Source organism: Limanda limanda, chromosome 17, assembly GCF_963576545.1.
Source record: "Limanda limanda chromosome 17, fLimLim1.1, whole genome shotgun sequence".
Taxonomy (NCBI): domain Eukaryota; kingdom Metazoa; phylum Chordata; class Actinopteri; order Pleuronectiformes; family Pleuronectidae; genus Limanda; species Limanda limanda.
Window position 1 is genome coordinate 11053788 of NC_083652.1, and position 118040 is coordinate 11171827.

The following is a 118040-nucleotide window of genomic DNA, read 5'->3' on the forward strand; positions in this document are numbered from 1 at the left end:
TGTTAACGATCTTTTTATTTCTGTTGTTGTTTTTGTAGGATGAAGTTCACTTTCACCCTTCTCATGTTGTTCATCTTCGTCCTCATGGTTGATCTCGGAGAGGGTCGTCGTAAGAAAAAGAAGGGAAAGGGAAAGTGGTTGGGAAGGCTTGGTAAAGGTAGAGTCACTGAATTAATTTGCTTTTTACATTGCAAATAAGTTTTGTATAACATAGCTGGAAATCACAAAAATAAGTAGTCAATATATTTTGCCAAATAGAATCCCTATTTCAATAATAATCAAAAATAGAGCTGTTCAGGATTGGACTCTGATCATGGGACAGCAGTTTGGTGGTGATAGGACAATGCACAGTGGAGATATGACAACATTGTCTCCTTTGGCGAAGGATGAACCGTCGCCGCACCTCAATGTTTACAAGGCTTGAGAAATGTACCAATTCTTTATTTAAACCAATAGAATAACTGGATCTCTATGCTAGAATAATAAAACACACATTCAGATTTTCCCAGTCAAGATTGAACACTACTTAAAAGTATGTATGAAACCTCATCTGTATGTATAATGGTTTAACGGTTAACTAATAGTCCTAATAATTGTGTTATGGAAATGTATAATTGTTATTTAATATCATTTGGTTGAGTTTATCATGTGTTTTTGTTTGTTTTTACACAGGTATCGGGATAGTTGGCGGGGCGGCCCTTGAGTAAGGACTTCTACCATCATTACTGTGTAATTTTTATAGTATTATCATCAGTACTGTTATTAACAACTTCTCTTGTCTCACTGACTCTCACCATCAGTCAACTCGCTAGGGGGCAGGATTATGACGAGCAGCAGGAGCTCAACAAGCGCTTAGACTATGACAGCCCCAGTCTTATTGTTTTTGACTGAAGAAGTCACCCTCAAAAAGACAATTAATTTGCCTGAATAATAATAATAATAAGTACAAGTACATCAAAGTAAAAATGTGGAATATCGCCACTAAATGCAAAATAGCAGGCTTCCTGTATCGTTTTTCCAATTGCACCTGAGACTTTTTTGTTTGTCTGGTCATGGTCATGATACACCTGTGTATCGATTTTTGTGAAGATTGGTCAATGTGAACACATTCCGGGGGTCTCGGGGGGTCTCGGGGGGCACTGTTGAGCCATTTTGCGACGCCCATTGAAAATTCCTTCAGAATACGTACATTTTCACCTCTTTCTAACTTTCTGCAAATTTTGGTAAGAATTTGAGCATGGTAAAGCACTCAAAAAAACAATTCATTTGCCTGAATAATAATAATAATCCTTATAATTTTTCAACAGGGCCTCACCTGACCTTTGATGTCAGTGCTCGGGCCCTAAATACCTGCCTGCGCAATTCCTGCGCAATGGGCTTCTGCGCAGGATGTGCCCAATGGGCTTCTGCGCAGGATGTGCGCGCGCAGTTTTTTAAATTTTTTTTAATTTAATTTAATTTTTTTAATTTGAAATGGTTACGGTTCATTTTTGTTTTTAAATGTACATATTATTAGATATTGTGCAATGAATAGATGGTTGAAGTCCTGCCAACACGACAGCCTGCCAAACTTACCCATGAGTTTGGACCATAGACTGTATGGTTCGGACCCAGCTCCTGTGTCCACTGGTGTCCTGGTTCCACCCATGGCAGCTTAGTGGCGTGGGGCTGGCTCATCCCTGCGGCCCAAGGAACGCTTTTCTCCGCGCTGGTTCAGGGGTAAATGATGCTGGTCTTCACTGGTGACTGACCTACGCAAGCCTGTAGCCGCAGTATACATTTTACAACAATATATGGTATACATGATACATATGATATATAAGGTGTATTAATAGTTTTATTAATAATATTAATATGATACATTAAATTAAAAGAAGTAAAAGCCGGTTACATTAAATTCCCTGGAAATTAAAAAAACAAGTCCGTAGTTGAGGAAAAGAGCCTACTTGATTGAACGAGGCCGATAATTATGATTAACAATTAATTGTATGCCATCTTTCAATAATTAAAGCAAAAACAAATGCCAAACATTTGTTGGTATTCAAATGTGAAAATGAGTTTCCATATTCCTAAGATAGTTTCCAATGGGTTTTAGACTGTGGGTCAGAACAATTAAAACGATTAGTGCATGTTAAATTGGGCTTCAGGGAATAGTGATTGGCATTTTTCACTGTTTGCTGAAATTCCACAGCTACACTGACCAGTCAATTGATTATTAAAGAGGGTAATTCTTCTATGTATGGATGAGGAAAATAATATGTGGTCGCAGTCTCAAAGTTATCCAATATGAAGGCCTATTCATCCGAGGTTTCAGGGTGTTATTTATTGACACACATAAAAAACAAATGAAGTAGCTTGTAAAATGCAATCTAACAAGGACTTTAGCTCAATATAAACCCCCCAAAAATTAGATATAGATATTAAAAATGTGTGGTAATCTTCTCAAATAATGTATATTCCTGTTTCCAATAGTGAAAAAGATTCCTTGAAGTTAGATCGTGCCAAAGGTTTATCATTCTGTGGACCACACCCAATCTGAATAGGGTTACTTGCATTGACACAAAAGTGCCACAAGATGGAGTCATAAACTATTGATTTAAGGCAAAAACATTAGATTCACATTTACTATCTTATCCGTCTGATGTGCAATCTAATGTCATGATATAGATTACATTTATAAATATCTGTATTTAATTTTCATCATTCCTATCAGCATGGTTTCGCTCATATGCAACAATCTTGTAAATGTCTACCCTAGCTTTGCACCTAGTAGAGGAATTTTATTTGGTAAAGGTACAATGTTTTTAATGGTAAAATCAATTATTCAATGTTGAACATTTGTCACAATGACAATACTTTACCGCTTGGTTTATTTGCTTCAATAGAACTAAATAAACAGTGGTGAATCCTGGACTAAAGTAGATCCCTTTTTTTTTGTCAACATGGAAAAAACAGTAAATCGCTTGCAGCTTCATCCAGAGACATGCTGGAAGTTCTGTGTCTGCGTCATGTGCCAAAAAGGATATTGATGATCTGGTAATATCCTCTTTTTCAAAAACAAGAACAATCCCTGGATATCTTCTTGTTGTGACACTTGTGTGAAGAAAGGCCAAACGATTCTGGAGGCAAGCAATGGACATAGTTAGTTTGTTTAAACAGAACAAGCAGCTGAGGAGATTAAATGCCAAAACGTATTAAAGGCATTTGATGGGAACAAAAAATATGAAAGCAAAAAAAAAGGAGGTCTGGAAATTGGATGAACCCTTACACAAATCTATCATCTTCACAGGTCACAATTATGCATTATGTTACAAGATAAAAAAAACTGACAGGTTCTCTGCTCATTATAAGAGTGACACCTATTCAAGAGTTAGGGTATACTTTTTTAGAAGGTGTGAAAATGTTATGGATAGATTAACACGTTAGTGTTCTAGAACTGTTCTTATAAATCTATAGCTGATTCTGATTCGGAAGGGAGTCATTAGCTTGTAGTTATACCATCACTTACTAATAGTTCCTTCAGGTAGACCAAAAGGTTAAATATGGCTCATGTTTTGAGGTACATTACAACCAATTTAGAAAATATCAGTACAGGCTTGTTGTTAAAGGGAGAACACAAAGTAAAATGTAAATGTTCCTGACACCAACACAACATGTTAGAATGTAATTACTAACCTTAGATAATGAATCAGAGTCAGAGTTGATTGCCAATTATAGTTGATAAATTGATTAGGTCATTTCCAAAGCAAAAAACATATTGATATGAGTATGTGAACCTGAGCTTCAGGTAATAGTGATGGGGGTTTATCAATATTTTCTTGCATTATATAACTCCAAACAACCAGTCTTTACAAAGATTATTGCGAAACCTAAAAATAATGAACAATGGGTTGAAAATAGCATTATAGTTCTCCTTTGATTAAAAAAAGCATTACAAACGTAAATAACAGCATTAAACTTGGAGGACAAATTTATGTAAGAGTGCAGGAATAATACATTTGTGGACACGTTACTTACCTTTGGGCAGGTTTCTATATTAAATCTGTAATGTATCAAGGCACCTCTGCGGGCCCCTTTGTGTCAGGGACCACAGGACACTTGTCTCTGGTGATGTCAGCTACGTCCACCACAGCCATGCACGCATTGATATGTCTGAGCTGAATTCCCACAGGGGACACTGGGACATCCTGCTGGAGACGTTCTAGGGAGAAGTCAGTTGACTGAATCGGTTGTGAAGTGCGCAGCATCATCATCCTCATCCTCATCATCTTCATCACCACCACAGCTACAGCGCTGGTGTGCAGGACGCGGACGGAGCAGGCAGCGGAGAAGCTGCTGCTGTGTTCAGAAAATGGCCGACCGATTTTCTAGGTTCAACGAACAGCGTGATTTCCAGGTAATGTGCGGTGCGACGTCGAGCATGTACACGGCTCCTCGGCGCCTGCGGGTGTTTCTTCACACGGACTCAGGGACGTGACCTCGAACGCCGTCGTGCACTTCGGTGTGGATGTAGCTCGCTAGCACCTGCAAGCTAACGAAGCTAACGCAAGTGCGCTGCGGCTCTTGTGAATTTAACAGCCCTCACGTCTCCGCTGCGGGTTCATCTCGCTCACACCGCGGGTTATTCACCGTAACATGAGTCCACGTTAACCCGCAAACAACACGACAGTAAAACACACACCCGAGTCTGGTTTGCTTGTTAGTGACCTTGGGAAGTCTGGTTATTTATCGACATATGCTAACGATGGATAGCTAGCTAGCAGGTAGCTAACTTGACTGCACGATGGGTGATTACAGTGCTAGCCAGAAAAGGCTGTATCATGTTGACAACTGGGGCACAGCCACTACGGCTGGTTAGCTCGTTTAACTGGACCCAGTTAGCTTCTAGTGGTCATTTTATGTGGTGGTAGGATATCAAAGTACGTCTAATATCTGGGTTAATACATATAAAGGACATTTGAGAAAATGTAATTCAGTTATCCAAACATGTTCTACGTCACATATTGCTGTTTGTCTCTATTGGTGTCAAACGTGTTTTTCGTTTGCTCTCTCTGTTGTTTCGCTTATGATGTAATACGCCTTTTTTTTCTATGATGCATGTGAAATGATAGATTCATTTTTAAGACTCAAAACAGTAGTCAAGTGCAGCATAAGCCCTGAAAGTGTTTTAGCTGCTCTGATCTAGAGCTGTAATGGTCGATCAGTCGATTAAGAGATAATCGATCTAGAATATTTTGATGATTAAATGAAATGTGCTTTTGTAAAAAAGTGTTTCACTGGATTCAATTTAAGTGTTTGTCCAACATGATAACATCTCTGGATGTTGGACTGTTGGTCATACCAAACAGGACATTTGAAGATGTCAACCTAAACTGTAGGAAGTTTGTACTGCCATGTTGCACCATGTCAAACCATGTCAAACCTTATGAATAACCATTGATCGTGATAGTGATCGGCGGATTGATTGACAAAGAAAATGATTAATAATTGACGCCCTTCTCTAACCATTCCACCTGTCACGCTGGCTCTTTTGAATGTACCTTTAAGGGCATGAGGAAACAGAATCCACCATCGAAGCGCTGTGCAAAATGTAGTGCAGACTCAATGTGAAGCTGATATATGGCTTCAGCAGGTTGAGTTAATCAAATCAAGTGGATATCTTGCAAAGTAATGGTTGTTTCTCAGCCCTGTTTGTTTCCCTGGACAGTGTTTCACTGTTGAGCTGCGGAGCACTGACAGTAACACAAAGAGGGGGTTTTATTCTAAAAGGACGAACCCTGGAAGACATCCTCTTGAGTTTTTTTTAGAGTTAAGCTGGTGCTGTATCGTTGCTACTCATTACCTTTAAAATATGTAAGTTAATTTTTGTCCCCCATAATTTTTAACAATAAAATATTGGCAAGGGCCTCTTGATGGCCACAATGAACAGGAAGGAGGATATAAGTATATGTTTATCTGTATGTTGTTTTAAGACAGACTTGAATATTGACCATATGCCTTTAAAAGTACTATCCAGTTGATACAAAGAAGGCTTCCTGATGTAGGATGCTAACACAGTATCCTTATTTTGCTAGCTCTGTCAATAAATATGTCACTACTGCAAATTCATTACACTATTTTTGGCAAAACACATTATTCACGGCTATATATTTACAACATGAGTGGCAGAGTTGAATTTAACGATCCAGCTATGAGCTCTACCACTCTTATCTGTCAACTGAGACCACACCCAGTAAAGGGAAAAAACAACACTACTGGTTAGATGACAAAAGAAACCTCAAACCTATTTGAAATTGGTTATTGGGGTCATTTTTATGTTTTAATCTGAATAATTTCTAAATCCTCCATATTATGTTTGAAACAGCCATGCATTACATGGCAACAGTAATATTTGTTTTATTCATCCACCTAACAGGATTTGAATTTTTGGGATTTGAATTTGTTGGAGCTTCCCACGTTATTAGCTAACACTCCATCTGGCAGCACAAGTGAGTCACGTTGATTAACAGTTTTACCATCCATGTCTGTATTTGTGATTTATTGTCTTGCTCAGTGACATTTCCGTAGAGTGGATTTAATGCAAATACAGAAACTTGAACCCCAGGAACTTTAGTGGCCCTGAATGACTGCTTTTTCCCAGTGATCTGTGCACAAAATGGAGATATGTTGTCGTTCAGGCTGGGTCATACTAAGGGCTCAGAGGACTAATTTGAATAAAAAACACAGATAGACATGTCTGTCTCCTTCTGTTTATCTGTTCCCCTATTTTGATAATGACACCATCGTCTATAATTTATGCCACCACTTAAAATATGGGAAGTGTTTCTGAACAAAGAAAGTGAAGCTCTGGTCGGGTTTGAGAAATTTTTTGGTTTATAAAATCTTGGGTAGTCGTATGAGATATTTTGGTCACAGATAGCAGTGTAGTATAAAAGTTGTACTGAAAATCTCCTATATTTCTAGATCTTTTATTGTAGCTGTTTGTAAAGATAGTTACCTTATCAGACACGCTGTGAAACTGATGACAAGTTTAGAAATGTGTATAAGGAGTGGTTTGTGTAGTTGTTTTTTCCTCTACGCCCACTGTGTTGATATCCAGTTAGAACTCAGTATTCTGCTGTTTTGTCAGTGAGGTGAATTGCTATGTGGTCTGAATGAGACTGTTGAAGGCAGCTCCAGCACAGTACAGCTCTGTTTGTGAGATCCAATGTGAAGGCATTCATATGCTCAGTATTCAGAAAGTTGCTTTCTTGACTCCATGGACTAAAGCTCGCTGCCAAGAAATACAGCGTGGGAAACTCCCACAGATGGTCTACCTAATATCCATTGCAAAACCAGTCCAACAACTCTGTTGATTTGCATTGTTGTTGGAGCTTTAGCATGTGGCTAATCTCGAGCTGCAGACACACACGAGGCAATTAGGAGCAACCAAACAGTTGGGCAGCAGTGGCTCTCATTTCCTATTGTGGGGTGGAATGGAGCATCCTCTTCACTGCCGTAGCACAAGTGGAAATCTACTGTGTTAATGCCCAGGAGATGTGGTGTTTCTGTACCAGAGTCGGGGAGATGAGGAGGCGAGCAGCAGAGAGAATAAGAAGTCATTGTGAGGGGGACTGGGCTGATAGCACATTTAGTGGTCTAAACAGAAAGCCAGAAGAAGGACACATGGGTGAGGGGAGGAGAGCAGGGAGCCATCGATTTGTTCATAAATAAATCCTTTGCTCTACCCCAGCATCTTCTCCTCTTCTAATCCCTGGCATTAGTTATACTGTCGCAGGGTCCTGTTTCATTTGAATTAATGATGACCAGTTTGGCATCAAATCACATCATTTTTCTGGGCTGATTTGAGCAGTTGCTTATCTCTGCAAAGCCAGTTTCCCAAGAGAATGCAGGGGGCAAGGCCCCCTGCATGGCCCAGCCCTTATAAGCATTGTCTTGTCTATCATTTTGAGCTGCATGTTCCATCCCTTAAGGAAACATAAATAAATCCCAATACGTCATAATGATTGTTACATTAAATTAAGCTGCCTACACTTGTGTGATGGCCAGTTGCTACAAGCAGTAATTTAATAATAATAATAAAACAGCACAGATGTTTTTTTTAACTTGTGTGAATGTCAGGAGAAAACAAGACTTGCATACATGACCTTCATGTCTCCTTTAGTGCATTCGAGAGGAAGCCATCTGTCTCAGAGCAGAAACAGCTCTATAAACACACTTCTTTTAGTCAGGGGAGTAAGCCCATTACTCACTCTGTATCCCACCCAGGGCACAGATTTAACCATAAATGCTCAGTTACTACAAGTAAAGTTGTGCTTCAGATTCAGACTCCATACAGCCCGGGGAAGTCTTCCTTCTCTGCCGTCACTGCCAGAATAAATTTGCCAAGAAATAAAGTAACTGAAAAACAAACATGTGAAGTACATTTCCCGTTGTGGCTGTGAAGAACCAAAACTCTCCCAAACTAAAATTGTATTTATAATAAAAATATACTCTTTAAAATTAGAATTACAGGAAAACTGAATAAAAGGTAATAATAAGCAAGAAGGGGACACATGGTTCCAGTCAGAGTATTTTATATCTGCTGTATGAACCTTTTGAGCTTAGCAGCTATGCTGATTTTTATTAGGATGTTTCTCTACATTTTAGGTTATTATGTTATGATATAATGTGCATTATATCTTCATATATATATAAAATTGATTGTCTTTATTGAAAAATCATTGATAAGTGATACATCAGTCATCAAAATGGGTCCAGATTTTTTGTTTGTTGACCTGCCAATGGAACCAGACTGATCTCCCTGTTTTGATTCTAAAATAAGCTTCGCTGTGATGTGTCCCTCAGGGTGGAAATCACTTCGACCAGTATGAAGAGGGCCAGCTGGAGCTGGAGCAGGCGTCCCTGGACAAGCCCATCGAATCGGTAAGGCTACATCCATCATCCTGAACCATTGGACCAGCTGTGAGAGTGGATATGATTGGTCCAGGGAGGAATAAAAACCACATCTTTTATTTTACTCCATTCATTCTGTCCATGTAGATGCATCCAGTGTTTTCTTGAACACACTTGCCACGTAACCTGTAGAATCACTTGTCTCATGTCTATTAATTCCCTTTAAAAGTCCCTCCCACTTCCCATGTCCTCTGCCTACTCCATTTCCTGTGTGACAGTTTAATGATTGTGTATTTATGCTATATCTTACAGTTTTTTTATTAAGAGTTTACAGATATAAAGTTTTTTTTTGTATTAGTCCCATTAGTCATTGTTAGTCATCCTAGCACTGAGATGAGATGACTCTGAAAGCATGAAGTGGATAAAGCACTGTCATTAATGGCTGCCATCTAAATGCTGGAGCTGAAACAAACTCAAAAAATCCATATTTGATAATGAACAGATTTCATTCTGAATTATTGATACAGCGGCTTTGAGTGAGGGTCGGCATAAGAGCCCTCCAGTTTTGTCCTTTTATGGTTTGATCCACTATAGCTCTAACTTTTCAACTAAAGATTCATTCTTAGAAATGTATCAAACACATTTGGATTGGAAGTCCGATTAGGTAGAGTTTACCATGTTAGATCTGTTCGGCTCAAATATAAAATCCATGCAGTGCTTATTCCACAACCATTCCAGCAAACAAGAGCACATATTAGATGGTGTGAATGGCTACATTTGTGTTAGAGTGAGTGTGTGTCTATGTAGATTTAGAATTCATGTGTTAGTGTATAGTGTTTGTGTCTATAGGACAGTTATCTTATTGTACACAACTTGGGGTGTTCGACATTTCTCTCCTGCAGCGAATCGGCCCTATTAGCTAAGCAGCAATGACCCGGTTTGTATTTGCACGCTCTGCTTTCTTACTCCTATCTTCAGGGTCCTTGTAACGCTTCTCTTACTATCTTCTCTCTCACTCTCTCTGTTTCACAACTGTCTCTCTACATCTTTTCTCTCTCTCAAGCTCTTATTTCTCTCTCGCTCCCTCCCTACTACACAGTGATTCGGTGTACAGTACCCTCTGTCATTCTGTGCTGGCATGGTGCTTGTGCAACTGGGACTGCATTTTTCGCTGAAGAGGCACATCAATAATAGCGCAGGCAGCTCTTTTCTTTCTGTCCCTCCCAACTCTCCCCTCTTCTGTCTCTGAACCACTGTGGTGAGCAGGCCCTAACTCCTTGTACCTGCACAGTGTCGGGTTAACCTTTCCTCAACATCAGTCAGTGTACTCTGTTAGCCAATTGGATACCATCAGTGACCAGGTTTAGATCCAAATATATAGATCCAGGGTATTGAACAGAAATGTATAAATAATACTGGTTTCTTAATAATCGTCTGTCCAGTCAAGGATTAATAAATTATCAATCATTAAAAACTTTTCTATACCAATAATTTTCTGGAGAACATTTTAGTTCTCTGAACATGAAATTCAATGAAAAGAGCTATAGGCTATGAATCAGTGCAACTGCTGTTTTGGAACGATGAGGAAGTGATTTCCAGTAAAAGAAAATTTAATTTGATCTGGATGAAACTTGAATACTCTCAAGATGTGGTATCGAATCTGTACATAGATTTGTGTATTCACTGTTGCCTGACCAGCATCCTCCGCAGTATGGGAGGCATTTCCAATGCTGGTATCAGAACATCTTTGTAACAAACCCTGTATATTGTAAAGTTTAGAATTTTTGCAGCACAACAATTGTGAATTCAGTCAGCCTTGCTGACCATGGTCATTTAACTATTTATTACAGATATATGCTTCTTTTTTTTTTTTTTTTTAGTGAACCACAAGATCATATCTGTAGCCTGAGCATGTGTTTTTCATTGCTAGAATCCAGTGAACCAAGAGCATTAAAATTGTATATCCTGGTCGAGTTTCAGGTATGACTCACATGCACACAAACCTCCAGCCTTGAGTGGGTGGTGGAGAAGGAGAAGAGAAAGGTAGAGATGTGGCCTGCTCACCCGGCTTGAGTGGCTCTTTAACTCCTGCGCTATTATTTGTTGAGGGGCGCTGAGGGCCGCGCTACAGCATCACACAGTTCTTCACCCAACGGGGGTGGAAAAACGGCCAAATCAGAGGTCCTGTCACCTGTTACTTAAACACAGATAACAATGCCTGCACGCCTGATGTTTTCCCCTTGGAAAGCTTAATTATTATCCACAGGCAACTAAATGTGAAAATTTGCCCCAAATTATCATTATTAATTTTGGTGAATGCGACACATTCTGTCAGATAGAGGTGAATTATGGATATAATCATATCACTAGAAACACAGGACTTTATCTGCCACCTTAGTGTGACCCCTAAGGTGGTAGGACTTGTTGCAGTTGTTCACAAGCAACACATCTCGGAGCTGCCTGTAAATGCTTTTGCCCGGCTTCTCGGAGCCCCTCCCCTGCCAATTATTGTGTGTGATCTATAGGCAGCTAGAGGTCTGTGGTACTTTATTGGGAATCTTTTTTTCTCTTTCTCTCTTCCCCCTTTTGGTCTTTGCTCTTTCTCTCTAACATTGTTTTTGCATTGCATGTTTTAACTTGGTAGCATTCAGTACTATTTCCTCTCAACACCCTTGTCCTAAATCACTACTACAGTTTTCCCTTCCCAAAGTCATTCCTCCCACGTCTCCTGCCCCCCTTCAAGTCCCCCAAACCCCCGCCCCTCCTCCTCCCTTCCCTTACCTGACCCCGTCTCAGAGCGATATGCAGCGGGCAGCCTCAGAGCCACAGAATGCACACATACACAAATCTAACAAACGTGTATACAGGCCACAGGAAGATTCATTATTTGGTAGGTTCATCCAAGTTGTGCAACTACTATTTCTCTCTTATACAGTTAGCGAGGCCAAAAAGGTCTTGTTTATCTTTAAGTGTATCCGCTGTTACTACATCATGAAGTGTATAGGCTTTTGCATGATAGCCAGACCACATTTGACACAGCCGTTAACTGTAAGACTTCTGTCAGCTATTAGTTTAAAAGAAAAACACATGGAAAAGGTCAAACCATCTTGTAAAGGCTTGACCTCTGGATTAAGCACCAGTCTGCATCCAGTGAGCAGCTGGGGTGACAGGTTCAAGGTCATTGTTCAGGACGCTCAAATAAAAACACCAAACAAACCCCAAAAATATCCTCAAGCATTTGTCTGTAAACCAGTCTGATTGGCTTTTAAATTCAGTAAAAACACTAGTATCACTGTCTCTCTTTAAAGCAACAAGACACCCCTCAAACTTGGGCCTTTGCTGTCTTTTCTTAACTTTGCCAAGCTATCGCTTGAGAATTGGGTCCCCAGCTTTATGAGGTAAGTTTGATCTTTAAATTATTTGTAAAATTAACATTAATCCGAAAATGCTTCTGTCATTTTACCCACCACTGAGGGCAATCTTTAATCCCTTCACAGGGAAGTAGGAGCTTTCTGTTTTAGAGGTTTGTCATCTGCAAAGAGACCATTGTTTTCATTTAGACACACTTACAGTGGATGAGAAAGTGCAGGAATGTTCAACACTGCATGAGTTTATGAGGAGCAGCGGACAGCAGAGCCTGTCCACGACCAGCTCAAGCCAGAAGACATTCCTCAGGGACACGAGAAAGTCTGATGAGTAACTGCAGCGGCCCACTTCTTGCAAGACAGATCCCTATAAAGAGACCGTCTCAGTCTTTTCTTTCGTGAAAATCTCATATCTGTTTCAGAGCAACCATCAAGAACAAATACAAAAAAGGTCTGGTTTGGGAAAGTTTAGATTTAGAAAGCTGAACCAGATACATTTCACACACAAAAGCCCTTACTTTACCCATATAAATGGCTCTATACTCTGAGGTCTCTAGGTGGGGTCCCCTGCATATCCCTTATTTTACCCATATCTTTTACAATGCACTGTGCCTATGAAGGCACAATGCACACTTTAAAAACACCTCTTATAGATCTCTTGTTTGGATAACATTTTCTATTTTTTTCTTTCTCCTGTATTAACTCTCCATTGGTGGATTTATTGTCATGCCTACATTTTCTGTTTGTATACAGCATTATGTTTGTTTAAAAGCAGAGAAAGAGATTTGCATTTTTGAGTAATAGAGAAGCTAGCAGAATTGCAGTTGAAACCGGTTTCTTACGTTGTGTCACGTGTGACTGTTTTTTTGACAGCCCAGTATTTTAAACCCAGGTTCGTATGGAAATGCCTTCACTCCACTTGCACTGCTGTTGGACTCGCCGTCGTTGCTTTCATCCGTCTGTCTGTCAATTCTTTTGGTGCACTCATCTGTTGTTCAACATGCAGTCTGCGCCTCATCTCCGCCCCCTGACCTTTCCTGAGCCCTTTTTGGTCTAATCTATTTATTAGCGTTAGCAGTTGCGACTCTTGCCTCATCCAACCTGCCCTTCCTGTTTTGATATTCTTTTTTTAATCTATGTGATAAAATGTGAGATATTTGGAAGAAGAAACATGTTAAATTTAGGGATAATATTCTGAGCTTGCAGAGGCTCATCTTTCACCAATTGTGAAGAGGCTGAGCAAGACTACGACTAAGGGTGTGTTTTATTTCCCTCCTTGCTCCAAGCTTCATACACCAGCCAACCCTACAAATTAATATAAATGTTCATGTGCAGTGTTGTTGCACCATAATCCTGCAGTAAGGGACAGAGGCATGCTCAATGTCGGTGGGAGGGGAGGCATTCACTGCAGCAAATTCTGCAGTGTTTCTCCACAATGAAGTCAGGGTACATTTTGTCCACCAGTCAGGGGAAAACACACTTATCCAGCCACAGCCTCTTAATTCTGTGCATCTTATGACATGACCAGAAACCGACAGGCAGGGACAAGTCATAGAGTGATAGCATGATAGTGTAGCCGTCTGTGTCCTAGTTATGGGCTGAGACAGGCTGGCTGTCTCTAGGTCTCTACCCACCATGTCAGCCCCAGCACAGATCCCTCTCTTATCTCGTCCCGCAGAGGAAAGGATCTGACAGCCGCACAGCAAACAATCATGAACTGGAGGGAAAAAATACCAAACCCTAACAGAAACAGGAAGTGAGTCAGTGTAGTCCTTCTCTAGGGTATTAGGGGCAAGCATCAGCTAGATGTTTTAAACCTATTCATTCGAGGCATCATGGTGAAGAATTGCCATTTCATGGTTGTTCAAACTGACATGTTATTTTTCTACCAAAAATCGTATATATAATGAGTCAAAGGAAGGCAACAGTTTCTGAAACGCCAAAGATTAAGTCCAACGTATCCCATTTGAGACCTTGTGGGCGGAGATGCAGTGTGTGCTGTGTGTGTGACAACCACTCCCCTTCACATGCACTAACCCATACAAGCCCAGCTCACCTCCACCATCCTTAAAACTTACCTTCACTATGGCTCAGCCTGCTCTGTTCTGCCCCATTTCCTGACTTCCTCTTTTGTCAAAGAGAACTGATTGAGCCCCGTTGAGCCATCACCTTCCTCTCTGTGCCTGATCCACCTGAGACTAACAAAGTTGTTTGGTTAGTTGTTTTTTTATCCATCCACCAACCCCAGCCCGCCCCACCTCTCTGTATGTGTGCCATTCACAGTGCTCTACTAACACCGACGATGCTTTTTGTTAAAACTCTTTTAACAAAAAGCTGCATGCTGTTTTTTTTCTGTTTTGTTCCAACCCCTCACTTTCTGTTTGTGAAAGTTGATGTCAATCTCTTTGTGATTATAAATATCCTTTTTGTTTGGTTTGTATGTTTTTTGTAGAATGCAGCACTCTGGTGAATGTTAGCCAAGTTTGGAATAGTTATAATCACAACAGAAAAAACACTGCTTATTAAGAAATCTCATCGTTTCCTGTTTATTTGTGCTTGAGGATGTACTGTAGTGTGTAGTGGTGGGACGGTCTTGCATTTCACTTAATGTTTTTTTCTTATTTTCTTGCTGACCCACACTAGTGATATAACAGTCTCAGACATGCACATTGGGCCCCACAGTGTGCTAGGAATTCCTGTTGTGGATGTTCCAACACTCAACCCTCTCTGATTTGTTATCAGTTGCCTGGTCTTGTCCTCATTGATAGTGTAGAGTTTGTCCTAACAATAATTAGTATTGTCCGTAAATAAGAACACCAGTGCAGTGGCACACTCCGGGTCCTCTAAAGAGCTTGATTTAAAGCTACTGTGAGTGTGCTGCAATTTGTAAAAGCCGTCTTTAAAATATTCTGACACCATTTCCCATCCAAATACCAATTCTGCATATCTAGTGATACAGAGTAACAATAAGACACCATCGTATTTACAAAAAACTTTTAATACATAGATATATATATATATATATATACATTGGCTATTGGAATGATATCTTTGTGAATGGTCAAATTAGAAGCTTGCTAACGACATATGTACTTGATAAGACAGGGTGAACAGGGTTGGGAACAGAATATTGATAACAGACCAGAGACGCTGGAGGTGTCCAAGAACATGCACAGCATCTATCTCTAGTACATCTAATGGGGTTACATGCTCACAATGTCTCCCTAACTTCACCTGCACACCCACATATCTCCCTCACGCGTGCATATTCTATCCACCCTGGGCCTTGTAATGGTAATCCAAGGCCCACTAGCTCCACGTCTGTCTCTTCCTCTTGCTGTATTGTTTTTTGTGACAGCTGCATATGTTTCATGGTGCTCCCCTTGTCATGGTTGCGGAATCACAGCAAGCTTGGAATTTCTGGTCTTTGTTTTTGTTGATGCAAGATTTCCATACCTGTTTTGTGTCACTTTTCTTTGTGTACTAAGATCTTGCTCTGTAGTGGTTCATATATGTATGCGTGTGATACATATATTACCCTCTCCTTCCTCCTCCTCTTAACTTCTCAGCTAGTGAATGTGACTTGATGTTTTATCTTTATCATCCCCAAATATAACAGAAATGCTCCCACCCAACTCCTTTGCCTTAAAAAGATTTACAATTAACTGTACTTCCACGGTAGGAGGGTATCCTGTAGTTTACAGGCCACACATAGCCTCATGTATTTATCATAGTGGAAACACTACTCTTCCTCTCAGTTCCTCCCCTATTATCTCCCTCCCCCACCCACCCCAAACTACCACTCCTTGTGCTGGAAGACACTGATGTTACACGCTGTAGGTGATGTGGATGACGATAATGATGATGGTGATGGTGGTGGTGGTTGTGCTGATGATGATAGCGTGATCTGAGTGTTTTATTTTGTTTTGTGTGTTTGTGTTTCTGACCCGTGCCCACGGGGAAAGCTCATCTTATTATTGGAATATTTTTGGTTTTTTTCCTCTGTCCTCTCTGCTAGGATAACATCGGACACCGGCTGCTTGAGAAACATGGCTGGAAGTTGGGGCAAGGACTTGGCAAAAGCATGCAGGGTAAGAAATCACTCTTCTTCACATCTATTTGCAAAGTATGCTGGTGGTACTGAGCCACTATGTTATGCAATTTTCTTCCCCCCCTCATATTTCCAGGGTTTGTTTTGTACTAGCAACTTTTCTTTTCTCTTTCCCATCCTTCCTCTGACCCTTCCTTTGTGTCTGTTACTGGGTAAAATGGATTATTATTTAAACGAACGTCATTTCAGTTGCTTCTGTTCTGCTCTCGTGCTGCTGTTTTGGAGCTCTGGACGTTTATAAAGGAATAAGCAGGGGAAATGGAACCCTGGGGATTGGGAAATGGAAGCAGAGTGTTTATTAATCTTCCTGTCATGCACTTAGCCTTCAGCATTTTTGACTATATTGTGTTTTTTTTCAATTCTAAATTACAGAATAGTTTTTTAACCAATTTGCTTTGAGAAACAATGGTTCTGAACTTCAAATCTGCTCTTGTGCTGGTTTGTTTTCTGGTCTCTTACCTTCTCCAGAAATAGAAAGCTGCTTTGAAGCCATTTACTCATTGGAGGTAACTGTGATTGAATGGCCAAGTTGATATTTAGTCGCTGTAAGAGTAAGCAGGCTCAACAGAGCTTAGTGTTTGGGTTTGTCTTGGCTAACGTCAGCACCTCATTAGCTCAACCCTGCTGCGCTCATGGCTCATTGGCTCACAGGCAGTGGTGCAGAGGCCTAGCATGTTTCCACTGAGCTACTTCCTGTATGTTCACTCACTTTCCTTTCATCTATATCTCCATTCCTTTCTAAAAAAATTTAACTTACCCTCATAGCCTCACCCTTGCCTGTACTCCAGGCTCTAGAGAGGATGATGTATAGCATTGTCAGTGAGTGATATCATCTCTGACAAGCTCATGAATCCTAGCAGTCTGCTCTGAAGCTTGTTTTTCCACATAATTCCTGGCATTAAGTCTCGTCTACCTCATCCAGCATGTCCTTCTCTGTCTTCTTGGTCCAACCCATTTTAACAGCAGATCCACCAGTTCCATTTATATAACCCTTACACACTCGTCTCTGACCTCTTCTTCTCTCATGGTGGCGCATTTGCAACTCCTACCCAGTGCATTGTTCTCCATGTAAACCCAGCAGTGACAGCTGTGCTCAATATCAGCATTTTAATGTGAAACAACCACTCAACCTGGAGTTTCCAGTACACATCCAAACTGTGGTCATAGCCTTACACTTTAACACATAGGAGCCTTTGCAGAGCTAGCAAAATAAGTAAGTCATTTAAATTCTTATCATAAATTAATGATGCTGAGATATGTGTTCAGACTTGTGCTGTCTAACTGGATTTGTTAGCCGTATTAGAAACATTATGGAAATTACTTCTTTCAAGTCCTTCTGTGTGTATGATTCTGGGAATGAGAATTAAAATTTTCACAATAATCTGACTACAGAAAATTCTTAATTGTTCGCTGGACTGTAGGGTTGGGAATCTCAAGGCACCTCACGATTTGATTTTGATTCAGAGGGCTACGATAAGGTTATAAAACAATTATCGATGCATTAAAGAATTTGATTCCTTTACACTCTGTGACTACATGAGGTGTTCATCTTCACAAGCCTCATGATTTGTGCTTTAAAAAAGTATTTTAGACTGTTACTACAAGTGTGCTGTAATCTAAAAAATAAGGTTTTCAATTAAAATATCAGACTACAGTCAACAATTGGCTTATAACAGTGGTCAGTGCTCTCCACATTGATTTGACATTCATTTAGTTTACACTTGTGTGCTGCATCTTAAGTCCTTATGTATCAGGTTTGGCCCTTCTGGCGTCCCTTGGCAGCATCTAGGCACATTACTCCGCTGAGATTCTGCTCCTCTGCTCTTTTTTCGAATCACTCACACTTAGAGCTGATCTTTATAAAAACCTGCTGAATTAATATTTATGTTTCTGGATACACAAGATTATCAAAAGTCTCTTCTTCTGCAAAAAAGATTGTGGTTAAAAATTATGCAGCGGTGGGACATCGCTAAAAGAACTTGCATAAGAGAAAATATGAATTGATTATGTTCTGTCTCTGCATCGATTCAGAGTCATGCATGTCCGCATTGCGATGCATCGAAGAAAATCAATACATTTGCTCACCTCTACTAGTCTATATTGCAACATACAATAATATAGATGGTCTTTCAGAGCAGGTGGTCCTAATATCTCCTTAATTTAACAGATTATTCTGCACGGTTTTGTTTTAATGTGGTCTGAGTAAATGGTGAATCGTAAAGTCTGATTTATTTACCACAGTTTGGACGTGGTCGTTCAGTTGGGCATTGCTGTAAACCTCTTGTATCTATACTGCTAGTTTGTGAACTCCACATTTAGACACTAACATGTTGATTATGTATTGGTGAGCTTCCAGGGACGCACAGATCCGATGACTGGCTGTTAAACTGTGTCTTTGCTGCTCCAGCACCTCTCCCTCATGTGCATATATGGCCTTGCTTCCTTGTGTCATCTCCGAGGTATTCTCAGCTTGACCGTGGCCAGCGACCAGAGTAGACCAGGAAGCTGCTTCATTTGGGCAGTGTGCATGGAGGCTAACAACACTGCAGAAATTTCTGAGTGTAGCATTCAGTGTCCATAGTTGTTTATTTCCATGTGGCCTTGGACAGCTGAATAGCAATCTGTTTGATGTGATAAGAATGTGTGCTTTGTGTGGCTGAGAGAACAAGTTGCAGGAGCTGACTGTGCTTGTTTTTGCCGCTGGCACCACTGACGTGGTTATATAAGCATCCTGCTTTGTGGGCAGATGAGACTGCGGCAAAGTGTCCAGTTGTTGTGTAGGAATTAATGACCCGGTGTTGAAACCCACTATCTCTGTTCAAATTTATTAAGGAGTTGGCTTATAGCACAGTTGCACCCTTTATCTCACTACGTCTGCTGGATAATAATTATTATCTTACTCTATTTTCCTGTCCTCTTGCCAGAAGAGAAGGTTTTTGAAATCTGAAGTGAAAGCATTGTGTCCCCTTTTTAAGTTTTTCACTGTATTGACTATGTCCTTATTCTTCTTTTGTCCTTTTTGCCCCTTTTTTAGGTAAGGTTTGTTGGATCCCTTCTGTATGTCATTATGTGTGTGTGCGCGTGTGGGTGTGTTTTCTTTCTCCCACTCTGCCGTTGACTTCAATGTAACACCCTTTTACAGTGTACTGTAGGCTAATGGCCTCTGTCAGCTTCTTCCTCTTTGCTGCATAATCACTAAACCTTTATTTCAATCTGTTCGAGAGAAAAATGCTTCGATTTAAACCAAGAACAAAAATCTCTTTTGAATCGAGGTAGATGTAGGAACCCATGATTCCATCAAATCCCTTAGAATCATCATCTCCACGTATTTTAGATTTGTTTTTCCTCTTTGAGTTTCCGTGGCTGCTGTCGGGTATCTGATTGGCTGTAACCACGGCTCAGACTTTGAATGGCTTGCAGAGTAGACACGTTTTCCCCCGTCTGCTTGTTTGCCTGTTTCTACCTCCAAACCTGTTAAACTTGTGTGAATGTGTGTGGTCATTATGTGGGACTGAGACACATATGTGTTTGTGGATGTGTGTGTCTGTTACTGACCGGGCAATAGAGTCAACTTACAGGGAAAACCTCACCACCCTTCTACACCCGTAGTCTCTGTCCCCATGGTTACACTCCCATCCTCCCCCTGTTTATTTGCTCCTCCTGCACAGCATGTTTGTCCCAGAGGTGCACAATTGCCTGCCCCAGACTGTCACTCACCTGGGTCTTTAAGCAGTGGAGGAGGTAATGCACTGAACTCCCACTTTCACAGTCCAAACGGCTGCACAGTTCACATTTTTAAGTGTATTATGGCTAAATATTGTAATGCAGAAACTGCTCTAAGCACTGCTTAAAGCCTTGCTGGCTACTTCCTCAGATACATTTTATATGTGTGTTATATGTCCACTTTTTGTGGGGTTAAGCACATCCCCAAACAAGCTTTGTGGCTTTAAGCTAGGGAGGAAATGAAAGAATCTCAGGGAGAATTACTAACTGGGCTGACAAGCGTTTGCAAAGCAAAAAGCTCAAAGGGGGAAAATGGTGGTTGTCCCTAGAGGTACTTATCTTCTCATCTCAATATATTTGACCAAGTTTAAAAAGGCTCAAATGTTTCCCTGTACCACGCACTGTAAAAGTAGAGGTTAGCTTTGATTCACAATTTGTTAAATGATGCAACTCCTTTCTTCCGTTAACTGTACGACTTGCAGTACCATTCGTTTTTTTTATCACTCCCTCACCCAGTACAGCTCCTCCAAAAGTTTTTACTTTATGGGGTTCTTTGGCTCGGCTAAGGTAAAAAAGTAATTAGTACTAGTAGTGTAACGGACCACGGTTGATCAGTTCGGAATGCATGTGAATTGCAGATTAATGGCAAAGTTTACATTGTTTTAAAGTTTATCGCTTGCACTTTTTAAAGTAATGATGGCATAAATCTCAATCCAGAGATGTGGTTAAATCAAAGTAGTAACATGTAAGTCATATGTATGGGAGCATTTAAGCTTCCCAGTTAAATCTACAGGGACCGGGCCATTACAAACAGTGTTTTCCAAAAAATTGATTCAGTCTGTGGGGGTAGCGCTGGTGCACCTGCACTGCTAACAGTTTGCTCTCTTGTGCAACAGAGGACGAATGACAAGTGCACAGACTAGAAAGTAAAAAGAATAGTTCTCTTGTGTGAGAGAACGACAGTGTATGCCATTCTTGGTTATGCAAACAGCTGCAGCTATGACGTCTCAATGCTGGCTGGGCGATATGGGAAAAAATCTTATCAAGATCATTTTTTTGCGCATCACTCGAATTCGATATATATCACGATATAGATCAAATCGCTATTTCTGCCATATCTAATTCAGATGGTAAAACAGATAAGTGGTATAACCTCTTTGTGGAAACTTTCTACACAATTTTGCAGTGTTTGCTTCTCTGCTTCATGTCGGACTTTAAATACCCAAAATATCTCCACACCACCTAATTCTCTTGACCCTTTATTTTAAGCAATGTCGTCGTCTTTTGAGCCTTGGGCTGTGTACGTATGGGAGTGTTCTTCGGAAACGCTGTCGCTCAAGTTTTGGTTAAAATGTTCTGTCGTCATTTTCTCTTTTAGCTCACTCCAACTCTGGGCGTGCTGTTGTGCACAGCGGCTGTAGCCAAAACAGTAGCATGTGTGCTGCTGCCAGCTGCTACTTCTACGCTCTGTGTTGTGTGCGTTGCGCTGCACTATTCTCATTATCATTGGCTGTTCGTGTTGTTTGTCAAAACATACATGGAATGAGTTATATCGACGTTGTATCGACCATGTCTTGTATTTCTATAGAGGAATTGTTATTTCGATAGATATATAACAATTTTTATCGTCTTATCGCCCAGCCCTATGTAGCGGTATAAATTGGAAGTTGGCGGACCACCACAGTCTAGAATAAATGGGGAAACACTGAAGACAAAACAATAACTTAAGTGATTTTGTATTTACTGTCATGTTGCAATTTAATATTAAGTATTTTGTTTTAAAACTTGATTTAAACATTGACGGCTTGAGAGTATACAAGTTCTTTAATAAAAAAATCTATTTATATTTGTCTCGCTTTTTTTATAACATTAGTAAAAAAAAAAGATCCGATCCTTGACTAAAAACCATGATCTGATCCGAACTGTGAGCTTTGAGCTCCGTTGCACTGCTACTAGTTCAATACATCTGTATTTTTCTTTGCTACTACAAGGATATATGACATTTGGTATACTTTGTAAGGGGTGGTTGTTTGGTTTCCTGGGGGCATACTGTGGTTGAGAGAGAAAGATGATGCCAGGTTTAGGGGCCTGGGCACTGGGACCAGTGGTTTGAAGAGAGTGGTGAGAGGAAATCCCTGTAAGCACTTAGCCCTGAGTAAAGAGATGAGGGGGGTGGGGGGTGACACACTGAAGCCCCTCTGGTAATAAACCCCCCATAACCCCACAATCACACTCCCAACCCTACCCTCCCTTCTCTATGTGCCTCAATCTTCCTGCTTAACCAATTGGTGTTTCTTTTTTACAGCGATTTGATCCTGCCCATGTTGTGCTGATGGTAAACTTAGTGGTAAATGTTATTTTATCCCCCAATTGAATTGTCTTCTTTTTCAAATTTCTTTTAATTTCTCCCATTTTCGTTTTTTGTTTTCCTCTCATCAGACCACCAATGCTACATAGGCTTTCAATTCTTTCTGTATTAGTCCTCATTCTGCTGCTTGTATATTATCATGCATATGTATTACTCTTAGAACATTGTCATTTTGTTTGTTTTCAGTTTTTTTTAAACCTTGTGATTCACACCCTGTGATTTAGATGCACATTGTTTTTGTCTGGTCCCTTTGTTTTCCACTGGAATGGGTAATGTGGAAGTTTTGTCACTGTGTTTTTAAAATTGGTGATAGTTTGGGATGCGTGTAATTGTTCATTAATCTTTAATTCTTGGCCTGACTTGTGACTCCTTTCAGACAGACCACTGCAGTGGCTGACTAACAGACCAAACCCTGTTTTTGGTTTCACTTCTCTACTGCTGTTAGGCAAATCGCATGAACACACATGTCTATCAGTAGATAGTCTTGTGATCTACAAATCACACAATCTCCTCACCTCCTTTGCGGAATAAGGCCTCCACAATCATGCAGTCAGTTAGTAAGTGTTGGGCCATAGCAGCTGACAGACACTGCAGTGGGACTGGGAGTCCAGGCAGGCCACTATATGTTACAATGCCCATGCATCTATGATTTAAGAATTAATATGTCATTGGGCTGTGATGACGAAATTATTCAAGGAAACCACAGATAAATACCTGAAGTAATATTCTTACCTTTCTCTGTCCAGGAAGGTAAGAATGTGCCTGATAGTAGCCTCATTTGAAGTAATAAATTAAAAGTTTGAAAGCCTTCAAATGCATAAATATATTGCCTCAAAATATTACTTTGACAGGACAATGACACATCTATAGAATTTGTCCGTAATTGTTAATTTCTAATCCCAGTGTTCACAGCTATTCCATATGCCCAATGGTATACATCGAAAATTGATTCATGGAGAGAAAAAAACACCCTAACTTGAATATGTGGAAGGATAAAAAAACTGAAACCAAACTGAATTGATAATCACTATCAGTAAGATGGATTATTGTATCTGGCTGGCAACAGGAGCAGCAGACTAGTCCAAATTCTTCTTTTATGCCTTTTTGTTTTGAGACTCCCGTGTCTGTCTGTCTGTCCTTCCCTTCCTTCTCCTCCTACCCATATCCATGTTTTACCAGGTAAGTATCCCCCATCCCTTGCACTGTCACCAAGGCGATACCTGGCCTGTGACGTCACTCTGCTGTAGTTCAGTGCTTGTGTCCTTTTTTAATTTTACTCTTGTCTTTATCTCTGCTTTGTTTGGCTGATTATGAGTGAATTAAGCAGTTCTGTGTCAATCTCCAAAGTAGTTTTGATTTTTTTTATATATTTTAATGTTTCATTCTTTTTTTTCTTTTTTTTTGGTTGTCTTTGGTTTGTTTTATTTTTCTACAGTTAATTTCCTTCTGATCTAGCTCTTTTCACAGCTTACATAAGATAGCTTAAGCAAACAAAGGGAAAAATCTTAAAGCTCCAGTCTTGATGAGGATGGGGCTCTGGGACAAGGGGGAACGGATTTGAACCTTGGGACAGTTAAACGGTCTTTCAGGGGTCAGCCAGCCCGCACACAGTGCAGAAAGAGATGATGCAATAGGCCTTAGATAATATTAGGAGGCTTTGTTCCCCCTCACAGAGGATGTCGCAGTGGCACTCGGTGAGCTCAGCTGTGCTGGCAGCTGCTGCCACTGCAACTCCCTGCAGACACACACACATACAAACACACACCACCCACCGCAGTCCTTCAAGCTGTATCGTCCTTGATAAACTTGGCATTCTGGTTTAACAGGACTTCTGCAATGAACGGGTGGAGGAGGGGTACTGGGAAGAGAAACTATACTGAAAAGATGTACAAACAGATCGGCTTGTAGCTGACTATCTTATTTCAAGTGAAATGTATCTTTTTCCTGTAAGACATGTAGCCAAACCACCCTGATGTCCTTGACCTCATTTAATTCAACAAGACTACAGTAAAGTACAGCTAATTTGAATTATTCAAATGCTTATCAGCAGCCAGGACAAATGAAATGCATAGGGTAAATTGGTATATACTTGGTGGCTGCAGTAAGCTGTGAGAATGGCTGGTGTTTGGTTCACTGTAGCTTTCTGGTCTCTTTGCACTTCAAGGCAAAATTCTCTAACCCCAGCACCCTATGCTCTAAAAGCAGGCTGTCTCCGAGCTGACCCTCCGTTCCAGCCTCAAAAACTCACCTCGTCCTTTCTCTGTCTCTTCTCCCTCAGGACGCACCGACCCTGTGCCCATTACCCTCAAATATGATGTCATGGGGATGGGACGGATGGAGATGGAGGTGAGATTGCAATATTATTTAATATTAAAGTTTATTCATATTGGTATCAAAGTCTTAAATTTAAATTGTTTAAACTTGCAGAAATGAGACTGCAGTGTGTGGAGCCTTGACCTCAAAACGCTATTTCAGATAAACAGAATTTGAAACAGAAAACACAGTATGAAAAATGATATAGTAAATATTCATATGGCTCATATCTGTTGCCTCTTAGGGTTGCTGAAAGTTCCAGCTCTTACTTTCAATGAAATAACATTCAATGGTTTGAGCTTCAATGACCAGATGCTCCTACAATCCCTCACATCTTAACTATCAACTATCTGTGTACATCCGAAACTCAAACAAAAACTCAAGCAAGACAAACTGGTATTTCCACAGCTCTTGGGACCTACAAGTGTTATAGTTCAGGAAAGACTGACACCGTGGAATAATAGCTTAACAGTTGCTGAATACATACAGTATAAGATGAATTAGGACTGCTGCCGTTGATTGAGAAGGGTTTTGTGTAATGTGTAGTAATTGCTTCTTTTGTCCTTTTAGCTGGACTATGCAGAGGACGCCACAGAGAAGAGAAGAGTCCTGGAAGTTGAGAAGGAGGATACAGAGGAACTGCGGCAAAAATACAAGGTGAGGCCGTTCAGCCTTTTGTCATTCTAGTACCATGCTTGTATGCATTTGGTTCCTGTGTACACCCATGTAAATGTGGAAGGTGACCACTGCAAAGTGACAGTAATATTTTTTAACTCATTTCGAGATTCATTTACTTATTCCCTCCTTTATTTCCCACCTACTTTAGGACCAGGTGGAAAAGGAGAAAGCCATTGCCAAGGCTCTGGAGGACCTGAGAGCCAACTTCTACTGTGAGCTATGTGACAAACAGTACACCAAGCACCAGGAGTTTGACAACCACATTAACTCTTATGACCACGCTCACAAGCAGGTACTGTCGGCTGTCAATTTGTGTTCTTTTAATGTATCTCTTTTACTTTGAAACATGGTGAGATTCTGACAAGCTTTGTTTCTACCTGTCTTGTCTTTGTCTTGCTTTTATGTATCGCAGCGGCTTAAAGAGCTGAAGCAGAGAGAATTTGCTCGTAATGTGTCCTCACGTTCACGAAAGGGGGGAAAGAAGCAAGAAAAGATGCTACGCCGATTACACGAGCTGGCTGAGCAGAGGAAACTCCAGGATCGGTAAGAATTTATTTTTGAAGTGCCCTCTGCTGGCTGGATAATGGCACAGTCTGTTAAGCTTATGAGACCACATATTAAAACAAAAGATAAAGATGTATTTATTATTATAACAAATGTTACTCACTGTAGGTCAAGCCTGTATGTCTAGAGGACATGTTTCCCTAAATAGAAACAAATATTTGTCAGTGCCCCTTGTCTGTTGGAAACATTGATCCCACATCTCATTGGTTACATGCTTCTGTGTTTCAGTACTCCAGGAAGTGGGCCCATGTTCAAACCGACCACAGTGGCTTTGGACGGAGAGAATGCAGAAGATGGTGACAACACGATGCCCGACAACCCTGCTTTGACAGATGAGGCCCTTGAAGGATCATTGACCGAAAAAAGTGGGCAAACCTCCCCGAAGCCTGGCCCAGCCATCAGCTTCTCTCTAGGAAAGAACAGCTCCTCATCCCCGACCCCAAGTGGTTCGTCAAAAGTCAGTGTTTCCTTCTCTTTTGCCAAGAAAGCTCCAGTAAAGCTGGACACGGCGGCTGCAGTGTTTGCTGATCATGGTGAGGAGGCTATGGAGGAAGACGAGAACCAGGAAGGGGAAAAGACAGCAGAACAAGAGGAGACGACTGACTGCGGAACAGAAAGCCCGAAGGGAATATCAATAGGGGTTGAAGTAGCAGAGGTTGGTGGTCCAGCAGGGACGGAAGAGGTGGAGCAGCCTGACGATGGAGGCTCTCTAGCCTCCACACTCAACAAACTGAAGATGATGATGAAAAAAGAGGAAGGATATGCTGGACAGGAGCCTCAGTACTATCACTATATACCTCCAGCTCACTGCCGGGTAAAACCTCACTTTCAGTTTTTGCTGTTCATGAAAGCCACTGATCAGTCTCTGATCAAAGCAGAAGAAGAAGAAGATGATGATGATGACGATGATGATGATGATGAAGAGGAAGAGGGGCCAGAGGAAAAAAAGGGTGAAGATTGTCCTGAACAGACAGAATCCAATGTTGCAGATTGTAAGACTGATCAAGAACAAAATAATGAACCAAATCAAGAACAAGGAGATGCCCCTCCAGCTCTTGACCCAGACCCAACTCCTCTTTCGCCTGACGTGCAGACAGAGAAGGTTTCTTCATGCGCAGTAGACATAGCTTCTACGGTACCCACTTCACCTATACAAAAACCAGAGAGCACACAGGAAATTCCGGATTCAAATTCAGGCCCTAAAATCCCCACTGGACCCTTCTTCCCAGTTCTTAGCAAAGATGAGAGCACGACCCTGCAGTGGCCCTCTGAGCTCCTCGAATTTACAAAAGCTCAGCCTTCCCTGTCTTACAGTTGTAATCCCCTTTACTTTGACTTCAAGCTATCCCGCAACAAAGGAGCGCGTGGTGGTAAAGTAGCAAAGTCCTCTAAGCCTGAAGAATCTGATGACAAGGGACAAGAGGTAGCGACCTCAACAGCGGAAGTGGATTCAACGACTAAACCTGGGACCAGCACTGACAAAGATAAGCCATTGACGAAGGGAGAACCTGGTAAATCAGAAGGTGATCAGCCAAAGCCTGCAACTGACAGCAGTAGTGTCAAGAAAAAGAAGAAAAAGAAGAAGCATAAGAAGTCTGCGAAGCACTCAAAACACAAAGAAAAAGCAGCAGCAGAAGGTGCTGAAGGAGAGACAGAAGCAACACAAGAAAAGCCCAAAAAGAAGAAAAAACACAAACGGAAGAAGAGCAAAAACAAAGCTCCTGATCAGGATGAGGCAACAGGTGAGGAAAAAGATAAAGCAAAACCAAAGTCAGAAGATAAAGCTGTTTCCTCCTCCGTTCAGCTGACACCTGCAGGGGGAGGAGCTACAGGAAATACAGGAGTTGAGCTGGGGAAGAGGAAACGTGCTACTAAGGAAGTGCCTTCCAAGTCTGGAGCTGAGGAGGGAAAAACCAGAAAAGGTACCGATAAGGCCAACGCTTCAGAGGAGCACAGTGGCCCCAAGAGACAAAAGACCGACTCCAGTGCATCTCAAAGTGCCTCCTGCTCCACCTCAGCCAAGAAGAGTCCTGGTCCAGGTAGACCCCCTAGCAGTGAGAGTGAAGAAGAAGGCGGCTCAAACACTCAGCGCTCTCGTCATCACAGGTCAAGTCCCCGGGAACAACGCCGCCACCGAAGTGAGGAATCAGGGCGGTCCCGTAGTCGTTCATCAAGACGAGGGGATAGACGGGAGAGCAGCCGTCGGCACAATCGTGGCCAAACCTCCCACAGTCACTCTGACTCCAGCAGCTCGGAGCGCTCCTCAGCAGGCAGCAGTGCCTACAGCCACCGCAGCCGCAGCTACTCTGACAGCTACAGTGACTACAGCAAAGAGGGACGCAGACGGCGGCGCAAGCGTTCATCAGAGTCAGAGTACGAGCGGAGAGGTAGCCGAGGGCGCAGACGATCTAGGAGACACCAGCACTCCTCTTCTTCCTCAGATGACTCCCGCTCACGTTCACGCAGCTACAGTCGCAGAAAAAGGCACCGACGGCACCATCGGAGCAGTTCGAGGAGCTCCAGCAGCTGGAGCCGCAGCACCAGCGCAAGATCCTATAGGCGCAGCTACAGCCGAAGCCACAGCTCAGCCAGCCGCTCCTCCAGCTCCGCCAAAGTCTCCCCGCAACGACGAGGCCCTAGGGGTCGAGGTGACAGTGACGCACAACGCAGAGACTTTAACCGCTCAAACATCTACCGCTCCCAGTCTCCACGTTCATCTTCATCACGAGGCCTTAACCGCAAGACCCATTCATCCAGCTCACAGGCTCTGAGGCTTGGAGGATCCAGAGATGCAGGGGAACAGAAAAACTCCCTGACAGCACGGCAACTTCTGGAGAAGATTCAGTCCAAAAAAAGCTCAAACGATTCTGGCACTGGAACAAAAACTGGTCTCAAGATTAAAGACCCCCCTCAGGGCTACTTTGGCCCAAAACTACCCCCGACCCTGGGAAGTAAAGCTCTGCTTCCACTTTTTGGTAAACTGCAGGCAGGGAAGAAACCAGTGATTCCTTTAACCAGACCAGATGAGGGAGAGAAATCAGGAACGGGGAAGGGCTCTGAGGCGGAGAGAGAAGTTATCCTAGAGGAGCCTATAAGAGAGTTCCCCCCTCCACCTCCACCTCCAGCTCCACCAGTCCAAAAGGTTGAGGAGGCTCCACAGAGCACAGTGGTACATGAGGAGACACAGCAGCCCACGACAGAAGTCCAAGTGCACCAAGAACCCCTGCCATTGTTCGAACAGGAGCCTTCCATAATGATGCCTCAGTACCAAGCAGATTCAGAACAGGACCCCTCACAGAACCCCATGATGGAGTCCCTCATGCCAGAAATGCAGCAGCAGCACCCAATGCACGCCTACCCTGCTTATCCACCACCCAACCTGGAGGAGGACTGCATGGAGGCAGAGGAGGACGGCCTGGCTCCTCTAGAGAGTCAGCCCATTACGTTCACACCAGAGGAGATGGAGAAATACAGCAAGCTACAGCAGGCTGCACAACAACATATCCAGCAGCAGCTTTTAGCCAAGCAGGTCAAGACGTTTCCCTCCGCAGCAGCTGCAGCCGCCGCTGCAGCAGCAGCTGCCAACATGGCCCCGGCTCACCCTCCACAAGCTCTGCAGCAGATCCACATTCAGCAGCCAACTATGTCCTTAGCCTCCGGCACATCAATCACCACAGTGCAACACGCCATCTTGCAGCACCATGCTGCCGCTGCTGCCGCCATGGGCTTACACCCAGGACATCACCACCACCACCACCACCAACACCCGGCGCATGCCCAGTTGGCACAGGTGCATCATATTCCTCAGCACCACCTCACCCCCATCTCCCTCTCTCAATTCGGCCACTCCCTGGGTCACACTTTGGGACACCAACTGGGACACCAACTGGGACATGCTGGGCTGATTCCTGCACACCCGACAGCCTTCCTCTCTGGTCAGCCCATACATATTATACCTGCTTCTGCACTTCATCACTCCCCTTTCGCTATGCACCACATCCAAAACGCAGCCCTCTACCCCACACTCTTCTCACCTCGGCCCTCACAGGCCGCTGCAGCAGCAGCTCTCCAGCTCCACCCACAGCTCCACCCTCTGCTACACCCAATCTTTTCTGGGCAGGACCTCCAGCACCCACCTAACCATGGCTCATGAGTTATTCTGAAAGTGAAGGAGTTAAATCACAGCTCTGGTGGAAAGACTTTTTTTTCTGATGAAGTCAGACTTGCAGTCAGTGTAACGAGATGCTCGTCAAACCACCGTTTTACAGGCCAACACAGTGCAGTAAGTTGTAGCCACAAAGTGGTGCTGCTTGTGTTGGCTTCAAAATTGACACTAAGACTTTATCAAGGGTTTGCCCTGTACTTTTAAAGGCAGGAGGTCAATTTGAAGCGATATTCCATGTAGGGGGAATATTAACATGAACCAATTTGTTTGAATGATGGAACAGAGAAACCACTGGAGTTTTGTTATTTGTTTTCCATATAAACATATTATGACCACAGATTTTGCTTATATTGGTAGCCAAAGAGAGATGTAACGGCTGAAGCTATAAGCAGGATAGGTCAGAGGAGGAAGTGGAGGAGGAGGTCAAACAGCTTAGTCTGTAATGTAATTTTCATAGTGATGCTTTTTTTGTTCTCATACGACTACTCGCTTTCTATTGGATCCCTGGTCTCTAAATAATTTGTAATGCAGTAACTTGTACATATATCAGTGTGTAATGTGAAGAATCCCACCAATGATGACCGGATGTGATTATAGCTACGATGTCCAAATCAGCATGACATTGTCATTAAGGACCCCCCCCTCTCCCTCTCAAGGGGAAAAGTAACGCAGGGGGTTTTAATATCCCTAATGCTTGGAGGTAAAGATCTTGTTCTCTGTGGTGAAGGTACACCTGAATTAATTGCACTGAAACCTGTACATCAAAATGGTGCTTTTGCATCGTGTAACAATAAGATTGTAGTATACTGCAATAACTGTATTTTTCTGTTTTTAAATTATTTTCCAAAATGCTCTTCAAAAGAAGGGCTGTGTTTTTTTTCTCTTCCTTTGGTGTAATTTTGTAAATAAAACTGCTGTAGATTAACCTATTAACATTCTAGAGGTTTGAAACTGCTGTGGGGATGTGGGGGGGGAACAGGATGACAAGTTGGACGGAAAATAGACGCCATGTCTTTTTCAAAGGTTATTTCTAAATTACCCCCGGATGAGATGGGCTGGGATGGAAAAGGATAGTGATCTGTCGAACAGTAGCAACGCTGTATTTTATAAAGACTTACTCTGTTTCAGCAAATAAAACATTGAGTTCATGTGTTGTTTTTCCATGTTGTAGATAAACGAAATACACACTTGATCTAAACATGTTTACATGATCCAGCTACCGACCTCATTCTGAATGAGACTACTTGATGATATTTACGCAAGTTGCTAGTACAATACCCCATTCTTATTCCTGTCTATCATGACGCTTACACTGGCACCCAGAGTATGTGTTGTCAAGCAGTTTGTAACTGCTCTGTTAAAAAATACTTTGAAAACTCCAAAAGGAAGTTTATGATTAAGATGTATACATGTCTATATAATGCAACTAAAGTGCAGAGTACTCCACATTTCTTGATTAGATGAATACCTATTCAGAGAATACTGTTTACATGGCAGTGTCTTATCCAGCATGTTGTTAATCAGGTTAATATCTAAATAAATATTGGTGTCCATGTAAATGTGTTTCCAGTTTCAAAACTGGGAGTAAGAGATGAGACGTTTGTCAGAACTCATCTGGGTCATAGTCCCTGCATAGGTCAGTGTTGAATATGAAACACTAGATGGTGCCCTAGTTTCCTGGAATAGACGTGCGAAAGCAGTAAATCCACAGCATGTGCGCACACCAGTGTTCACACCCCCTGGTTTCCCATAATGTTGCTTACACTGAAAAAGAAAACGCTGCTATAAATAACTAATGTTAACATTAATAACACATTAATTAGATATGAAGGAAATTAAAAATGTTTTATTCTGGTAAGAGAATTAAATGACTCACATAGTGAGCCTAGACAGGCATGAATCCAAGAGAAGGTACATAATTATAAAATAATGGCTGATTCCATCGCTTTTCACAATAAATCTGGTGCTTAACATACAGTTGCCACTTGATTAGGTTCACTTAGCTGATGCATACAGTCTGATGCATCAATCCTGCAGAGAATCTTAACTTCATAAAGGTTATAATGTTAAAGTTCTGTTACCTCTGCCAAGGAGGTTATGTTTCCATTCCTGTATTTGTCAATAGGATTACTCTAAAAAAAAATAAACCTATTTCCATTAAATTGTGGATGGGTGGGGAATAACGCAAAGGAAGAACCGTATTGTGTTAGAGATTTGCTCTTTTTATGTTAATGAGTGAAGGCTTAATAACACAAACACCTCTGGGATGCAATACTGTTCAGAAACCACCTCCTTAAAAATGGTCATAAAGCCCAATCAACACCTTTAAAAGAGTATTTCAACGTTATAACCTTCATTTCAGAAAAATTTACGGCAGGATGTTGCATTTGACTTCATTACTGAGACATTAAAACAGAAAAGATTCTCCAGGGAAGTTTTGCAATGTAAAGAAATATGGATCATTATGCGCGTTTCCACAGTAATATTTCTATTGCTTTCCATGGCGAATGACACCGACAATGTTAGGAACAAAACAACAAACAGCTTTTCATTTTCACTTTGAAATATCTGGTTGAAGTATTTTTAAGAAACCTTTGCTGTACAGTCACAAGTGATTTAGTTTCAGAGTGCTTTTGATAAAAAAAAAAAAAAAGAAGAGATTATGGTTGTGTGCCAGTAATCTGAGGAAAGCAGCAGAAAGTCCAATGTCCTCTTGGAGCTTCACGTGGAATAAAATACTGTTGTAATGGCAAAATTTATTTAAAAACATTACTTTATTTTAATCCCTAAAAATTTGCTCTGCCACGCTTCATATCACGAGGGACAATGCGCTGCAGAAATGTCCACAACTGATGGACGGTCAGCCCAGGTATCTGATCACCAGGAATATGAAGATGCAGGTCAGCAGCATTCCTCCGATCATGATTAACTTGTCCTGGGTGGCTCGCCTTTCTATGAGTCTCATCACTGTGTTCGACAGCCCTAACATGTTGGCCACGTCCAGCATCTTCTTATGGGTCCCCTGTGTGGAAAAGGAACGGCAACAATCACGTGTTAGATTTCAGAACAGCCAGAAACACACATACACATTGTTTTGGAAGACAAAGGCATTACATGACGACACGGTAATTATCTACGCCAATTCATCGGATTAAGAGAGACGTCGCGGGCCAACGCCTTCCCTGACGCGCCGCTCCGTCAGTTTCTCATGGCTAGACACCCGGGCCGTGAGTGCTGATCAGCAGACACACCCTGATAAGACGAGGCCTGAAGCAAAACCAGGAAGACCATCTCCTCCCTGGAAACAAGGACTCACCCTCCAGCTGAGCGTACGCACACCGACAATGAGACTATTGTGATGAGTGTAGACACCAGAACGTATCACTATCAATATCATTAAATCTTGAATCATGCGTGCTTACTTAAGGAAACAAAAAAGAAGAAAGTCCTCAGCTCTACAGATCTTATCGAATCAAATCATAGGAACGCACCTTCAACGTGGATCTCTGATCTCTGATGCCGTTGAGGATGCTGCTGCCGCTGCCCAGGAGGTCGTCCATGCCTCTGTGTGCATTGTGCAAATTGGAGTTATGCTGTAGGGTCTCGTCTATGGGGATGGAGGTATCTGCGTCCTATCGAGGAGGAACATTCACATTTTAATTCCACATTACTCAGCCCAAGACATTTGTACCTAGTTAAGGTGTTTCTAACTTCTCTAGCCACAATCTGAGCGTGTTCGGTTGATTGTTGCATTTCCATCCCAGTCTCTTCTCCGGTACATTTGACTTACGTTGGTGGTGAAGGTCCTGGTCATGAGCTCCTCCCTCTCTCGGTCCTGGGCCTCTCTGGCGTAGCGTCGGTGCTGGAAATTTTGCAGACCACTTCGGAGGTGTTGAACATCGTATTTGAGCTGGTCCACTCGCCTGAGGAAAATAAATAAATACAGTACAGAGCGTTGAGTCTTACAAAGCAAAGACTTCAGTTCCCTTTAAAATAGCCTGAAAGGGTATTGTGATTTTTTTTAGTTCCACTTACACCCGTCTTAAATGAGTTCTAATGGTTTTTGTATTTGATTGCAAGCCTTTGGGAGATGTTATACACATATAAAGTAACAATAAGATTGTTTTCAACAGTAGACTGCACTGCAGGTAGATTGTTGATCCTTAGCTACCGTAGATAGGAAGATTTTAGCAAAAACTTTAGTTTTCTGAGTGGTGATAAATAAAAGGTATTTTAAACTCAGCAGGCACCATGACAAGCGCTCCCCCCTCCGCTCCATGACACTACTCATTGCACCACATCTAAATTCTCACTGTTTACGATTGCTCTGGTTGATGACAACATTTATTTTCCCTTAAACCACTTGCAGCTGGTGTGAAGGGTCTCTCACAGTCTCCCCCATCTCCTGAGCCTCACTCAGGCCCCTCTCCAGCGCCGCTGAGATCAGAGAGGAGCTGCAGGATGGGACGGTCTGTGTCCCCTTAGGCCTGTTTACCCAGCTCAGAAATGAATCTTTGCCCAATGCAGCAGGAATGCTGGTGATGACGGGACTTCTGAGGAAATGTTTTCATAGAGCCACGTCGCCACAGGGCAGGACCGGGGCTGCCTGTCTCATCCTCTACACCCTCCCTTTGCCTTTATGAGATATGGCTCGCCCTGCCAGCTCTGGGGCTTTAAGGTCACCATCAATTGACTCGCTCCAAACTCACAATTTGGCGTTCTGACGGCGGTTTGGTGGCTCCTTGCTGGCCAGGATCTCCAGGCGTTCTAAATGGTTGAAGATCTGGTCAGTTCGAGCCTGCAGGTCATTCTCCAACACTTGAAAGAAAGAGAGGATGGGGAAAAAAAATGGCAATTAGGGAAGGAACACACTAAATCATATTAGAGGTGAAGCTGATTATTAACAGCCATAACTTAAAATTCTGACATTTGAGATGTTGTAGGCAGCACATATTTGGCAGTTTGTGTGAAAAAAATGAACAAAGATGATGAATCACTTGTCAAAATAGCTGACTCTTTTTTTTTTTTTTTAGATTAACTAATGAATTATCTGACTAATAAACTACATCGGATTTTCTCACACGTCCCTTCTGGACTTTCTGCTTTCCCACTTTCATTCAGTGGTTTCATTGCTGAGACTCTAGGTTTCAGTTCATTCCTCCACATCTGGCCATGTTAAGATCCTTGGCTTTCACCACTGGAATTACCCTCTTTCATTAGTAGGTGTATGACGTTAGCATGCTGCCCCCCCCCCCCGGCGCTAGAATTCAAGTCAATGTCATATTTCGAAGAAGGATAAGAGAGGAGGGGGGGGGGGTTGTCTACAGCCTGGCTCCCACCATTATCTGGAAGACGCCCTCCCAGCCTCTGTCACTGCACCCACCCCACCGCTTCCTGTCCTGGCACCAGACTCGCCCAGAACCGATCAGGCAGGAACCAACCACAGAAAACAATCAACCAGGGAGACACCGGCCCCTCCTGCAGTCGTTCTGTCACAGTGGGCAACAGGCAGCCATAACAAAGAGCCAGTAAGGAGCAGAAATTAGGATTTTGAGGGAAGTGGAGTGGAAGTGGTGCCATCAACACTAAGAGAAGTGGGGAGGAGGGTTGAATGTGAGACTCATGAACTAGTTTGTTTTCCCCTCATTATTTCCTTTCTTGTAACAAATTAAAGCAACAACAAATAAAGCTGGAAGTTTAGAAACAAAACACAACAATGACATCACAGCTACCAGGAAAAAAGTAGATAAAAATATCAATTTAAGTACAGGTACAGTTTAGTTACTTCATTTGGATAAACTGTGTGTAATCTATTTCAGATACTAACTAGTATGGCTCTCAGTATAACACCAGCTCTCTACTGTCCACAGTCTCCTTATGACACCACATTTAAATTCACTAAATATCAGCCCCCTAAATGCATTATTTCACAATGTTAAAGAAAGAGGGATATATTCCTGGATCCATCCACTGATCCAGATCTGCACCCATATTGAATTGGTTCTTTCCTGACCTTTGTGAAAAGATGAGGCAGAGGTCAGGGAAGTGATCAGGATCAGGGGCTGATTTATTTTCACAGATATTAAACCGATCATCTTTCTGTTGTTGTGTTGCTTGAACAAACAAGTAGTTTGAATTTAAGTTCAGGGTAAAAGTGCATTTCCGAAGGTTTTCTTTAACTTAAATCCCTGTTCACACAGACACTACATAGCAATTTGATTAAACACAAGTTAACACCAAATGGTCCTGGTTCAAAGTGAACCAGGAGCTTTAGCTGTTTATAGTTTGTGGGTGATCAGCAAAACGTACGTTAGAACATTATTATAAGTACTGACTAGCTTCAAGTAGTATATAATAATGTGTATTTTGGAAACTGATCAGGTTTAAATTTATAATCTTCCCCAGAAAAGTAACCAATCTCTCAACAAAATGTGTTAAACAACAACTTTCAATCTGGGATGCAGTGGTGTTGGCGTATAACCCATCATGAGATGAAAATACTCAAGTAAAGTACCTCAAAGATTTACTCAGGTACTATAATTGAGTCAATACCTTTAGGTACTTTTCCAGCTCTTCAGCTCAACTCCTTTCTCTAAATGAATAAAGACACATATAGTGGCATGTCTTTTTTTGAAACAGACCTGGATACAGATGCAGAAATATTTTTGGACAACCCTAAGGTCCTCTTGGAAGTATTTACAGTCACAGTAGACACTGTATTTCAGTGGTGCAGGTTCCTAACAGCTGTGTTTTCATCAGATCACAGAGAAGCACATGATGTGGAGTGAACTGTGAAGCTGTCAGTCGGGTTTGACTTCAGGGGGAATAACGGCAGCTCTACTCACAGTGCACCGACTGGCGGTCTGTCCTCTCCAGGTTCCCCATCAGAGACTGAACCTCCTGGATGTGCCTGGTTCACAACACACACACACACACACCGACACGTGAGGCAGGAACATTAATGACCATCAGTGAACAACAGCAGCAGCACCAACAATCCCTCATTATGAGTTTATTACAGTGAAACCACTCAGCTAATCTCGTGTTTAGCTAGCTGCCACTAGCTTGTGACGTGGTTCCACGGCAGCAGACGCACTCACTTGTTGGTCTGGTGGTAAAGCGTCTCCATTTTCCCTGAGCTGTTGAAACGCTCCACTTCCTCTCTTAGTTTATGTCGTGGGTTTATTTGCAGCAGCTTTATTCTGACAGGTGGCTGAGCTAGCTGGATAGCTGCTAGCTAACGGTACAGGATGGTACACGTCATCAGCTGAGCGTTTGTGTACGGAAGTAGGAAAGCGGAAGCTGCGCTGCGTCACAGGACAGAGCAGAGAAGAAAAGTGAAGAGTGCTCACTCCGCCTGGATTTATTTGGGGGGAAACTGAGTATGCGGACTCTGTTTCTTTAGCTTTTTTCGAAGCCGGTAAGTGTTTATGTGTAAAGTGTTTACATCTTACATTAACCTGATAAAAAATCCTTTTTTTCTTCAATGAAAATATATATATATGTTTATTCGATGTTTTGTCTGCTAATGATCTTTTTCTGAAGATACACCACCTAGTGTCAGTACAGCTCAGTAGCACAGACAGGAAGTCTAATTTTCCTAGTTTGTATAGTTGTATTGATTATTCTTGGTTTTAAATCCTAAATGCTGTGATGCACACCACGCTGAACACCATGCAGACACTGAAACGTGTAATCAAACCTGGATTCTCCGACCCTCAGGGGCCACAAATCTCTTTAATTTTCTTTAATTGGCACATTATTGATGTCAGCAAATAGTGAATAATTCCCATAATTAATGCTTGATGCCAAAATTGTCTTAGCAACAGCAGTGTTTTAAATGAAAAGTTGCTAATATTCACATTTGAGTTGCTCGAACCAAGTGAATTATTTTTAATTGAAATGATCAGAAATTAATTAATGTTATCAGCTGAAATGTGCGTGATGGATTTCTGGATACCATGGCGATCAATAGAGGACCAAAGACAAATTTCTGCTCTTTTGTCCTCTGGAAGTTTAATCAGTCCCATAATGGACACGTCGACATTTCCTTCAGTTCATTGAACTCATACTAAGCGTCACAAATTTAAATCCAGGCTTCAGGCTACATTTTCCATTGTATTTGATATTCTCTAAAACGTAATAGCTGACAAGTATAAGATCCTTTCCCCTACTAAAACAAGCTCTGAGAGCATAGAGCATAATCTGTTGACATGTAGACATGTGACAGGAAAGACTCTGGGAAACATGTCCCCGGGGGATCTTTTGTCAGCTAGCCCTGACTCAGTCTAATTAGTCCATCCTCTTTTTTTTCTCCAAAGATAGGTGTCGGAATATTCGCTGCCGTCCATCCAGAGGCTTCCTACCTGCCTGAGGCCACAGACGCCTCACGTAATGATATCAAACTTTTCATAGTGAGCCGAGATTACACGTCACAGCGTCTGAGGAGGGAGACAGGTTGATTGTGAAGTAGCCGTCACAGACCGACCTTGTCACGGAGTACTGTGTGAAAGTGCCGTGATTGGATTTCCCAGAAGAAGCTGCGGAAATTTCACAATAGTTAAATGGTGATTTAATGGGAGGAAAATCATCCCGAGGCAACGCCTGGCACCTAAACAAAACCACATCTCAATCACCTCTCACCAACCCTCCATCACCGTCCGGTTTACGGCAAATTGACGAGGCCAGGAGTGGGCGATTGCAGATTCATGCATCGTTTCACCATTATCAGTCCCGTGAGATGTTAGGAGCTCCTGTTTGCCCAGTGATTGTATTTGTTTACCTCATCCAGCTCAGCGATCACAAGTCTGCCCAGACAGTTCTCCACGGCTGCCTGACGGTACTTGAGTTGATGGTTGTATCTTGGGGCTAGACACTTCTCAACAGAGGTCCTTTTCACCCACCCCCACATGTCAGGAACCTTGAGGTCTGTTCATGCCACTTCTTGCTCTCGCTGTTCACCGTTTTTCGGTTGTCATAACACATCCCCAGGGCAGTGGTTGGATGTGCACGGCTTTAACCCGTGTGCTCAGCAGAGAGAAGAAGCCGAGGACGTCCAACCCTTCTCTGAGCGGGCCACATGAGGCACGTTTGCCTCTCTCTCTCTCTCTCTTTCTCTCTCTCTCTCAAGGTCGTGGGGTTCTTTGCGTCTGTCCTTTATCTTTCAGCCCTCAGGAGAGGATGAGATGAGCTTACTGGTTTTTCTTCCACACCTGAGCACCACGGGCACAAACTGGAATCCAGACTCCAGGTGTGGAGCACAATCACCCCACTCCGACTGACCGAGGGATCACCTAGTTCCATATCACAGTGTTTATTATACAAAATTACGGCTCTGTTCGGTTATTAATCTGCAGAGGAAGAGGACTAAGGTTCCATTTGTTTGTGTTTCTGGTTTTATTAATATACCTCTAATGGTTTTAATGGAAATTTGTTAGATAATTTTTTATACAGAGCTTGACTCATCTTTTACTTATAACAAAACCAAAAACTGTAAAACTACTTCTGAGATATAAAAGTCCTGCAAACAAAATGCTAAACTACAAAGTAAAACTACTGAAGTATTAGCTAAACGTATATGAAGATAACTTTTATATAAAATCTTCATCTGAAATGTACCTTAACCCTGAACTGAAATAAATGCAATGCAGTACAACTTTCCTTCCGAAATGTAGTGGGGCTGAAGTACCATAATATGAAAATACTCAAATAAAGTACCTAAAATATATACTTTGGCATTGTTATTCAGTAAATGCCTTTCATTAGTTTGTGTGTGTGTGTGGCCACCTTGCTGCATCGACTAAAGAATGTTATGTTCTGATGCTTTGGCTGCTCCTGCTGGAACCAAACAAAATTTAGCGCTGGATCAGCCTCCCTGTCCTGGTTAGACAACACGGCAGCAGCAATTGTTTTTTCGGTAGCACTCGCTGCACTCTGTGATTACCTCCTCCCTCCCCTCCCTTGTTCATCAAGGGAAAATGATATGTTACTGAATCACTTCTAAACAACATACTTAATGATGTTTTCCTGGCAATATAATACATCATAACTCTGCAATGATTGCCCAAGACAGACAGTTTGGAGAAGCCAATTATGAGGAGCAGCACCGTTGCCTCAGGTCAACAATTTTTGGATACCATTCATTTTTTTTTAAGGCACACTGATGTTCTCACTACCCCCCCGAGCAAGATGATCCACTTGTCTTTGAAGCCGTGATGAGAAGCTGAATGAAAGCAAATGAGGGCCTGTCAGAGTTGACAGGAGAAACTCATAAGCTTCCAGTGTCTCGGTGGGTTATGGTGGGAAAAGTGTGACGGAGGGGCGGTCGATGGTGTTGGTGTTGGGTTGTTAATATGAGAATATGAAAAGGCTGCCACATTTTTGTTGGAAGGTCAATCGAACAACCACAGAGAGACTGAAAATTACCACAAAATAACACTAAACAACAGAGACACACAAAATGACCCCAAAGTGATGCAAAGCAACCACGAAATGATGCAGAACTACCACAAAGACACACAAAGTCAATACAAGTAGATGGAAAATGACCAGACAATTCAGGTGTCTAGTTTTAGTGCAAGGTGGTGCAGTGGTGCAACGCCACCGCCTCACAGTTGAGCTCAGTGTCAGCTGGGATTGGCTCCAGTCCCCCTGAGACCCTCAAAGAAAAAGCAGGATGGATGGATGGATGGACGGATGGATGCAAGGATAGACGGATGGATGGATGAATGAATGAAAGGCTGGATCGACAGACGGATAGAGGAATTGATGGACGGATGGAGGGAGGGAGGGATGGATGAAAGTATAAATGGTTGCTAGCAAGGGGAGGGGCCTTTCACATGTTTTGCCCAAGGGTCCTTCTTGGGCATGGCTTATATGAATTAAAGCAAAATCTTATCACTGATATTATTTAGTTGTATTATATTTTAAGTTCAGAGTAGCATTAATGTATTACACTGCATTAACCATTATAAGCCATCTTAATAACAGGCTTCTACTTGTGGCCCCTTCCAACTTCCTCTGACGTCAGGGGGCCCACACAGCTGTCAGACACGCTGAGTGCAGCCCTGTGGCCAAACCACCTGTGACACCCCCACCTCTGAGGATGAGAGACGCTGCCCCCCCCCCCCCCCCCCCCCCCCGTGGTCGCATGACGCCTCAGTCGGCATGGAGACCGAACAGCACCGTGGCACGGAGCGCTGCGCCGGGCTTCCCCCGCCTGAGAGCTTCCGACCCACAGTCATGCACCCAACTCTCAACCACAGCCTCATGATTAAGTCGAATGTGGTTCACGGAGCTCAACAGACTTTGATGTTGTATTATTGTGCATTTGAATCCTTAAATGACAGTGATGATTTAATCAGTGGGAGCTCTGCAGCCAACAGACGGCTTCATTGTGTGGCTGTGCAAAATCAAAATAATCATAAGACGACATTCCAGACTTGTTTTTTTTTTTTTTCCAGAAGTGTTGCCGGTGGAGAGCACACACAGCTCTGCTCTTTATCTGTGTTTTCCTCTCTCTGACGTGGTGGACCTGGGAAAGTTTTGTTTCAGTTGTAATGGAGGTCAGAGTGTTTGCGAGGCTGTGTGTTTCCTCGTGGGAGAAAAGCAGAGGAGTACCATACATTGAGAACAGGGGGGAGTCAGTTATGAAGTTGCATGAGGCCTTATCACGTCCTATCACAACGGCTGCAATGTAAACCTCTGCTGCTGGTGCTGCAGGTGTTTCTGTGGAGCAGCATGGGAACAACCTTCCCCACCGGTCTCCCAGTTGGAGGAGGAAGGGGAGGGCAGTGGCCTGGTCACTGTGGGGGGTTAGCTACCAGTGAACATTACAGGGCATCTTGAAGCATGAAATCACTTCTCAAGCACTTTTAAGAGAAATGTAACCTTTTGATCATACACAATGAAATCATGTTAATTTGTATATATCATGTTTAGTCCTGTCCAATATACAACCTTTGTTGACTGAATGAATCTCGGCCTGAATGCCTAAACTAAGGTATTGTTGCCCACCTTGAAGTCATCAGAAGATCCTGACAACAACTTCAACCAGAGGGGAAGGAACGGGTTGAACCAGCCAAAGGTATAAAGAGAAAGAACAGCTTGCCATCGGTGTGCATATTACAAACCAACCTTTGTCTTGTGAGCCGTGCTCTGAGCATTTATGCGTGACAATGCTGTTAGAGGGTTGTGTCTTGTTCCAAAATTGCCACGACACGCTGCCCTGCCTTATCTGCTGCTGCTGCCCTCAAGCACCAGCTCTCTGTTTACCGTTCTCTGTGTTTGTCCGTGCTTCACTGGGACAGTTTGTTACTTCAAAATGTCTTTAGAGACAGTCCAAAACCCAATATTTTGATACAAAAAAAGAAATTGAATAAATACACTCTGCTTTATTGCTGCGGAAATAATAAAAAAAAGCCTTTATTAGTGTGGCTGCTGCATGGCAAAGAAGTGATTGGTCGATGGACAGTCCCGTGCTTCTGCGGCTCCCTCCCCTGAACCGCTGTGCACACTCTGGCCCCAAATGCGCAAGATGGCAGCGTTCAAATCCGGGATATTTTAGTCTCATTTCTGGAGAACGTGAGAAGGTGGAGACCTGTCGTCCATCTTTGTAAACAGTATTTGGCTTTTTATCAAGCAAATCAACTCTTTATTTGTATCTTACCCTGTTTGAGTTTAATGTATTTTGCTTCGTCACTTTGTGAAGTCACTGCTGTGATCCAGCTTTTTTTATCTACGTTCTCGGATGAAAATCCATCATTTCACCCCCGCTGCCTGCTCAATTGACCGTCACACGTGTATACACCGTCTCCACACCGGAGCGTCTCATCACCCACGGCGAGGAGCTCAGCCACCATCCCAGTCCTTCCCAGTCTCTGCAGCGAGACACCCCCCCCCCCCCCTCCCACCAGCCCATAGAGGTATGCACTCAGCCTTGTCATAGCTCTAGGCAGTGCATGTTCTTGTTGTGGGTTGAGCAACTGCATTAGTCATTTCACATTCCAAATTCCTACCCCATGCCGTATTTACAACTCCGTCTCTCTTTCTTTCTTTCTCTCCTTCCTCTCTTTTTCTGCACCAAATCCATCACTACACCTTCCCCTCATCATTTCATTTACCCTCTGTGCAGTGTCAGGGTGTTTAGGGATTAAGGGCCGACACTGATGCTATCAAAGTACCTTCTCTTCAGAGGCGGAAGTCTTCCCGTCGGTTTGAGATGTTTGACCCGGGGCTCAGAGGTTCTGATTACAGGACGGGACGGCGCTTTGTGTCCTTGAGCAAAGTTTCAGCCAAGCCTTCTACGCTTCAGTTAACATCTACTGTTCTTACGCAAATGAGTGATGTATAAACCTGAAAGCTATGTATGTTGCTATGGATAATATCGTTTTGCTTAGCAACACAAATACATATCTCGAAGGAAACGCTCCAGCCTGCAGTCAGTCAATTCATCTTCATCCATCAGAGCACGGTGTGGTGCCGCGGCCCAGACCGGCATGGTAACCTCTACCTGAACCGGACCAGTGCAGACATTGGAGATAGTGTTACCACCAGCATCACCCTGCATTATCTATGTCATTCAGTGTCCCAGGGTGACAGAGGAAAGCTCCAGCATACAGTCGGCTGACTGCGGCTCCCACCCGCACAGGAGGACCTCACTACAAACACACGCTGGCACATCACTCCCACTGAAGTGACCACAGGTGTGCACACGGCAGGTACTCACACACACATATGCAAAAAACCTCCCTGCCCTCACCTGTCTCTTGTCAGGACTGTTTCAAACACACACACACAGACATAGGATCTCGCATATTGCACCCCTTGCTCCCTCCAACCCCCCACCCTGCTCAAAGCAGCCACCCTCGGGGCTTGTGCGTGCGAATCCGGCTGTGGACTCAGCGGCCCCCATCGCTGCGCCCCCTCCACTCAGGGTAGTGAGGGAAATGAAGGCTTTAGGAGTTCATTATAAAACAACAACAGCAGCAGCAGGGGATAGGCCTCCTGGGGCCACAAACTATCCCTTCTCATCCCTCCATCCTCATCTTTTTCCTTTATGTCCTTCAATATCTCAACCCCCCCGGTCCGCCCCGCTGCCTGCGACACACTCCTCTGTCTCACTCTTTTTTCGGTCGGCCGAGAAGAATGTGTTTTTTTTTTTTCTTTTATAACACAAAGCATTCGAGTTGAATAAAGTTAAATATTGATCCGCAATATTATAATATGACGAGTTAATATGGTGAGTCAGTATGTCTCAGCAGACGAACTTATTTGACCTCGGCCATCGAAGAGACGTCAGAAGTGTTTCAACCTGATTATGTGAGAGGGTAAATTAACATTGGAGCAGAGGATACAAGCAAAGGTTCAATGTCGTCGATGAACGATCATTTTTTTCTGTCCAGTGAAAATCATGGAAAATCAGCTTAGTCACAATGTATTTTCCGCCAGGCCAGTTTTGTATTAACTGTATATAAATGGGAGAATTTTCTCAAACCATCCAGGAGCACTTACACTGACAATATTCTACTTTTTGAAATGTGCTTTGAAGCCTGTGTATTTTTCAATTATTGCCGTTTTCTCTTTCACATGACGGAAACATTTGACCTTTTCTTCTCCCCCAGTTTGTGTATGAAATTAGTGACATTTGGCTCATCTCATTGTGTAGTTACAAGTTACATAAAAACATATCTGAAGATTGCCCCCAAGACACGCAGTACACTCATCACACTGAGAGATAATTTGCGCTAACAATACCCTACACTGTACATTCACAAGAGATTCTTCAGTTAATTAAACTCCAGAGTTGAAAACAACTTGAAATTATTTTATAATTCTTTGCAATACTAAGCTGATGTTCTAATAAGGAATAATAATGGGTAATCATAGTAATTAGAGAGCAACATCAAAAGCAGCGGAGCATACACTAAACAAAATACCTCAAACAAGAGCCCTCTGTGTTCTGCAGTTTCACCACTGACTTGCAAATGAGAGGAAGGGTTATGATTCACGGGTAATAGCACTTAAACTCTGCTCTCATCATCGTCATACATTCGGGCGGTCGATTGGAACTTTCTAATGGTGAATCAGGGGTCAAACGCTCAGCGAGGCGGCATTCCTCCGAGTCATCAACGTCATTATGATTGTCATCGTGTTTGTTGTTGTGTTGGCCAGAGGCACAACACCTGTAAGTGTGTCCTCCACGCACCACCAGCCCCCTCCTCGCCTGGTATGGGGGCGGTTGAGGGCGATGCAGCGAGACCACAGGCCTTTCAGACTAAAAGGAGGGGAGGGCGTCATCAGCAGGACGTGGTTTTAGATGAATTGATGCAGCGTGCTGAGTTGCAGGCAGGTGTATCCCCAGGTGTGTGTGTGTGTGTGGGTGTGTGCACGTGTGTGATAGCACGGCAGAGGGCGACCACCTGCGTCAGCTGAACGAGACACAACAAACACACAGCTCTTACAAATGTACGTCCATTTATTCATCTTATTTGTTTTTAAATAAGAAAGGAATGCAACGAGATTAAAGAAAAACATTTTGCTTTTGAAATATACTTATTTTGAACAAACATATATATATATATATATATATACACACACATATGTATATATATATAAAAGCAAATAAAAAAAACTGTACAGAAATCTGAAATATGATCTTTAAAACAAATGCAAAGGAAAGAACATGTATCTACAGAGAGAAAAACTCTGCATAGCTCATAAATCTTACAGATATTTGCCAAAAGATGAAGTGAGGTAGAAAAATTACGATTCCACATTGTCTTGCGCCTAAAGATCTGACATGACTTATATTCATATCATATATACAGTTCAGAATCATTCAAGCTAAACATAAACTGGCCAATAAAGATCAAACGTTTGGGTCTAAGGGGCACGTTTGACCCCACACACATGAACACATTGGTTTGTGGATATAACTGGGTGAATCTCTTTGATTAGCTATTTGAGAAAATAAGGACAACTAATTGAGGCCAGTTCAAAAGGCACCGGGAACAAAGATGTGGCCAAATTAGATTCTAAACACCGAAATGGTTCAATCAGGCTATTTTAAACATGAAAGTAATGCAGAGCGTTTGACTCTATAAATAGAAGGGGAGCAGAGGAGAGCTTGTCTGTTCACAAACTAAGTGTTTCATTCTTGTTTGCAGCAGTTTTGTGTTTGGTGTTTCCCTCATTACTACGCCGGGCATTTTCCCTTTGTTCTGCTGAGCACACATTAGGCCACATGAAGACATTTCCATAGACATTTCCATAAGAGCAACTGAAACCCAGCTTGTTTCTAAACACAATAACATGTAGTTACAATGCATATCAGTGGCTTTACCCACCCTTTAAAACTTTAAAACTTCCAGTGGTTGTATTTATACACATATTTAGACCGTTAACATTTTTCTTTAACTTCTTCGATCGACTTTACACTTTGAATCAAACCTAGAAAGAGCAACTTAAGTGCTTTTTTTTACTCAGAAAAGAACCCGAAAAACGTTCTCCACTAGAACACAGCAGACAGAGAGACAGACAGGTAGATTCCTTTTCAGGCCGTGCTAGCCTTAGTGGCAACTCTGGGTTATAAAAAATAAAAACAAGGTTAAAGTATAGAGCAGCAGTACAACTGATACAATAAATAGTCAACAGAGAGTGGGTAATTACAAAAATACAATACAACAAGGTCAAAGTGTCAGAGCTCGACGTGGTACTGATGGCGGCGTCCAGTCCCGGCCAGTACCTGTTGCTAAGAGCTGGTTTCCCTCGGTCCCAGGAGAGCGGGCGTTATCAGTGCATCCATTGAGAGGAGAGCAGAGTCGTTTAAGAAAATCCTCAACTACCGCGAGCGGGTGCATATCAGATCAATGACCATTAGCAAATACATTTTATAATGTTAGAAGCGTTTTACATTCCTTTCCCCCAAACAAAGAAACCTCAAAACTGGAGCTCAGCGAAGACACCGCTCTGATGTGTGATCAGAGCAGTTTATTGTCTACAGGAGATTACACTTCAGTCAGTGTTGATAAGTCAGATCGATGATGACCTCTGTGTCTCTCACTGACTCCCCTGTGCGTCTTCAGACTCCCCATAGTTCTATGCACTTTTGCAGGTGTACACCTCCTCCTCTCTCACACACGTCTGGCACTCCACGTGGCAGCACCAGCGCACCTGGCAGTGGCAGGACAGGCTGGTGAGGTGCATGGCGGTGTTGTAACCCCGTCCGCAGCACAGGCTCTGACAGCTGGTGTCTTTGGCGCACAACCGGCCCCCCGTGCCCGGAGAGTAGCGTGAAGGCCTGCAGAAGCTGGGGGACTCTTCCAGGTAGACCAGGTCAGTAGTGCGCAGGCTCTGGCCGTGACGCCGGGGCCCGGTGAGCTCCGTCTCCCCCGTGGCCACGTTGGTGACGCTCAGCACCCGCACGGCCGTGTCATATCGATACTTCAGCAGCCGCCCGGTGTCGTGGAAAGGCGACAGCTGCTTCCAACAAGTCCGCAGGGCACACGAGCCGGAGACGCCATGGCACTTGCAGGTTGTTTTCAGGCCGCTCCTCACCGCCTGAGATGTGGAGGAAAGAGGCATGGGAGGGGAAAAGGAGAACGATGTCAGTTCCTTCCACTTGATTCATTACCTGTCCTCTTATCTGGGAGGTCTATCTGGACAGAGTGAGACAGTTTCCTGCAGGGTGGGTGGAGGGCTAGGGGTGGTGGTCTGAAAACCAGCGAGCCTTTAACTCACCTCAGTCAAACGTTTTGACATAATGGATTGAGGGGAACGGTTCAGGATGCTGTATTTCATTTACCGCACATTTCTCACTTGGACAGCTCTTGCAATTATATGTATTTTTTCTTCTCCCCAATGTGTTGAAACTAGCTCTGTCTGCTCCTCTCCTGTCTCTCCTCCCTGGAGCCCGAGGCAGAGGTGACAAACAGCGCAGACGGTGGAATCTCTCCACCCTGTTCTTAGTACATGTCTGCTCACGGAAAACACTGATAAGAATTTCTGTGCGAGAAGTGCCAAAAAGAAGTAGCAGCAGGTTTTGTGATGTTGCCCCCCCCCCCTTCCCTGATATAGGTTAATAGTTCACTGAGCTTGATGGTCAGTGATGGGAGCGCGATCACTCAGGCTGCTGTCTTGGCGGAGGCCAGAGACAGGTCACGCACAGAGAGCCAGAGGGCACTGCTGGGGTCGAACAGTTCTGCCCAGTTCCTCCCTTTGCAGGTATGAAAGCCTCGGGGGGCTCCAGGGCACCATTACTGGGAGATGGTGTGTGTGTGTTGGGGGGGGGGGGGGGGGGGCTACCACTTCATGTTTTTGTTAACACGGCTCCTCTGAGCCACATTAGCGAAAAGTGAGGAAAACATTTAACTCAGTAAAGATGAGATAAGATAAATGGCCCTCGGTTCTTCCTGTCCTGTTTTTCCTTTTCCCGTCTCCAGCAGCTCGAACGTAGGTGTGAGCCGCGGGAGCAGGACCCCGGGGCCTGCTATCTCAGAGCGCCACACTGGTGGTTATGAACATTAGGTGGATTTATGAAGAGCACAGTGATCCAGTAAGAGGAAAAAAATGCTCGCTCGTATATTAAAAAGAGGCCTCGGTTATAATCGTTCTCTCCGACATGAGACCTTTAATTTTCTGTGGGCCTGCGCAGCAAGCTTTATCATGCCTGAGAACACCTGGCTCCAGCGATCCCACAGCCGTCTTGTCTCGCTGCTGCCATTAGCCAACCAAGGCCAACGACGGCAGCAAATAAGGGGGGGGGGTGTTTGTCTGTCTGGCACTGAGAGAAATTATGCAGGTGAGGATTGTAATTCTCCATCCTGTGATGGCGCAGGAGTGTGCCAGATCTGTAATTGTCGTGTAAAATTGCAGGCCAGCTAATTGAGCAAAGTGGGGCTCAGGTAGAGGTGATGTTTTCAGCAAGTCTTGGGTGGCAACCTCGTCATAAAAAGGAAGAGGGGGGGTGTTTTCACTGTAATATTCCTACTCCACTTTTTTAAGGTTCATTTGTTCACACTCACCCGAACGCCAACGTTGATGTTGTGGGCGTCCACCTGAGCCCTCATGTCCCTGTTGACCATCTTCTGGTCGAGGAACTTCTTCAGAAACTTGGTGCTGTATTTCAGGTTGTCACCGCAGACCCCCCACTGCCATGCTTCCCGATGCTGGATGCCGGGGGAGTCGTCGCACGTGCACCTCTCCATTCGGCCCGAGCTGCATGCTTTGGCGAGTGCATGGGTCAGTGCTGCGGAGGACACTGCCAGGAGGAAGGCGGTCTCCTTGAACGCTGTGATAAATGTAAAAAACAATGTTGAAAATGCATCACATCAGTTTCTTCTGGACACACATGGGATTTAAACGCGAGAACCTTCCTTAGCATCAAACATGTGTGTACATTGTGTAAATCCTCAGGGATTGATTTATAGTTCCCAATCGTCACATCGTCCTTTGTGCCAGTGAATGAACCCTTAAGAGAAAATGTTTACAGAGTCCTCACTACGTCGTCATGGTTTAAACCAACATCAGCATTATACTGCAAGTTTCCCTGTGTCATAACTCCTCTTCTGACCTTTCCTTTTGGTTTCGCACTGTTATTTGCTTCACCAAGAGCCGTCACCAGGGTATATTTTGATCCAATTAATTATTATTTTGACTAGGAAGGATTTTCCCAGATGAAAGTGGGTAATCACGCCACCCTTTTCCTCTGGGAATGGGCGCTTTCCCGAGATAAAAATAACCACAGGGCTTGAGCGCTCTGCACCGCACCACATTTCTTGGCTTTCTACTCCCTCATTACCTCCATGCTGACCTGTTCATGCTCACCCACACACTGATATCATATGCGTAAATCCTGGAGGATACGTCAGCTTTTTCTACGCACAGCAGATATGCAGGGGATTTGAGCTATATGTGCGATATGGTGATTTAGGACACGTCTATTTTCTAATCAATGGTTATCAGACCATGCAAGAAATATGCAAGGGGACTAAATGGAAAACTTTTTCATGGGTTGTGTCAGGACAAGGAACTTTGCAGCAAATCTTAATTCACAAATACCTTGGTGTTGCATTAGTAAGGCATAGGAAGGAATTGCTGAGTTTAAATGAGATGCACAAGTGTGTTGTCACAACTCTTGAGACAGTTTTCTTTGACCCGAGCAGTTGAAGCAAATGTCTACATTGTAAAATCAGTGACGCATTAAGGAAACTGTCGGTAGTATTGGATCTTGCTTTAAAGTTTGCAATCACAGGACTAGAAATCCACAAAAAAGGTTAATAATTTTAAAACTTCTTTTTAAATTTTGTTTTTTTACTTTTCTGTTTTATCTTCAAGACTTTGAAACAACTTTTTACTTGTGACAACCCTTTATTTTGTCACCTTTCTGAAAAACATTGCATGTCTTATTAGGGAGAGTTGGATTTATGAAAAAATATGCACCTGTCTCGTTTAGGTAAAACCAGATACAGACAAATAAAGATTAAAGGACATTAAAAAGAAACTAAAAGAGTAAATAAAAAGGCTCACCTCTCTTCAGAAGACTCGTCCGTCCTTCCAGGCTGCAGTTCCAGCGCTCACTCCTGAACTGGTAGCGACACTCCAGGAGGCTGAGGCGGACCGACTCCCGCAGCGTCTCCGCCAAACCAGGCTCCCGGCGACAGAGCCTCTTCTGCCGCCTGGTCAGAGGCATCTGCTCGCACTGCTTCAGGTGGGCCTTTCCTGTCGGAGGTTCATTGGAAAACGGACCAGGTAAAAACACCAAGGGTTCCCGACCTGTCAGCCTGGGAGAGGAAATCAGAAAGAAACAAAGTAAGACTTGGATAAAATGTAGAAATATTGCTTACAATTAGTGAAATACGCTCTGGAGGGAGATTCTTTTCTGACTGTGACGAATTTGTGCCTTGGTTCCTCAAAATATAAATTGCACTGATAATTAAATGACAAAATGGGCAGCCCATACTTTAATCTTTCTGCTGTATATCAACAATTTATGATAAATAAAAACAAATATATACATATGACGATCCCATCATAATAGCTAAATAAGTCATCTTAATTTGGTTGGTAATAATGATAGTTCAGAGCAGCTTTTTCGCATAACAATATATATAATTCATGGTTAGTTCGTGCGTAATAGCCGCGCGTAAATTGGTCAAAGATGTTGTTGTTATCATGTTCTCTGAGGGATTAAAGCAACACAGCTAAACAATAACCACATGCGATGAGCAGAAGTTGCAAACACAAACGTGATCTGACCCAAAATAGGCTGCGGTGTGCGAGAGGAGGATGCAGAGCGCGGTGAGTCGCAGTAGACAGGCGGTCCGTGGGAGCCTGGAGCGCATGGTGCCGGGCGGGCGCTGCTCTTCATCTCGCTGACTCTTCTTCGGAGAAAGTCTGTGCCGTCTGCTCGGCGCAACTCAGTGAGGGGCCCCACTCACACGCACGCAAACTTTCAACCCGGTGCGCCTGGCCCGCAGTGGTCCGCAGCTGGGAGGAGGTACATCATGTTACCGCACCCTCATTGGACTGTCTCACAATTACCGCACCCTCATTGGACTCTCAATATTATGTTTACCCCAGCAAAACGCATCGAAGGTGCAGGAGAGTTGCTTGAATGTCCCATCAAAAATTCTTTGTCAAAGGTTGTGCAGAAATTCAGGTTACCTGCATGTGTGGCTGGACGTCCTTCCTTTGAACTACTCAGTGCCAGAATAAAAATCTATATCACATCTTAACAATTTATCATCAGAATCATATTTCAAGGAGAAACAAAAAAGCATGACTTTCCCCTATAGCAGTATCACTCTTTGCTCATCCTCACATCATCTGATGGAAGAAAAAAAATAATGTTAGTTCATAGCAACTACAGCAACAACAATCCCCTGTTTATTTACACGTGTTACAAGCTGAATATCATCTGAAAACATGTGTATCATTAGCGCCCGAGCACTGACAGGCACTGACAGACAGTGAGGCCCTATTGAAATTGTAAGGATTATTATTATTATTTTTCAGGCAATGAATTGGCTTTTTGAGGGCTTTAACATGCTCAAATTCTTACCAATATTTGCAGAAAATTAGAAAGTGTTGAAAATGTACTTTTCATTTATTTTCAGTTTTTTTTTTTTAATAATTTTTTTTTTTTAAATATTTACCTCCTGCGCAGTCAGTAGTCATCTGCGCACGTCCTGCGCAGAAGTGGATTGCGCAACTCATGCGCAGAAGTGATCTGCGCACCTCCTGCGCAGAAGTGGACTGTGCAGCATTCATTTAATTTGATTTGATTTAATTTTTTTTTTTAATTTCTTTAAAAAAAAAAAAAATTTTAAATGTACATATTGTTCGATAAAAAAGCACAAGGAGTAAGGGTCACTCATTACTCATTATTCAAATCAAACCTCCGGCCTCCTGAACTTTTATTTTGTTTTCTCAGACCCTGTCTGATAAATTCTCTCACTTAAAATAAAATAAAAGGCACCTGCTCGTCCTAACAAGCAACACATCAAGCAAACACTCTGCTGGATATACAGTTGAAATACTGCTTCCAATAAGGTTTAAGTATAAATTATAGGTGGTATGTTGAAATGACAACCAGCAGAACAACTAACGTTAGCCAAGCGTTTGGCTAGTTAGCTCAAGTAGTGTTCTTTTTGAAAAACAATGATGGTAAATTCTATATGTATAAAACCAAATGATAACATACATTTTCTCAAGGCAATTTACATGTTAAAGTCTAAACTCTATGTTCATTAAACAGTCCCTCTAATGGAGGGTTTGCCGGCAAGCTAATACAAGCAAATTTAAAATTCAAGTTAAATGGTAGCAAGGTTACACCATGAAACTCAGGGGATGGAGCTAACAAGGTCGCTACACACTCTTGCCCAATCACGAGTCAGTCTATGCTGTCAATCATGATTTGTTTTTATAGCATCAAACAACTTATTAAAATGAAACTTTCAGTACAACACTTGGACACGCATCAGCGTGATAAGAACTACCGTAAAAGACAGAAATCAACTTTAAGAATAGTTTATTTGCAATATACATCAAGATTCTTTGACTTCACTTTAGGGAAACTGTCATGTTGTCTATGCTGTGTTAGGGTTAGGGTTAGGGTTAGGGTAACCTTGGGACCATTGTTTGCTGGGACTGTAACACCCAGGTGGATGAAGCTGCAGAATGACTGAGTTACATGGTTTCTGGTTAGGCAGAAATATCAGTAGATAGAATATAGTTTTTAAACATCTCTTTAATGTCAAAGAGTTAATTTGTGGTCACAGTCTCTAAATTCCAAACTCTCAAACTATCCGTTAAAACCTGCCCGTCAGATTTCATTTTTGAATACATTTATAATTTTGGTTGATCAGTAATTTAAAAAAATGAAAAGCAGCGTGGTGGCTTCCTGTTTAAAGTCTGAAACTCTGGTTCAAGGACCGAGGACAGCAAACATTCGCTCTGAAGTGCCCTTGAGCAACAGGCTGAATCCCATAACATAGAGAAGAGAAAGTAAAAAAGCAATAGCCCTATTTTTGTCCCTCAAGTTATTACATTATAATCATTACCATTAGGCATCATAAATCAACCAAGCACAGCAAAGCACAGCAGTCAGCGTTTAACCCTATGTATAAGAAGTAAATGATCCATGTGGGCTGAAATTAAAGGAAGCAAACGCACTATGTTATTAAAGGTTGTGTAGTCTGTTCTTCCAATCAAATGACACACTCTGTGTTCTCCCTGAATGTTTTGGTCCTGCAAGGAAAAAACACAGACAAGCTAAGATGGAGCCCCATCTAGTGGATTTAAGACAGATGTTCAACCTACGAACAGATTTTATGCTGTAGTTAAAATGAACGGAGCAAATAAACCAAACAAGGGCTGAAAAAAAAGGAAAAATGCTTTACAGTGATCAGGTATTCATTGTAAATAAAATAGTATTTCCTGATTAATTGATCAATTAATTGATCTTTGCAGCTTTAGCTGTTTCTATAACTTGAAAAAAGCCCCAATTTCCTGCTTCATGTTGTCACATTAGGAGACAGTTGAGGTTGAACAAAAGATAAACAAGTTAAAAAGTCATATTTACTGTCAGTCACTCAGAACATTTGGTTGCTTCACTGGCCTCATGCTTTATTGACAGAATGCAGTAGTACAAAAAGGTAACTAGTCCCACTGGTTATATAGGCATCAAGTGGAACACCTCCAGGTCTTCATTAACTCATATCAGATCTGCGAGTAGAGAATTGGAGACACATGGGCTCCAATACATTCAAGAATGTAACTTTCACTGATATGGGCGTCAAAAGCTGATTTTGTCACCCAAAAACAAAGTTTGATGAGGAAACGCATTTTTAAGATTACACTTCACCCACCTGTATTAGGAATAATGACAGGTTTCTGAATGGGCCATTAGTCTATGACTGCATTCAGACCTGGAATTAATATCGGCCCTGAGTGATCTGCCCACAAGTGGTCAGTGGAGGAATAGCCTGCCACACTATTCTGAAACAGTATAGGGTCCACTCTATCTATCTATCTATCTATCTATCTATCTATCTATCTATCTATCTATCTATCTATCTATCTATCTATCTATCTATCTATCTATCTATCTATCTATCTATCTATCTATCTATCTATCTATCTATCTATCTATCTATCTATCTATCTATCTATCTATCTATCTATCTATCTATCTATCTATCTATCTATCTATCTATCTATCTATCTATCTATCTATCTATCTATCTATCTATCTATCTATCTATCTATCTATCTATCTATCTATCTATCTATCTATCTATCTATCTATCTATCTATCTATCTATCTATCTATCTATCTATCTATCTATCTATCTATCTATCTATCTATCTATCTATCTATCTATCTATCTATCTATCTATCTATCTATCTATCTATCTATCTATCTATCTATCTATCTATCTATCTATCTATCTATCTATCTATCTATCTATCTATCTATCTATCTATCTATCTATCTATCTATCTATCTATCTATCTATCTATCTATCTATCTATCTATCTATCTATCTATCTATCTATCTATCTATCTATCTATCTATCTATCTATCTATCTATCTATCTATCTATCTATCTATCTATCTATCTATCTATCTATCTATCTATCTATCTATCTATCTATCTATCTATCTATCTATCTATCTATCTATCTATCTATCTATCTATCTATCTATCTATCTATCTATCTATCTATCTATCTATCTATCTATCTATCTATCTATCTATCTATCTATCTATCTATCTATCTATCTATCTATCTATCTATCTATCTATCTATCTATCTATCTATCTATCTATCTATCTATCTATCTATCTATCTATCTATCTATCTATCTATCTATCTATCTATCTATCTATCTATCTATCTATCTATCTATCTATCTATCTATCTATCTATCTATCTATCTATCTATCTATCTATCTATCTATCTATCTATCTATCTATCTATCTATCTATCTATCTATCTATCTATCTATCTATCTATCTATCTATCTATCTATCTATCTATCTATCTATCTATCTATCTATCTATCTATCTATCTATCTATCTATCTATCTATCTATCTATCTATCTATCTATCTATCTATCTATCTATCTATCTATCTATCTATCTATCTATCTATCTATCTATCTATCTATCTATCTATCTATCTATCTATCTATCTATCTATCTATCTATCTATCTATCTATCTATCTATCTATCTATCTATCTATCTATCTATCTATCTATCTATCTATCTATCTATCTATCTATCTATCTATCTATCTATCTATCTATCTATCTATCTATCTATCTATCTATCTATCTATCTATCTATCTATCTATCTATCTATCTATCTATCTATCTATCTATCTATCTATCTATCTATCTATCTATCTATCTATCTATCTATCTATCAGGGCCGGCCCTGGCAATGTTGGCACCCTAGGCTAGATTTCAAATTGGCGCCCCCCAACATACACACGCAAACTGTCATGCATCTACAATAACTTTTGGACTGTATACAGATGCACAAACAGGCAGACAAAATTGTAAGATATAAAAAACAATAAATATATATAACAAAAAAATATAAGGAAATCTGAAATCAGCTGTACTGATAGCATATCATGTCATGTCGACAAAAATAAACATTAATGATGTCCACAATCGGGGTGATTCTTACCTCTATATTGTTCTTTCTTCTCCTCCTCTACTTTGCGGTGCTTTCTGAATTGTGCACCTGATAATTTAATCTTTTTTTGATTCATCTTTGACTCTAACCGCAGCGTGTCTGTTCACACAGGGAGCCCTTCCAGGAGGATGTTTTAGATGCTGGCTTGCCTGTCCACGGAGCCACGAATGGTGACATCAGCAATTGTCCCTACTATGCTTCCAAAATGAGTAGGTTTTTATACTTCTCTTTGTATGCATCATGCTGCTATGAGGAACTGTTGTGAGGTTGTTGTTGTTAAGGTTTGTTTTTCTCTTTTTGTGCGTCGAGTGGAACGGCATATGCCAGTCAACTCGCCATGGCCGTACTCCGACACCGGACGGGACAGGCTCTGTTTGCAACTTGGATTGCTGCTCTGGCTGGATTTGCTGCATGGTATCTGATGTGATCCCGCCTCCAGCCTTTCATTTTACTGCTGAGAGAGGGAGAGGGAGAGAGGGAGAGGGAGGAGAAACATTGAAGGAAGGAGAATAAGGAGATTGAGACTAGGTTTGCAAAATTCTGGGAATATTCAAAGTTGGAAACTTTCCATGGGAATTAACGGGAACAACGGGAGTATACGGGAATTAACGGGAATTAACAGGAATAAACTGGAAATGTTGTGGGTAATTTATACTAACTGTATTTACCTTGTCATATACAGACATGAATATAAAAATTTGTTTTGTCATAGGCTGATTTGAGCCCTGAGGAAACTTTGGGCACTTGACTATATGCTTCTGCACTATGTGTCATTCTTAACAAAGCTATTTGCACAGTATTTGCAAATGTACACAGCCTTTCCTTCTACATTGGATGGGGTGAAATGTCTCCACACATGAGATAGTGCACGTGGCATTGTTCAGTAGAAAAAGATGAGAAAAAAGTTTGTAAAAACACACTGATGCAATGCCAGAGATATAAATAGTTAGCCAAACAATTTGAATCTTCTGTAAAAATATTTGACAATTGATGGATAAATGAATGGAAATAGGCTAGAAGAACAGATGAACAATCCTCAATCAGCATGCTAATATGTTTTACCCAGTAATATCATCGAAACTTACCTGACTAGTCCTGCACACTACAGCAGGCCTCAATAGTGCTGTAGTGTGCAGGATGCTGGGAATTATCCCAGCAGTTATTATGATGGAAGAATGCACAGTGGAGGGTTGAAATTCAAAGTGCAGCGTGTGCTGCATTCCATACATCTTTAAAATAGGGTTTTGAATGATGTTTTTATTGCTCAGCGTTTAATTTGCGTAGTTTGTTTTTTTTTCCAAAATTCCCGAGCTTAACTTCCCATGGAAAGTTTCCGGAAATTTCCCAGAAACCTTTGCAACCTTAATTGAGACCATTTCATAGTTTAATACAAACCTGACTCAGTAGTCCAGTAGTTTATTACATGTTGACTGACAAATCAGAGGTGAAAACATAACCTCCTTAGCAGAGGTAATAAAACCTCCACACATTTATCAAGGAAATGTCACCAACATTATTAATAATTAGAAACACAACAGGAAATTAAAAGTAGAATGAAATGTTTCTAGAATATCTAAATAGTTGACGGGTAATTTTCTGTTGGTCGACTTATCAATTAATTTATTAAAAGCTCATTTTCCCCTGCTACTTAGTCTATAGGGGTTTTATATTGTGTTTTATTTACATTGTATATATTGGTTTATTTTTGTCGTGCACTGGTTGCTGGTTGTACATCAAATTGCCCTTGAAGGATAACAAAGATTTTCTTTTATGGACAGCTTTAGTTAATCACAAGCTGCACAAACCAAGCAAGAGCAGCAGAGGAACCCAGCAGCCAGCAGGGGGCAGCCTCAGGACATCACATGGAAACAAGCAGCAGCAGACTGTGATTCTTGTAAGGCGTCAGAAGACAAGTTTGGAAACTACTGGGTTATTCTCTAACAGTAGGTTTTTAAAGCATGTTAAATCCTCCAGTATCTAAAATCCGAAAATATAAAAGTAACTTTTAACCCTTTGATACACAAGCTATGCAAACCCCTTCTAAGGCAAAACATGGGTCAAAAATGACCCGTATTGACCTACAATGTTATTTCATGCACGGCTGAGTGTTTCTTTGATATATTTTTGGAAATCAATTTATTTCATCATTTAATATTCAAAGTATTCATTAAACCTCTTGTTTTTGATTACCACAAATCATTATTTTCATTTTATCTTTCTCAATTTATGAACTAAAATATTTTTTGTATTTTTACATCAAGTTTTTTAAGTGGGATAAAAAAAAGACATACGTTAATAATGATTTTGTTAAAAAATATTATTTTAGCAATGATTTGGACCAAAGAATTACACATTTAATATTTTAAATGTTTATTTTTCACTTTGTCTAACTTACACATAACATACACCATACAACCGATAAAACTGATGTTGAACTGTAGTGAACTGTATGAAAACTGACAACTTTTCTGCCGTTAAAAAGCGGCATGAAAAAGGACAACTTTTCTGCCGTTAAAAAGCGGCATGAAAACGGACAACTTTTCTGCCGTTAAAAAGCAGCAGAAAAAAGACAACTTTTCTGCCGTTAAAAAGTAGCAGAAAAAAGACAACTTTTGTGCTGTTAAAAAGCGGCATAAAAAAAGACATTTCATGGTGTCTCTGACTATGTTGAGATACAGGTTTGTGTATTTTTACTGCAGAATAGCTGAGAAAATTAAGGAGCAAATCTGTGAAAGTGGCCCAATGCATTCCTAATGTAACCATATTTGGAAGCTGATTAAAAATATAACAGTAGGTAGTAATGCAGTTAAATTTAAAGCCATGGCCAGGTCACACTGTGCTCCTATGACTGACGAGTGTTTTGTGAAATACACATTTGGCTCAATAAAGTTCATGAAGTTAATGAGCCTCTCCTGTTCTTTTTCCATGCATGTTTGTTATATTTATTATAAACATGATTTCTGGACCAAAGACAAATTCAAGAATGCTTAGTGTCAGTTAATGATGCAACAACTCGCATGGAACGTGATTTTGGGATGAATCACATTGATCACACACTTGTCCCCAAACAAGTCTGAGGATGTTGGAACCAACTGGGTTCATTTAGCAGAATCAGCTGTTCGCAGTGTATCCATTGGTCAAACCATGCAGTGACAAACCTACACGACAGAAAAGGAAAAACATACTTATGTCATCACAAATAAATGTCTAACAGACGCCATGTGTTTAATTGAATGAACACAGATCAACACAAAGAGTTGATTTAAGCAACTAGATGAACTTTCTTCTTCTTATGTTCAGTGGAATTGAGATGATTGAGCATTGGCAGAGAACTGAACTCACTGAAGTGGAATGTGAAGACTCCACCTGTCGTTAGAAACCCAGACTCAGCACTACACAAACCCTTTTCCTCTAACATCAGCTCCAGGGAAATTCTTCTGATTTGGTCCAAACGTTCACCTGCACTGAGTTGATTCGATTTTGGTGCTGTGGGTCAAAGGTCAAGGTCAAAGGGGACTGTCTGAAGTCATGTGACCTTTGGTACAATTCACCTGGATTAGCTGATTAGATGTCAGGGGTCACGTCCCGGTGGCTTAATAAAACCAGTGTTGAGTGTGTCTGGTAGTGTTCCTCTTGTTGAGGGTTAAGAACAGAGCGTGTTGATCTTTGTTTAGATCTATGAGACAAACAGATTTGTAAATATGGACTAAACAAATTAAATTTGATTCATTCATTCAAACAAAGGTCACAGTGAGCTTTATATGAATCAGATGGGACAGGATGTAGAAATATGAACACGTGCTCTGGTTGAGGATTCTGCTTTATTTATATTTTCATCACCTCACGTTTTTTGTTTTGCCTTTCGCCTTCGTCCTGTCCCTCGCGGTGACCCGTCGGGCTCCATGGTAACGCAGCCGCCGCCTCAGCTAAAGCTAAGTGTTGTTTTGCTAGCAGGCGGCAGAATCACAGTTTTTTCTACTTTTAGCAATAAAAACCTAAGAATGTGACTTTACGTTGAATCGCCCGACGACGACCCGCGAGCTGTGATGAAGAGACGCGATCGACCCGAGCGGTGAGACGCTGCCAGAAGGTGAACTGTGCTGGATCTGTTAGCTAGCGGCTGTTAGCTAGCTGCTGTTAGCATTTGTCCTTAGCAGCCGTTATATTTATGATTCCTTTATTTCCCGCTGATAACTTCCTGCAAAGAAGCATGTTCCCTCTGGAGCTCAGATCCTGAGTCTGTCTCCGGTTCCTCCATCAGACACAAGAGACGCTGAGGAACTGATCAGCTATCAGAGGAGCTGCTTCAGTAAAAGTCTTCAAAACTAAACTTTATAATCAACAGAAACTTTTCTCTTTACTTCAGCTTTGAACTGAACTCTCACTCCTGCACTTTGATCACTTTCTTCTTTTCGGTTCTCATGCTGCTTAAAATCTGTTCTTACATGAATTACATTTAAACATGTTTTTATCTCTATTCATTTGATCTTTATTGTACGTGAAGCACCTTTCAGAGACCACAAAGCTGAATTTATTGTTTGAAAGTTGTTACACAAAGTTTATTATCATTTTACTCAGCAGTGGTTGAAATGTATTCAGTTACTCTGTAGAAGTAGAGTATTTGTACTTGAGTATTTCCTTTTCACGACTTTCTTTACTTCTACATTTACACACAGATTGTGGTGAATGAAATAACTTGATCAGACAGAAACAATTTTTCTGTGTATCTGTGAATAAGAAGTTTTTGGAGTGTTAAAGTAAAATCCAGATCCGTTTTCCTTTCAGATGTGATCCCTGTTGAAGATTCCTCCTCCAGAAGACAGAATGCCAGTAAGAAGTGATTGTTGGATATTTGATCAGATGTAATATCTCCTCTGTGTGAATTCCTGGTTCACGTGCTGCTGTTGCTCGTATTCCTCAGGTGCTGAACATCTGGGAGCTCTCTATCCCGCTGCCGGCGGTTCTGATGATCACTCTGGGTGTTTACATGGTCGTTCTGTGCATCGGGCTGTGGATCCGGTTCTGTCTCAAGGTTTGTGCTCGTGAAGCAGCTTCTGCAGAGCGACGTCCAAAGTCCAATGAACAACACACAAGCTCACTGAGAGAGAGAGGACCGGCTCGCTGGAAACTCATTTAGATACAAACTTAACGTTAGTTCATCAGACTAGTTTTCATAGAATCTAGATTTTACCATATCAAATTAAAGATTTGTGTTATTGAGGATTCAAAAGAGATGATTCACATTAAAAATACAGATTTCCCACTAATATTATTGCTGGGGTTAAAGTTAACCTTAGATATCAAACTGCAACTTGTTTTAGTTCCACATGGATTCAATTATTTTAATTTTTTAATTGGATTCAACTTTAGGTCTTTAACGTGGTGAACTGAATGAGCAGACGTCTTTTTAACTGTTTTTAAATACAAACAAGATCATCGTCTTTAAATACAATTTTACCAACATAAAGTCTGAGAAACAAGCCAACAAAACAAAAACCCTCCAATGATCCAACACACATTATTACTGAGTAAAAAGTTCTTCACATCCTGACATTGTTGACCGTTATGATCCGTGTCACGGAGGCTGAGACACAAGGACGTCCACGTCTTCGCCAAGTAGCAACAGAACAATTCTGTACTGAGCAAACTATGTTTTTATTATCAGAACAGCTTAAAGTAAGTACGTTAGTAAGACTGGTCTCTTGGTCTCCAAGTGGACAAAGTTACAAACAAACAAATCATCTAAACTTCACATACTAAAGTTCCTTATTAATCAGAAACTTCCTGGTCCGATGCTGGTGTCAGGTTTCTGTTCTTCTCTCTGTCGCTACACACAAGTCCAGCTCTTTAAGGTTTCTGCTGCTGTCTTCTCTCTCAGGACCGATGTTCCTCAGACTGTGGGGACTGCTGTCCCAACATCTCGCTTTGTGATCACTGCTTCAGACTGGCTGAAGTGTGCAACTGTCGCCTGCCGACCATGCGTTCATGTCTGACCGATTCGTGTCCTGCTCCGACGGTAAGTCACCGACACGCCCTCTTCTCATCTGTCATGTTTGTCTAATCAGGAGCACCTTTGACTTGTGGTAAAAAAACACCTATTTACAGAAAGTTAGAGACATTAACGTTCCAGTGTCGGACTTGTTTTCCCAGTGTGCCAAGTGGGACTGTGCCTGCACCTGTCAGCCGCCCGAGTGCGAGTCCTGCAACTGCCTCTGCTTCGAGATCCGGATCAAGTAGAAGACGAGGATGGAGGTAAACTAAACTAACGAGTCAGCAACAGGAAATTCAGGAGGTCGACAGGCCGGAGTCTGTGATGGAGAAATGTTATAACTATTTACAGAAATTGTAAATTTTGCAGAGAATTCAACCAAAATAACTTAAACCATAGAACAGATTCACTTACTTTTACATTTCACCTTCTATTGAGTTCACAGGAGGTTGAGGGACGGAAGAAAGGACGTATGATGATCAATTGAGGATTTATCCCGCATAAACATATATTGACTGATGCGTACAATTAACACCTCAAATAATAAATAAATATGAATACGTTTCTTACATAATTGATGCATCCACTTAGTAAACAAAGTATCTGAGTCTGTATGGAAGAAGCCTTTTGTGTGAGTAAACATTGAAACAGTTTCTTCTTTGTTTCACAGTCATCGTGTGTCTGATCGAAGAAGTCTCTGTTTTACAGTAAATTCAGAGACTCCCTCATTCACTTCAACATTAATGTTGTTTTTATTTTTTGAAGCTTTTATTTCTTAGCGTGTCTGATCTCCTGCTTCGTCTGAGGCTCCGTCTGAAGATGTCGATTTTTATATTCTATTTTTTTAATGTTCCTCTTGTGGAATTTGTATCGTCAAACTTTAATTTTCGAGAATGTCGTAAAAGAGACTGAAGTTGCTTGTTTTTGTGATTTTATACATTTATTTTTTTCAAAAGTTGTATTAAATTCTGAAGAGTTAAAAATGGATTTGTCAGTTTACTTTGTTCTCAGATGTTTTCAGATGTGTGGGGGGGGGGGGAGCAGTGCTGTCAACTGACTCAGTTCAGTTAGTTAAAGCTGGTTCAGACTTTTGAACGTTAAGACATAAAATCACCTGTAAACATCCAAATGATTTTTTTAAAGCTTGAACTTTTCTTTTAAGAGACAACAGAGGTTTTCAGAGACTTGGTCCAAATCCACGTTTCTCATTCTGCCTCCGAGTTTAGTGGAAATCAGATCAGTGGATTTCATGTAAACAGACATGAGTGCAGACAGAGCTTCAGATTCACTGCAGTTTTATTTCAAGCTTTGACTTCAAGTTGTTCGTCAGTGTCCAATCAGACGATCCCCCTGCTGCAGCTCGGGGGGGCGTGAGGACGTGAATCACTGAATCACACAGTATTTAAAAAAAGATTTGATCATCTTCAGGATTCAGAATTTGACACAAAAGATTATTTGATTGTTATTTTACTGATTTAAAAAAAGGTACAAACAGGTGCAGAACCATGACATTCTGTAACGAGAGGCTTTACAGAATCATGTTTAGTGCAGCTTAAACACTTTCATCTCAACACATCTCATAAACGACTGTCAATTCAAACATTTAAGGAGACATATCATGTTTCTTCACTGTTCTTCAGACAGAGGCTGAACAGTGGAGCAAGGAAACATTTGACAGTAATGACATTAATTATTATGATCAACCTGAAGATGAACAGAATATGTCTCCTTTAAAGTTTCTGGAAGATCATCGTCATTTATCTGTTTGTTGAGAGTCGAGTTCTCAAAGGAAACGAACACAAACTGCTCGAGTCCCAGATTCCTTCATTACATTCATGTGTCAGTCACTTCTTCACAGGTCACAGATCAGGATGGAGGTTTCTACAAGAAGAGCTGGAGACTCGGGGAGAGGAGGAGGAGGTGGAGGAGGAAGTGGGTGGTGGCCCCGCTGCTGGTGGTGGGGGGGGCGGTGGAGTTGGCTGCTGTGGTGTTGGAGCTGCTGGAGGCCGGAGACAACAGCTTCCCCAAGTTCTTAGAGAGGAAAGTCTGGAACTTGTTCAGTTTGGGGAAGACGGTCACAGGGTCTGCCCGGGTGGTGGTGGTGGAGGTTTCAGCTGAAAGCACCGACGCCTGGAACCAGGAGCCATCCTGCTTACACATCAGAGGCCCCCCCGAGGCGCCCTGAGCACACAGCAGAGACACAAACATCACATCCAACCAGCTGCCAGGAAAAGATCCATCAGATGTAAAGTCAAACTGAAGCTAAAGCCAGGACATCGTCAGCTGATGGTCGACACCCACATTAATAATAAAACAATGATAATAATAATCTCATTATTAACCTGCTCCAGTGTCAAACTTCCTGTACAGAAGCTGTCGGTGCTGGAGGCGTTGCCGCAGTCAGACACCAACGTCTGGACCTCCTGCAGAACTTGTTCCTCTGAAGTGGAAGAATGAGAACATGTGAGTCACACGTCATGACGTCAGATGTGTGACAGCGTGAGAGGAACTCACCTCCTCCTCGGTCGGAGCTCCATCCGGAGGCCCAGCAGGTGGAGCCCACACTGAAGCTCCGCCCAGTGTCCAGGCAGAGCGGCTGGATGTAGTCGCTTAGCGCCGGGCGGGATTCCAGACTCAGCAGCGCCACGTTGGAGCCGGTCAGGTTGCTCAGCGTGATGTTCCTCACGCTCAGCGTCACCTCAAAGGGATTCGATCCGTTTTGCTTCAGACGACCCAGGACCACGGTCCACTCGGACACTGTGGGGGAGCTGGGGGGGGGGGAGAGGGAACCACATGAGGCCTGAGGAGATCTCCACTCTTTAAACACCTGATGTGCTTCCAGCCCACAGACTCGTCTTCCTCTCACTGTCCAGAGACGAAGCTCAACAGACCTGTGCTCTCCTGGAGTCTCACCTGGAGAAGCAGTTGGCCTGACTCAGCACAGCGTCCACGGCCACCAGTGCCCCCCCGCACACGTGTCTCCCGTTCTGCTGCAGACTCACCATCCACGGCCACACGCCAGCCGTCACCACGGAGCTCCCCCCCGGGATCCGGGTGTTCAGGGGCGCTCGGCCGCAGACCACCGCTGGAGAGAAAAGGCGGAAGAAGACAGGTCAGCCAGTTGACCTCGTTCAAATAGAACCAGTGAACACGTCTCATTTAAAGGTTAAAAACCAGTTGATACAGAGACTCACGTTGGGCTGTGGTGGTCGGGGGAGTGGTGGTGGTGGTGGTGGTGGTGGGAGGCAAGACGGTGGTGGTGGTGGGAGGCAGGACTGTGGTGGTGGTGGTGGTGTTAGATAGGATGGTGGTGGTAGTGGGAGGCAGGACTGTGGTGGTGGTGGTGTTAGATAGGACGGTGGTGGTGGTGTTAGGGAGGACATCGATGGGAAGCAGGACATCGATGGGAAGCAGGTCATCGGTGGTGTTGGTGTTAGGGGGGACCTCAGTGGGAGGCAGGATCACGGTGGGAGGCACTGGGACACCAGTACAGGTGACGCTCAGGTCGCTGTCAGTCCCACTGGAGGAGAAGGTGACGTAGCCTGGCCGGTTTGTGGTGATGTGGCTGTTGATCCAGGCCTGATAGCGGGACACTCGGGTGTAGACTCCTGGGAATTTAGGCAACGCACAACCGTTTCCAAAACTCACCACGCCCTCCAGGACCCAGCGGCTGTTCTGCTTGCTCACCATCGGGCCGCCGGAGTCTCCCTGTGGGGACAGGAAGCGTCAGGAGACAGGAAGCTCTTCACAGGAAGTGAAGACACAAACAGGCGGTGAGATGATCACCTGACACGAGTCCTTCCCTCCGTCTCGTAACCCGGCGCAGATCATGTTGTCTGTGATCCTTCCCACGCCGTAGTCACAGTTACACTGTCGGTTCCCCACCACCGGCACCTCCACCTCCATCAGGTTCTGAGGGGAAGGAAGCGGAACTGAACAGAACCAGTTCAGAGAAACACGTTTAAAACTCGTCTCACGTCAAGGGAGCAAATATCAATTCAGGTTCGGTTTGTCATGTGTCATCCATCCATCATCCATCCATCATCCATTCATCAGCCACCCATCCACCATCCATCCATCATCCATCATCCCTCTTTCTCTACCTCCTTGCCCGATATTGCCCCAGCCGGTGACCCAGGAGCCGGTCCCGCTGTGGAAGACGCTGTCGGGGGCGGCGAGGCAGACGGGCAGGATGTAGTTGGTGAAGGTGACGGGTGAGGAGAGCTTCAGGAGCGAGATGTCGTTGTCATGAGGCCTTGAGTTGTAGTCGGGATGGTTGATGATCGTCGACACGGTGCTGGACACCTCGTTGGGGTTGGGCCCTTCTTGTCTCTGACGCCCCAGGTACATGACCAGGTTGGTTGTGCTGGAGCTGCGATGACAAGACGAGAAACTTAATATCTTTTAAAGGGGACATATAATGAAAATTCCACTTTTGTAGTGCTTCTACACATTAATTTGGGTATCTAGCATGTCTACCGTCCCAAAAATTCTGGAAAAAAACAACTCCCGCGATTTGTTGTGGTTCCTCTATGTCAGAAACGATACGCTAGAGTGCGTCGAATGGGATTACGACCCGAATACACATCATAGTCACACCATACCCATGTAGGGAGTCTCGCTACATGGCCTTGGACCACCATCGCCATCATCACCACCGGAGCTAGCGTTAGCTCCCGAGCTAACGCTAGCTCCGCACTCATAACAGGTCAATCTGAGGAGGGCTGTTTTAAATGATCCTCAGAATCAGAATCAGAATTCTTTTAATTGCCAAGTATATTTGCACATACAGGAAATTGCCTTGGTGTGGTCGGTGCACATAAATAACAATCAGACATTAAACAACAATATATATATATATATATATAAATATATATAAAACAATATAAAACGAAACAATATATACAGTGAGAGAGTTATGGACACGTACAGTGCTAAGGTGCAGAGATTTTCTGGAATAGGCGGTGACCGTTAATATTCGTTAACAAAGAAAACAGCTGTGTGTGTGTGTTGTGTGTAAAAGTAACTCTGGTGACTTGTCAACTGAGGTTAAACTAAGTTAACCTCTTAGTAAACTGAACAGTTGCATATTTCGGAAATATTTGAAATTGCAACTGTACATAAAAACAAAACAACAATATATACAGTAATAACAACAATTTATACAGCAAGTATTGAGATAAATTATATGCGAGGGGCGGGGGGGGGCAGAGTCAGAGTCAGTGTGATGCAAGGGGCTTGTTTGTGAGCCCCACTGCCATGGGGAAAAAACTGTTCAGGTGGCGTGAGGTTTTAGTCCTGATGGCCCGGAACCTTTTTCCAGATGGAAGTCTCTGAAAAAGGTGGTGACCGGGATGGGAAGGATCAGCAATGATCTTGCCCGCTCTCTTACTGGTCCTGGGGTGGAACAGGTCTAGGAGAGCCGGCAGCTGACCTTCTGATTTGTGCAGTCTGCCCTTTATCCAGCAGGCTCTTCTGCCACATGTGACCATGGGGGGGGGGGCGGGGGGGGGGGGCACTATCTAATACAGATTAAGTTCAGTTAGTATTTGTATCTTCTCACCTGGTGAAGCAGTGAGCAGCTGACATCACCCATTCTCTGTTAATGAGCGATCCTCCACAGGAGTGACCTCCAGATCGGTGGATACTGACCTGCCAGGGCCAGCTGCCCTCAGGAGCCGCCGCCCCCCCCACGATCCTGGTGTTCAGAGCAGGTCGACCACAATCTGCACAGACACACAACAAACACACACATGAGGAAGATGATCTGCTTCTGACATCCTAATCATCTCAGAGGTCCAGACCTGGATCCCAGAACTCACCTCTTCAGAACCGATATAATGGGTGACACTGTTATTTTTTAAAATCTTGTTTTAAGTGTCTTAAACAATAAAAATTATAATAATCATCATTATTATGACCCAGTTAACAACAACAACATATTCACAGACACTTACCAGCGAGTTGTGAGTGCGACTCTGAAAAACAGAAAACAAATCTGATGAGATCGCTTCAACAATGAGTCATCACTTTCATTTCTATGTTGATATAAAGTCATGTTTCAGCAGCTGGAGACAAACAAACTCTCAGCCTGTCATTGAATCTCTCGAACAGTCAACTTGGACGAGCACATCGACGACACGTGAGTGTTTAAAGTTCTCGTCTCTGTCCCTCAGCGTCCTCTGACAGGTTAATCACACACGTCTCCGTGTCCTGAGTCTCAGACCGGTTCCACGGCCTCGTCTCAGGCGCCTCAGATTCTACTTCCCGGAGTTTACACTGGATTCTGTTGCTGCTGCCGTCGTGTGTGATGATGACAGACGTCTGTCGCTCACTCGGTGTAAAACACTTATCTGAGACAAGATGATTATTATCTGTTGAAGCTACAGCAGCCATCTATTCAGATTCCTCACTTCTTTATATTGTAAAACCATTTCATAACAACAATCACTTCACTCACAGCATGAGATGACGGCTGATTGAGGAGTTAGTGCATTATTCAGTTTCTCTCCATCATTAATGTGGTCTTGTGATCTTTGAGCCATGCATGATGTCACTTCCTGATTTTACTGATCATATGATGGAGAATAATTTTCTGATCAACCTAAACTTTAGATTTTCCCTCTATTATTTATTCTGATTGTGACTTTATCGTGGATCAATATATTTGACAACCTGACCTTTGACCTATCGGCTCCAAAAGTTAATGATGTGGAGATAAACTCCCAATTGATATTTTCGCCAAGTTTGTTGAAAATCCCTCCATGTGTTGTTGAGTTAGTTTGTCCACACCACACACAGACGTAGATTCTGTTCAGAAACAGCCCTGTGATTTGTGGTCCTGTGAGACGAATTGTGATTTGTGAATATGGGCTATACAAATAAAATTAGATTGATTGATTGATTGAAACAGGACGTCTCACACATATAATAATAAATCCTCATTATTCTCAAACTCCTCAGAATCAGTTTAAAAGGAAAAATATGGTTTTAATTAGATATCATTATTTTAGTTGTTATTTTAATGTCACATTTTGCTACTCAACGACAATCTGTAAACGCTTCATTTAATAAGATCAAACGTTCCTCACTCGGCTTCTGTCTGTTGAGCATCAACGTCCATAACTTAAATTATTAATGTGAAAATCTGAAATCAGGTTGATGCTGTGAAGCAAGAAACTCTTTTCTCAACGTTTACACTTATTGTCTCTTAAATCATCTGAGATAAGAATTAAACTGAGTGAAACATCGATTATTGTTACAATATTTTACTTTAAACATTATTCTTTGATAAAACAAACCTCAGGTTCACAGGATGAATGAATCTTCAATTTAAGATTTAAACAACTTGAACCAGGATGGAACGATAAAATAAATTATTAGATTCAATTAAATCTAATTTAAATAAACGTCTATTTGCTGGTAAAAAGATCACATGATCTCAGATTCCGTTTATTTAGCGATAATATTTTTAAAACAAATAAAATGTGACATTTTAAACTTTTGAAACCTGATGAATCCTCTTTAAAAAGCAGATTTTCTTGAGCAGTGAATCTGATGCGAGTGTGAAACGTTTAAATCAGAGTGAAACTGATCCGGTCGTCCTGCAGCTGTTAGACACTGATCTGCTGGTTTTAATGGTTCTTAAACCTTTTCCTTCTGGTTGTTTCTCATGGACAAGCTACTTGTTTCACAGATTCCTCCTGAGAGTTCTGCACAGATGTGAAGCTGAGGCGGGTTCTTACCTGGCGTCAGGAGGCCGAGCAGCGCCGCCACACAGAGAAGTCTGCACAGCGCCATGAGTGAAGCTGGAAATCCTGTGATCTGCTGCAGGAACCTTATTTCTATCTCTATCTCTATCTCTCTCTGTCTCTCTCTGTCTCTCTCTCTCTGTCACGCGAAAACTAAACATGCCTCGCTTTCCCTCTGGCATTGTTACCTGCCGGGGACACGCCCTCACACCTGACCACAAATCAGCTGCTTCCATTCAGCAGCACATTCATATGACACTTTGTCTGGGAAAGCAATTAAAAGCTCAATAAAAGTCCCAGTTTATTTTTAAAAGATGTTGAGTTGCAGGAACTTACCTTATGTTCCCATTCACGTCACTGATGCAGTCGAATGATCCAGGATCTTTTTTTAAAATAACATCTGCGTTTCTGTTTCCTCTGAGGACGACCCCTGTGAGTTTCCTGGTGGCCCTCGGGGGGGCCCCGACCCAGAGGCTGGGAACCACTGGACTCGAACTAACGTCTTAAAGGACTGAAAACAAAAGCAGCTTCAACAAACCCTCTCACCTGCCGACATTCCTCCGTCTCCGCACAATGAGCGACTGCGACACTGGTTTCTCAGTGTTCAGGGAAACCAGCTGAAAGAGAACACGCTGTGCAGAGAAGGAATCCTTTGATTTAACATTGTGAAATTAAAACAAAATGTATTTTACAAGAACATGACTTCACTGTATTTATGCACGAGTAGATGCATTGATATTAATATAATCAACATAATCAATGGAATCTTAGAGCAAAGTTTTTCATCCCAATTTTTTCTTCCAGATGCAAACTGGACGACTGAAGCCGATGAAATGTTGGTTTCTCCCTCGTTAAAGAAACGCATCTCAGAGCCAAGTACATATGATTTAGAAAAGATTTAGGACAAATAAAAATTATTTTATTTTCAGCAGTGAATGAAATGTACAACAGGAGGTGATGAGGTCGTCATGTCAGAGGATTCTTCACTCGAATCAAAGGCATCACACAGGGACATATTTCTCTAATGGTTTGAGACGAATGGTTTCAGGAACCAGGTTAAAGAACAGAAGCTATGAAAGTTAAAGTCAACGCAGCTCAACTCATGTGACTTCAGGCTTTGTGATAAAGTACGTGAACTTATCGTCTTATTGATTTATGTCTTACTGTTACTGTACTCGATGGGGAACGAGCTCATCAGCGTCTTTTGCATCTGCTGTCATTTGCCACTTCCTGAAATAAAACCAAGGGACCTCTTATATAAGTAAAACCATAATTCAAATACTTCAACCAAAAATGCAAAAAAGTCAAAACAAAATGCAGCAGAGAGAAAAAACCCAAAGCCATAAAGTGCAGTGTTTAAAATGAGCTGGAATGATTCCACACGACAGACAAGATAATTACTGCTGTTAACATGTAAACTACTGTTCATGTAAACAGGAATTATGTAAACACATAAAGAACAGTGTCATCAGCAGAATTGCATAATAACTGACTCACGACGTCTGTTCAAAAGTTTATTTCACAAATTTCTACCTTTTTATCTCTATTTATTCATTTTAATGTCTTTTGCTTCAGTTTTTAATCAGTTTTCTTTTCATTGTGTCTCTACAAACACATCTGTGTCTGAAATGTGCTTCATAAATAAAACTTTGTTATTAAGTCTTAACGGAGGTGAAACGCTGGAGTGACCTTTGACCTCTGACGACCCAGGCTGGTCCCAGCTGATCAGGTTTACAAACCAACACATTCGTAACGATCTTCAGTCTTTTAACTTTTGGCTCATCAAGGTTACGACTTCTCGCTCGGCTGCAAATACCTGAACTCAAAGTACAGGGGTTTTTTCTCTGTGTTTCTATTGGTCGATGGCCTGATGCTTCCTGGAACACATGTTTCCTTGACGAGAAACTGGTACTACTGGTTCGTCCGGTCACACTTACTGATGGTAATAATGACTCAGGGATGCACATAGTGATGAGTCACTGATAAAGGAAAGTCCTCACAGCTGCAGAAACACAAACTATTTGTGATAAATCATTAAATCGTGTCCTCGCTCAGAGGAGGCGGGTGAGGAGCCGTCGCTCACTGACCTGCTGCTCTTCTTCTTCTTCTTCTTCTTCTTCTTCTTCTTCGGGACTGAAAATAACAAACTGTCACAAATTGGGGTCGGATCAGCAGTGACCCCAGCATGCAGAGTCTGTGTGAGCCGGATGTTTGCATGTTTTCCTCCTCGGCCTCATGTCACTGCGCTCAAATCCGTCCTGTCCAACAACTTGATAGAAATATGGACGACGTGTTTCCGCAGTTACGTTATTAACATGTTTGATATTTTTACATCAAGACAATCAAAAGCTCATTTTTGTGCCAAAGTTCAACTTGGTCATGATTTGATTTGTCGCTTTGAGAAGAACTTGATCTTCATCAGATCAGCAGCTGCTCACTCACGTAGCCGCTGGAAATCACAAGGAATGTGTTTTTTTTCAGTCAGAATCACTTGGTTATGATTGAAGATGAATCCTGAACGTTTGTAGACGATCAGTTTTATTAGTGTTTTAATAACTGTTTGAAAAGGATCTTCAACACATTCATCACAGACATGATGCCGACATGTTATGAACATTCAAATTAAAACGTATCTTAAATATTTGAATGAAGTCAATTATGTTTAAGACTTAAAATTCAGATTGTTGAATTAAACAAAAAATCTGATTATTTTGTTGCAGTTTACTTGTAAAGTTGTTCATTATTAGCTGTAATGTCTTTTGTGATATATTTTATTACATGTGATGAATGTTTCAATCCCAAACATTTATAACTCGATTTCTTCTCTTGAAGTTAATCTCTTTAATAACTGCACGAGTCATCAGCTCCGTCAGATTCATCGTTTGCTTTAATCAACACTTTATTTTGAAAACCAGCACATGTACGATCCAAAACAACTTTCATATTAAAACACTCAAGTTCAGTCTCAACAAAAACCTGTGAAACATGACGGGAGAGCCAGGCCTCATTTCAAAAATCTTTACATTTTCTCCCGTGACAAACTCAGAATATTCAGAAGTTAAAGCATCTGAAATATCCAATGAGATCTGGACTCAGAAATTAAACCAGGAAGTCATGTGACCTGTTGTAATGTAAAAAATAAATAAATATATACACAAACAAATTAATAAATACAAAGGAACACAAACTGTTAAAAAGGAGAAAAGAATAAACAGAAACAGAAGCGGAGAGTTTCACATGTGATGAAATCTATAAATCATCTTTTTATTGGCGCTTTAATAACTGATCATGATGGATTCGTGCTTTAACGTCTCAATCTGCAGATTCACTGTTCAGATTTACTAAAAACTAAATAAATTATTTGCTGTGATATATCAAAGTTGAATCTTTTCAGTTTAGTTTAGTTTTTATTCTGAGATTTGAGTCTGAACCGCTGCTGAATTTAGTTCCGACCAAAGAAAAACCTGGTTTGAACTAAATTAAAGAAACTAGATCAAAGTTCTTGAACACTTCACTGAGATAAAGATCAGGAACATTTGTATTTGATGAGTCAAACTTCAATGGAACTGATTGGATCAGAAATGTTCACTGAGACGAAACCTTCAGAGTCTGAAGAACAAAGAACCTGTGAGATTTAGATTTGAATGAATCACTGATGACAGTTCTCTGACTTCTCTGATCATGAAAACCACACGAGTCACCGGACAGGTTTTTAAATCCCAGCGTCATAGAACCGTGAAAACAGATGAGACATCGATCGGATATGAGTTTGTTTTTGTAAAAGAGGCCTCGCTGAGCCGGAGGACGTGGACGAGGCGAAGACATCGAGGGACTTGAACAAGAGCACAACAAACAGGGACAGTCACATATCTCCACACTGAGGGTCACAGTGAGCAGAGGACAGGGACAGACTGGTCCTGGTCCTAGAGCGATGACTCAGTAGGGACGGCCCCGTCGCTCCTGTCTGTGGTCCCCCCTGAAAGACACAAACATCATGATGTCACTGAGCCTAGGTTCACATTCATTTCTCAATCTGGTAAATATCTGAATCTCATGTCCGGAGTTTTTCTGCTTATATAAAGTTTGGTTTTAATTTGGTGAAATGAGCTGGAAACAGAATTTAGAACCTTTCATGTAATAAAACCTTCAGATGTTGACATCGAGGATCTTTCACCAGTGTTTTATGGAGAGACTCTGACCTTGTGTCCATTTTGCCAGGGCCGTATCCCCCCCGGTCGCCTCCCCGGGCCCCCCTGAAGCCCCCCCGGCCCCTGAAGCCCCCCCGGTCGAAGCCTCCTCGGCGCTCTGCTGCGTAGCCGCCTGACGGGAGAACGAGCAGAGAGAGAGAGAGAGTCCGTCTCAAACGTCTGAAGAAGCTAAAGACTGGACAGACCATAATCAACATGTCCCACCTCTGTCCACCGGGGGCGTCCCTCCTGCGTCCTCTGGCTTCGGAGCCTTGCACTGGTTACACTCGTTTCTCCACGAGAAGTTCAGGTTGCCACAGTTACTGGAGACAAGTGACAGCGATCAATAAATCATAAAAATAAGACAACATAACTAGGGATGTCACGAGAACTGATACTTACGATACCTTTCGATACTAAGAAAACAAAACACAGACGATGCCCATTTTTTTAGAAGCACCGTGAGCGACGATGCCAGCAGCTGTTAGCAACTTAGCATTAGCATCGGTGCTGCGCCAGTCGACGTTTACATTCAGAAAACCAAGATGGCAACCACGGCTGCAGCGTTCGCCCCACCTCGACTTGTTGAATAAGTCACAAAGAGTCGTGTATGGGATTACTTTGCGTTTGAGGCAGATGACCGTGGCGTTATCATTAATCCGCAGACGCAATTATGCAAACGATGCTACCGTGGTCTTCAGACCAAGGGAGGTAATACTTCGAAAATCCATTTTTTTTTACCGTGGGATCGAAATTGGCATAGAGAATCGTGTTATTTTACTTGTATTGGCACCGACTACTGAATTTTTGGCATTGTGACACCCCTAAACATAACATATTAAATTGTTGAACATATCAGGGACTCACGGGTTCGAGCACTTCCAGTCTCCAGCTCTCTGTTGTCCTCCTCCTCCTCCTCCTCCACCATCTCCTCCTCCACCTCCAGCACCTCCTCCACCGTTGCCTCCTGGGAAACCTCCTCCTCGACCCCCCCCAAATCCTCCATGGCCCATTGGCCCTTCAAAGAGAAGAAGTGTGACCAGTGAGACAATCAGCAGAACTCGTGGTGATGAAGAGGAGTTTGTCCTTCACATTGATTCTGTGAAGTTGAATCTACAGAAGCTGCTTCTTCATCTTATTTGACTTTAAATAACCTTTGAATGAGATCATTGTTGTGAAAGTTCAGACAGAAAACGACTTTGTGGCGACACCAGGACAAAAGAGACAAAAAGTCTCATACAAAACACCAGAGTTTAGAGAAAACACGTCTCACCTCCTCGCCCACGACCCCCCCTCATCCCCCCCCGGCCTCCGAAGTCAGCTCTGCGGGTGGCGAAGGAAACTTTGATGGGATTTCCACTGAAGTCTTTACCTGGAGAGGAAAGTAAAGACGTGAGAAACACAAGAGGAAGTGAAACGTAACTGTACTTTATCTGATATCAGATAAAAGACTCAGAAGTTATGAAAAAACAGAGTTTATCTCCAATGTTCAGCAGAAAAATCTGAAATATGGTTCATTCTAAACAGAGTTCGGTGGATTTTGCTGAAATTAAATCACAGAACGAACCATCAAACCAGTCGATGGCAGCTTTAGCTGAGGGGGGGTCGTCAAAAGAGACGGTGGCTTCTCCTTTCAGCTTCCCTGTCTCTCGCTCGGTGTACAGGTTGATCATCGGAAGACCCGTCTTCCTGTTGACCTGCAGGACAGAGGAGACGGACAGAAGGATCACATCAAGGCTCCAGATGATGTCAGTGCAGCTCAGAACTTCATCAGATCCAGATCCAACCCCAAGGAAAAAACTCACAAACACAGACTCCACATATTTATTGATCTCAATTTGAATCCTTGAATCTGTAAAATGTCTCTTTTTGAATCAATGAACCTGAATCTGAAGACACAACTTTAGATTCATCATCTTTATGTAAATGTTGTTTTTCTTTTCTAATCAAAGTCTGAGTTTGTTTCATCAACTTGGTCAAAATCACTCATATTTAACTTATACACATATAATCCAGAGCTTGTTAGACCTCATTTGAATCATTCACACTATTAACACACAGGTGAATAAATGTACACGTGTGTTAATGATTTGAATCAATGCAGCGATCGGTGAGTGTTTATGAACATGTAGAAACTCACCTTGATGATTCCAATCTGCTTAAAGAAGTCGGCGACGGACTCGACGGAGTAGTCGTCTCCGAGGCCTTGGACGAAGATGGTGTTGTTGTCAGAGTTCTCCTCGTCCTGCACTGGGGACAGAAAACATCTTCTCTCTCACTCTGGAACCTTGGCTCATCTCTGAAAACATCTGACAAGTTATCATCTTATAAATGTGATGAAATCCTCTATTCACAGACGAGACACAAAGGAATGTGATCTGTTGTTATGAACAGTGTTCAGCTCAGGTTCTGACCCGCCAGCTTCTTCCCTCGGTTCCACCAGCGCCAGACAAACCTGTTTGAGACGTGGAGGTTCTGAACCAGGCCTCAAACAGGTTCGTCATAATTCATATCTGTCATCTGGTGCGTTCGGCTTCATCGGAGCCGTCGTGCTGATGTGGAGATGATTTGTGGAAATGTGAGGGAGGGGCTGAAGTCACATGATTGTGTGAGAGAGTGATGGAAACAAATGAAACTCACTGAAGCCGTGTCCTCCATGTCCCGAGTCTCTGGGTCCTTGAGGACAAAAAGACAACAACACGTCACTTGTGGAAAAGAACACAAACAAACACCAATCACACAAACTGTAAACGGATTTGATTCCCACCAGAACAGAACCAGCACTCAGCCACTCTGGACTGGTTCTACTGTCTCTACTCCTCACATCATCTCATCTGTCAACGAGCAGCTCATTAGTCCAAGTGACGGAAACAAGATCATTCACATAGTTGACATACTGTCAGTTCACGGCTCAGGACAACCCCCCCGTGTAGAGACACTGGTTCCAGTCGATTCTATAACTCAGAGTCTGTCACTTCACACACAGCCGCTCGGGTCCAGCTCGTTAATCCTTCATGTTCACAGGTCAAAGCATTTGTGGTGATGCATTTCTTCCTTTTCTATAATTTCCTTTCCAGTGAATATGGAGCTTCATCAGATTCAAGGGCCTCGAGTGAATCCTCTTTGTTTCACACTGTTAAACGTGTCTTTGCTAATTTAATGTTAATTGTGTGTATTTTTGCTTCCTGTCCAAATTGCTGTCACCTGTGATGTTGTTCATGTTGCTGCTGCACGATGCACAATTAATATCTAATATCTGATGCTTTCAGACAAGTATCATCATCGCTCACACAAACCCGACCAACCTCTGAAACCAGGTCCAACCCGTTGCAACACAATCCCTCCTGCAGTATGTGTACGTTAATCCATATCATTCCTTCCTTTGTCTACTTCAGGTTTCACGGAGTTTTACAAAGAATTCTTGTAAAAGGCATCAGCGTACATCTCGGGATTAACAAACCTGGGTTTGTGTTTCCAGGAACGTTTTGTGTAACGCATGGTTTCGTTCCAACAGGTTTTGTCAGAGGTCAACACCTTGTGTGTAAAGTCCCGTCGCTGTGAGGAGACGCTGCGTCACTGGCAGCTGGATATACCGGAGCTTCAGGAAGTGGATCCGTTCTTACTAATTTTAAACCAGCTAATCGTCAGAAGTTGGACAGTTACCAGCAGCCCCCCCCCCTCCCTCTCTCGCATCAACACAACACTTGAACCGTCAAGAGGCTTGTTTGCTACACAACTGATTGTTTTCCCCAAAGCGACTTCACTTCTTCCCCTGACTGTTCACGTCCACAGTTCAAATTAGTTTAATTTGTATTGGTTTAACTTAAGGACCAAGTTTTCTTACCGTTTTGCATTTTCACCATTATTTCCCCCCCGATCACCAGTTGATGAACATTTGTTTCCTCGTCTCGTTGGAGCTTAATTTTGGTGTTTTCATCGCTGTTTGTTTGGCGATTTTCTTTCAACTTTGGATCAAGAATTTATTCCCTGATGAAACTTTTCAACCACTTTCTTCACTTTGTGACTTAAGAATGTTTTTCCACATTTTTGTGACTTTCTCAACAAATGATGCAGAACTGGAATGTGAGCTGTACTAATACAGAATAGAATAGAATCCTATTATTTAATATACAAAAACATTTGTATTCAACATAAAGATAAAGTCAGTGTTGGCAGAGGTTTCTCTCTCAGAGTCCGTCTGGTTTATATTCTTGTAATAATTTAAAAAAGATCAGATCCTCGAGAATCTGTCAACGTGTCACCTACTGATTTCGATTTTTTTTAGATGAACAAAAGCAACTTCAAACTAAATGGTTTTGATGTAAAGGCCAAATATCTCTTTCAAAGATTGTAACGTGAGCCTTTGGTTTTACTTTCCACAAACAGACTGAGTCATGTGATAAATCCTCATTATCAAATGGTCTTTTGTTCCAAATGAACCATTGAGTTGTTGTGAAACCTCAAGCACTCCTGGTGTTTGCAGTACACACAGTACAAACAGTACACACAGTACCAGTATCAGGTTACTGGTACTTGATTATGTTGCACTCTGTGTAATGAAAGCAGTTTACATCATCCAACCCTCTTCTTTGTACTACAGGTTTCACACACTCTGGTATAAATGTTAATTCATCAGTTTGTGAAACACAGACTCTGAATCCCAGGACGTTTCCCCTGGTGGTTGTTGTACAAGCTACAGAGTCTTTTCTTCTCTCAGCTCAGCTCACGGTCTTATGACAGAAGCACCTGAACTCCCATTGAATTCAAACACCTTCAGGTTCTATCACCGTGGAGACAGAGGTAGGTGAGAGGTCTGTGACGTGAGGACTCCCTCTGCTGAGTGGGAGTGAACCTGCAGCGCCTCAGGATCCAGACGCTCTGACAACACACCACTGAACACAACACCGAGCTAAAGACACCTACTTATTACCATGTTGACAAGTACAATGGAGCGAGTGTCTCATTGTCCTCCTGAGATAATCTGCTGTAATAATTAGGTGTAATTTTCTTTCTCCATGTCCTCAAGCTGTTTAAACACCACACGTGAATTAGCACAGCTTTCAGGTTCGAGTGGTGACCTCTGGCCCCCTTCACTTTAGCTTCCACTCTTCAAACTCAACAAACCTCTTTGCTCAAGTTTAAATCACTTACCACCAAACTTATTGAATCCTCCTCGATCGCCCATTCTGATGAAGAGGGAGAGAGAAAGGACTCACATTGAAGGCTGGTGCTGACAGCGAGTTCTCTCATTGGCTTGTGGGTAACCTTCATTCTCAGTCTCTTCATGACCCCCCCCCTCCCTTTCTTCATCTGCCACCTTATGAACCCCTACTTCATATTGTTCTCCTGGATAAACCTCCAAGGACACAAGGCCACTTTAAAGACCTTGTCTTTGTTTGGCCAACTGAAATCTAAAATCATTTTTACCCCAAAAGTCTTTTAGCAACTTGTCCGATTCCATTTCCTCACACAACTTGGGTTTGTGTCGATTAACCAAACACTAAGATGTTGACTTCTTTTCTTTTTACGTCTTAGGCAAGAAATGCAGCAAATCCCCAAACAGGTTTTATCAAGATCACCCAAACTATGAGTATTTTGTATTATTCATTATTTTCATAATTCCAGCTACAAGAGGACTGTTTACTGTCTGGTGACTTCCCCTTTTGTCCATTTCCCAAATGAGGTTTTAGAGCAGAAAGCCAGGGTGGAGAGAAGGTAAAAGCCTAGAAGAAGATTCAAAGATTGATTAAAGCAGAGTATGACACAGTGATCGGTCAGGGCCGCTCGGACAGGGAGACAGGCAGGGGGGGGGGCCGGCATGTAAGTGTGTGTGTGTGTGTGTGTGTGTGCATTGGTCAAGGCCCGTTAGTTGCCACGGAAACACAACTTGGCATGTTCTTGTTTTCTAAAATATTTGCTTTATACATTTCAGTGTGAAGAGTTGAATTAGAATATATAAAAACAAGCAGCTGTGCTGCTGTACGTTGTGTTGCATCGTCTTCACTCTACATTTTGTTACATTTTAACACTTTCTCAGTTTGTACCTTTTATAAACGACACAATAAACTTCCTTATACTGGGATGAAAACCTCAGGTTGTACCAAGACACAAGCGCCAGACACAGACTGTGAATAAAGATGGAAGACAAGTCTTCACTTCCTCACATTGTTGAAAAGAAAGAAGCTGAAATACTCTGAAATACCCCCCCCCCCCCCCCCCCCCTCTGCGGCTCCCGGCTCTGATGCTTCATTCAGTCGGAAGGTGGGCGGAGCTTTACCAGCGAGACCAGTTTAGAGGTTTGAAGACTGATACCAGGGATTTAAAACCTGCTGTGTGTGACATGACATCAAGTTCTGGACACAAACACTTGTCTCTGTTTCCTGCTGCTGTGTTCATGGGCACAGCCATCACCAGACCTTTATGAAAATATGATATATTACACTGTGTTTGAAAATGAATATGACAGAGTCAGGTCCATGTTTTCTTAATCATTAAATGGTTATAACATGTTAGCAGCCTATTGATAATTAGTTCACCTTGAATAAGTCATCACATGACTTTTTTCTCTGTCACAGAATCGTCTTTTAATAAGAAATATTGGGATCAATTTTCTTATCTGTATTATTTGGTGCAGGATCACAACCGATTATATTTTACACCCAAGGTTGAAGCCGATTAATGATTGAATAACCTTCGTCCACACTAACACCTGGAAACATGTCACGTGACCATTCACCCACACTGGTCATGTGATGCAAACAGGAAGTACATTGTCTCCTCTGCAGTTGGTTGCTTAGTTGGTTGGATTTATTTTCTTGGAGCGATAACGAGTTGGAACTGTTACTGACAGGAAGTGTTAATAAGAACCAAACAGGAAGTGCCATGCCTTGTGGTAATTTAGTTGTCATTGTTAAACACAAACACAAACCTGTCCCTACATGTGTTTAACAAGACCAGGTCTCTTACTTGATCTCAGTTCCATGTGTGAGACATGTTCATGCATCTCTCTACTTAGATTCATAAAACTCTCTTCTTCCACTTACCCGATGCCTCCTCTTCCTCGGGGTCCACCTCGCCCACCTCTGTCAAAACCACGGTCATATCCGCCACCACCGCGACCTCCAAATCCAGCGCCACGCCCCCGGCCACCGCGAGCCTCCTGCCCCCCGTAACCTCCGTCAGGACCACTGTATCCTCCATCGCTCATCTGGGGGCTGTCGCCTCCGTATCCTGAGAGAAACACAATCAGACCTCAACACTTTTCTTTGCGATTGTGTAACAAACGTTCTGATCTGGTTTTAGAATTAAAAGGCTTTGGTGTATTCTTCAGTTTGGTTTATTGTCCCATTTTTTTAAGATAAGCCCAGGGTGTGAACAGATTTCTTTGGATCTAAGTTTTTGTAGGTCGACTTGGTTTTAATACGTTTTATATTTGTTTTGTTAAAGGTTATATCCTGCAGACTGCACCTCCCCTTCCCTGAATGCTCTGGACCTTCTTCTGAGTTGAAAAGGGCTTAAGAGAAGAACATGAGGAAGAACATTGAGTTATCTGACTCTTCCCCTATGGAACCAGTTTCCTGTTAAGGCTGGACTTTGAAAATTAAAAACTTTGAAAACCTTCTCACCTCCACTTTGTCCGTACTGGCTCTGCTGACTGTAGCTCTGTGGAGGAGGGGAGCTGTAGCTCGGAGGCTGGTTGTAGTGACCTCCTCCGTGTTGGGGGGGTTGTTGTTGGCTTCCACCGTATCCACCGGTCGGACCTGCACCGCTGCCGTAGCCACCTCCACCCTGTCCTCCACTGGGTGGTTGGTTGTAGGCAGAGGCCTGGGAGTTCCCTTCGTAGCTGTTGGAGAAAAACCCAAAGTGAAGCAGGTGGACATGTTGGCTCTGCAGCTCAGGAGAGAAACTCTATTCTATCTCTAAACTCTATTCACAGTGACAAATCTCTCGATCACTTTTTCTAACTCCTCTGACCTCATAACAATGACTTGTCTGCTGCAACACAACACATATAATATCTCACAGGACCAAATATTTGTCATGTGGTGATTTCTAGGTTTAACGTGAGACTTATTTGAAATATAATTAATGTTGCTCAGGTGTTAAAACCTTAACATCTTGTCTTCAAATGAATTCATTGAATGGGTCGAAATAAATAGAAGTAAAATCAAGACAATAAACATAAATTAAATGCACATATTTCCTGCACAGTTGATTCTGTAAAATAAGAAAAAGGTTCTCTTGTCAAATGGCAGTGAGGGGATCGTATTGTCAGATTTTTACAGGCAACCGATAAATTGCCTCCTGTCCATATATCCAGTCCATCCACTAGATGAGTGAGCGAGCCAATGACTGATCAGTGTGTGATGACCTCATCTATGAACCGTAGACCACCTTAGAGCAGAGGTTTGTTCTTTACCGAATAAAATGTTTTCCAGAACGACATGTCGGGTTTCAGAGGATCTTCTTCAATGTGGAAGCAGCAGAAAGTGAGGATTACCCTTCAGAGGAGGAGGCGGCGGGTGGCTGCTGCTGGCTGTGACCAGAGAAGGAGGACTGCTGGTTGTAGCTCATGTTGGACAGCTGGCTGCTGCTGTAGCCTCCAGAGCTGTAGGACTGAGAGGAATAACCAGCACCCCCTCCCTGGTTAGAGGGTGGAGAACCGTATCCTCCTGGGAGCAAGGAGAAGACATGACAAGCTGTTAAATTCAACAACACCACAACACATCAGTGAAGATCGGTGACGGAGTCTCTACCTGACGGAGGCTGGGCGTATCCTCCCTGGTTGTAGGAGGCGGAGCTACTGTCAGAGCCGTAGCCTCCGTATCCCTGCTGGCTGTAGCTCTGCCCAGAGGCCTGAGCGTAGCCCGGGTTAGCACCGCCACCGCTACCTCCACCGCTACCGCTACCTCCACCTCCAACTCCACCTCCACCATAGGAGCCATAGCTGCAAGTGGTTACAAACACCTCATTTAACAAGATAACAAGAAAGAAATAAGCTCATTTTCATTGCATGTATTTGGTTTTCTCATACTTTTGATGCTTGTGACAGTTTTATAATGAGAACTAATTGTGGCCCAAACAATTAAACAGTTTCAAGTTAATTTATGAATGTTTGTATAACATATGTCTCGACTCTTGATAGTTTCAAGATACCCAAAGGGCGGCCTCTCGATAGAAATATGTTTCTAAAACTTAATGACACAAATGTGTGAGAAACCTTTATGATCAGGTGAGTGTTACAGGACTCACCCCTGGGAAGACGTTTGGGAATAATCTATAGAACGAGAATGAAGTGTCAACATTATAAAGTACAACACATTATGTTTTCAAAGCCAAGTCATTAAATAGGGAGGATTCAAACTATGCACTTTATTGACATGGTTATTGTCAACTTTAGCAGCTACCTCCTCTCATCCTAGCATTAGCATCTAGTTCCTCTCATTCTAGCATTAGCAGCTACCTCCTCTCATCCTAGCATTCGCAGCTACCTCCTCTCATCCTAGCATTAGCATCTAGGTCCTCTCATCCTAGCATTAGCATCTAGGTCCTCTCATCCTAGCATTAGCATCTAGGTCCTCTCATCCTAGCATTAGCATCTAGGTCCTCTCATTCTAGCATTAGCAGCTAGGTCCTCTCATCCTAACATTAGCAGCTAGGTTCTCTCATCCTAACATTAGCATCTAGGTCCTCTCATCCTAGCATTAGCAACTAGCTCCTCTCATCCTTGCATTAGCAGCTGGCTCCTCTCATCCTAGCATTAGCAACTAGCTCCTCTCATCCTAGCATTAGCATCTAGGTCCTCTCATCCTAGCATTAGCAGCTAGCTCCTCTCATCCTTGCATTAGCATCTGGCTCCTCTCATCCTAGCATTAGCAGCTAGCCCCTCTTCTCACCGTTTGACGCCATGTTGGATCGGTTCTGTTGTTTCTTCCTTCACTGGACCTACAGGTGCAGCTTCTCTCCTGACCGCAGGGGGCGCTACGCGTGGACTCTTCTTCTACTTCTGCTTCTTCTTCTGTTAAACCAGCTTAAAGGCGCATTGCCGCCACCTTCCGGGCAGTGGAGCAGTAGATTGGCAGCAGACAAACTAAACTAAAATTAAAGTGAGTTAAATTCTTTGGTCCCTTTTCTCTAATAATATGATAATTAGATGATCTATATCCCTTAATTTCCGTCCCAACACATTGTGTATCAGGACTTGGTCTCTTCTGCTCCTCTCACCTACATGTTTCTGAATTCTGAACTTATGTCTTCCTGTGTTATATAAATCCCAGTATTCTTTCCATGTTTTGTGACATTAATGCTCTGATTCGTCCATAGCTCTATCTTCTAGGATCACATGCTGGTCTAGATAAATGTCAGATAAAGGTTGTTTATCCTCAGAATATGTCCCCAGACGCCTTCCTGAGAACAGAGCTGCAGGGCAAGTTATACAAGTCTCAGTTACGCATGATACAAAGTTTCAGGAGAGGAAATATTTGTTCTTGTTTTGTGAATTTGTTCTGCAACAAACTAAGAACGTCAAAGTCTGTCATCTCCATAACGCGTTGATTAAAATTTAAGAGATTAAGATTATACTGGTTTATTCTACGTGACATGATTTGTCCTTTTCTCACTTGATAACATCTGGAGATTTGTATTTTTTGCCATATTTATTGAATTCACATTCCTGCTCCCCAGGACAGGAACCATCTTAAATTCAATAACCCTGTGACTTTTCCTTTGACAATTTAAAGACAGAACATGCAAGAAATGCAGCTGCTGAAAAACAGTAATTATCTTAAATCAAACCAAGAAACAACACATAGATTTTCACTTAAATCAAACTTTAATCGTTTTTAATAAGATCTCCAATAAAGACAAATAATGAAATGAGCTGACAGACAGTGATCAGACTGAAGAGGAAATAACACATAAATAACGAGAATAGAGAAAAGGTTGACTGACAGGGATGGGGGGGATAGGTCTATATACACAGAAACAGCCCACACCAGTAACACTGTGTGGTTTTATATAAGAGTTAATAGACCCGAGTCCAGCTAGCAGCAGTACAGCAGTGTGTCTGCATCTAGACACGGTGAAGCTCCTGATGAGCTCAGCTTTAAATCCAGTTCTGTTTTAGTGCCAAGTTAAATACAAATAAAGCAAAAAAACACCAATGACCTGTTCTCATCCGACAAAAACTGTCCTGAGGAAAAAAAAACACTACTGTGAAGAATCCGATAATATGATGCAGTAATGCTACAAAAACTGCTCAGTAGTCACTTAGTCCATGAAGAGGGAATGGCTTAAAAGCATCACTAACATCTTAAAACAAAGCACGTTTAAAAGAAGAGACAAGAAGGATTTAAACTGTGTGTGTGACGTGCTGCAGAATGTTTCAGTGCTGTAGATAAACGTGTCAGAACCTTCATGTGGCTGCATGCGTGGCAAATTCATAAGAAAATAAAATGTGATGAAATGTCAAATAGTGAGAGAGAAGTGAAACTTATTCAGCACATTCAGAAAAAAAAGAGAAAAAAAAAAGGTGTCTCGCTCTGCAGCGGAGACGAGAGAAAACGAGGCCCTTCCTCAAAACTTCCATTTTGTGTCTTAGTCATCGTTCCGAGATTCCCCTTCACCCACTCTTCTGTTTACTCGTTCTTCTTCTCCTTCTGTTTGAGCAGCTTGTTTATCTCCCTCTTGGCCATGGCGGTGTACTTGGTGATGACGCCGTGCTGGTTGAGGCCGGGCAGCAGCAGCAGGAAGTTCACTGCAGGGAAGAGAAAACACAGACATGATGCCAGAGCTCTCCTGAGTCGCCAGCTGCTGGAGAAGGTTTCCTCCACGTTCAGCCTGCAGCAATCTGCTGTCCTGGATGTCTGACATCCAAAACCTTATTATTCCAGAAGAGTTATAATCTGAACTCTGGAAACTTTCAAACAAGCAAGTTCCCAGGAAGCTGAGAACTAGCTTTGTGTTATATATGTTCTATTGCTGCTAAGCATCTGACTCATAATTGATGCCAAAAACCTAACGCCTCATTTCAACAGCCCTGTTAACCTCAGTGAAATGTTGGCTGGTTAACAGGAAGCAGAACTGTTGACAGACCTGGTGGAATTTAAGATCATGAAAGCAGATAGTGGATTTCAAACAGAATACTTTGTTGTTTTAGAGTCACTTCCTCTCTGAAGTAATTTCTTTTTCAGGGTTTTCCCATCAGATGAATACGTCTCATCATACGACAGCCTCCACTTTCCAACAGGCTTCGCTGTGCAGGTGCAAGTCTGACAGGAGCGCTTGCTCATTGTAATCTTTGACTTCCACTGCAGATTGAGGAGATAAACATCTTCCTCGTCATTAATGAGGAAGAAACCAGCAGCAGCTTATTACCATGGTCACTGTAGAGGTCTGTGGCCTCAGGGATCCAGTTATTGAGCTAAACTTCTGAGTCATGGTAACAGGAAAGTTGGTAATGATGGGTCACGCTCACGTGATGAAATCATACACAGCATCAGTTTCATTCCATCATTACAATACACAAGGAAAACAACTGCAGCTGAAAATGAGATTAAAACAAGCCTCCAGCAGAATTAATCATGTGGCTGAAAGAGTCCCTCGAGAAAGTTCTCTAACATGGACTCACTGACACTTTACAGATGTTTTACTAGGAGGCTCCAGGAGAAAGTTCCAGAGACTCAGACATTTGATCTCACACACAGACCTTTATGAGTGAACGACTTGCACAAGTGACAGAAAATACATGCACCAACAATCGAGGAAAAACCCAAGTCCTTCACCAGAGGAGGAGGTTAGAAGGTAGAGCTGTAATATACTCACCAATCAGGTAGGTGAGGAACAGGTTGTGCACCTGCTGTCCGATCCAGGCCACTGCCAGCAGGCCGCTGATCACGGAGGCAAAGTACTGTGAGAGCAGAGGGAGGGGGGGTCACATTACATTTAACCTACAATTTCTCACACTAACCAACATCACAGGGTTTAAATAATCACACTTCAGATGTCCAGAAACTGGGTTTATTTTCTTTAGCAGAACCAACATAGCTCTGTTGAATCAATGAGTGTGATTAACAGTGTGTGTGTGTGTGTGTGTGTGTGTGTGTGTAACAGTGTTTATGTGAGGCCTGGGTACCGCAGCCTTTAACCCAGTTTGCCGTCTGCTAAGTGGAGCAGCCCAATCAGCTGAGGATATTTTTATCTGGAGCACAGAGAAAGCTCAGCATTGTAAGAAACAGATAAGAGTTGATTTTCTGGCACAGCTTCACAGCTCAGGTTGGCGTCTACATTTCATTCACTTTATCATCAATGTACCATTTTGGGCTTCTCCTCCTTCAGGGCGCACAGGCGCTTCCACCAGCCCACGACCCGACGCTGGGTCTTCACCAGGTTTCCACAGATCTCATGGAAACGCTGCTGCTGCTCACTGGTCCTGCACAAGGGACAGAATGGAGACAAGTTCTTAATCACAGGTTTGCTAAAATAAACATTTATTAAAAGCTACAGTCTCCTTAATAGCTTTCCAAACTAATTGACAGATAAAGACTTGACTGAGCAGTGGCTCTTGGTTATATCCTCATGATTAGCCAGGTATGAATGGATCACAAATGAATAGATTGTCACCCTGCGTTTGTGTGTTAGTGTAATATAACTACAGGAGGCAGAAGGGGGGACGCTGAGAAAAGTATCCCCTGTTTTCTGCTTAGCCATCATTCCTATTTCAGTCCTTGGTGTCAGGAATCCAAACAACGACATGCTTCATTTATCCGACTGACTCTGCATGAAAGTGCAGTCGGAGCTTCACTGTTTTCTCAAAGAATTCAGTCTCTCCAGATTAATGTGCACGCTCCCAAGCTGCATCAACACATAAAAACTGCATTTAAAAGCTCAGGCATGAAAGTTAGAAGCACTAGTCTGACAAAGGTTAGTTAATGATCACTTATTGCAGCACAGTAAACACCAAGAAAACTCTTTACTGTTAATTCAAACAGTCACTGAACAGAACCAGCTTTTCTCAGCTGCTGTCTGTGACCTGAGTTCCAGACGCTCTGCTCGCAGGGCGACACACTAAGTCTGAAGGCGTCAGACGTCCAACACTCCGTGCCAGCTGCAGGACGTTACTCTATCCTGTCCTCGGTGTCTGATTCTCACCATCAAACACACACAGCTGAGTCCAGGGCTTTAAGCAAGCACTGTTTAATGTCAAAGCTCCATGAGCGAGGCGACACCCTACAGGACCAGTTCCAGGTCAGCATATTAGGTAAAGCCAAACAACTCCCTGCTCCCTCCAAAGTCCTGAAATTACTTTGGTCCAAATCTCTTTGCTTTTCAGTCTGTTTTCCATGTCACACAGGGGAGGTTTGACATAGAGGAAGGAAACAATTATTTGTAATCAATGTCATAACAAAAGGTTGAAGGACACCACAGAAAGAAAAACAGTTATATGAATCTTCAGGAACACATCTCGAAATTAGCCTTTAAACTCCCATTTTCTTGTGAGTAAAACCTGCTTAAATCTTGTAACCTGCTAAGAAAGCTGGAGCTGGATCCAGATGAACACGTTATTTGCCTGACGACTTGCCTCTGACACAAACACGATTTATGGCCTATTTTACCCAGAGATGTATTAAGCGTGCAGTTTAGTTCGACGTCTTTGAAACATGACACCATTTCATAATGTTCTGCCTTTAATTTAAAAAAAAAAAAAAACCATCAAAAAACCATCACGACTGATAGGAGAGCAACACAGAAACTTTTCCTCTGTACCACCATCATTTTTAATCAATAAGACCTTAAATGTCATGGCCTAATTATAGAACAATGTGAAAACCCTTTCAATGTTCCACCTATTAACAAATGAATGTTCTGCCCTCACCACTTGTTGGAGCCGAAGACCCTGGGAGCGAGGGTGGGCACCAGGTAGTCGGCCAGGCAGAGCAGCATGACGGTGCAGGAGAGCCCAGTCAGCACGGACGGGTCCAGGTAGTAAATCATCCTGAGGAAGAGGACAGAGCGAGGTTATAAACCGGTTTCACTCCAGCTACTCAAATGGAAGGAAGAAGATTCTTTATTGTGCAATGCAGAAAAGTTCACATCCAGTATGTGACCAACAGACCCTCATTTATTCTAGAACTGGTTTTAAACCATTTGCCTCCAGGAGGAAACCAGAGATAAACATGGGGGGGGGGGGCCTGTTGAAAAACAGACTGTGTGGTGTTAGCGTTCAGAAACTCTAACAGAGACTGATTGTTAGTTTCACAGAAAAGCTTTTCCAAGAGTTACTTTGACAAACAGAAGAATTTTAGATAAGCTCATTAATCACACTAATCGTGTATAATCTACTGCGTTTCCTTCTTCATGCTTCAACAATGAGGCTCAACATAATCTTCACAACTATTTGTTCCACCTGACAGTTTTCAACCAAAGTGGAGCAGCTGAGTTTGAGTCATGTCTCAGTCTATTTGATTCCTTCTCGCTGCTGAGGGAAGGGAAATGCGAGCTATGCTAACTGTGTAGCCGGCTGTGACACAGCACCGAGCGGGTCGACTCACAGGAAGAGCAAGGTGGTGGCGGCCATCAGGACTCCCGGGAACCAGGGCTTCTCCCAGCGCACCACTCGGTCCCCGGCCAGGATCACCTCGCCCCAGCCCTGCAGCTGCTCCTCCAGCTGGGCCGTCTCCTGAGCCTGGACACGGGAAAACACGTTAAACTCCTGATCACCACATCACTGATCCGTCTGCACGTTAAACAACGATATCAGAATAATAATCACGTTTGAGAGACAAGGATCTCTGCAGGAAGTCAAGGTCAAGTTTCAGCTGAGGCATAAAGTCCAACTGTTATTCTGCTACACCCAAACACGTTACCCTGGTTTCTACGGGTCATGTGTCCTCCTCACCCATGACCTACGTGACCTTTAACCCGTTAACATATCAAATACATAAAACCTTGCAGTCGGCTCAGTTAAAGTCTGGATGTTTTTTACTCTGCTGGATTTAAATCAGTTTGTGTGGATGTGATTAAAGATTATTTTAAACAGAATGATTTGTGTGTGTGTGTGTGAATGTGTTTGTGTGTGAGGCCATGAGGCTGCAGGTAACGGTGTCCTCCACCCTCCTGACATGACGCTGCAGTAAACCACAGCTCGACCACCACGACGCGGTCCCGTCCAGCCCCCCACCTCCATCGTATCTCACGGTTCTCCGTATGAACGCAACCCTGTCGGCGGGTCCCGTTACCGGCGGTTGAGTGACAGCCGAGCCGGCCCCGCGGCAGCTAGCTGGGTCCGGAGCTCCACACCCGCTAGCTAACGAGCTAGCAGGGCGCTAGCTAGCCTGGTGTCGAGTTAGCGGTTAATTAACGGACGAAATCACACGGTTCGATTCCCGCCGGAGCGGAGTGACACTAATCTATTTCAAAATGTCCTCGGGTTAGCTCCGCGTTAGCATTAGCATGGCGCTGCGCAGGTTCCCACTCACCAGCATGTTGGCGCTCTTGTTGTCTCCGTCGGACATGGCGGTGCACAGCTCGTCCCCCTGAAGCAGCGGCAGTCCCCCTGAAGCAGCGGCTCGTCCCCCTGAAGCAGCGGCTCGGCGTGACAGTGGTGGAGCAGCTGAAGCTGGTGATCTACTTCCTCCTCCGGCCGCAGCAGCGTCACTAACGGCCGAGCGCTGCCAGGTTGTTTTTATCTCCGCCCTGCGTCACAGGCGCCCCGCGGCATTCTGGGACATGTAGTCTGACGTCACACACACGTGAGCGCCGCGGAGACGGTTTTTTTAATTAAAAATTTAAAAGAGATGAAGAAAACACGTGACTGGCTTTATTGTCCTTTCATGAGAACACGTGTGGCCGTGGTTTATTCACTTCTATATATCTATCTGTCTGTCTGTCTGTCTCTATCTCTCTCTGTCTCGCTCTCTCTCTCTCTCGATGATCCATCTAAAGATTTAATTGGACACAGGTGAGGCGTTGGCTGACTCATAAAGGAAATAATCTCTGTCAGTGTGGTGTCTTTAGAAGTTACTACTTTTGCTAATCACTGATTTAAAAAAAAACTTTTTAAATTATTACTTGATTTTCAACATAATGTTTGTTTGCATTTTTTAATCCCAGTTTAAAAAGGGAACCTGTCAGTTTTTGTGTGAGATTAAACAATGGTTCCTCCACAGTGTCGGTAGTTTCCTGTTTTTGGCCCATAATGAAGTAGAAACACGATAAATTACAGACACCAACAGTCAATGTACTGATATAATTACTGAATTACTCATGGCTTAAAGCATATTGCTAATATCAGTTTCACACGAACACACAAAGCGAAGCTGGGTTGAACGGATTGTACTTGAACGCGTCTCGGGTCGGCGGCCCGTCCTGTGCGTGTGACGTCACGTGGCTGCTTGTCTTCCTGCTCGCTGCTCGGAGCCGTTAGCTCGAGGCTAACAAGTAGCTTGTCTTTATTCCTCTGTGTTCCTATAGGACCCACGTGTCTTCAGTCTGTTCCGGTGTGTGGCTCCAAGGATTTATTGATCGAACATTTTCCCCCGACGACGCTTCTCTGCGGAGGAAACACTGGTACGTAACAAACGCGTTAGCTCGCTAGCTAGCTGCGAGTGGTCTAGCTCGAGCTCGGGCCTGCTGAAGTTTAACCGTTGAATCCACCCGGTGTGAAACCAGTGGTCGCGTCCCGGCTGCTCACTGGAGCTCTACTGGTTACAGTCAGTGAAGTCAGTGGTAATCGCGTTTCCCCAGTTCGTCAGTGGTCTGTTGTCCAGGCGCTAGCTGACGTAGCAACAGGCCCCTTGTGTTCTGGCGCACGTGCTAATGAGCAGCTCTGTTTTGTACTGGCTTCGAGCCTCGAGGCTTTAAGATCAACATGAAGGTTCGAGGGGATGAGACTGAGAAGAGTCGAGTTCTCCACGAGTTCTTCGTCACGTTGACAGAAACTTGGGCCACAGTGAAATGAACCAGGTCGATTAATGAGCGTCACACCTGCAGCAGCTCGGCGTCACGGTCCAGATGTTTAATATTCATGGTTCCGGTGGTTCCCACCGTGGACCAGTCCAGAACTCTGGACCCAGTCAGAACAGGATCTGCATCTTTACTCATGTCAGCCATTTTAGAATGGAAGCCCGTTACTACTTTACTGTGTTCCCCTGCTTTACTGGTTAACTGGTGCTGATCAGAATAATCCAGATGAAACGAATACAACCATCAGAACATCTGGTTCATCTGGTCTTCACATGGAGAACAGCAGGGGGGGATGATTTGAATATAGTGGCAAAGTAAATTTTTTTATCTTTCAGCTTATTTAAAGGAGATACACTCTTTAAAAAAGATCTCATATTAACTGAAAACAGAACCTCTTAACGAGTATCTGTGTTTTAAATTGTAAATTCTATATTTTTCAATTGTTGAGTCTGTTGGGTAATGTATCATTATGTTTATGACGTGTCAAATATATTGTTTCTGATATATTTGAATTAAAAGCAAATATTTAGATAATTTATTTGAACATAAGTTCACTTTCAGTCATGGGTCAAATGTTTACTCTGTATTTCAAAGATGTGTGTTGAATTATTTGATGTTTGTCTGTTGAGTTTCTGCCTTAACTCAAATATACGTGTTTAATGTTGTGCATAGAAAAGCTGGTCAGAGCTTCATGTAGAAGATAACGTGCATCTCAACTACAGAGAGACAAGTGGTAGAAGAAGTGCATCTAATGGGATTGAAGAAAACTGATCAACGCTCTTTGATAACTTATTAATATTAACTACAACTCATTTGGTTTCAGCAAGAATCACTGAACCCCTGACTTGTTTGTGCAGAGCCATGTACAATGGGATTGGCCTGGTGACTCCGAGGGGCAGTGGCACCAATGGCTACGTGCAGCGCAACCTGTCGAGCGTGCGCGCCAAGCGTCCGAGGGACGAACGCGGCGGCGACCGGGACGAGAAGGACCGGGAGCGGCTGGAGAGTCAGCTCAACCGCCAGCCCAACGCCGACATCCTTGAGCACCAGCGCAAGAGGCAGCTGGAGGTCAAGTGTGCGGAGCTACAGGACATGATGGAGGAGCAAGGGTAAATCCACACGTGCTCACCAACCTGAACAAATCATGTTTGGTTCATTGTTAGATCCTCATGGCTTCTTTCACCCTCAGGTATTCTGCTGAGGAGATAGAGGAGAAGGTGATCAGCTTCAGAATGATGCTGAAGGAGAAGGAGGAGCCTGCTCCTGCCCCGTCTGATAGACCAACGTGAGCACAGCACAAACAACCTGCATTTAACCAGGCTCCTTTAAAATGTCTCGTTCAGACTGAAAGCTGCTTCGTGTTGTTTATGTTAAAACGGAAGAATAAACTATTGTCCCTGAGCAGAACTAGTCTTTACATTAAACACATCTCAGAAACAAGATGAAAGTCTGACTGTACATTACATATTGACAGAAGGATGTGTTAAACACAAACCAGAGACCAAAGTGTATTTGTATGATCTGCCCATTTTCCATTGTATGAAGAAACTCTAGATCCCTGTTCCTTCTGTTGGTGAAGTTCTGAGAGCTTCTCATTGGTTTGTACGACTCAGTGTTGGTGACAGAAAGCTTGTTTATCTCCTCAGGGCGAGGGAAACTCACGCCCTGGCGGCGGCCAACCAGCAGAAAAACGACCGTCTTCGCGCAGCGTTTGGAATCTCCAGTGACTACGTGGATGGTTCGTCCTTCCACGCCGACCGCAAGGAGAGAGAGAAGGAGAAGAGAGAGACGGAGCGTCTTGAGCGAGAGAAGCTGCAGCAACAGAAATATACGTGAGTGGGACATACACTGTGTGCCACACATATTTAATTATGTTTTTATGATCACAAGAAGCAGTTGAACAATGTGGCTCAATTACTATAATGTTTTTAATGTCCTGTAAAAACCTTGATGTTCAGACAAATGTTCAGATCTCTAAAACAAACATTTTCATAGGTCTATTAACTTATGAGTTGGACTGAGATCAAAGAGCCAGCCTTGGTGTCAATTATGTAGATTTCACACAATAAATAGGAATCAATACCAGCTTCATTCAAACGACTTTGAAATTACATTTGTAGTTTGTTGCTGCAGGGTATTTTATGTTTTAGTGAGTAAGCAGTTCTCCTCTGAATATGGTTCTAAACCATAGAGGTGACGTCTCTAGTTCCTGGGCTGAAATCTGACCCCAGTATGATTAGACGTCACCAGCTCCGTCCCTGACTTCACGTCTGTTGCCCTCTCAGGTTGGTGGAAGACTCGGACGATTCAGATTCTCCTCCCAAGAAGCGCAGTCGGAAGAAGAAGAAGAAAAACAAGAACAGAGACGGGTGAGAAAACTAACTTGATAAGAATAGAAAATATCAGGGTTATAAAAGGAGGTCTGACTTTGTTACTGTTCCTTGTCCCGGCAGATCAGAGAGTCCGTCCCCGTCTCCTCGCAGAGAGAAGAAGAAATCTAAAAAGAAGAAAAAGAAGCGGTACTTTACCATCAGATTCTTTTATGATTCATTGACTGATTCGACATGGAGAGTGATTAATAACTGGGATATATGCTTTTCAGTGAGGTGTCAGAAGAGAGTGAAGAAGACAGGTATGTGAATTTAAATGGAACAGTCTGTTTATATAAGAAATCATCATCTTGTTTTAGTTCTGGTGCTGTAAATATGAAAGTTCGAAGAAAGTGGGTTCATGTGCAGCCTCGTCCTCACATCCAACCTCTCCTCCACTCAAAGCTCCTCCGACGAGAAACAGAAGGTGTCAAAGAAGAAAGGAAAGGGTGATAGTTCCAGTCCTCCAAAAACAAAGGTGGTGCAAGGCGGCAGTATTTCCTCCGACTCTTCTCACAGGTACAAAAAAAGAAATGTCCTAAAAAGGCTCCACCTATTCCACCTGAATGTTCCCCAGCTTGTCCCGGGACAATCTGCTGCTCTGTTCTTCATATGTGATTTCTCTATGTGATATCAACAGCCATTCTCCAGCTCCAGTGAGGTCACGTCAACAGGAACAATCTGCAAGAAAAGATGATGATGGACGACAGGACAGATCGCCCGACAGGAGGAGGCGGGGCCACGACGAGCTCCTCCCACATCGTCACGGAAGAGAAACGGTAAAGTCCGGAGCTGCTTCTCCTTTTTTCATCTTTTAACTCTTGTGATGATAAAATTCACACCAACTTCCACCTTTTCTCTCCCAAAGAGGCCCAATCCTGAGAGAGAGCGCCCGAGTGAGATGGAGAAGACCTCCGCCAAGAGGAGAAATGACTCCTCATCCCCCTCTCCACCGCCGCAGACTGATAAAAGCTGGGAAAGGGAGAAAGGGAGGCGCTCCAGAAGCAGAGAGATGCAGAGGAGGAGGCGTTCAAGGAGCATAGAAAAGAAAGAGAGAGGGAGGCGATCCAGAAGCAAAGAGATGGACAAAGGAAGGCGATCAAGGAGTAGAGAAAATGAGAAGGAGAAAGGGAGGAGGTCCAGGAGCAGAGACTTGGAGAAAGGGAGGAGGTCCAAAAGCAGAGATATGGAGAAAAGAAGGAGGTCCAGGAGCGGAGAAAAGAAAGACAAAGGAAAGGAGAATGCTCCTCAGAGGACCAAACATGACTCCTCATCTCTTTCTCCACCACCTAAACAGGAGACCAGGAGGGGAAGGAGCAGAGACACCGAGAGAGAGAAAGACAAGAGTAAACTGGACAAAAAGACCAGACACGACTCCTCCTCTCCTTCACCTCCTGAGAAGGAGAGAGGGAGAAGGGAGAGGAGTGGAGAGAGGGAGCGCAGGAATGAGAGAGATTTGCACTCCAGGGCACCAAATGAAAGGGACAACAGGAAAGACACCGGGAGGAGACAAGAGAGGGAGGTGTCTCCTCACCAACAGAAGCACGACAGGAGAAGGGACGGACACCCGTCTCGTGGTTCAGTGTCACCTGCCGCTCGCTCACCTGTCTCCACTGGGGGTCCAAGAGAGAAGGAGAGGAGAAGAGAAAAAGACATGGAGAGGAACCTGACCAAGCAGGGAGAACAAGATAGAGAGCAGGGCCAAGGAGACGGCAGGAGAAGAGAGGAGGGGGTCCGACCATCTGCAGGAAGCAGACAAGATCTCAGACCTGCCGATAAAAACACGAACGATAGACCCGACACGATCGACCGTCAGGAGAAGACGAGGAGTCCTCCGGCAAAGGAGAAACGAGAAGGCAAGGAGAAACGAGAAGACAAGGCAAAACAGGCTGAGAAAGGAAAAGAGAGCTCCAGCAGCAGCAGTGGCAGCAGCAGCAGCGACAGTGACAGCGACAGCTCCTCATCCTCCTCTTCATCTTCATCCTCCTCCTCATCATCCTCTGAGGATGAAGGCAAGGCAAAGAAGGCAGCCGGGAGGGAAAAAGCCAGTCCAGTGAGAAGTGCCCCAGCTGCCATTGGAGCTGCGGTTCAAAGGTATTTAACCAATGGAAGAAAAGAAGGTTCTGCTTCTGCATCTGAGGGCGAAGCACTGAGACGACCAGAGGGAGGAGAGCGATGCGAGAGGTCAGACCGACCTCTTCACAGACCTCCTGCAGATGACTGTCCGTCCCAACCCAAAGGTCAGGAGCGATACAGCCCTACACAGGCAGACAGTCCCAGTCCCCCCCCCTCCCCACCCAGCAGGGCAGACCACAGCCGGGCCGGCAGGCACCCGGAGGCCGAGGCCGAAAAACACAGGCTGGAGGCCAAAGCTGGGGAAAGGGACAGAGGGAGGGACAGGGGCACAGCCAGGAGGGCAACAAGACCGAGCCCCCCGACCAGGAGGTCCCGCTCTCCGCCAAAGAAGACCACCACCTCCTCCCCGGCCCGCCGCACTCCACCAAGGCAGTACCAGGAGGCTCCGCCCCGCTCCAGGAGAGCCACGCCTCCTCCGGCCTGGTCAGACAGGGATAGAGAGAGGCAGAGGGACCGGGACAGAGAGAGGGACAGGGAGAGGGACAGAGAGAGGGACAGAGAACGTGATCGGCCTCCGAGACGCAGCAGATCCAGAAGCCAGAGGAGGCGCAGCCCCCCCACTAGGTAAGACAAGGACCTGCATGTTCATTCTGAAACATTTCTGAGCACAACAAACTCTTAAGTGATGCTGTGTGACCACGGGGAGACAAATGGAAAAAACATCAGATTTTTATATTTTCTCAATTCCTGACGCAGGTTCAGCACGTTAATCAGACCAATAAACTGAGGTTTAATGATTCTACTGACGTGATGCAATTAAAGATTCTCCAGGAAATGACAACACAGGAAGTAGAAATAAAGGTCACAGGAATAGACTGAAACTTCTTTTACGTTATGAAAAGATGGAAATAAATCCCAGATCAAAATGATGTTTAAGGAACATGAACTGTATTTGGTAGATGTGATGTTAAATATTTGTATCCGTGGTTTTTCTTGTCTCTAATGACAACGTTTTATCAATTCTTAAATCATCCGCTTTTGTTTTTCCGTCCCCCAGGTCCCGTCGCTCTCCTTCTCCTCCGCGACGGAGGAGAAGCAGTCGCTCTCTCTCCAGGGAACGAGGGAGAGAAAGGGAAAACGAGCGGATTAGACAGAGGGAGGTGGAACAAGAGAGAGAAAGAGCGAAGATGCAGACAAAAGATGTTCCCCCGCCTGGCAGGTCCTCTTCCTCCTCATCTTCCTCCGGCTCCTCCTCTTCCTCGTCCTCTTCACCTTCACCGGCTCGTGAGAGTAAAGACACAAAAATACCAGCAGAAAAAGATGGAAGAAGAGAGGATGACAAGAAAGAGGACGGAGAGCAGAAGAGTCGCTCTTCCTCTTCACACGGTCCCTCCGGAGACTCCTCCCACGCTCCACCCTCAGGTAGAAGAGGCTCCCAGTCGGACCCCCCCCGCTCCGACGTGACCTCCAGAAAGTCCCCGGCCGGCAGCCAATCAGACGCCAAACAGCCATCACGAGGTCCGAGCAGGAAGGTGTCCCCCCCCGCTGCCGCTCGACCGTCAGACCAAACGCTCCGAAGCGAGAGCGCGGTGAACGGCAAGGAGGCTGTGAAGAAGAGCAACGGAAGCAGCAGCTCCAGCTCGTCTTCCTCCTCCTCCTCTTCCTCATCGTCTTCATCCTCCTCTTCAGACAGTTCTGACTCTGAGGCCGAGCCAGGGAAAGGGTGAGCAGGCGACGGGGAATCATGGAACAACAGAATAGAATATGAGATGTTTTATTTTCAAAGAGGATTTATCTTTTTCTCATGTTGTCTAACAGGAAAACCACCAAAGCTCAGAGCAGCTCGTCCTCGTCCTCCTCGGACGGAGAGAAGGAAACAAAGAACAAGAGGTAAGAGGAGGAGAAGAAGTTTCAGGTGGAACTGAGGCTCATTTAAACCAAAAAGAGATTTGTCTGTTTGGAATGAAGGAAACATCACAAGTCCTTTACTCTGTCATTGTTGTTCAGTGATACATCCACTAGAGGGCAGGTCCTCCACTTGTCCTCTATTTGTCCCTTTGCCCAACATCAGTTAGCTTATGGTTGTAATAACCCTCAGCTTTCTGAAGACGTGCACAGACAGAAGAACTCTATCTGTTATCTGTCAAATACAGAAAATGATGAAGTTCTCAATTTGAGAACTACCTTTTCGTTGTGATTGCTCTTTGCGCTGCATCGTCCTCCCTCAGAGCGAAGGTCTGAAACTCCTGTGTTCTCCTCTCAGTCCTGTCAGGCCCCAGCGGAATCCAGCGGATTCACTGAGAGATTCTCGCTCCCTCAGTTATTCTCCTCCGAGACACATCCGAGCAGCGCCGTCCTCCCCGAGCCGCAGGTCTGTACAACACGCCAAGACGTCCGGAACAGAATGAGAAGCAGCTGTAACTAGTGGATGTGTGATATTTAATAATTATGTCTTATGTCTTTGTTTAATGTTGTTTATGTTTTCCGTTGTATTTATTTCAATGGTACAACTGTAAGAAATCAAACCTCACTTACGGCTTGATAACATCTGAAAAATTTTGAACAATTTAAACGGTAAACGATAAATCGGATATCAGAATCAACCCCAAAATCCAGATCAGTCAGGTTTTAATTTAAATAAACACTTTAACTTGAGCCAGAGGGTTTATTTTGTCTTAACGTCTTAATTAAATCTTATTTCGTCAGGAGAAATAATTCCTCTTCTTCTCTTTTTCCTGGTAGAAGCGGCAGCAGACAGTCGCCCAGTCGCTCGTCAACCAGCAGACGAAGGAAATGAGCGGAGGACTCAGAGACTCGTCCCCTCTTCTTCTTCTTCTGTGGTGTTTCTACACTCACCTGCGACGAGTCTGAACAACATGAACTTCACAGACGTCAGACGGACTTGGGTGTGAATGTCTGGGATCTGGATTTGGTTCTGAGCCGCAACTCGTGGATCAGCAGTGTGACCAGGACCAGTCTGTACATTTATTCTTATGAGCTGAGTAAGAAAAGCTAACACATGAAAACAGCTGAGTTAAAGTAACGGTGTTCCTCTGTACCTGTACTGTTTATTGTGTTCTACCTGTAGATATGGCCTGTCTGTATTTTGGTAATTAACATGTAATAGATTTGTGATTGCCATTTAATGTGAGGAGAAACTGAAACGTGGTTAATTTCTTTGTTGAAAAATGGTTGATAATGACAATAAAAAGGCAATTGTACATTTTATTTGTGTGACATATTTGCTGTGTTTTATCCATCTGGAAGGTTCTATATTTGTATTAATCAAACCGACGTGAATATGGTCTGCTGACTCTGCTCACAAAACTGTGCATTAAACACCTGTTTCGTTTGTCTGAGGCGTAGATCTGCATCGTTTCCATAAACTATTAGAAAAACATCGGTGAGTCCCACTGACGCTCTGAGTGACATGTTCCATCATCACTATCGTATTATAACCATAGACTGTATATATAAAGGGAATCTAACACAGTCACACACCGTCCTGCTGCTCCAAGATACAAGATACATTAATCCCACACACATGCACAGACACACTTATGAAGGACGCTGTCACCAGACGCCCCTCCCCCACAACTTAAACACCTTACTCAAGTGTGATTGACAGCTGGTCATGTCCAATGGGTGTAGGTGGGCGTGTCCTCCATATCTCAGTCAGGCTCCACCCCCTGCTCCTCCAAATATGGTTACTTCTGGTCTCATATAACCAAGATGGCTGAACAACCTGTGGAACTGAGGCTTCAGAGCTGCAGGAGAAGGTGTGAAGGTGTTCTGCTGAGTCATCAGGATCTCCACCTCCATCATTTTACTGTTTTCACTTCATATTCCACTCACTTTATTCAGTCTCATTACTCTGGGTTTTACACGATGTGTCCTCGTGGTGTCTGCAGAACAAAGTCCTGTCCTGCAGCTGCTGAGTCACTTTGGCCCGAGACAAATAAAGAATATTTGATTTGATAAATACTCAGGAGATGTAGAAACACTCCCTTTAGTCACATGTGACCCAGAAGTGTTTTTTCCCACAGGATTGAACGCAGCACCAGATGATGAGCGGCTCATCAGGCAGGTGTGGTCGGTTCAGGACCCGAGTCAGAGTCGGTTCGGACCAGGACCCGAGGAGGACCAGGGACAGACCAGGACCAGGATCAGGACCAGGACTCTCTCCCACCGGAGCCCACACCCAGCGGCCCTCAGCCGGACAGACCGCGGTGAGTGTTCACGCTCAGGCCGGGGAGGGCTCAACTTTCTCCGGGGGAAGTTTGTCTGACGTGCGGGGACCAGGCCCCAGGCTCCGCCGGCCAGACTCCCTCAGAAACCCGGGACCTTCTCCCGTTTCCCCGATGATCAGCCTCGGTTCACGGTCCCAACACACAAACAGTCCTGTGTGTGAGTCGTCGTGTGTCCGTTGTGTGTTCGGCTCAAACAGTTTAGACTCAACGTGAGGTGAAGTGTGTTTTTGGCTCGTGTTTGTCACGTTTCAGACCCGGAGCTGCAGCTCTCACACCCGCTGGAGCTCGCTCCGCTTTCCCGTCTGAACACGGGAGTTAGTTCACATGTCGTCCAACATGCTGCTTCACATGTTGTTTAACTGAAGCCGAACTGAAGAAGGCTCCTCCCTCGTTGATCACATGTCATCACTAGCAACCAGGGCGAAACCGAAACCGCATTAGTCCTGAATTCCCTGAAAGTCAGAGAATTCCGAATGAAGTCTGGCCGCAGCCTGGAGCTCGATGGAGAAGGTGAGTGACTGTCACCAGCTCCATGCTTCATCTGGAAAATACTCTGGGTTCGATTCTCTAAAGGTCGTTCACATGTGAGCTTCAGTTAAACAGTTATGTACAGTTTAACAGTTATATACTGTAGAACTAGTTATATACTAGGTATATACAGTATAACTAGCAGGTCTCAGTATTTTCTCTAAACAGAAACTCAAAGTGGAGAATGATTCACGGCTGGTTCTGAGGAGAGAAGCAGATCTTCTGATGTTTCTAAATCTAAACTCTTTGTTGACTCATCAGCTTCTGAATCAAATCTAAATGTGAAAAAGTTTCAACAAAGATGAAGTGAAACTGGACTTTTTGACACTTTAAAAACAAAGTGTTCACCAACAGCTTTAATAACGTTACACACAGTTTTAAAAAGTTACTCTCACTATGAGTTGATTTATAATCCTCGTTCAGTAGAGTTCATAACAACAGTCTCCTTATAAAACCTCATTAAACAAACTCTCTGGATCTGAACCAAACTCAGATCCTTTCATCACTAGCTATCTAACTGTTTGGTGAACATTTTGAAAAACGTTCTATAACAAGAAAGTGGAAGATTATTCCTGAATCTGCAGCAACACCCGAAGACTCCTCCTCCAGTGTGAACCTGCTCAGTCGGTTCTGTGTAATCCTTCAATCTAACATTTCCTCCAGTGCAGATGAAAACACGACGTCCTGTCAGAGCAGTGAAAACAGTTTGAGTGACTCCAGCTGATCTGAAGGATGATTCATGATTCATGATCAAACCTGTGAAAGTTCTGGATAATGTGTTAAATCTAATGTTTCATCTTGTGCAGTTTGTTTCTGCTCCTTCGTCGGCTCAGATGATCAGGATCCTGTCCGGTTGCTTGAAAGCAGCTTTTCCTGTTTTTATGGAAACTTTAGCTGCGTTAGCTCAGCGAGCCGACCCCCCCCCCCCCCCCCCCTGGCCTGACCTAGCTACCTAGCTTGTGTGGTTGCTTCCCTGCTAGCCCAGCGGAGTTCTAGGACGGGGGTGGATGAAGCAGGATGAGGAAGTTCTATTCAGTGACTCAGCCGTTGTTTAAGGAGCAGGGGGGGTGGGGGGTGGGTGGGGGGGGACACACACACACTGATCTAAGTTCATATCACCTCTCCCTCCTTTCTTTGTTTAGTGCCTTCACAACCTGGACTGAAGCAGTGACGCCCTCTTCCTGTGATGACACGTTTGACCGAAGCACCAGAGGAGCTGAAGTGAAATCAGGGGCCGGACCCGGGGGGGCGGGGGGGTGGGGACCTCAGCAGACGTGACCGCCGGCGAAAAGAGGAACATCCTCCTTTCTCACTTCTGTTAAACGAGGGATGGAGCCGTACAGATGCTCGGGGCGATAACTTGGTTGACGATCGGTTGTCAAGTCGCTGGAACGTTTAACTGTCAGAGCTCGACCACAGAACGCCACATCCCCCCCCGCCCGGCGCCTCAGATGGACGACTCGCCGCAGAGACGTCTGTGAAGACACCGTGTTCGCTGAGGGAGTCGAAAGGAGGAAGAAGCAGGGAGCCGCTGACAGAACTGTGGATTTCAAAATCGATGATTCGCCAGGAGCTGGAAATCCCCCCCCAGAGGAGTTTCATCGGGTGGAACTGGAACTAAGGTGGAGCCCCCCCCCGCCGCCGCCGCCGCTCTTCACCATTGAGCATGAATCACGAATGCAGAGGTCATAAGAAGCGTTCCATGTCCGGCCGGCTGCTGCGGTTTCACTCTTAACGTTCACACTGAAACTCAAAGGATAAACTCTCAAGCTGCAGAGATTCAACTGGAAATGTTCTGGTGTTGGCGCCGTGGGAACGATGCTGATGAGTCCTGTGCTGCTCTGAGCTCGTAGCGTCGGGAGGCGGAGCCAAGGAGCGACAGCGGCGAGCGCGGCAGCATCGCCTCCTCCTATCAAACTGATTTTACGTGGAAATTCAGATCGCGGCCTCGAGATGGCGGGAAAAGATTACAACCATCTCTTCAAGCTGCTCATCATCGGAGACTCCAGTTAGTGCTTTTTAACTCTTTAATAAAGTGTTGTCAATGTGCTGTGAAGAAACAAATGACATCAACTCATGAAAACATAACTGATCCAAAGATGTGTCTTTGTCTTTTATCAGCTGTTAAATCATTTGAAGTCATGTTTTCACTTTTTCTTTCCTCGGTTCGTTCTGATAGTTTTCAGAGTTTGAAGCTTTGTGGTAACGGATAGAAACACCTCGTCAGTAGTAAGACACGCCCCCTAACAAACCCAGGGCTGCGTTTAGCTGTGATATATATAAAACCCAAACATTCACATAATGAGGAACAGTTCATTGATCAACTTGTTTTCGGTGTAAACAGCAGGAGCAGTTTCTCTTCTTCAGTTATTCCAGTTGGATTTTCTGCTGCTGCTTCATTCTGGTTCATCGAGTCTCGTTCTAACAAGTTACTACTGGTTCTCAGATCGCAGCAGATTATTCATGGACGTGATTTCAGCCTCTTTGCATCAGACATTTCATTCTCTCACATTTCCAGTGTGAGTTCAGTCTGTCCTTGTATTTGAGTATTCTGTTTTTCTGAGTGTTGTTACTGGAATGAAGCCGTTGTCCCGAGACGTGACTCGTTCCTTCTGCTCCTGGTTGGTCACGTTTCCTCAGCCTGAGTTAACTGCTGCTGTGTTTCTGTCTCAGATGTGGGGAAGAGCAGCCTCCTGCTCCGCTTCGCAGACAACTCCTTCTCCGGTGAGTTTCCACCTTCTAACAAATACTCTGCATCACTGCTTTGTTCCTCAGGTCCGTCCACAGCAAGATAAATACATGTTCGTCAAAGATGTTTCTGTCATTTCAGGTCGTTCTTATCTCACTGACGTTTGTTCAAGTGTTTCTGATCAGTTTGGTTTGATCAGTTATTTAATGATGTAGAAACAGGCTGAGACGTGATGATTGACAGCTGGGGGGGGGGGTCCTGTTCTCCTCAGACTCTGACTCCTGACGTCATTCTTGCAAAATGGCTTCTTTCTTGTAGTGGGAGGAAGTGGAGGAATGTCATCTATCTTTATTAACAGACTCTGCAGAAGACATTTTATTTCCCTTTAATGCAGCTTCACAAGCTTTTAGGGTTAAAATGAGGATATGAGTCCATCCTGTGTGTGTGTGTTTGTGTGTGTGTGACACAGTGTTCAGTGTTTCTCCGCTTGTCTCCTGCAGGCAGCTACATCACCACCATCGGCGTGGACTTCAAGATCCGAACCGTGGACATTGAGGGAGAGCGGGTCAAGCTGCAGATCTGGGACACAGCCGGTCAGGAGCGATTCCGAACCATCACGTCAACGTAATCTTCTCCAGACCAGATCTGGTTTTTATCTTCAGGGGTTTTTCCTTCACTGTAGTTTGAGTCTGTGTCCGTCGGTTCACTCAGTTTCCTCCTCCTCTCTGCAGATACTACAGAAACACCCATGGTGTTATTATTGTTTACGATGTGACAAATCCAGAGTCATTTGTAAACGTGAAGAGATGGTTGAACGAGATCTCTCAGAACTGTGACAACGTGTGCAAGATCCTGGGTGAGTTTAAGTCAAGGAAACATCTGAAGAGGCTTCATCCATTCTAATGTTTTTATTACAAAACTCATGTTGCTGCTCTCTTCTCAGTGGGGAACAAGAGCGACGACCCCGCCCGGCGGCAGGTGGATACCCAGGATGCAATGCGTTTCGGGGAGTCGGTGGGTGTTCGGGTCTTTGAGACGAGTGCCAAAGAAAACATAAACGTAGAGGAGGTAACTACAACCCGTCCTGTGGCTTCATTCATATCACAATATTACAATAGATTTAGTTATGATTCAATTTATTTGAATTTAATTTCATAAGCTACAACCAGAGGATTGTTGATATATACTCGTGTGTTTCCTATTTTTCAAGATTTTTGTGTTTGCTCCCTGCTCAGATGTTCATGGCCTTCACCCACATGGTTCTCCGAGCCAAGAAGCAGAGTCAGAACCGGGCCGAGCGGGAGCGCGAGCGGGAGAAGGGCACGGTCAACATCAACGCCCAGAGGGACAAGGACCGCCGGAAGAGAGGCAAGAAATGCTGCTGAGATGCAGACGGACGCCAAAGCTTAGAGAAGAAGACGGTGCCTTAGGAGACGAGTGTTTCATCTGCAGATATGAATGTGAGAAACTGTGGTTCGCTCCTTCTTCGCCAAGTTTCAACACAACAGTCGGGTCACACTGCTCGACTGCTGTGGTTACAGTCGCTGAGGGATTCAGGCCAAGTCCACACGTTACCGTTTAGTTTTAAAATGCATCACTAGAGCCACGGTTACGCCTGCAGTTGTGGAGCTGCTGATCTCGTGTCAGTTTGAAAACTCTGGGTCCGTGTTTGAGTCTGAACAGAAACTGAGACTTTTGGACGATTGGTTCTCATCAGTCACATGACTCGACTCGTCGCTCAGAGAAAGGAAATCCCAGCTCTGACTCTTCAGCATCACTTCTGTTACCAACCAACTGTAGAGGCAATCTACTTCCTGAATACATCACATGACCAGTGTATGTGAACAGTCATGTGACATGTTTGTGTTTTCAGTTTAAAACTAAAACGTTCCCGTGTGGGCGGAGCCTTGATCTGTCCTCACTGACTTCCTGCAGCAGTCGGGAGGTGACAGCACTGAACGGATCATTCTGATGTTATTTAGATCGAAGCAGGTTGTAGTGTTTCAGAGTTTCAAGTTGATACGAGGACGGAGGAGCTCATACATCTGCACTTAAAGTTAATTATTACTTTGCATTAATGTGGTGATTGGTTTTTTGATTAATCATTTATTTTTCAGTGTATAAAATGAAAAGAGCTGTTTACAGATTCCAAACTTCCAGTCTTTAACGTGTTTGATATGTTGGACGGTTCCGACCTGGAGTCTATTTAAATATTGGAGAAAGGAAAAACAGAATCTGCATGAATTTATAAAGTATTTGTTGGAAAATTACTCTGAGCTTTGAGTTTTATCTTGGACATGAAATCTGACTCAAAGCATCAGAGTGATGATCTTTCTGTTGTGAAACCAGTCGGGAGTCAGCTCCACAAATAACTGATTCAAACCAGACTGAGCAGGAACATGAAGACGTGAACGTACATGTCTACTAACACGGAGGAGGCCGGGTGACTTAATTTCCTCTCGTCCAGAGTGAAACAGAAAAACTCTGAAAGCCACTTAAATAAAAAAAACACTACAATCTGCTTTTAAATAGAACTGAGATATAAACTAACTAATAAACACTGTTACGGTCCCTTAACGTTGCTCTAGTGAACCACTGAGTTTTGCCTTTTTGTTCTAACCAGTGTTTTACCACTGAAAGGGAACTGGTTTTAGTCGTTACTAAATTGTAAACGTGACACACTAACAGTTGTGTTCAGTCTCAATGTACGTTTGCCTTGTTTCAGTTAACGCCAGTAAACTCCGACTACACGACAAAATGTTCCAGTTGTTTGTTGTTTTTAATGTAAATCTGTCGCCGAGCAAATGTGTCCAAATCCAAATAAAGCAATAAATCCAGAGTTTGTGTTCAGATGCAAAGATAATTCATGTTAAGGTGAAAGGCTGCGGTGCGTCTTACAGTTTGAGTTTAACTTCAGCTCCTTTGAGCAGGAAATCGTCCTAATGATTTAAAACATTAGTTAAATCACCACTTAAACTGTAAAGCATCAGTCTGATGTTTAGTGTGAACAGGAGAAAGTTTCCTCCTTCTCTCCCTGAGCGTCACAAACTGTCACAACCAGCTGAAGAGTGAAGCTGAACTGTCGATCTTTTAAACATAAAACCCTGAGCTTGTTCAAGCTCCTAAAGTATTTTCTCTCAGACCTGTTGATGTTCAGCTTTGACTTGTGCTCAGAAGGAATAAAAAATGTTGGATATAGATCCTTAACTGTAAAGCACAAACATCTCACTGAAGAAACTCCATTTCTCAACTAGAGGATCTTATGTGTTGCTTGATTGTTTCTGATCCGTCTGAAATCTAAAAGTATTCCAGTTGTCTGGTACCTTTCTCTATAAAATGTTAAACAAAGCAGCATTAAAGAAAAGTTCCTCATATTTATTCTCATTTACAGTTTTTTCTAATTTGAGTATAAATGTACTTTACTACATTCACTGTTAAGAGAAACTCATCCAGGTCAGAGAACATCTGCAGAAAGTGTAATAATCTACAGCTGGACAAAAACATTCAAACCCACAGGAAACATGACAGAGATTTTACATTTAAATCACAAGAATGTTCAAATCACGTCATCTCCAGCTGCAGCATCAACATCTGGACGCTGAGGAGAGTGGAAGTGCTTTTATTGTGAAAACCAAACCTTTCAGAGGAAGAGCCTTCACATCACATGGAAATCCAGTTTGAGCTGAAGGAAACTCTCTGGAATGTTAAAATGTCTCAGCTTCTCTCAGACTGAGGCTCAGAACCGGTCTGCGGAACAAACAGTAACTTTAGGGGAACAGATCTGTGGATTCCAGACGTTTCTGACGACGCGTGAACGCAGCGTCACACTCGCCGGTGGCTCCTCCCCACTCAGTTGGATTTGGGGAGTCTGTAAACGCCGCCAGAGCACATCAGCTGATGCTCGCGGACCTTCCTCTGCAGGAAGGCCTCCAGCTCGTTCACGTCCATCTCCGTAACGACGGGTCCCGTGGCGACGAACATCCGGAGCATGGAGTGGATCCGCTCCAGTGTCATACTGTCCAGGTTGGTCAGCATGGCCTGGATGTACGCCCAGAACAGCTGGAGGGAGAGAGAGAGAGAGGGAGAGGTTAAAGGTTATCATCCTGTTAACTGTGTGTGTGTGTGTGTGTGAGTGCGTGCGTGTACCTGCAGCTTCTCCTCCCTCTGCTCGGACTGGGTCGTGGTGTTGGAGTCTCTCTCCTCGTCGCTGTCGATCAGCATCACTCCTCGCTCCATCTTCTCTTTGGACGAGCCCGTCTCCACGACGTAGTAGCGCCCGGCCGCCTCCTCCCTCAGCACGCCATGCTGCTGCCACAGGGCGATCTTCCTGTGCACCAGCTCCCTCGGGGCGCCCAGCTTCACGCTCAGCTCCTCCAGCGTCCACGAGCCTGAGGGACAACACACATATGACTGTCAGGATTCAGGTTTCAGGAGCTCGGCTGAGAGCAGGTCCACACGGAGTCGTGACTGACGACCACGTTTCCTCAGTTTGATGTTTAAAAGTAATGTAAAGGAGTTCACCTCCTTCTGTCACTTCACAAGAACTGAGTCTGGAGAACAACACTAATTGAAATCTGTTTAGAGGTGAGAGTTCGTACTCTTCTCCTGGAAGTGCAGGATGATGGCTGCATGGATGGGAGTCACGCTGAGGTTGGTGAGGGTTCGATCCTCCAGCTCCACGTCCAGAGTGACCGAGCCCAGATGAGGCTTCCAGCTCAGCGTCCTCATAGCCTGAAACAAAGTGTTCAGTGATATTAAAGCCAGCGCTTTTCAAACAGAACAACCAGCGACTGGCCAGGAAGCAGCAGGAACTCCACCTTGAGCTTTTCGTAGCGGTGGGTGTAGGCCTCCATGGCCTTGCAGACCACCGGCGGCAGCTCCAGCTTCTCCTCCTTCAGCGGCGGCCAGAACTCGGAGGACAGGATGATGGACGACAGGGACAGCGGCGGCTGCTCCTCCTCCTCGCCGAGCCTCGACTCCTCCTCCCGGATGTTACTGTTGATCCTGCGAGAGTCGGCCATGTCCTGGAACAGACGAGAGGAATGTGTACCCACTTTCCTTTAAACTGATCAAAAACACAATCCTTACATTTAAAAATACATCATCAGCAAATGAAATCTTCTCTGTCATTGACCACGCTGAGGAATTACTTATTCATTTTCTTTTGAAAGTGAAATGATGAGACCGTTCAAGTCTTTACCTTCAACATGACCTCACAGTAATGCATGTGAGACTCTCCGAACCGGAGCTTCAGCAGCTCCACGTTACGAATCTCCCTGAAAACACAAAACACACGACACAACATCATGTATGATCCAGAAATGACATCATCTGACGAGTGGTCCATCGTCGTTCACAGTCCACGTCTGATCGTAATGAAGAGTCAGTGACGTCGATCTTCTTCTTGCCCCTGTGATGTTGCTGCTTCCTCACTGTGGGACTCTAAAGGATCATCTCATCTTACAGGCTTGTTAAAGGCTGCATGTTCAACATGAACCTCAGCGTCTCAGCAACATAGCACAACAACTCCAAACATTATTGATTCACATGTGTAAATTGACTCCAGGCCAACATCCGTCTGTCACTGAAGTGTGTGTGATGGTGTAAGAAGGTCAGAGGAGAGGACATGTGTGATCACACCTGGCAGTGTTGTAGTTGACCTGGTGCAGCAGCCGGTCGGCCAGCACGGCTCTGTACTCGTCTATGAAGATGTCCTTGCTGCCGTAGATACTGACCAACAGGCTGATGATGTCCGACGAGCGACGCTTTGAACCCATTTTATCTGCAAAAGGTCCGGAAAAAGTTCAAGGTCATTCAACGACACCCGGAGGAGTCGAGGAGTTACAGAGATTATGCGTTCACTGACCTGGCACAGCATCCGTGGGGTCCGGAGTCCAATCCTCGGGGTCGTTTCCTTCCTCGTCACTGTCCTGCATCTCCAGAGTCACCGGGTCTCCTCGGGACAGCTCCGACGCCAGGTCAGTGCAGCCCTCTGCGTCACCGGTGAGTCCGGCTACGATCTGCCTCACCGTGTCCTCCCGAGTCCTGAAAAGCACCAGGAGCTTTAACCACGTGTAGAAACTCTCAAACATATGATGCATGTATGTAAACAGTATGAAGAGACTCACCTGAGGTATTTGCGGATTGGTTGGCAGGCAACCTGCAGGATGACCATGGACGGGTCCAGCTCCCTGAGCGCCTTGATGGCTGAGATGTAAACTGTGAGGATGTCAGATGTGTGGACGCCTGAGGACGGTGGGACAAAGACAAAAACTCAAAATAAACTTTATATTCAAAGGATTTTGAAACAGCTTCTGCTTCTGGTCTCTGTGAAAACTCCATACCTTCAAAACCCAGAGAGATTTCATGAGAAGTACAAAAACAGAAGCATCTTGTTCATTGAACTGGTGTCGAAGCAGAAACTGACCTGGGTGCAGCAAACGACTCTCAAAAGCCGATTTTAAAGAGGTGAGCAGCTGCTGTCTCTGGTTTGTCCTTTCCAGACAAAACTTCAAGTCCTCGATGGCAGCTTTGGATTCTGGGAAATCTGTGAGACAGTAAACGGGAAAATAAACATGAGAAACCTCGAAGCTGCAAATATGAGTAATTACAAGTAGTTTATAAATGTTAAAAACTCAACAGATACATTTCTTCTCTTGACTGCAGATGATTTCACTTATTTTTAACTCACACAAATGGAATAACTGAAGTTTAAAAACGTGAACTGAGTCGTAAAGCTTTGACCTCTGATGATGCTGAAGAGCTCCTCGATCCTCATGTTGACGTAGATCCTGCAGAAGAACTGGTGCATGTGGCATCTCCACTGCTTCAGGATGGAGCTGCCTGGCTGCCCGGCCGTGGCACTGGAAGCACTGGGAGCACTGGGAGCACTGGGGATGCTGGGAGTCGTACCGTCGGCGTCTGCCTTGCTTGCGAACACTTTGCTCAGCCAGCCCAGCACCAGCTCCAGCCACTGCTCACACCACAAATGAACAAATGCAGAGTGAAACCAGGAGCTGAGGAGCTGAGGAGGAGCTGGTTAATGTGAACGCTGGGGTTTTACCTCCTGGAACTCGAGCAGGAAGGAGCACTCGTACTCTCCGCGGCAGTGCTGCTCCATGCGCTGCTCGATGAGCTTGTGGAGGATGGAGGTGACGGCCTCGGAGCTGACCCACTCCAGCAGCTGCAGTTTGGAGCTGAAACCACACGTGTGCAACATGTCATGTATGTTTATTCACATGCTTAAAACACACATACATGTACCAGTGGTTGATTTCACTCCTCCTGGTTCTATGAGACACAAAAGTCGAAACATGATTCTTGGACGAATATGAGACAAAGTGAGGACTCACAGAATGTGGCTGAGCTCCTTCAGTTGATCCAGAGCCTCCTGACACCAGCACTGCTGTGATGGGACCCCACAGCCCCGGCAGACCCCCCCCTCTGGGACCTCAGGAGCCTCGGCCCCTTCCTCCCCCACCCCCTCCTGGTTCATGTAGACTGAGAACGTCCGGCTGTAAAACTCCAGCACTCGCTCCTGGAGCACGGGGGACGGGGCGAAGAGGAGCAGGGCCCTGATGATGGTGAAGGCCCGGTCCTGGAGGCCCCTGGGCTCCGGGCCATAGAGACCCCCAAGACCCTCCTCCTGCCACAGCCCCAGCCGCTCCAGACCACCTGAGAGGAAGAAGAGGGGCGGTTTGAATGCTGCTGTGATATTTACCTCCACCAGGGGGGGCTGCGTTTTCACCCAGTCTGTTTGTTTATTTGTAAACAAGATCACACAAAAACTAAATTTCTGATTTCCAGTAGCTCGGTGGACGGATGTGGTTTGAGTCAGAGAAGAGCTTGTTACATGTTTCGGGTTCAGGAACTTGTTCTCACTTTATTTAACATTGAGTAAAAAGAGGTTTTCAACATTTCCCTGATTTGTGAGTTCAGGGTGAAAACAACCAGACGTCTGTGAGTGCGTGTGTGAACAGCTTGGTTGAATGTAAAGGGGCCGCTGGGCCGTGGTGGAGGTGTGAACACTGCTAAGTGACTTTCTACGTTCTCGTGTTTCCTCTCCTCACCCAGGAACGGCTCCAGTCGCTCCAGCAGCGTCCGGAAGGCGGTGAGGAGAACCCAGGCCCGGTCTCTTTCCTCCAGCTCGTTCTCTGGCTGCTTGAGTCCGGACCAGAACTCAGGAACCACAGACGAGGACAAACGCATCTGCAGCGTCTCCAGCAGCCATTCGCCCAGCAGCCGCCCATGCCCACGAGCAACCAGCAGGGCCAGAGATTCCGAGAGGCCCGGCTCCGGCCCCGAGCCGCCAGGGGCCACCTGAAGAGAACCAGAGATCAGGGATCTCACCCGACACCACACACAGAGCACCGCCTCAGGGAGGTTAGTGAGGAGGGAGGTAGTTAGTAACTACTACATATTGCTAGGTCAGTATGTATTATGTATTAATAACCAAACTGTAAGTCTGAGTGGATTTAACTGAATGTTTGAGCTTCATCGAGCTGAACCTGGTTTTCAGGATGAACAGAACCAGCTTCACTGAGGTGATGACAGAGAACTGACTTCACACAGAACCTCGTGAAACACATGTAAACAGAGAGAAACACGTAGAGTCTCACATCACACGGGAGGAAACTTTAATCAGGAGGAATCTGCTTCCGGTGAGAAACTCACCAGAGCTGCGGTGACTCTCTCCCACGCGCCCGGGACCCCGTGAGGAGACTCGGACCCGGACCCGGAAGAGTCCGACTCCATCACGCTGTCCTCCATCAGCTCAACCCTGTCTCTCTGTCTCCAGCTCTGTTCACCTGATCCACAAACACAACGAGCTAAGCTAACGTGCGCGTCGAGTTGTTATGACGTCACTCGCGTTCATCTGCAGGGAGGCATTGTTTGCATTAACGTCTATAAATAATAATTAATAATTAATAATAGCAGCTCGTGTCACTGGTGTTATGTTAATAAAGTAAAGTAACTTTTTATAAAGAGTCTGGTGGCGACACATGATGCTTTCTTCTTCTTCTTCTTCTTCTTCTTCTTCTTCTTCTTCTTCTTCTTCTTCTTCTTCTTCTTCTTCTTCTTTTTCTTCTTCTTCTTCTTCTCCTCCTTCTTCTTCTTCTTCTTCTTTAGGTGAGTTCTCCTGCACGTCTCTGCTCAGACGCGCCCTCTACAGTCACCCCCGTGGTATTAGATTATGTTCGCAGACTTTAGACTCATAAAACAAAGAATTTCTATTCGTTGCATTTTTATTCACATTTGATCAGATTAATATTTTGCCTCTTGCTGATCATATTATCCTCTTTGGTCTTTTGAGGTAAGTTTCACTTAAATTGTGTGTATTTGTAATTAATTGGAATAGAAACAAAAACGTCATACTGCTTTGTGTAATAGAAATAGTTGCCTACGACACTTCCGGCCTCCTGTATACCACCAGCTCCCCCAGCGGCTCCTGCAGGAACCTCACCATCATGGCAGCGGAGTGCGAGTGAGTTTGTTGACATTCTGTCTCTTTTCTCTTCTCACACTTTCCTTCGTGTCGCGACTCGTTCGTCTTTGTTTTCTAAAGTTTCACATTCGCTCCATGTTTCACGTTAAACTCTGACCACGTGACGCAGGCTCTGATGACGCTAACCAGCAGCCTCTAGCTAACATGCTAACGTTAGCTTAATGTGTCCTGTGCTAACGTGCGTGTTGCTCTCCGCAGTGTTTCGTCTGAGATCGAGGTGCTGCAGTCGATCTACCTGGAAGAGCTGCAGGTGGACAGGAGACACGACGGGTGAGACAGACACACAACCAGTGAGGCAGACACACAACCAGTGACAGAGACACACAACCAGTGAGGCAGACACACAGCCAGTGAGACAGACACACAGGCAGTGAGGGAGACAGGCAGTGAGGCAGACACACAACCAGTGAGAGAGACACACAACCAGTGAGAGAGACACACAACCAGTGAGACAGACACACAGGCAGTGAGACAGACACACAGGTAGTTAGACAGACACACAACCAGTGAGAGACACACAACCGGTGAGACAGACACACAACCAGTGAGAGAGACACACAACCAGTGACAGAGACACACAACCAGTGAGGCAGACACACAACCAGTGAGACAGACACACAGGCAGTGAGGCAGACACACAACCAGTGAGAGAGACACACAACCAGTGAGAGAGACACACAGGTAGTTAGACAGACACACAACCAGTGAGAGAGACACACAGGTAGTTAGACAGACACACAACCAGTGAGAGACACACAACCGGTGAGACAGACACACAACCAGTGAGAGAGACACACAACCAGTGACAGAGACACACAACCAGTGAGGCAGACACACAACCAGTGAGACAGACACACAGGCAGTGAGGCAGACACACAACCAGTGAGAGAGACACACAACCAGTGAGAGAGACACACAGGTAGTTAGACAGACACACAACCAGTGAGACAGACACACAACCAGTGAGAGAGACACACAGACAGTGAGGCAGACACACAACCAGTGAGACAGACACACAGGCAGTGAGGCAGACACACAACCAGTGAGAGAGACACACAACCAGTGAGAGAGACACACAACCAGTGAGACAGACACACAACCAGTGAGACAGACACACAACCAGTGAGAGAGACACACAGACAGTGAGACAGCAACAAAACCAGTGAGACAGACACAAAACCAGTGAGACAGACACACAAACAGTGAGACAAACAGACAAACACTAATATTAATTTTAATATTATTATTATGATACAATAAATATAATAATGGCTAAAACCAATCAAGTAAAAGCTTCTGTGAAAATTTAAGAGATAAAATAAATATCCTACATTAAATCAATTCATACAATGTGTATATTTATAATATATATTTTATTGGCACAAAGTGTCAGAGTGTTGTTTTGTATGATGTATTTACTTGAATGAAACCTCCAGTGTTTCTGTGGCTGATGTGTTTGCTGTCCTCAGGGGCTGGGAGGTGAGTCTGGTTCTGTACCCGTCCACAGCGGAGGACTCTGTCTCTCAGTTTGTCCGTCTCACTCTGACTTTGACACTGGATCAGCAGGTAGGCTGTCCATTCTCTGATCATGGTTTTAAATATTAATCCTGTATCACATCATTAAAGAGAAGGTGTTTTAATCATTACTTTTATTTGTAATGCGGATGAACATTAGGTTTGAATCTCTTCCTCTCTCTTTCTTTTTCTAGTATCCTTCGTCTTCTCCAGTCATCTCCATTCACAACCCACGGGGACTTTCTGATGACAAGCTCAGCAGGTAACGACCTGAAGCTTCAGACAGATCCGACTCTGCAGCTGTTTTCAGATATGAGTTTGTGTTTGTGAAGCAGCAGCAGGTTGTCGGGTCCAGGCGAGGGGCGGAGCCTGTAGAGCAGAGGGGGGGGGGGGGCATGACGTATACATTCTGCTGTGGACAGATCAGTGTTGTTGTTAACATCTCATCTTTTCTCTTAGTGTCCAGAAGTGTCTTCAGTTGGAGGCTCAGTCCAGTCTGGGCTCACCAGTGTTGTATCAGCTCATTGAGGTCACTATATATCCTCTTTTCCTATTATTTCAGTGGATGATAATCTGTGGAATTATTATTATTGTGGAGTATTAATCAGTTGTTTTGTTTTTAAAGTCTCTCAATGTCTTTTCTCTTCTTCAGAAAGCAAAAGAAATCCTGACTGAGAGTAATATTCCTAATGGGAACTGTGTCATTTGTCTTTATGGATTTAAGGTTTGTTGTTTGTGTTTCCACATCATTTCCCATCAAATGGTCAAACATAGACCTTGATACAGATATGATCGTTTTTACAAAAGGAATATTGAGTGAGCTTCCATTCACCAAGTGGACACAGACACAGAATGTAATCAAACGCACTCATGCTGCTGTTTTCAGGAGGGTGAGACGTTCACCAAGACGAGCTGCTACCACTACTTCCACTCGCACTGCCTCGGTCGCTACACCAGCCACTCTGAGAAGGAGCTCCGCCAGAGAGAGAGGGAGTTAGAGGAGGATAAGACCAGGGAGAGGACAGACTATCAGGTGTGAAACCAGGTTCACAGATGAATAACTGAACAATGAAATCCTGGATACTTACTTAACGTCCTCTTACAGGAGCTGGCTGTGGTGTGTCCGGTGTGCAGAGAACCTCTGGCGTATGATGTTGCTCAGCTTCTGTCGTCTGCTGCGCCACAGCTGCCTGAGGTGAGGCCGACTCATATCGTTCATTAGATAATCTCATCATGTCAGTGTGTGGCTTCACTAACGGACCTCACTATGAGGCACCTTCTGAAGTCCAGGAGGAACGTTCAACCTCAACAGTTAAAGTATGAATATGTGTTTTGTTCACTCAGCTGGACGAAGCTGCGATTGGTTCAAATTTTCAAAAGAAGTGGGTCCGACTGCAGAAGCTTCTGGAGAAGCAGAGATCTAAAGGAGGAATCATCGACCCGGAGGAGGAATCAAATCGCTTTCTGATCCATATCAATGAGGTGAGTGTGGATCATAAAGAACATGGTGTCTTTTTGACCTACACCTGATTCCAGCATCGAGAACTGTAACAGAGAAAAATGACACATCAGTACAAAGCTGCTTTATTTGGACTGAGTCTCCATGATGTCATTTTACAACAGGCTCCGTCTGTCGCTGAGAATGGAAACCTGGACGCAGATGTCTCTCCTGGCTCTCTGGCTCCGTCTGCCTCTACTGTGTCGTCTGAGGAAACTGGATTCAGAGTGAACCAGTTTGATCCTGGACTGTCCCACTGCAGAGGCAGCGGTCAGGGACAGAGGCGTCACAACCACTTTCGGGCCCAAAGGAGAGGAGGCCGGTTCAGGCCTCAGCACGGCCGAGCTGCCCCTGTCACAGAGCAGGTGGACAAACTCTCTCTGTCCTCAGACTGCACTGAAGGAGCCATCAAAGCTCCAGCTCAGGGGAGTCTCAGCTCTCACATGCAAGGAGATGCAGAGTCGTGTCAGCCGAAGATGAGCAGGGACGTCTATGCTGAACAAGAGACACTCGGTCCTCTGGACGGTCAACCAGGGTGCAAGTCCGGTTTGGAAAATGAATCCTCAAAAGATGCAGCCGACTCTGCGGGCGGCCGTGGTCATCGTGGAAGGAGGAGGGGTCCCCCCCGATCTGTCCCACACAGCAGGGGGCCCGGGCCTGGTCGATACCACTGGGAGGGGCGAACCCCAAGAAGCAGGGGAGGGGGCAACGACCTCCACAGCAGAGGAGCTGCGCCCCAAAGGGGGCAGGGCAGGGCGTTCCAGCAGAGGGTGGTGGAGAGAGAGCGGGGGAGGGAGGAGGTGCTATGACGAAGGGCGACAGGAGGGCCGATGAACAAATGTAAATGTGCCTCCACGATGAGTTTGCATCAGTTAAAGCCCTGCAGCAGAAACCTGTTTCTCTGTAGTGTCCTCTCCTCCAGGACGCCACCCTCCCCCTGGTCTCTGATTGGCACTGACCCGCTCATTGAGGTCACATGGCTGTCGTCTCTGGTTGTGATGCAATATGAATTGAGAGAAACACAAATTAAATTTTTCTCTGGATGACAGTGTCACTGTGTCTTTAATCTCATTGTTAAGATACCGTTCAAGTTGAAATATATTTCTCTTCATGTTGTTTTGACATTTGAAAATATGTTGACAGCCGATTATTTGTAGAAGATGTTCACAACAATTCACAGACTGAGACGAGAGCCGGATGAAGCACTTTCACAGTTTATATAATTTCACTACATTTAGGACAGTAAATTTAGACAGTACTTCTATATATAAAACGTAATATTACTCTGTGGTGTCAGGTACTGGATCTCTAACTTAACATAA

The 118040-nt window shown here is 43.7% G+C and overlaps 11 protein-coding genes across 17 annotated transcripts; 5 read left to right on the top strand and 6 right to left on the bottom strand.

Moving 5' to 3' along the window:
• Positions 1-4166: 4166 nt before the first annotated feature.
• On the top strand, positions 4167-31330 carry gpatch8 (G patch domain containing 8). 5 transcript variants are annotated; one of them, XM_061089674.1, is made up of 9 exons: positions 8867-8925; positions 13134-13152; positions 16279-16351; positions 19406-22441; positions 24741-24808; positions 25346-25432; positions 25602-25745; positions 25866-25996; positions 26246-31330. In XM_061089674.1, the coding sequence occupies exons 5-9, from the start codon at positions 24782-24784 to the stop codon at positions 30168-30170; spliced, it is 4314 nt and encodes a 1437-aa protein (XP_060945657.1). In that variant the 5' UTR covers positions 8867-8925; positions 13134-13152; positions 16279-16351; positions 19406-22441; positions 24741-24781; the 3' UTR covers positions 30171-31330. The 5 variants fall into 5 exon arrangements, with proteins under 5 accessions (XP_060945659.1, XP_060945657.1, XP_060945656.1 ...); XM_061089673.1 differs by having other exon boundaries at positions 22400-22441; XM_061089676.1 differs by lacking the exons at positions 13134-13152; positions 19406-22441 and adding an exon at positions 4167-4396 and having other exon boundaries at positions 8848-8925.
• Positions 31331-32008: 678 nt separating this feature from the next.
• On the bottom strand, positions 32009-37454 carry gosr2 (golgi SNAP receptor complex member 2). Its single transcript, XM_061089863.1, has 6 exons — positions 37283-37454; positions 37028-37092; positions 34892-35000; positions 33973-34105; positions 33674-33814; positions 32009-33204 (listed from the first exon to the last, which is right to left on the bottom strand). The coding sequence occupies exons 1-6, from the start codon at positions 37309-37311 to the stop codon at positions 33043-33045; spliced, it is 639 nt and encodes a 212-aa protein (XP_060945846.1). The 5' UTR covers positions 37312-37454; the 3' UTR covers positions 32009-33042.
• A 9825-nt stretch (positions 37455-47279) lies between these two features.
• wnt9b (wingless-type MMTV integration site family, member 9B) lies at positions 47280-51523 on the bottom strand. The gene is made up of 4 exons (XM_061090696.1): positions 51438-51523; positions 50709-50962; positions 49205-49470; positions 47280-47741 (listed from the first exon to the last, which is right to left on the bottom strand). The coding sequence occupies exons 1-4, from the start codon at positions 51521-51523 to the stop codon at positions 47280-47282; spliced, it is 1068 nt and encodes a 355-aa protein (XP_060946679.1).
• Positions 51524-60313: 8790 nt separating this feature from the next.
• On the top strand, positions 60314-63084 carry si:ch211-198p11.6 (uncharacterized). 2 transcript variants are annotated; one of them, XM_061090712.1, is made up of 6 exons: positions 60314-60490; positions 61186-61230; positions 61322-61432; positions 62279-62416; positions 62551-62652; positions 63060-63084. In XM_061090712.1, the coding sequence occupies exons 2-5, from the start codon at positions 61225-61227 to the stop codon at positions 62635-62637; spliced, it is 342 nt and encodes a 113-aa protein (XP_060946695.1). In that variant the 5' UTR covers positions 60314-60490; positions 61186-61224; the 3' UTR covers positions 62638-62652; positions 63060-63084. The 2 variants fall into 2 exon arrangements, with proteins under 2 accessions (XP_060946695.1, XP_060946696.1); XM_061090713.1 differs by having other exon boundaries at positions 60314-60472.
• Positions 63085-64270: 1186 nt separating this feature from the next.
• LOC133022962 (transmembrane protease serine 9-like) lies at positions 64271-67993 on the bottom strand. Its single transcript, XM_061089872.1, has 9 exons — positions 67953-67993; positions 66493-66761; positions 66176-66321; positions 65869-66097; positions 65584-65643; positions 65303-65474; positions 64904-65157; positions 64732-64829; positions 64271-64570 (listed from the first exon to the last, which is right to left on the bottom strand). The coding sequence occupies exons 1-9, from the start codon at positions 67976-67978 to the stop codon at positions 64271-64273; spliced, it is 1554 nt and encodes a 517-aa protein (XP_060945855.1). The 5' UTR covers positions 67979-67993.
• Positions 67994-73009: 5016 nt separating this feature from the next.
• fus (FUS RNA binding protein) lies at positions 73010-84286 on the bottom strand. The gene is made up of 15 exons (XM_061089874.1): positions 84224-84286; positions 83580-83604; positions 83084-83274; positions 82828-82999; positions 81953-82170; positions 81371-81557; positions 79479-79513; positions 76968-77156; positions 76468-76577; positions 75895-76024; positions 75601-75699; positions 75195-75246; positions 74553-74650; positions 74340-74460; positions 73010-74116 (listed from the first exon to the last, which is right to left on the bottom strand). Exons 1-15 carry the CDS (start codon positions 84234-84236, stop codon positions 74077-74079), a joined length of 1680 nt encoding a protein of 559 aa, XP_060945857.1. The 5' UTR covers positions 84237-84286; the 3' UTR covers positions 73010-74076.
• An 853-nt stretch (positions 84287-85139) lies between these two features.
• Positions 85140-90993, bottom strand: arl6ip1 (ADP-ribosylation factor-like 6 interacting protein 1). The gene is made up of 6 exons (XM_061089514.1): positions 90803-90993; positions 89876-90009; positions 89200-89319; positions 87639-87756; positions 87150-87234; positions 85140-86082 (listed from the first exon to the last, which is right to left on the bottom strand). Exons 1-6 carry the CDS (start codon positions 90836-90838, stop codon positions 85964-85966), a joined length of 612 nt encoding a protein of 203 aa, XP_060945497.1. The 5' UTR covers positions 90839-90993; the 3' UTR covers positions 85140-85963.
• A 714-nt stretch (positions 90994-91707) lies between these two features.
• srrm2 (serine/arginine repetitive matrix 2) lies at positions 91708-99961 on the top strand. Its single transcript, XM_061089667.1, has 14 exons — positions 91708-91892; positions 93146-93397; positions 93478-93573; positions 93935-94120; positions 94574-94657; positions 94742-94807; positions 94891-94920; positions 95063-95176; positions 95298-95436; positions 95526-97357; positions 97791-98456; positions 98552-98623; positions 98997-99104; positions 99476-99961. Exons 2-14 carry the CDS (start codon positions 93150-93152, stop codon positions 99528-99530), a joined length of 3696 nt encoding a protein of 1231 aa, XP_060945650.1. The 5' UTR covers positions 91708-91892; positions 93146-93149; the 3' UTR covers positions 99531-99961.
• A 2816-nt stretch (positions 99962-102777) lies between these two features.
• si:dkey-16l2.16 (ras-related protein Rab-35) lies at positions 102778-107039 on the top strand. The gene is made up of 6 exons (XM_061089607.1): positions 102778-103519; positions 104185-104235; positions 104701-104824; positions 104932-105056; positions 105144-105268; positions 105436-107039. The coding sequence occupies exons 1-6, from the start codon at positions 103465-103467 to the stop codon at positions 105583-105585; spliced, it is 630 nt and encodes a 209-aa protein (XP_060945590.1). The 5' UTR covers positions 102778-103464; the 3' UTR covers positions 105586-107039.
• A 515-nt stretch (positions 107040-107554) lies between these two features.
• On the bottom strand, positions 107555-113280 carry anapc2 (anaphase promoting complex subunit 2). Of its 2 annotated transcripts, none has more exons than XM_061089606.1 (15): positions 113176-113280; positions 112874-113007; positions 112270-112519; positions 111553-111874; positions 111264-111396; positions 110945-111173; positions 110628-110747; positions 110329-110446; positions 110067-110245; positions 109841-109982; positions 109401-109476; positions 109018-109224; positions 108799-108931; positions 108347-108588; positions 107555-108259 (listed from the first exon to the last, which is right to left on the bottom strand). In XM_061089606.1, the coding sequence occupies exons 2-15, from the start codon at positions 112967-112969 to the stop codon at positions 108050-108052; spliced, it is 2457 nt and encodes an 818-aa protein (XP_060945589.1). In that variant the 5' UTR covers positions 112970-113007; positions 113176-113280; the 3' UTR covers positions 107555-108049. The 2 variants fall into 2 exon arrangements, with proteins under 2 accessions (XP_060945589.1, XP_060945588.1); XM_061089605.1 differs by having other exon boundaries at positions 112874-113075; positions 113176-113279.
• A 369-nt stretch (positions 113281-113649) lies between these two features.
• On the top strand, positions 113650-117761 carry rnf25 (ring finger protein 25). The gene is made up of 10 exons (XM_061089967.1): positions 113650-113684; positions 113904-113975; positions 115175-115271; positions 115415-115482; positions 115680-115749; positions 115873-115944; positions 116107-116253; positions 116326-116415; positions 116565-116702; positions 116844-117761. Exons 1-10 carry the CDS (start codon positions 113668-113670, stop codon positions 117525-117527), a joined length of 1455 nt encoding a protein of 484 aa, XP_060945950.1. The 5' UTR covers positions 113650-113667; the 3' UTR covers positions 117528-117761.
• Positions 117762-118040: the final 279 nt, after the last annotated feature.

Bases quoted from the DNA above. Each gene is read 5' to 3' on its own strand.
- anapc2 (XM_061089606.1), bottom strand. From the start codon at position 112,969: ATGGAGGACAGCGTGATGGAGTCGGACTCTTCCGGGTCCGGGTCCGAG. The intron at 111,397-111,552 runs GTGAGTCCTCAC...GTGTGGTTTCAG, and splicing joins AAGGAGCTCAGCCACATTCT to CTCCAAACTGCAGCTGCTGG. The intron at 108,260-108,346 runs GTACACGCACGC...CTCTCCCTCCAG, and splicing joins AGAGGGAGGAGAAGCTGCAG to CTGTTCTGGGCGTACATCCA.
- LOC133022962 (XM_061089872.1), bottom strand. From the start codon at position 67,978: ATGTCAGCTGCTCACTGCTTCACCAG. The intron at 66,762-67,952 runs GTGAGAAGATAC...TTGTCATCGCAG, and splicing joins GCTGCTCACTGCTTCACCAG to CTCCAGCACAACCAACCTGG. The intron at 64,571-64,731 runs GTTAATAATGAG...CTGTGTGCTCAG, and splicing joins GAAGTTTGACACTGGAGCAG to GGCGCCTCGGGGGGGCCTCT.
- si:dkey-16l2.16 (XM_061089607.1), top strand. From the start codon at position 103,465: ATGGCGGGAAAAGATTACAACCATCTCTTCAAGCTGCTCATCATCGGA. The intron at 103,520-104,184 runs GTTAGTGCTTTT...TTTCTGTCTCAG, and splicing joins GCTCATCATCGGAGACTCCA to ATGTGGGGAAGAGCAGCCTC. The intron at 105,269-105,435 runs GTAACTACAACC...CTCCCTGCTCAG, and splicing joins AAAACATAAACGTAGAGGAG to ATGTTCATGGCCTTCACCCA.
- gpatch8 (XM_061089676.1), top strand. From the start codon at position 4,352: ATGGCCGACCGATTTTCTAGGTTCAACGAACAGCGTGATTTCCAG. The intron at 24,809-25,345 runs GTGAGATTGCAA...TTGTCCTTTTAG, and splicing joins TGGGACGGATGGAGATGGAG to CTGGACTATGCAGAGGACGC. The intron at 25,433-25,601 runs GTGAGGCCGTTC...CACCTACTTTAG, and splicing joins AACTGCGGCAAAAATACAAG to GACCAGGTGGAAAAGGAGAA.
- arl6ip1 (XM_061089514.1), bottom strand. From the start codon at position 90,838: ATGTCCGACGGAGACAACAAGAGCGCCAACATGCTG. The intron at 87,757-89,199 runs GTGAGGGCAGAA...TCCCTTGTGCAG, and splicing joins GTCTTCGGCTCCAACAAGTG to GACCAGTGAGCAGCAGCAGC. The intron at 87,235-87,638 runs GTACATTGATGA...CTGCTCTCACAG, and splicing joins AGGAGGAGAAGCCCAAAATG to TACTTTGCCTCCGTGATCAG.
- fus (XM_061089874.1), bottom strand. The intron at 76,578-76,967 runs GTGAGTTTCATT...TTCTGTCCCCAG, and splicing joins ACATGGAGGACACGGCTTCA to TGCAGGACGAGGAGAACTCT. The intron at 75,247-75,600 runs GTGAGACGTGTT...GAGATGGTGGAG, and splicing joins GGGGGGTCGTGGGCGAGGAG to GAGGAGGAGGAGGAGGACAA.
- si:ch211-198p11.6 (XM_061090712.1), top strand. The intron at 61,433-62,278 runs GTTTGTGCTCGT...CTTCTCTCTCAG, and splicing joins GGATCCGGTTCTGTCTCAAG to GACCGATGTTCCTCAGACTG. The intron at 62,417-62,550 runs GTAAGTCACCGA...TTGTTTTCCCAG, and splicing joins ATTCGTGTCCTGCTCCGACG to TGTGCCAAGTGGGACTGTGC.
- gosr2 (XM_061089863.1), bottom strand. From the start codon at position 37,311: ATGGAGACGCTTTACCACCAGACCAACAA. The intron at 37,093-37,282 runs GTGAGTGCGTCT...GTTGTGAACCAG, and splicing joins CTTTACCACCAGACCAACAA to GCACATCCAGGAGGTTCAGT. The intron at 33,815-33,972 runs GTAAGTCAAATG...CCTCCTCGATAG, and splicing joins CCAGGACCTTCACCACCAAC to GACGCAGATACCTCCATCCC.
- rnf25 (XM_061089967.1), top strand. The intron at 115,750-115,872 runs GTCACTATATAT...TCTCTTCTTCAG, and splicing joins TGTTGTATCAGCTCATTGAG to AAAGCAAAAGAAATCCTGAC. The intron at 116,254-116,325 runs GTGTGAAACCAG...GTCCTCTTACAG, and splicing joins GGGAGAGGACAGACTATCAG to GAGCTGGCTGTGGTGTGTCC.
- srrm2 (XM_061089667.1), top strand. From the start codon at position 93,150: ATGTACAATGGGATTGGCCTGGTGACTCCGAGGGGCAGTGGCACCAAT. The intron at 97,358-97,790 runs GTAAGACAAGGA...TCCGTCCCCCAG, and splicing joins AGGCGCAGCCCCCCCACTAG to GTCCCGTCGCTCTCCTTCTC. The intron at 98,457-98,551 runs GTGAGCAGGCGA...GTTGTCTAACAG, and splicing joins GAGGCCGAGCCAGGGAAAGG to GAAAACCACCAAAGCTCAGA.
- wnt9b (XM_061090696.1), bottom strand. From the start codon at position 51,523: ATGCGCTCCAGGCTCCCACGGACCGCCTGTCTACTGCGACTCACCGCG. The intron at 50,963-51,437 runs GTCAGATCACGT...TTCCTCTCCCAG, and splicing joins CACACCGCAGCCTATTTTGG to GCTGACAGGTCGGGAACCCT. The intron at 47,742-49,204 runs GTGAGTGTGAAC...TCCACATCTCAG, and splicing joins ACATCAACGTTGGCGTTCGG to GCGGTGAGGAGCGGCCTGAA.